The sequence below is a fragment of the Drosophila sulfurigaster genome, chromosome X (genome assembly GCF_023558435.1).
Source record: "Drosophila sulfurigaster albostrigata strain 15112-1811.04 chromosome X, ASM2355843v2, whole genome shotgun sequence".
NCBI classification, from domain to species: domain Eukaryota; kingdom Metazoa; phylum Arthropoda; class Insecta; order Diptera; family Drosophilidae; genus Drosophila; species Drosophila sulfurigaster.
Genome location: NC_084885.1, coordinates 20868940 through 21013118, shown reverse-complemented (window position 1 = coordinate 21013118; position 144179 = coordinate 20868940). Strand labels below are relative to the sequence as shown.

Here is a 144179-nt window from a genome sequence, read left to right as displayed (position 1 = left end):
CAAATATAGTATTAATAATTTGTGAAGTGAAACATTTCAGGCTTAAAAATCTCATAATAAAATGTTTTATTAATCAAAATACTTTCTAGCTTCACTTTTTCAATGAAAAAACAAATACTTATATTTGCCTAAGTGAACCAAATTTAAAGTATAGAAATCTCTTCATTAAATGCTTTATTATAAAATCGTGATTGAGATTGACTCTTGCAATTAGCTGCCAATTATATTATGAAGTTAAAACTTCGAATTTAAAAAGCTTTGTTAAAAATCTTGATTTCACAAGTTGTTCACAAAAAAGTAAAGTTTGCGCCATTAAAAAGAACAGTTGATTTAAAGCAAATGCATAAATCAATTTTGCAATTTATAAATTGATTTATTTTATAGTTATATTTGCAATTTAAAATGGTTTGCATGTGTTTGGCAATCCTAAAATCATAAATGCACATCTGATTCTCTAAGTTATTTATAGAATAACATTTTTATTATTTTGAAAATGTTGCCTGATCTTAAATTTTTTCAATACTTGAATTTGTGTTAGATTTTTATAATTTTATTATTTTAATTAATATTTATTTTATACATAATTCGTAATGATCGATTTCCTGCTAAAACCCAATCAAGAATTAGTTTATTATTAAGTTTTACTTTGGCACAAATATAAAGATCACTAACATGAAATTCACTTATGAAATTTCAATCTACTCATTAATACATTTAAATAACAAAAAGAAGCTGTTTCACAATCAATTCGTTACTTTAATGTTCTCATTAATACATTCTTAGTTTCATTATTTGAATAAGTTAGTTTTTTGTACTCGATTTTTGCGATATCGAAATCTGTTTGCATAATACCAAGAATGCTAACGAAATAAAAGTAAACAAGACAAACAAAACGATTTTGCGGAAAGAAAGTAGATTTTAAAGTAGATTTCCGACATCTGTGGCCTCTCTCTCTCTCTCTGTCTCTCTCTTTCTCTCCCTTTCGATTGAATCAGGGAAAGTAGGTTTTTGGCAACACATAGATTCGCTTATTTCGTTTTCTCTGTTTTTGGTTTTTAGCTGTTACGTAGTGTTATTGTTGACGGCGTTGATTTAATGCAAAAAGCGGTTCGGCGATAGCTTGACTTGGCGTGCTACTAAAACAGGCGAAACGAAAGAAGAAAATGCGGAGAACAGGAGAACAAAACGAGAGAAGAAAAAAACAGCAACAACAAGAGCAAAAAATCGGAATAAAAATGTTAAAAGGCGCTTCTAAGTAAATAACTAGGTTTATGGGTCGATTGGGTGCACCAAATCGTGAGCCGACGCCGCCGCCGCAGCACACAGAAAGTGCCAGAGTGAAGAAGAGAGGACGAGAGAGAGTGGAGAGTGTATGGATACAAGTAGAAGAAGACGAGGCAGAATCAGAAGCAGAAGCAGCAGCAGCAGAAGAAGAAGAAGTAGACTGGAGGAAGAACAATCGCAACGATTGATGATGGCGTGACAGCGACGCAAACTGCGGCTAAACTCAGTTGGAAAATGACGAAAAATTTAAATGAAATGCGCACAAACAAATAGCAAATCATTAAGAAAAAGTTAAAGGTAACCAAAACAAAGGAAGTTAAATAAATAAAAAATAAAATACATTTTTGAAAGCAGAAATTATGCCAGCTTAGTTGTTAAATAACTTATTTGGAAATAAAATACAAAAAAGTAGAAAAATAAGATAATAATAATATTAATAATAGTAAATATGATTTAAATTAATCACAAAATAACACAAATAAGAAAGCTACAGTCGAGTGTGCTCAACTGTGAGATACCCATTACATATTGTGAATAAAATCTAAACAGTTCTTAACATATACAAAATAATACTACAAAATAATATTAGTATACTTAAAACATACAAAAATATACCAAAGGTCGTATTTCGTTTATAGATGAATTACTACATTCGAAATATACCATAATGGTCAAAATATACCAGATAATCAGTCAAAGTAAGTAAGACCAGATTGCACTAGAATAACTTCTACGATTTTTATATGATTCCTTAGAATTTGATTGCGATCGTTATCCATTTGGAATAAAAGCAACACAGTGCATTAATATACTTAAAATATACCAAATATTATACCGCAAAACTACTAAAATATACCGAGAGCCTATTTTAACTGCAATCGAAGACGATGTCTGCTTAGTTACAAAGTAAATTCCATAAGTAAAAGCAATTAAGAAACATTTGTTACAAATCTGGTTCCACTGTGCAGCAAAGTGCGGCATTGCATTGATTGCTAGCAATGCCAATGCGGCCAAGAATTGCAGAGAAAGAGCCAAAATGAAACACGTTTAATCGTATACACACTTTTACTTCTACTAAATAGGTTTTGATTTGGTTTTGTGCTTGTGGTTGCATTGAAATTAGTAATGCAATTTACAGTTGCTTTCTAATTTTTATTTTTATTATATTTTTTACTGCACACCGATTTAAAAAAAGAAATGGAAGAGAACTGCGAATTGAATGGAAATTAAGTTTAATTAAGAGAGAGAGCGAGAGCATGTGGTGAATGAAATTAAAACGAAATTCCGATGACAGCACAATGCGATAACTGAAAGCTGAAGTCGTTTATTGATGTCGATTGCGATTGTGGTTTTAATTACCATACGTTTGTGTGTGTGTGTGTGCGTGAGTGTCTGTGTTTGGCATGCTAATTGCAAAATGTAAAATGTAAATGCAATCAAAGTGATTTTGGCCCACAAATAGTTCTTCATTTCTCTATCGAATTTCTGCTTGAATTCACATTTTAATAACTTACGCTTTTCGCATTTTATATTTCATTTTATGTCATCGTGTTTTCTTTTCTTTAATTCTTTTGCGATAAGCTGCAGCTTCACATTTCAATCGAGAACTAACAAAGTGAAAATTTATTGCAGAAGAAGAAATGACATTTTGATTGAAGTTTGCTGTTATTAAAAATAATTGGTAAAGTCAAAGTCAATACACAAATATTATTACAATCTGCATAGTTGTTAATCAATTATCCAGAGTGTGTAAATGCCAAGCTATTAGATTGCACAAAACTATTATTTAAAAGGCAATCGATAGCAAATATTTAGACACCTGACTGTCTGTTAATTATTTTTTGCAAAAGCGTAAAATAAATAAGAAATTCAAGAATATATATTTCAATATATTTATTCATTTGGTAGAGAGAAAGAGAAAGAGAGAGAGAGAGAGAAAGCTTTGACTTTGTGGCTTAGTCAAGTTCACAATCCGCTTGCTATGATAGACAGGAATGACCTGCTGCTCTAATGTCACACACGCATACATAAGCAGATACACACACACACACACGCACACATACAGTTGTAGAGAGTCTGTCAGACGACGATGTCGTGAAGCATTTCAACTCAAGCAGAACCAAATGCAGGCAAACAAACAAACAAAGTTAGCGCCTGCATGAGAGCACTGTCTGTCTGTGTGTGTGTGAGTGTGTGGGTGTGTGGTTGTGTGTGTGTGTGTGTGTGTGTGGGAGCGTAAAACAGAATATAGACAATTACACACATTTGCCACTGCAGCAGCTGCAGCAGTATTTAGATAAACGACAAAAGGTAAATGAACTTTATCACCCAGCAGCAGCAACAACAAGAAATGACATATTATGAGACACACTCACACACACACTAACACACACACTCACACACACATACATAAGTGCATTTGTTTGTATGCTAGCAGAAGTCAGCGACGCGACTTTGCCACCTTTTGGGGCATAGAGACAGACACTTGGACTTCTTCACAAGCCGCTGTCTGCTTCTTATAGCGAGAGCTCTTTGACAATCAATTTGCAGTCGACGCGGCGTATACGCTATTTTTCGAAGCTAAATGTCATAGATACAAAATAAATACATACATAAAATATATAAATATAAAAATTAACTAGTCAATTTAATTATTCATTTTATTTGCTGCATTTTCCCATCTAAGTTAACATTTTGTAAATAAATTAATTCAATGCTTTATTTCTTATTCCTTTAACTAATAAAGCTTCAACAAATATTTCCTATTTTAAGTTGACTTTATAAATCAGTTTTTTATTATTTATTTCAATCATAAAAATCATAAATAAAGAGTCTAAAAATTGTATTATTTATTTTTATTATTTCATATTTATTATTTGATTTTCATTTATAGAAGTAAAATGATCTAATACTGTATAAAGCACTGTTATAATAATTTTTCAACTAAATCATTCTTAAATAGCCTAAAATTATGTATTGTCAAATTTTATGAGCTCTCCTTTTTTGACTGTCCTTTATATAAGTAAATTTATTTAATACTTTGTTACGCACTTTATTTCTTAATCATTCTACTAAAAAATAAAAAATGTTGTATTTATTTTTATAGTTGTCATATTTGCTTCGATTAGTTGACTTTAAATTTTTCTATATTTTTTAACTTAAGCAGCATAAGCCAAATTATTTAACTATTAGTATATATATACATATGTATATGAAATTTACCTAATAAATTGCATTTTTTAATTTTTTATTTTATTTTTCTTAATATTGTTTTTGTTCCGCTTATTCGACTTTCCTTTAAATGAGTGCACAAATCTAATTTTTTGTTTGTCTAAATTTTATGACTTTTCGCTCAGCATAAACTAAATTATTTATTATTATGTATAATATAATCCCTTCCTAATTTTCATTATGTTGCTTGCTGTTCTTAGTTCGCATTCACAAATTTAAATAAAGTAATTTATTATTATTATTTATCGATAAACATAAACTATTTAAAGAGTAATAAAATGATAAAAAAATATATAAATTGCCCAATAAATGTTATTATTATTGCTAGCTTTTATTTATATAAGTAAATTAAGATACTTCTTTATTGAGCTGATTCTTATTTATTGATAATAAATGTCAATTTCATTGCCGTAATAATTTTATTTATTATTACTATACAAAAAAAATTAATAATAATAAAACAACAAGAGAGTGTATTCCTTGTAATAAAAGAAAAATAATAAATAATGTCTCTTCAGTATAAACTTTTCATTGTATTAAATTTTGAAGCTAATTTCAGAGTGTCACAAATTTATAACGAATTTATTTGAGTATTACAACTGTGAACATTCCAAATGACAAAGCTGTCATAGACTTGCACATCTTTTACTTTTCTTTAAAGAAGGTGGACGGACACATGTTTTTAATGCCCTAAGCCTGAGCATTCGATGGGCTTAGCTGCATTTCTAGGGTATCGGCATATTCGAGTTGCGTTCGCAAGAAATAGAAATTTGCCGAGTTCTTTCTTTCCTCCAACAACTACTGTCTGTCGTCGTCGTATTTTTTATTTCATTTGTAGCCTTTGCGCCTAGCAGCGAGGTGGCAAAAAGTGTCAGCGAAAAATGAATAATATACACAAACAAACAAACAAACGTAGAAACATACAAACGAACAAACACAGAGATGTATTTACTCATATCGTTGGCATCCATAATGAAATATGCAAAAATATAAAATAAATAGAAGATATGCAGCTGCAATGCACATGAGCAAACAGAGAAAAAATCAAGAAAAAAAAATACGTACATACGTATAGAAAATGGGGAGGCAAAAAGGATTTTATAACTGCAGTAATAAATGATAAACAAGTGCAAGCTTGGGGAGGAAGGACCAGGGAGGAGGGTCGACCATTCAGAGCCTCTTATTGAAAACTGCATGTGTGTGTGAGTTTGAATTTTCACACTCTATGTGTGTGTGTGTGTGTGCTTAGTACGTGCCTTGAAATGCAATAAACGAGCGTCAAAAGCAACCTCAGCTGCTTCCCGACCTGGTTGCCCGGGATCAGAGCTCATGATGCAGCTAGAATACTCCACATCGAGACGCACACACACAAAGTAGAGAATATATATACACACACACATATATATATATATATATATATATGTTATATGCAGTTATAAAATATTTTTGCATACTCTTGCGTTTGCTCGCTTTGTAAGTGGGTTTGTGAGCAGATTCAATTAATGTCGTAAGAAAAAGCAAGAGTGCTGCTTGCTGTTTGCTGCTGCATATGAAAAACGACAAGTGGCAAGTAGCAAGCACCAAGCACCAAGTTGCAAGTAGCAAGTGGCAAGTAGCATGTGGTGGCATGTGGCTTATCATGCACAACAAATTATGCCAACAAAAAAATAAGATCCTAATGCAATAACCCTAAAACGAAAGAGATGCTTTTACAAAATGCAGCACAACAACAACCGAACATAACATAACTTAGACGAAGCACTTAACGATGCCACTTTCGTGAATCAAAATTCGCATTGAAACCTAGCACAGAATGAGAATCTTACGTAACATAAACTTCATTTGATTAGAGAGGTGAAAATCGCCTACTTCTTTCAAATATACTGAAGAAATGAACCTTCGAGGTGCTACGGCACATTTAACAAATGTTTCATTGACTGTTTGCGTATATTGACATCATTACAACTAAAACTCGTTTAGCGGCATCAACTAGATTTAGAATTGGCTGTCAGGCGGAAATACTTTAGCTGCTTCATGTGTTCATATGATTATGAGCTTCATGTGGTTATATATTTCATTTTTAAATACCTTCAAGCAACATATTAACGTAATTGCAACTCTATCTCGCTTAGCGGCATCAACTGGAATTGGCTGTCAGGCGAAAATACTTTAGCTACATCATGTGCTCATATGATTATGAGCTTCATGCAGTTATATATTTCATTTTTAAATACCTTCAAGCAACATATTAACGTAATTGCAACTCTATCTCGCTTAGCGGCATCAACTGGAATTGGCTGTCAGGCGAAAATACTTTAGCTACTTCATGTGTTCATATGATTATGAGCTTCATGTGGTTATATATTTCATTTTTAAATACCTTCAAGCAACATATTAACGTAATTGAAACTCTATCTCGCTTAGCGGCATCAACTAGAATTCACTTGAGGCGAAAGCAATTTCATTGCAACATGTGTTAACGAGTTTCCTCTGTTTGTAATTCTCAGTTTTAATTTAGATTAAGCAATATGTTAACATAATTGCAACTCTATCTCGCTTAGCGGCACCAACCGAAATTGGCTGATATGCGAATGCATTTTAACTACAGCAAAATATATTTCACTTGGGTTGTTTAGATTTATATATTGTACTTAATTTGCTTTAAACCAGAAAAAATATGCCACTAAGTGAAAAATTGCAATTGTGGATGTGGCCCATAAGTGAGTAATTTCTGAAAACTAATTTTTTGTCATTTTTAATGACACTTTTGCCAGTTTCAGCAGTTGCACTTTGAGCGGTAAGTGATGCAACTTTTAAGAGAATATTTCAATAGATTATATATAAATCATGAATGAAAATATTAATTTAATATTCATCTAGCTAATTTATTAGTAAAGCTTGACTAAACAAAAACGAGTTAAAGTTAAATGAAATTATGATATAATATGAGAATAGCATGAAATGAATTGCAAATTGTGCAACAACTTTGGCCGTAACTAAAATGGAAAGCGAATGGAAAGATATTGAAGATAAAACAATAGAAAAGTCAAACCGCGAGCACACTTAATTTTAATGCAGCTGTTGCCAAAGCAATGAACGGAAGCAAGAAAATGTAACAACAACAAAAAAAAAAAGAAACGAGCAAAGAAAAAAGAAAAAAGACAGTAAAAATTAAAAGCACAAAAGAACAAAAATAGAGCAAAAATAAAATGATTGTTTTAGTTTTATTAAAATGAGTTTTTATTAAAAAGCCAGTGGCCAATCAGAAAAGTTTTGGGCGAGAAGTTGTCAAAGGCAGCAACGAGAGCAACAAGAGCCGTAAAAAGCGCTGCCAATTTGTGTGCAATTTACAGCAGAGCATGAGGGGTGAGAGGAGAGGAGTGGAGTGGAGAGGGGAGGGGAATAAATAACATAAAAAAGTTGCCAACTATTTAGCTGCACTGCATGGCATAAAAACTTGGCAGACACACGAGCAGACTAAAATGCTTCGACCGCGACGCCATAAAGCGTTCAACAGCAGCAACAGCAAGCCAAAACAACTAAGGATAGGCGACAGCTCACAACGAGACAACGAGGATATATACTCTCTTCATATATATAGACTATACTATATACTCTATGTGTGGTAACTCAACAACAACAACAACAACAACAAAGCGATGTCCCCCCGTCGAGTGGAGATGTTGCATTAACGCTGGCCAAAAATCTCTGCAGCTGCAGTTGAAGTTTTTCGCGCAAATGGCAAAGCGCAACACTCACCCAAAAAAAAAAAAAAAGAGAATAAAAGTTGTAGTGAAATACAGCAAATAAAAAATTAAATTAAATTATTTCGCGGACAAAGCAAAACTCTTTTTACACTATTGCCTCTCTCTCTCTTTCTCTCTCTTGCCACATTTGCAACAATAACGGTGCATTACAAGTGGCAAGCGTTGAGTTAGTTAGTTTGCTTCGCCATCTCTTCTGCCTTCACCTCGTCTCGACATCAACATCAACAGCAACCTCAACCTCAACCTCAGCATCTCGCAGCACATTCTCGTTACTCGTTACTCGGTCTCATCCTCATTTTCGCTCTCTCTCTCTCTCTCTGTAGCTCTGTCGCTGCGGTCTTGTTAGCCTGGCTGCCAAGTTGGTTAAAAAGTTGTTGATGCAGTTGCTGCCCGCGGGGCGCCTCCGAGGGCAAACGGGCAACAACATCGTGTGCCACGACAGTGAGAACATGTTCACGCGGATGGCCAACGACCTGCAAAGTCGCGACGACGACGGTGCTGTAGATGAAGAGAGATGGCGAGAGGGAGAGGGGAGTCTGCTCCAGGGTTGCCAACATATCCCACTCTTGTTTGCTGCATGGCAAACGTGTTGCTGCTGCTCTCAACTATGTTATATATTTTGCAATGCAAGCAGAATTATTTTCTATTTTTTTCCATTGTTTTTTTTGGTGCACGTGCTTTTACCACTTTAGCCCACTGTAACAATGTTTAATTAAAAAAAACGCAACAATAATGCAATTATTCTGCAAATATTCGCTGCCAAAAGCAAACTCAATGAACAATGCCGAGTTTTAGCGCTAGAGAAATCAACTTTCCTCCACGTATTTCGATCAAATGCAACTACAAAATCTCTCGTACTCAAGTGAAGAGAAATATTTTCGTATCAATTTGTTTGTAGCAAACGAGTTTTGCGGCACTTTCAAATTCAGATCAATGCACAAAATTGAATTTTGCAAACTTCAAGCAAATTTGTATTCAATTAAAAGCAATGGAATTTTGCAATATGAAAAAATCAAATTTTAGAAGTGCAATTTTTTTGATATATCATATTTTGACTTTAAAGCCAAATTATCATTGTCATTTTTGTATATTTTTGCTATTTTTTATATACTTTATTTTATTTTCTATATTATACTTATAATATTTTGAATAGATCACATTTGTGTGTTTATTCTTATGATATTTTTCTTGTAACTTATTTTATTTTAAAACCAACTTAAAGTTTGCTTAGGTTTATGAAACTTTTGATATATTATGCATTTCTTAAAATGTTACCTAAGTTTTCGTCAAATTTTAATCCTTAAAGTTTATAAAATTTATAGAAATGTATCATTTTATGCAGCTCTAACAAAATTCAGTTTTTAATTTGGTAAAACATTGAGAAATTTGTACCCGAAAAGCTTGCTCACTTTAGTTTGATCACAGACACAAGAACTCCACTGTTAAAGTTTAGTTTTTTAGCTTCTCTTGTCACAGCTTCATCACAATTAAAAGTAGCATAAAAAACCAATTGCACAAAATTAGCTTTGTATTAACATTATCACATTTTTGTTGTATAACGTTCTTCAAGCAGTTTTTCAGTTTTGCGTAGAATTTTGTGCTCATCGAGAAACATCGATAAAAAAAAAGTGAAATTGCTTTGAAACCATTTTATATTTAAACTCGCAAACTAACTTGACTTGCATTGCGACAACTTTTTAACTGTCCATCCAAATGTCAAGAAACTTTAGATTTAGTCAGCTGAAGAATAGTCCTATTAAAGTAACCCATTGATTTATCGAAAGCGTTAAAAGTTTTGGTTTACCCGCATGAATTAAAGCTGCTAATTTGTTCAGCAATAGTTACTTAAAGGATTTTTGTAACTTTCATTTTAATTTTGATGCTTTTAGTTTAAAAGGAAAGTTATTTCTTGAATTTATAAGGTGCTATGTTATTATACATAGTAAGCTTTAGCTTCCTATGTTACTTGAATTAAATTTAAGTGAAACGCTTAAAAATCTGCTTTTGTTTGAAATATTTCCCTTTTTGTATACGTAAATTTTAAATTTAAAGTTTCAGTAAAATTGATTATTTGAGTTCCATTTCGTTAATGGTCAAGGCAACGGAACAATGAGATTACTTTAAATCTGTTACTTTTTTAAATTTGTATTTTGAGTTTAAATTGTTTTATTTTTTCTTTTCAAATTTCCTAATTTGAGTTGAATTTTACTAATTTATTTTCATCTCTGCTTTTTCTCGATCCATTTTTCCAAATTTGTATACTTAAAGTTGAGAATAAAAGTCATTCTTTTATTTTAAGATGTTCTCTTATTTAAGTTTATTTACTAATTTGAATTGACTTTTGTTAGACACTTTTTTGATAATTTTGTACTTTAAGTTGAAAGTAAGAGAAAATTTGTATTTTAATATGTTTTCTTATTGAAGTACAATTGCTAATTTCTTGAATTTAATTAATGACTTTTGTAAGCCAGCTGAGCTATGCGAGTGCTTAAAAATCTGCTTTTGTTAGCGAAGTTTCTCGCAAGCGTTTTTTGCACAAAGTGCGCAGAGAATGTCTGAATTTCCATGGTTATGCTTAAGAGCAACTCTTGTTGTAGTTTGCAGTTGTGTATGTGTGTGTGTGTGTATGTGTGTGTGTGTGTGTGCGTGAGTGTGGCTAGCTGAAACAATGTGGCAACTCTCGCAGAACATCTTGTTGCATTTGCAATTTCCGGTTTTGCACACCAGCAGATCCGCATACACCGCATGAACACACACACACACACACGCACACTTACATGTGCATATATGACACACATCGTGGAATACACACACACACACTCACACACACACTTGCATGAGGCATGTTTTACTAAAAATGTGTCAACACACGAACGACAAAGCAAAAACAAACAACTCAAGTTCTTGTGTTGTGTTCTGCTCTACTCTGTGTGTGTGTGTTTCTGTATGTGTGTTGTATGTGTGTGTTTTGTGTGTGTGTGTGTGTTGTGTGTGGAACAAGAAACATTGCAAAGGCAGCGTGCTCGGTATTACAGTTTACTCCCGGATTCCCGTTCTCACTCACACTCACACATTCGCATTCGCATTTTCATTGCTATTCCTATTCCTATTCCGTATTTCGTATTTCGTATTCCGTATTCCTATATATTCCCAGGCACTATCTCAAAATCCGCTCGCAGTTCTTCCCCCTCTTTGTCATTCTCTCGTCTCTCGTGGTCATTACAATGCAAGTTGCAGAGCAAACAACAACGCACTGCAATGCTCCATCTCTCTCTCTCTCTCTCTCTCATCCTTTCTCTCTCACTCTGATTGCAGCATTTGTTTATGCCTTTCGCAAACTTGTGCTTTCAACTTCGTCTCCCTTCACGCTCAACAAGCGCTTCGTTTGGCGCTTGTCTTTTCTATTTCATAGTTGCCGCTGCTTCTTCATCTTGTACTTTTCGTCTTCGTCTCCTTTGTTTCTGCTGCTGCTGTTGCTGCATCTTCTTCTGCTTCATTTTTCCTCCTCTTTTTTTTTTTGCTTTTCGCGAAGTGCCTTAGAGCTTTCAATTGTCGCTAGACAAAGCAGCCACAACAACTGCAACAACTACAAAGTATGGATCAACAGCAGCAGCAACAACCGAGATAGAGAAAGATTCCTGCTATGCGTGGTGAGGGGGTGAAAATAGTAGTAAGGTGTAAGGTGGGTAAGCGGTTTGGCATAGGTAAAAATAAAGTCAAAAGCTGCTCCCAGGACGATTTTGCTGACAACTTTAAGTCGATGCTAAAGCACAGCAACTAAGCCAAGCGTAAAAGAGTGCAAATAAATAACAAAACAATTCGAGCCAAAGGAATTACGAAATCCTTCATCTTCAGAGTGTTGAGCTTTAAATGCTTTAAGTCCATTGTTATTATACTCAAGTGGAAATGTGAGTGGCAACTATTTGCTGATGTATTGATGTATTGTGTTTAATATTGTTCTTCTTCAATTGTTATTGTTTCATCTTACTGAAATGTTTGAACTTTTACTAATTATAGTCTTTGTGATTTCTGAAAATTTTGATTGCGAGCAGATAAAAATTGTAAAAGTGATTAAAAAATTACTTTTGAACGGGCTGAGAATCTGGTATATTTTGAACTCTTTGGGATATTTTGAATATGTGTTTAATGCAGTACTATACCTAAAATAGCCATTGGTATTTTTTTTGCTATATTTTATAATTAATACCGCACTGTTTTACACAGTATGGAATATTTTCAATGTTGCCCTATATCATTATACTAAAAATAGCCTTCAGTATTTTTTTCTTGAGTATTTTTGCGGTCTATGAATTCGCTATTCGGTTATTGTTTCTGCTTAAGTTAATATAATGTTTAGTTTATAATAATTTAATTGTGAGCATAACAAAGTAAAGAACTACACTGAAAAACAGGTAAAGCTTTAAAAAAAACTTGCAAGTTTTATCTACTTTTCTTGATTGTATAAAAAGTGATGTTCAAAACTCTAATCACTGCAATTACGCACTTCAAAAATAACTTGAAGTCGACTTGACAAATTTTGTGTTTACCTTAATGGCTTTCAAACATGTCAACGACAAAAGAAAAGAGTTAAAGACAAAGTCAAAGATGAAGATAAATAATTAAGTGGATGTGTGAATGTGAGAAATTTGGTGAAATTTGATATCCCCGGAAAAAGTTGACTACTCATAATCCGAAAGAGAATTTTGCTACGACCCTCGTCATAAGTGAAGTATGTTATTTATGTAAGCAGATAGAGAGGAGAAGGGGAAAGAAACATCATCAAAAGAGTTCACTCAGCAACGCTGTTGTTTATGATGCTGCTGTTAATTGAAACAATTTGAAGTCAACTTTAGCTGAAGTTTACTCATTTGCACTCGCGATGGCAAATACGCAGCAACAGCAACAGCAGCAGCAGCTCTCAGATGCAGGATAAAGCCATAAACTTGTTAAATGGCTGGCATAAAGGCAAACAATTTCCACTCGACAGAGAGTGTGTGGCATAAACACACACACACACACACACACACACGCAAATATAATAGCTGAGTTGAGGCTGAGGCTGAGGCTGATGCTGCATTGTCTTAACTGGCCGACGACAAGACGTGTAAAACAATCGCGAGTAGTTAATTTGTGTGCATACGCGTCGTATACGCATTCTGCCAAAGTTTATGCGAAATTAATCTTAATTGCTTGTTGTGTGTTGTATCTGGTGTTAAAGGCAGCTGCTGCCAAGACATAAGTCGCAATTAAAGTCAAAGATATTTAATAATATAGTTTGTGATGAAAGTAAAGTCTTAGACAAACTTCGCAATTGAAGTCAAAGATATTGAATAATATATAGTTTATGAAAGTTAAGTCTTATTTCACCATGAGGAACTTTGCAACTATAGTCAAAGATATTTAATAGTATATTTTTTATGAAAGTCTTATTTCACCAAGACAAATTTCGCTATTGAAGTCAACGATATTTAATAATATATTCTTGTGATGAAAGAGTAAAGCCTTATTCTACGAACAACATCGATCAACCTTATCGACTAATCAATTGAAATTTCTCGCCTTTCTTCGTTGCCTTCTGCTGCCGTCGGCAATCAAGCTGAGACGTAGGTGAATCCCACCTTAAGCTATCGGCGATTTCACAAAAGCACATTTACAATATCGAAACAACTTTTGCCAGCTGTCTGCATTGTGTCAGCAGCTTTAGACATTCCCAGAGTCTCGAAAGACTCTGAGACTCTGAGACTCTGTGAGACTCCCACGTACTCGTATGTGTTTGTGACGTTGTGACGTTGACGTTGCCCTTGTTGTCCACAAGCAAGAACACACAACACAAGAGAACACAACGCAACACAACAGAACACAACACAGCAAAACACACACAATTTTCTTCACACGCTGCTTTACGGGTCCTTGGCATTCTCTCCCCATGATGTGGCACAAATGGCAATGCGCTTAACGTGTTTCGTGTTCCGTGTTTTGTGTTTTGTGTTTTATATGTTCTCGCTGTTGTTGGCTTTCGTGATTGTTGTTGCCTATTTGGTCGTGTTGCTGCTGTTGCTGTTGCTGCTGTTGGTGTTGCTGTCGTGCATTGTGGGGCGCTGACACTGCAGCAATCGACGCGACGGCAGCAGCAAGAACAACAGCAACAACAACATCAACAACAACAACAACCACAATACGTGTCTGCTTGCCATGACGTTGTCTTTTGCCCAAACACAGAGAGAAAGAGTAAAAGAGAGCGAGATAGCTATACACCTTGGCCCACGCACAGACAATTTATAAAGGCCACAACAAATGTCTGGGGCTGTAAACTTTCCGTAAATCTTTGCAGCAATGTCTGTCAGACACAAGGACGATGTCGCGTCGCGACTCTGAAGGATTTTAAATGCCATTCGCATTGTTGTTGCTGCTGCTCTGATGTTGCTGCTGCTGTTGCACGTTCGCTGCATGTTTCCGTCAGCATGTCAGCATGCATGCACTCACAACACTTACACACACACACACACACACACACACTTACTCCCACACACACACACTCTCTCGCAATGAAATGACGTGCAAGATAATAGGAACTCCGACATCAATTCGAACTGCTGCTGCTGCTCTAAAGCAGAGGCAACAAAAAAATAATCAAAATTGACACTGTCTTAAAAAAATATTGGCAAACACGAAACTGCTTAAGAAACTATAAAATAAACGTGCTTAAGAAAATGAATAGTAAACGTTTCTGTAGCAAAACAAAACTTTAAACTAAAGTAAACTTATCTTTATATTTTGAAAATATTTCGAAAACAAAACAACAAATAAAAAACTATTGGACAAATTTATGAGCAATAAAAAAAGTAAACTAACATAAAATAATAAATAATATTATATTACTTTAAATCTTGAGACATAACACAGTAAACGTATCTCTATAATTATATTAAAAAGTAATATTAGGAAAAACAATATTTGCCCACTTTAATGAAGAATACATAAATAAATATTAAGAAATTGAACAGTAAACTTTTGAGAAGAAAATTAAATATCAAAAACAAAATAACCAATAAAGCAAATATTCAGGTATTTCTTAAATTTGAATCGAATTCTTATTTAAGTATATTTGCATTTTCTAATTTACACTTGAGACTTGTGGGATGGTTAATGAAATGAAATGAATTAATGAAAAGTTGACATAATTTTGCTCACTTAGAAAAGCTTACAAATATATCTAAATTTTAAAATTTTTATTGTTTTCTCAACACTTAACTCTTTCTTTGATCTGTCGAATAAGTAACATCAAATTTGATTGCATTATATCAAATAATACGTCGAAAGCGCAGAAATAAAATAATTTTTGCTTGACCCCAAAAAGTATGCTACATTAAATTGCAGCGCCGTTTAAAAGGATCGCAAACTGAAGAAAGCAGTGGAAAGTAGAACGGAGTCAAGGTATGTTTGGACTTTGGCAACGTTGTCAGCATTTTTGAGCCCCAGACAACATTATTTATCATTCGCCATCAGCTGTTTGGTTTCGCTGTTGTCGTTGTTGCTGCAGCTTTAGTTGTCATTGTAGTTGCGCTTGTAGCGTCTGCTGTCGCTGTCACGTTGCTGTTGTTGTTGTTGCATGCTGTGCTTTCATTAAGTTAATCCAGACATGATCATGCATACATTTCCCCAACACGCTTGAGACAGGAACAACAACAAAAACAACAACAACACCGACAAACATTTTTCGCCAACACTTTCATAAGACTTTCATGCCCATTGGCTGCTCTCCCTCTCCCACTCTCTCGCTCTCTCTTCTTGATGTAGTAGCAAAGTAAGTATATATAGCACACTTTATATACCTCTAAACATATACTTTTATATATATATATATATAGTATACTATATAATGCATGTAGCTTTCGCTTGGCACGTGCCACCTGCCGCGTCCCAAGTCTTGACAAATTTTTTTTCCCTTCGTTTTTTTTTGTGTGTCGTGTTGTTGTTGCTATGTAAATTTTGTGGAGCTGCTGCTTCTGTTTGAGTCGCCGCTTTTGTTGTTATACTTTTTGCTTGGCATTTGTGCACCTGTGAGCCAGTAAAGAAGTTTGCATTATTATTGCTGCTGCTGCTGCTGCTGTTCGTTCCTGCCATTGTTTTAAGGTTGTACAAACAGCAAAACATGTCTGACTGGGCATAATTTTGCCAACACAAAGCACAAGCCAGGGGGGTGGAGGGGGCGGGCGGAGAGAACGTAGCACAGATTTTATTTGACTTTTACTTTGCGGAGACTTTTTAAACCCATCCAAGAAATGAGCAAATACATGATCGTATCTTCTTTGTGCCTTCAAGTTACTCCACACAGACTCCACTTGATGGATATGCTCCTTTGATAGATGGCCTCTGTCTTTTGCTCTATTGTTGTTTTAGGCCATTTTTACTGGCGAGAAAAGTTCAAAAGCAATACACAACAATATCAAAATTTGACAACTTTTCTATAACCAAAAAGTTGCATATTTTGCTTTGCTTGCTTTCTTTTTTTTTGTGGTCTTTGCAGCCGTTCGCATAAGCTGCAAATTAATTGATATCCAACAGCCAGGTTGAGTGGCCATTAAATTGTGAATGAACAAAACTTTGCTAGCAAAATGATTGATTAAAGCACAAAGCGCAAAGTTTTGTCATCGATGAGACAACTGACCACTGTGAGTCATGCAATGGCATTAAAACAACTTTGCAGTGGACTTGAAAGTGCAGCAGCAAAAATGTTTATAAATTTAATAAACTCACAGTAAATTTACTTATTTCAGTTTCATACAATATATATATTCATGTATTTAGTACATAAATTGCAGTAGAAAGTAACACAACTTTTGACTTTAAATTTGACTTTGAACAAAGCTTCAGCAGATCCCTTTTTCTAAATAATTTCTCTGTTAGGTAAATCTTTAGATATATATAATAGTTATAAAACAACATTTGATTATAGGTAAAAGCTAAAGCAACATATTTTTAAACTGTTTTTGTAATATTAATATTAATATTAATATATTAATATTTTGTATTAAGCCCCTTCTTATAGGAAAAAAATGATATAAAAGCTTTAGAAACACTTTTTTAAGCTATTTTTTCTTCAGCTTAGTAAATTTTTATTTAAAGCCGATTTCTTAAGGTAACATATGACTTAAATTTGGCCTAAAAAACCAAAGCAAAACTTGTATGTAATCATTTTTTTTATTACTTAATTAAGTTTATACCATTGTATTAATGCGCTTATCTTGGAAAATTCAATAAAGTCCAGTCCAAAATGATGCAACATTTGATTATAAAAGAAAGCTACGTCAGCACTTTTTTTAAAGTATTTTTTTTGTGTTTTGTAAATCTTTGTATGAAGACATAAGTCGTCATAATAGTTTGATTTATAATTTTGATTTCAAATTTGTTTATAAAGCACTTAACTTTTTGGATTTAATAGAAAGTAAGCCAACATTTGACTTTACATTTAGCTACCACAGAAGGCAGCAGCACATTCTTTTATAATATATTCTGGGACTATATAGAATCTGCAGTCTAACTAAAGAGTTGCAACATTCGCTGTAAATTAGTTAATTATGAATATTGTTCAATCACAACATTCTATTATATATATAGTACAATAAATTAGACTTAAGTTAATGTCAATCTATGTTTTTTTTCGCTTTCTCTCTCTCTCTCCCCTTCTATCCCTCTGTCTCGGCTTTTTTTTGTGGGCTGTGACAAGGCTAGAGCGTCGCAGCAATCATAAATAATGATTGCAAATATTATGAGCTATCATAAAAGCGGAAAAAAGTCGCAAAAATTCAACTTTGTATCGCTCAGCAGCAAAGCACACACACACGTACACACACAGTCGTAGTAGTATCTCGTATTCAACCATAAATAAAGACAATAAATATGATGATAATTAAGTGCGCCGCACATTCTCTCAATTTAGCCTTATTAACCCAAAAGGGAGAAACACAGCACAACAACAAAAAGCGAACGGAGCGAACGAAGCGAAGCGAAGTGAAGGGAAACAAGCGAAAAGACAAAAAAATGAAATGAAATGACACAGATATTAATTTCCCCACATACACGACGGCGAAGAAGAAGAAGAAGAGAGTCCGCAGTCACGACACATACGACGCAGTCAGAAGAAGAAGAAGCACCAGAGGAGCACCGAAAAGGAAAGGAAGCCAAGAGGAGACAAACTCTCTGTGGGGTGGGAAGCTGAGGGGTGAAGGGGGGCATAAAGCCTTAACGTAAACGAGTAAATTGGCAGATTTAAGCAGTAAACACAAAAAGTGGGCAACAAAACAGGCCCATATGTCTGCTGGTGTGTGTGTGTGTGTGCGAGTGTGTGTGTGCGTATATGAGATATGAAAATATAAAGAAAAATGTCAACAATCTATTGACAGCTGAGACTGTAACTGATTGTGCGGCAGTTTTGGCATTAAAGCAAAGCAGGGCACGTCGCAAACAAAGCCATAAGCACACCAGACACACACACACACACACACACACACCGTACACACACACACACACACCGTATACACTCACTTTAGGAACACTCGCTGGTAAACACACCCAATGCGGAGGAGGCAAACACAATGCTTGTAATTTAGATGTCAATAATTTTGCAGTACATACTTTTTGGGGGCGACAAATATTATTGCCTGGCCTACATGGAGTGTTCCCCAGTGGCTGCAACAACAACAACAACAACAGCCACAAACAACAACAACAACACACATATGAGACGCCTACGGCAACAATAAAATAATGCGCAAATGCCTCGAAATTTATAACAAATAAATAACAATTATATGAAACCGAGCAAAATTCTTTATTCTTTATAACCCCCTCAGACCCAATAATAATTCATACCTTCGATAGCCGGCTTGCTTGTTATCACGGGTTTTTTCTCTTTTTTTTTTTGGGTGTGGTTTGATCCATAAATGATGTGATTAATGGGCAACATTAAATATAGAAAATAATGATACTTAAATATTTATATATGAACATTTGAAATTTAGAATTAGAAAATAATAAAACTTAAAATCTTCAATGGCAATAAGAGCGCATATAAGGCCAAATAAGTTGGTTAACAATTATGTTTGAATAGTAGGGTAAATACCATAATATCAACAGTATTTTTGATTCCCGATTATGATTGCGATCAGACAAAAATTGCCTATATAAATAAAAAAAATACTTTTGTATGGCAGGTCTTAGTTACTTTGGCTGACAATCTTATATATTTTGTACTCTATGGTATATTCTGAATGTATATTCATATACTGTATCATATACCAAATATATACTTTGGTATATTTTGCACATAGTACTATAGCTATATACCAAATAAACCATTTTTTAGAAATTAAATTCAAAAACATTCAAACAAAGAATTTATAAAATTGCTTAGAATCTTATTATTATAAAGTATTTAAGTATTTAAAATACACTAAACGATATTTATTATTTTTGCCAAAGAAAATTGATGCAAATGATGCTGCAGGCAACCTTTTGCCATAAATACTTTTGCTCAAAATATATGTTATATATATTTAAAATAGAAGCAGACATACGCACATTCGCATTCAAGTGCCACAAAGTCTTTTGAATTGCTTTGGGGGCTTTTATTTACAACTGTGGCTCACACCTTTTGGGCCATAATGCCAGAGTTGGTTGTTTGTTGTTTGTTGTCTGAGTTGGGCTCTGAGGTTGTAATAAACAATTAAAATAATGCTAAATGTTGTGGTAAAATGCGCAAAATACCAGACATAGTCATTGACAGAAACCGAGCAACAGAGAACGGAGAACAGAGAACCGAGAAACGAGAGACAAAAGGATGCCCAATGGCTAAGCGATGGCAGAGTAAACCACAATTAAGGGCAAACAGCTTCAGCAGGGTTAAATAAAACAAAAAAAAAAAAGGGAGAAAAAGAAAAAGGGATGCGACTCCAATGGGTTCCTCGTCTCTGTACAGTGAATGTGTGTGGTCCACAGACCTCAGTCCAGGCTCGAATAATGAGGCAAACCGCAAAAATTACACCAATGCGCAATGCAAAGAGAGGCAGAGAGAGAGAGAGAGAGAACCGATGAAACATTGTGTAAAATTGTTTCTCTCAATTCGAGCAAAGTGAAATGTGCCAAAGTGAATAATTTCTTTTTAATTTCCACTTAAGTGCTTTTTAAATGATTTGCAAAAAAAAAACCGAAGAGAAGAGTATATTTATATATACTGTCACTTTTAAAATGTCTGGTGTTAAACAAAAATAACAACAGCAGAAATAAAAAGTGCTGTCAGAATGACACGAGGATATATAGGCATAGAGAGAGATTGGCAGCGGAATAATATTGTAAGTCAGCAGCACCAGAATCTGAGCTCGCCTCCTCAAGATGTGCTTCATCTTCTTCGTGTTGTCGTTGTTGTTATTGGGCTGCCAGTTTGCTTTTGTAATCGACTTATTCATAGCCTACAAGATATTGTCGAGACAGCTGGGTGGAGGTCACAGCTTGGCTTGCCGCTGTCTGCGATTCCGCATTCGCATTCGCTTTGTTTTTATACCCGTCATCCATTGGGTATAAGGTATATGTTGACTATGATAGTATATTTGTATACCACATATAGCAACTCGGTATATTTTAGTATTTTTTAAAAGGGGGTTTTGTTTATTTGATTGCTTTGGTTGACAATCTAACATATTTATACTATCTGGTATATTTTGAATGGTATATAGATATACCAAATATATCAATCAGTATATTTAAGTATTTTTACAGACCGGTTCTGGTTGCTTTGATTGGAATTTTACATGTTGAAGGTAATAGTATATACGTACACTCAATGTGCCAATTTGGTATATTTTAGTATTTTCTTTCAAACAGGTTTCTGATTTTTTTTTATTGCTTTGGTTGACAATCTGGCATAGTTATCCTATCTGGTATATTTTGAATGATATATAGATATACTAAATATAGCAATCAGTATATTTTTAGTATTTTTACAGACCGGTTCTGGTTGCTTTGATTGAAATGCCAAATTCGTGTATTTTAGTATTTTTCAGTATATTAATTTGATATATTTAACAAGAAGGGTTTGATTGCTTTAACTGACAATCTGGCACAATTTTTATATGAAATATTTTGAATGTAAAAATATACTTATATACCAAATGTAGCCTTTGGTATATTTTAGTATTTGTGTAGTACAATTCCACACACTCATAATTTTATTGCAAATATCTTACGGGTATCACACAGTCGACCACACTCGAGTGTAGCTTTCACACTTCTCTCTCTCTCTCTCTCTCCCTCTCGGCTCACTTTATTTTTGTGTGTGTTTTTGTTTTTTTTTTTTTGGTGGGCGACGTGCCGGTTAAAAGGCCAACTGCGTTGCCAGCATCTGTCATTACCGTTATTTATGGGTCGCATTTTAAAACACATCAAATGGGGAGCAACCCAGAAATGTGTTCAACCTCATCAATGGTGGCTGCAAACCGACAAACAAAAAAAATACAACCGAACAGAAAAGAACAGAACAGAGGAAAACATCCGTATTGACAGCTGAGCCTGGCACACACCCACACGAACACACACACACACACACACACTCCCAGAGCAAGGACACCATTTGACAGTCACAATAGGCGCAAGGAGTGCGTGAGGAACAAGCTTCACTGCGAGCAACAATATCAAGATAAGTCACAAATTTATTTTATATTTTTCAATCATAATAAATTAACTCGAAATACGACTTAAGGCCATGTTCAATATTTTGACAAAGATTAAAAATAAATTTAAAATGCATACGAAAATATTGGAAAATAACAAACAATTGAAAAAAAAAACTACTGGAATGTTCAATTGGAAACTAATGGAAAAGATAACTTCATAAATTTTAAACAAAATTATTAAAAAGAATAGAAAATAAATTGTGAATTCATGAAGACGAATAGAAAAAATGCATTTGCAATGCAATTCAAACAAATTTCATAATAAATATGATCAAGAAAATATTATATAAGAGATTAATGCCAAATTAATATACCGATTATTTATAAAACAAATAAATTCCTTCGAACACTTTAAACTTTAATGAATTAAGATTACAGCGAAAAGAGATAAAATACAAATGAAATACAATTTTGAATATAAATGAAATATGAAATTAAAATGTTGAAATAAATAGAAGATTATTAATATTTTGTTAACATTTTGTGCTTTAATATAATTATTTATGACTTAAGTACATTTAATTTCAGGAGAGAAAAGGGGCAAAAATTGTTGCATTTTGTGCATATTTAAATGAGTTTTTGTTAAAAAAAAAAGATGAGTGAATAACGAATAACGAACAACAATATGTTTGCTGATACGGACTTTAATAGAACTGAGAAGCAAGTGCTTGGCAATTGCGGAATAAAATAAAACTATCAATTAAAACTAAAAAAAAAAAAAATAAAGATACCTATCAAACATTGTTGCCATTTTGAGAATTAAAATTATGATTAGGTATACTTAATTTAAAAAAACCAGCAACAATTTAATACCATTTTGGGCTTTAATAGAAACAAAAATACTTTTGCTCGATTGCATATTTAATTTTGGACAAAGAAGTGAGCCGAGAAATGCCAGCGATTCAATGTAAATGCCAAAAGTGCTTGATTTGATCAACATGACAGGAAAAGAGAGAGAGAGAGAGAGAGAGAGAGAGAGAGAGAGAGAGAGTGGGAACCTAAAGCAGCAAACAGCAAAATAGCAAACCAAAAGCGGCTCCCGAATTCCGAATTCCAACGAGTCGACCTATTGACCAAGTTACAAAATCTGCTTGGTTCCTTTTTTTTGCGCCCATTGCATTGGGGAGAAGAGTCAGCAGCAGCAACAGCAACAGCAGCAACTCATGTGCCTAGATCCGAATACGAATACGAATATACAAATATACGAGTATATAGCACAAGAGAGTACATACATATAGAGGGCGAGAGAGAGAGAGAGAGAGGGGATGTGTGTTGCTTTCATACACATATGAGTTATGCAAACTGTGGTAACTGTTTGCTGTGGCGTATTTCATTTCCAGCAGCCACTTCAAATGCGGTTGGCAGCATTTGGGCCGCGGAATCAAGCGCCAAGAGACCTCATAAAAACGACTAACGGCACAGTGCACAGCGCACCAACACATATTAAAATGTGGTTTAATGGCACACTCATACACACACACACACACACACACACACATACACTGTAGCATACATCCGCTCACACTTAGAGCACATTTGCCTAGCGCGACTGAGTCGCAAAGGGTTCAAAGTTTGGCAGCAAAAAGAAAACAAAAACAACAGCAAACACAACTAGGAAAAAAAAAGGAAATAGCAAGCTTGTTGCCAAGATATCCTTCGAAGCAAAAACTATTGAACGCCAGACGAAACGACGAAATTGCAATTTACAATTCACAACGTTAAAATGCAAATGCATTTACACATTTATATTTTCTTAATTATAATCGTTTAAACGATTTTTTGAAATTATTATTAATAATAATAATAAACAAATACATTAATGAAATTTATATGCTGCTCTTTTTCAGCAGTCAATAAGAATAGTAACAAAATTCTATTTTAAAATGTTCAGCTATAAATTGCAAATGCATCTGCTAAATTCCAAATATTTCCTTTATTGTTTTCTATGTAATATTTATTAATTCACTTTGAAGAGTTTATCATTTCAGAAGTAATAACTACATAACTACATAACTTCAAATATAAATTTAATCATAACTTTTTCCATTATTAGAAAATACAATTTAGCAGTACATTTTTTGCTACGTACTTCATAAAATGAAATTATATTTGTATCATTTTTTTCAATGTATTATTTATCAGTAAAATTTGAAAATTGTATTTAGAATGCATACGAAATTAAATTACAATTCGAATAAATTTTTAAAATTCAATGAGTTGAATTAATTTTCATAAATCAATATTTAACAGTCAAATTTTATTTGTATGCTCTGTCTTATTTTATTGCAAAAAGAAATTTATTTCGTTATTGAAATAAAATGTATAATAAACATAAGTTAATTTTAAGTAGTTTATATTCAATTTACTATGCAAAAGATGCAATATCTAAATAGCTTGTAGTGTTATAAGAAACTAGATTATAAGTTTCTAGAATGTATTTACTCAACCCAATTAATTTATTTCCACTTGGAATATTTTTAATTTTATTATATACTTTTATTTATTTATATTTACTATATATATTTTTATAAAAATTTATCATTTATTGAATAAGAGAACTTTTAAGCAGCTTGTAGTTTTATAAGTTTGAATAATTCTTATGAAATGAAATGTATGTTTTATGGAATTTTCTCTTGCCTTTTCTGTCTTTGGGTAAAGTACGCTTTAAAGATATTTCTTACATTAGGATGCAAAATTTTCAATTCCAATTTGCATAAATATTCATTTTTGTACTTCTTTTACTTGCTTCGAATGCTCGCTTGTGTCCTGCAGGAATACACGATTGCATAATTTGAATCAGCCTGCGCTGCACCTCATAGAGACATGGTCAAAGTATTGGCAATCCAGCACTCGGCAGTCGGCAATCGGGCAACTTGCAGCAGCTGCCACATGTCAAAGTTGCAACAACCCCGGGACAGCTCCGAAATTCCCAAGTCAGTTGAGGGCGGCATCAGGCTGCTTGGCCTGCCAACATCAACTGCAGCAGTAGCAGCAGCAGCAGCAGACAGCCGACAGCAGCAGGCATTCCACATGCCACATGCCACATGCCACACACACAAACACATACACACACACACACACAGCCGACAGCACAGATCGCAGCTGAGTGCATCAGCAACAGTTCATTAATCTATTTACAAGTTCGCGCAGACAGTTCCCATAATCAATCAATAGAGGGGCGCGTGGACAGTGGGCGTGGCATGGCGTTGACTAATGGCGGCCAAGTACCAGCTGTGGCTGTCTTTCCACAGCTGCCGCTGCCGCTGCTGCTGCCTTTTCTGTACTTTTGTCTCCATTCGGCCTACTTTTTTTATGGGACTAACATTGGCCTTGTCACACAATAGAAAAACGCTTTAAATGCGCCGAATGATCGGCAAAATAAAGTGGTATATTATACATTTATATATCACTTTTTTTTTTATATATATTGATATCTTTACTCGAAGAATACAAAGCAGCAAGTATTTGTGAAATCTTCACCATTTGTGAAACTGTATAGAAGAAAATAGTATACGAATGTTTAATTAAATGATAATGTTTCAATTGCATATTTTTTTAAACAGAGTTTACAAATTAAGAGTTACAATATATTTTAAATATATTTCCATCTTGAACTATTATAGTACTACTGCTGATTCAATCTCTTAATGAAACTAGATAACTTGGGTTAATATATTTTTATATATAGCTGTTAGCTTTGAAATTACAGTTTGACACAGACAATATGTTTTTCTTTATGTTATCCACATATTGAGTTACCCAACATGAAAAGTTGTTGTATTATTGTTAAAAAAAAATACATTAAACTGTTATAACTAAATGTTGTCTCGAAGTTGCGTTTATAATACATAGTATATTTAAATTTCGTTGGTACTGCTATTTCAATGTTCACAGTTCTACATATTTTTAAATATATTTTTCAATTTATTTGTTTTTAGCGTAGTCTGCTACCACATTCTAAAACTCACTCTAAATTGAAATAAAAAGCAATTCAATGCAATGAAAGCTGAATTTCAATTCAAGTCAAAAAAAACGTTGCATACTTTTAGGATCCATAAAGCAGACAAAAGTAAGTTACTTCTCAATGCTGATTCATTCATTCATTGTTTAAATAAAAGAGGCAAATCGAGTAACTTGAACTTGACAATTTAAACAGTTTTAATGAAATGCACAAATATAGCCGAAAAAAGAAAGACGAGATGGTAAAATGCAGTTATGAATGCTGCATGGCTTGTGAGGATGCCGAAAGCAGAGTGTTTGATTCGGTTTTGATCTTGACATTGCCCGAATCACCAGCAATCTCTGTGCTGGCATTCGTTTCATGCTGAACTGACTCCAGTGGCTGAGGATGATGATGATGATGATGGCTGCGATGCTGCTGACAACCGCATTGGCAATGTTGCTGCTGCTGTTGCAGCTGCTGCTGTTTCTTGAGGCGATTGCGAAGACGCACCTCGGGATGGCCACAGCAGTGCTCGCACTCATCATCGGAGGACGAAGAACTTTCGCCAAAGACATGCGGCTTGCGATAGACGCAACAGCATTTGGATTTGCGGCGATTCATGCCCTCGTTGTCCACAACACCCTCATGGAATGTCACATGACGATCCGTATTCAAGCACATCAACAGCAGATGGACCCCAGAGACACCGGGTCTATCATCGGCCGCATCTGGATTATTACCCGATGAGCTGGCGGCAATTTCTGGCTCATTAACAACGATGGTTGTTGCATTTTCAGCCTCTATGCCAATGGGTTGGGGTGTTTTCTCTTCCATTTGCGAATGAAAATTGATCTGCGCTCACTTTTGTGATCAAAATATGGAAATGAAGTTGAAGGTTTTTTTTAGTTTTTGTTTTTGTTTTTGTGATTCGCTTGAAATTTGGATGCTATTTGCTTATCTGCTGGATCTGGAGATACAATTGATGTGGCTGCCAAGCAAAAGCCAACTACGTTGAGAGCGAAAGAGTGAGCAGAGCTAGTAAAAGGGTGATAGATAGTTAGATAAAGGGAATAGCGAGGTTGTCTGTAGTTCACTTGGTTTGTTGACCTTTGCCAAGAAGCGCAGCTAAAGCCGCAGTCATTTGGCTGCCAAAAACGTTGCGCACGATTTACGTCAATTGGACGGCAGCCAGCGGTGGCTGGCTGGCTGGCTGGCTGGCTGGAGGCGGCGGTGTTTTGTCACGCCCACCTTTTGGCCGATGTTTACCTCTAAAATGCATTTGACTAGTCCGCCCACTTTTGCTCTGCAGTTTTGCTTTTATTATTTAGAGAGCCATTTTCCATTTGCCATTTTCCCATCTCTCTTTCTCTTTCTCTTTCCACTTCTCTTTCACCTCCTCCTCCTCGATTTGGGTTTCGTTTTTCGTTTTTTTATTTACGCGTCGCAAATAAATGTTGAAAATAATAAAAAGCTTGGTTTGGGGGGCGGCCACTTGGGGTTAAAGAACTTTCTGCAAGCACTTTTTAAATATTTTTTCTCCATTTTCCTTCCACACTTTTTTCATTTCTTTTCTTTTTTTTTTCGTTTGTAGTTTTAAATATATATACATTTTTTTTGGCTGCTGTCGCTTTGCTGCATGTATTTTACTTCTTGTCTGCATTTATCTGGTATTAGGAGCAAGAAAAATTATGTTTGCATTTGCTCCATTGGCGTCCAAAAAAATGGGAATGGGAAATATTCAGGGTTTTAAGGTGGTAATAAAAAGAAGCCACAGCTCCTCTTCTTCTTTCCCTCCCTTCCCCCTGTAACAACACTATTTTCCCCTTGTGTGCCAACGAAACTGAACCTGAATGAAAAATTATTCTCCACTGCAGCTAAGTTTTTGGGTTTTGGGTTTTTGGTTTTGCGTTTCTCAGTTCGCAGTTCGCAGTTCTTCGTTTTTTTTTTTTGTTTTGCTATTTGTGTTTTTGCATTTTGTCGCTTTTAATTGGGGTGAATTTTATGTCGTGCCAAGCTCCAGACACTGGCTTCATTTCAAGCGGATCAACTGCGGCATTTAGCTCTATTGCATAACAAATTGTCTGCAATTTGGCAAATTAAACTTTGTATGTGTGTGGCATTTAATCATATATTATACATATTTTTCGCGGTTATGTTTCATTTGCTCAATCGATAAATAAATAAATTTATTTCCCTAAAATATGTTAAACATTCTTAAAGAACGAATGTTAAACATTCTGCGCAATCAATTGAGATAATAAATGAATAACATTATATTATTTTTATATCAATATGTATTATTGTTGATATTTCGTTGTTATTTTATGCTGATCTTGTCATATAAAATGAATTTAATATAAGCAGCTCAAAAATTTGCTTTATTGAACGATTAAAACTTAAGCTTAAAACTTTAAATTTAAAAACAAGAACAGTCTGTGAATTTATCGTGGAGTTTTAATTCTATCTTAATCGTATCAATGTGCTTTTGATAAGGCTTTATAAATAAGTCTTTTTTTTTAAATACTGTATAAGGTATTAAACTTCAGTTCCTCATCGAATCTATCATAACCAAATATATGAACTTAAACATAAATGTGCTTTTTACGATCTTTAAACTCTTTCGCAGCTTTAATCAATACAATAAATGACGTAAAATTGTGCAGCACAACATTGGAACTGAGAGCTTAAAGTTTTCTATATACTTTTCCTAAGACAACGAATTTCGAATAGTTGTGAATTTGATCTTTGGTTAACTGATTATTTCCACAGCTATATTCATGTGCTTTTTGCAAGCTTAAAGCTTTAAAAGTTTTGAAAATAAATAAAACTTTGTTTGCTTCCAACCAAGCGAACAATTTCACTCCACATCTAAAAAAATGTGCTTTATGGCAAGCTGAGAGCTTTTAAGAAGCTTTCTTGAACACTTTGAAAGCAGTGTACGGAGTAATCAAGCCGAATTTAGCACTAGTTAATCCGTTGTCAGCACTGACAATGGGGGCAGCAAGCACGTGTCGCCATTAGATCGAGCTTTTATCGTGACTGAAACATTCACAACTATTTGCCGGCGTTGGAGGTAAACGTTTTGCTGCTCATAACGTGAACATAAACTTGTTAAAGGTCCGTGCAGAGAGCAGAGAGCAGAGAACAGAACTAAACTGAAAGAAAAAGGTGTCCATGTCTAGTATGAGCTATTGAGCTTGATGAGTCTTGTGGACCATAACTTCTTACTCAGCCATTGAAAGGAAATCTAAAATTCATTACGCATTTTATGCGAGGCGGCTGGTCAGAGAGGGGAGAAATGGAAAGATGGGGGGGAAGAGAAAAGAAACAACTCGAACTCGACACGTAACGACTCAACGTAATGAGGCGCGTGCCTCGTCTTCCTGCTCCTTTGCCCGAGAGCTGTGCCAAATGCCATTTATGTCCCATTGGAGACACGCTCAGCGCGACGACGACGACAGCAACGCCTTCGCCAGAGCGAGAGAGAGGGTGAGGCAGAGAGTGAGAGAGAGAGAGAGAGAGAGAGAGTGGGAAGCGATTCACAGCCACAAATTGTGTGTAGTTGGGAGAGTCGAGAGCTGCATCTCCTTCTTACTTTTGGCGTTGTCTTTGGGGAATAAGATGAATTACATGCTACTTCAGGCAGCTGCCAGCTTAGATGCCGACAACAACAACAGCAATGACGACGACGACGACGACGACGACTGCAGCGGGCACTTGAGGCCCGCAAAAACATGTAGATAAGATACGTTACGTTACGTATACGCATGGCAAAAAGGTATCAGAAACTAAATCCCCAAGCAAATAGTTTCGCTGCAAGCGCAAAACTGATGTACACACTGAGTGAGGAGAGGAGTGAAGTGTTTTGCGGGGGAGGGAGAAAGGAAGGCAGGCAAGCAGGCAGGCAGGCAGGCAGGAAATCAACCGCACGGAAATCATGTCTACGCATCATTCTTTGTGCGCTATTACTTCACGCTCTTCCTTCTCTTTTGCCTGCTACTTCTTTAATATTTCCCTCTCACTCGCTCTCTCTCGCTCTCTCTCGTTTTTTGCAATTTTTGTATTGTATTTCGTTTGTGTGAATTTGCGTGGCTGTGTGGAAATGTGTGATAAGCAGTTTCCGCCTGGGAATAGACCAGCAACAACGACAAAAAGAAAAAGAAAAAGAAAAAAAACACTACGAGTAGTAAAAGTACGAGTAATAGTTGCTTGCTTGGTCTAGGCTTTTCTCTATTTTTTCGCCGATGTTACATGGTAGTTGTTGTTGGCCACATTTTCCTTTTCATTTGGCGTCGAACTGGCGTGTAGGAGGATCCATTCTGATGCCTGATGCCGCCAGCGAAAAGCAACAAAACGAAAAAACACAAGAGAAAATACAGTTAACCAAAACGGGGCAAAACGGCAAAAGGAAAAGCTCCGGCCACTAATGCAAATATAATGGCAAATGTTTCGGAAATATTTCACAGATAAAATTGATAAAGGCAGCCGAGTTCTCTCTCTCTCTCTCTCTCTCTCTGTCTTTCACACAATCCTATCCTCTGACATTTCCTTTTCTTTATTTTTTTTCCATTCTCTATTATTTTCCACTACTATTTTCCATAGCCTTTCCCTTTTACGTTTTTCACAAATGTTCTTTGCTTTTCCGTTCACCAAATGCAAATCGGAACGGAAAACTATTTGCTGGCATTTGTAGCCCTTTTGCAGCATAGCGAAGGCCAATAAAAACTATATATATTTATTTTCGTGTGTTATATGGACATTCACATTCATTCATATGAAAAATGCATGAGTTTGTTAAATACTCGTTTCTCATTGCTCGATCATCGATAGCAAGTTATTCGCTGAATATTTAAAACACACGTTGTTATATCTAATTTTGCAAGAGTAAAATTATGTTCTTATATTTTTTAATAAAGTTGAAAAGTTCTTTAATATTCACTATGCAAAGTCAATTAGTCAAAAAACAAAACCAGCAAAAAAAAGAGCCAATAAATTTACAATATTCAATTTTGTTTATACACAAAAAACTGTTCTGCAATGTGCGAAATCAATTAGATTATAAAGCGAAAGAGCACATAATTGCTTTTTTGTTTAAGATTTAATTTAAGTTAAATGCGAACAAAAACATATTCTTTATAATATGGCAAGTCAATAAGATTTTCATTTAAACTCCCAAACAGATTTTAGTATTCAATTTGGTTTAAAAACAAACAAAAAATAAAATAATATATAATATGCCAAGTCAATCAGATTTTAATGTAAGCAAACCAATATTCATTTTTTAATAATTAATTTAATTTAAATGCGAAAAAAACTGTTTTATATAAATGAGGCAAGTCAATTAGATTTTATAGTGAAGAAGAAAACAATATTCAATATTCAATTTATTAAAAAAAGAAACACATAATCATATTTTAATTCTTAATTGAATTAATATGCGAAAAAATATATTCTTTGGCAAGCCATTTAGATTTTTTTTTAAATAAAAAATATGAAAAATTGTTTTCAATGCTTAATTTCTTTTCAATGAGAATATTTTTTTTATAATATGACAGATTTTGATTTTGATTTTGATTCCATCTCATGTCAATTCGGTTTTGTTGTGAAACAAATAAGAAAGCCACTGCCGAGTGTGCTCGACTGTGAGATACCTGTTTGCCATTTCAAATACTTCTACACCATCATTTGACAATTTGGAACTTAATTCTATTTTTATAATACTCCAAATCACATACATACTATGTAGATTTTGTTACAAGAAAACACATATTTCTTTTGTAGTATTTGTTTAACATTAAATGCATAAAAGTTGTGTTGGTAAATTTCGGGGTAAATAAAATTCATAATCATGTGGAAACATTTCATTTCATTTAATATGCCAAGTCGGTTAGATTTTGTTACAATACAAGAAAAGAAAGCACATAAATCATTTGTAGAATTCATATACTTTAATTGCTCATTTCGTTTGATTTCTATAAACTAAAGAAGAGAACTTCTACAATTGAAACTGAACCTTTAACTTTTGTATAAAAATGTTTGCAATATATTTCTTCACTTTAAAGATTCTATAAGATTGTAAACTGTTTGCGCTTTAGCGGCAACAAAAATGGGCAATTTTCTTGAATTTCTCTATTGTGAATTCTGCGTGCTTAAGAATTATGAATTTGTTTAGCAACTGACACAGCACACACACACACACAGAGACAGAGACATAGACATGGGCATTTATGAGCCGAAAGGCTTTCTTTGCTGTACACACATACTCACATAACTTAGCACACACTTCTCACTCAGACTACGAGAATTGTGCGATTGAATGTGTGTGTTTCGCATATCAAGTGAAGTGAAGTTTCAGTTTTGTATGTTGGATTTGTTTATGTTTGTGCTTAGCCGAGCTTTCAGCTACTTAGTTATTTTTATTATTTTTATTGCTTGGCTTAAGTAATCGAAATGAATAACGTTATGTGAAGAGATTTTTTTTTTGTGCCTTTGTTTTGTGTGTTGCTAAGAATAGAAGCGAGAGAGAAGCGAAGCGACTGAAAAATCTAATCCGGAAAAATTCCATTACAATTATCAACAAAATGGAAATATTTGGAAAGCATGGCCATAACACAAACGAGTTAAGAGACTTCGTTCTCCCAACTGAAGCAAAGTGGGCGGTGACGCGATAGGACGCGAAGCGGCAAATGTATCATAAATTTTCATGTTGCTTCGCGTTTGCTCTAAAAATACGAATTGCGATTTTCTATTGTGCAAAATGAAGTCTGAGTGGTGAGGGGAAGGGGAGAAGAGAATAGTGAATCCAGCGGCATGAAACTGGCATAAAAAGCAAAGCCCAAGACAGAACCCGTTTCGTTTCGTTTCGTTTCGAACTGGAGTAGCAGCAGTAACTGTAGTTGCTGCTGTTGCTGTTGCTGTTGCTGCTGTTGCTGTTGCTGCTGCTGAGGCAGCAATTTCTGTGTCCAGCCATAAAGCAGCGGCAACAGACGTTAAGCGAAAAAAAAAAGAAATGTGAGAGAGAGGCAAAACAAAAATGAATGCAATACAATTTCATTTTATGCAAGAAACAAGAACTGGACAGGAATTGGAGTGAAGCGAAGTAGTTGTAGCAAAGGGAAGGAGAATGGGAATGGGTAGGGCAAGGGGAAGGGGAAGGGGCGCAGTCAACATCTTTATGGTGAAAAATTTTAAATTCCCATTAGAATTGCGCTCGGCTTTTCTGGGTTGAAGCAGCAGCCAGGCAGCCAGGCAGCCTGATGCCCCTGTCTCCATCTCCGTCTCCATCTCCGTCTCCGTCTCCAGTGCACACTCTACACACTCCGAGGTAAGTTGGCGAGGAGGCATGAGATGAAATGAAACCAAACGAAAGCAAACCAAGGCGGAGAGAGAGAGAGAGAGAGAGAGAGAGATCCAAAGCAGAATGAGGTCGACCAAATGATGGAGGGAGCAGAAAGGAGGAAGCGTGTTGCTGTTGTTGTTGCTGTTGGTGCCTGGCTGTCAGTAAGTAGGTAAGTGTATGTTACATACAGACATAAATAAATAAATAACAAGACGAAACTCGCAAAGGATATGAAAGCAATAAAAACATGAAATGCGCTGCTGAAATTAGATATACAAAAAATGACAGCAGCATCAACAGCAACAGCAGCAGACACAAACCGTCAAATTAAAGACAAAGCCAACTGCAGCAACTGAGAAAGAAAGAGAGAACGAAGGAGCGAGCAAGAGAGAGAGAGCGCAGATCAAGTGAGCGAACGAAGCGACTGAAATGCTTTGAGAAAAACACGCATACGACGTGTGGCACACTGCGCTTTAGAATTGAGCAACAAACAGCAGACAGCACACGTTAATAGAGCGAAATTGTGCTCATTAAAACCTTAACCCCAAAAAATGTGGCTTAAAAAGAGCGCCAAACAACAAAGAAATGTTGTCATTAAGTTTCAGTTAAAAGTCAACTCGTGAAAGTTGCTCCGAATACAATTCGTGGTTTTGTTTGAGCTTGGAATTTCATCAAAAGCAATATGCTATGCTCAAGTGCTGCAAACTAATTGAGTATCATGTTTTCTTCAGCTCGGAACTGCACTTGGTCAAAGGGAAAGAAACGAAAAGAAAAGAAAAGAAATGAAATGACTTCTCGTTCCGGTGGCTTCATCTTTGGCTTCGTCTTTCCCATTAGACTTTTACCTCTCAGCTCTCAGCTGTTAGCTCTCAGCTCTCAGCTCTTACCTCTTCACTTTTCGTGCAGTTTTCTTCAACGAAGTTTACGCGTGCTGATGCGAATAATGGTAATGTCAGTCACTCAGTCACTCAGTCAGTCAGTCTGTTGTAGAGTCATGTGTGCAACAGGAAGTTTGATGCAGCTGCTGCTGCTGCGTAAGAAAGAATCAGGCAAAGGGATAACAACACACAGGAAGGTAGGTATCTAGCGTCCCTCATCGGGGACCAACGCAGCACTCACTTGGTACTCAGCTCACGGCTCAGCACTGAGAGCTCAGAGCTCAGAGCTCAGCACCGGGCTCCTCACAGCAATTACAGAAAAAGCTTTGCAAATACTCTCTCGCACTTCCAAGTAAGTATTTAAGATAGCACAGCAACAACAAGCGGGAACAATAAAAAACTAGAAAAAACAGCTCAAAATCAGGCTAAAGGAAGCCGCACAGCTATCAACGTCCAACGACCTGTTCGACCAAAATGCTGCTGCTTTACGTTTATCCGTTTCGTTTGGATTCGTTTCGCGTTGGCTCTTTCATTTCTGATGCCATAATTTATGGCAAGTTAATAAGTGCTCAGCCACAAGAAGCTGCCACACACACACACACACACAGAGAGAGATTCACACAATCCACAGAAATGCTCAACGATGGCCAAACTATTTGGGCTTTTAATTAGCGCATTGCCCAAAAGCCGCACACTCGACCAATTCTACACGACACTGATTTCCGATAAAAGCATTTCTCTACTTTCCTCTCGCCTCTCCCCTCTTTCCCTCCTCCCTCACACTTTCCTTCCAAATTCTTTTTTTTTTTGGTCAAATAAAATTCTCATAATGGACGGCGCTACACTTGAGTTGAGTTGAGTTGAGTTGAGTTGAGTTGAGTCGAGTCGAGTTTGCCGGCTAAAATCGTCGGAACTGCTAAAATTGCCAATCAATGCACTCGTCTGCGCGCCCAAAATAGAAAAAAAAACATTTGTGAAGAGAAAGAATATAAAAAAAAGGAGCACACGACGGGACACTAAGCTGGCAATCAATTAAAGTGGCGTCACAGTTCACAGTTCGTATACTTGATGTTTTTCCCGTTGTTGTCGTTGTTGTTGTTGTTGCCACACTGCGTCACTTCAACACTTCGCATTTTTAGTGGACACCGCTTTCAAATACAAGCATAATCCCTCAACCATGGCAATTAAATTATTCAAAGATTATAGAAATGTGAAGTAAATGAAATCAAATACATGTTAAATAATATAATAATGATAAACTAATAACATATAATTACATGTCAAATAAAATAGTAATGATAAACTAATATCATATAAAATACCAAATAAACTTGGCTAAAATAAAGTAATATAAATAAAAGTAAATAAATTGAACAAAAAATTGTACAAATACAAAAAGTGTTTATATGTATAATAAAACAAAACAAAAGAGAAAAAGTAAAATAAAATAAAACAATAAAAAATAAATTTTAAATATAATCAAATTCAATTAAGAAGAAAATTAATAAAATAAAAAATAATACATAAAAAAGTAAACTGGAATGAAATCAAATAAAACGAAATAGTATTAAATGAAATATAGTATAATAAACTCAAATAAAATAAAATTTAAATGAAATAAACTAAAAAAAACAGAAAAAAATACAATTAAATACAAAACAAATGTGATATAGTTAATGTTTAGTATAACTTTTGTTTAATTCAGATGGAGTTCGCATATAATAATGAATATTGTTCTTATTATAATAGTGTTTTTACTATACATTAATAAACACAAAAAAAGTAATTTGTATGCTTAATTTACTAATTGAATTATCAATCCAAGCAAGACTTTTTTTTTAGCAATTAGCTGTAAGAATAGTCACAATTGAATAATACAGAAATAAATAAAGAAAATAAAGTGTTATGGCTTTAATTATACAACATTATTATACTATATTATTATTATATATTATCAACATCTATCTATATATTCTAATTATGTTCAAAACTCGTTAAAATAAAATAATTGTCAAATTTTTACCGAGAGTAAAAAATGCAATTTCTTGACTTGAATTAGTCAATTGAATATAAAGAAGCTAAATATCAGCAACACCATTATTATATTTATGCCAACTTATCTATTTTTAGTTAAGTAAGTTAAGTAATAATATTATTATTACAACCAAGCATTGCAATTTGTAATAATATTCAAAACATATTTCAATTTCCTGTTGTATTTTTTGCTGTTATAGTTTTTTTGTGCACAGCTTTAAACTTGATGCAATAAATGCCGATGCGATGTAATTTTTAATTTTTTGTTGCCAAGTGGTTTTCATTAGAAATCTGCTGTGAAGTCGACGTTTCAATATCATCAAAAATATATTGAATTACTTAGAGAAGAAGTTTACATTTGGTTGCCCCTCGTGCTTAGCTTGTGAACCGTGTCGTAATGCAATTGGTTTCCATTTCTGCATAGCTGGCGTGCCTCCTTGCCACCGTGCCCCATGTTGCAGAGCTAGTACAACACCCGTTTTGCCAATTCAGATTCAGATAAATGATGTTGCCTCCTGCTGCTGTTCGTTGCTCGTTGGAATTCATGCAGCTGCTACTGCCATTTTTTTTTTCAGCCACTGCCCGTCACCTAGATTTCATTTTTTTTTTCATTTGCAGCGTGGAAAAAATGAGAAACGTGGTACCGTTTTTTTTTTTTTTTGCGAATCAAAAAAATTAAATAATTCGCACAATTCGCATTGGGCGGAAATCAATTTCAATTTCTTATTCAAGATTTTCTTTTTGATTAATGCAGCCGTAAATGTGAAATGCGAAATGTGAATTGCAGAATGCAGAATGCAGAAGCCCTTAGACAGCGTCACATTTGCTGTGTGCAACTTGACTTGGACATGGCAAATCCCAAGTGGCAAGTTGCAAGTGGCAAATGCATTGGAAATGGCAATGGCAAATGGAAAAAGTACAAGTGTCCACAGCAATGTTGCTTTTGCCAAAAAGTACTCAAATAATATTTAATGGCACTAACATTGTGGCAAAGTGTTAGTTTATGTTGTGACAGCTGTCGCATATTGAAAATGGTGTTAAGTAGCGCGTTCGAAACGACAAATACAAAAATTTAAAGCATACTTATTCGGGCTGGCAAATCAATTTACATTAATTTGTGTACTCAGTTTTCTCCTTCTCTCCTTCTTACAGCAATAAAATAAAACAAAAGTTACTCCAGCCTAAAGGCATCATAAAATCCACAAAATTATTGCGCATTAACATCACGAGTTGCATATTAAATAAAGCAAATGCAGCTGCTGCCGTTGCTAGGGAAAAGTGATAGCAATATTCAAGCTGAGTTGCCTCGACTTTAACACATTTGTTTGCAGTTGAGTGCACAGGAAATGTTTAGACTCTGCCTTCTTTTTTTTTGTTTTTGTTTTGCCATTTGCATCTCGAACGTGGCCAACGTCTGGCGTTAGTTTTCTTTTCTTTTCCTCTCCTCTTCTTTCTTTTCTTTTCTACTCGTTTTTTGACTGCTGTTGTTGCAGCTCATCGAGTGCCAACTTTCAAATTACACGCCTCGTCTATCATAGGCACTGCTCACCAAACTTTACAAACTAAATAAAAACAACCAAGAGAATATAAATACAACAACCAGAAAACAATAAAAATTAAAAAAAAACAAGCAAAACTATTCGTATGTCAAAAGAATTTGAGCAACACTCACTTGAAAATACTCAGTGCTTGAAATTTATAGTTCAACAAAATTGAAGTGAGTAGTCAACATCATCATTGTGATCAGCATTCATTTTAATATCAAGATGAGTTTTGAAATCTAAAATAAGTTATTTAAAAACGCTTTTTTGTGGCATCTACAAGTTTTTGAAATATCATTTTAAAAGTTTCAGCGAGAGATTTTAGTAAGAAATTAATTTTTTTAATTAAACATCTTGTTCCTAGCGATAGTCCAAAGTGCTCTAGATCATAAATTAATTGGTAATACTAATAATATTTTAATATCTAATTCGAACTAACATTAAAAGGTATTAAACGAATGATTTGCAGTTTTTTGGTTTTATTCCAAGTCAAAGTTACACACAAATATCAAATATCAACATTTTATTTTGTGGGATGAAATCCTAAGTAAATGCATTCAACTATTGACTTAAGGACCGCATAAGAAAGTGATATTTCCGATTATATGTATTGCAATTTGGACAGTTAAAGTGAGATTTTCATAACAAAATGCATCAATATAAAAGTAATTATGAAAATGTTATTAATATTCAAGTTTCAGTCATTTGTTTAAATTCAATAATTGCTAAATATGTTTCTACTCTATTAAGTTTCAGTTACTGAAATTCAGTGAAGTTCGATAAAAATATTTAATTTTATTTATTTACAATTAAATTTTTATTCATATTTGTTGAAAGTTTTGCAATTCAATTATGAAATTGAAGTTAATATTCAAGTTTCAATTAGTTCTACTATGAGTTATAAGATTGCGATTATAGAAGTTTCCAAAATTCAGTAAAGTTCTTAAATATTTCATTTCTTTGCATCAATTGTTGAAATTTTACATACATTAAATATCTTTATGTTATATTCAGCTTTTGCTTAATGTAAGTTTTGCATTTTGAAATGTCGTAGAAGTTCAGTGAAGTTCATCTTATTTGTTTCAATTCTATACATCATTTGTTTATAAGTTATTTATAATGAAATTCTAATTCAGATTGAAATTTCTAAACAAATTTCTGCATTTTTTTTAATAAAAGTTTTTCACTTTGATAAAACGCTGATATTTGCAATGAATGCAGTAAATTAAGGCCAAAAGAATTTGAATACCTTTTATGACACACTTGATTGATACAGGGTATGCGTAATATATACATTTTATTCGCCAGTCTGTGCTACACATATATGTGCTATATCTGTGTAAAGCACATTGAAGCGTAACACTTTCGTAACGGCAGGCGACTTTGATGACGACGACGACGACAACTACGAATAGAACAAGGAAGAGGACAAGGACTCGAAGGCGAAGAGGAGAAAAACGTCGGGGTTCAATCTGTCTTGTCACGGCGTCTGCTTATGCCAATTTGGAAGCATTTGCTTCTTTTGGGTTTTTGCTTCTCTCTCTCTCTCTCTCAGCTTTGGCTCTGCAATAATTTTCAAGCTGGCCATTTATGTCTTCATTTTGTTTGTTGCTCGAAGGCGAAACAAAACATACACATATTTAATATCGAGACACATACACACACACATAGATAAACAATGATATCTGGCTATTTACGGTCGTCAATAAGCCTCCCCCAGACACCCAACAACAACAGTACGAGTACGAAAAAAAGAAGAAAACCCTTAAAAGATACAATTCATAAAGCGAGCAGACAACGAGGCAAAAGTTGAGGCGAAGACAAAAGCGCAAAACAAAGTTGGACGAACAACGAACTTGACAGAAAAACGTTTTATAGATAGCAAAATCACGCAACACTCACAGATACTCAAATAACTACACACACACACATGTCGCACACACACACACTCATGGCCTGGGCAACTGTGAAAAGTTTTGTGCTGGTCTTTTGTTGTTGTTTGCATTTTGTTAGATGGCATAAATTAGATACGTGCCGCCGCCGTCCACAGGACACATTGCAAGACGAGGTTTTAAAAATAGCTCAGATTATGTTGCCCCTCCTCCCCCTCTTCTCGCCCCTTTCTCCACTGTATCAGCTCTTTTGGCAACAGTCGAGAGTCGAAGTTGTCGTGGCATAAATCATAATCAGCCTTTGACGCTCAGCAACAACTGCTAATGGCTGCCCGCATGGGGCAGCAACACATTCACATCCTCGCAAACTGTGGCACGTTGAAGGGTGCGTGGGCGGTAGAGGCGGGGGGGAGGAGGGGCGTGTTGTGTCAACATGCGCCGCCATATTTGCTTTCATCTTCTGTGGCCAGCAAAAACTGCAAATTGAAGTCGCAATCTCTCCCTTTCCCTTTCCCTTTCCAATTCCCTTTCCCTCTCTCACTCACGCTCTTGACTTTGCTGGCAAACATTTTTTGATTAAGTAATTTGAAGTTTTGTGCAAGCCGTTTCAAAATGTTCAAAATGTTTGTGGCCAGGCTTTTTCAGCACGCGGCAGAGAGCAAAACTACTGAGCAAGAAAATAAGAGAGAGCGAGAAACGAGTTTGAAAACTTTTCGCGCCAGCTGCGTGAATTGAAAAGCAAACTGCCAAAAGAACCAAAGCACAAAAACGTACAAAAAAAAAACTAAAAACGTAAAAAGGCCATTTAACAATCTTTGATGCAAACACAGAAGCCGAAAAAGCTTTTAAATAACTGGCCAAGTGCAAAAATTGCACTTAATGAGTCGCTGCACTTGATGGAAATTAACTTCCATCTCTCTGTGTGTGTGTGTGTGTGTGTGTGTGTGTGTGTGTGTGTGTGTGTGTGTGTGTGTGAGTTCTGTGTGTAACAAAATACTCGGACAAATGTGTTTGTCAAATAGTCAACTAACAATCTAAAATACTTGCCTCACTTGTACTTCATTTATTTGATTTGATGATGATGGAAATTCATTTACACAACTCTTCGGTATATATGTTTGCACAACTATTAAAAACTACTTCAACTTTTGACACAATTTAAGTGCTTGTTTCTTAATGTATCCACTTTAACAACTTGTTAAGTGCATCGAAGATTTTAGACAGCATTTGAAACTAAAATAATATTTGCAGAGATTCGTAGAAAAATCGAATTCAAATTTAGTTTGCTGATTGATATGAATTTAAGTCAATAATTTGATTTGCATTTTTGTTGTTACTTTGATGTAAATATATTTATCAATAATTTAACTTAATCATTAATTCACAAAACAGTGTGGTATTATATGTAAAATATACTAAAATCGATATACCGCAATAATACAAAAAGTGACTAAAAACTATATTTGGTATATTATTGTATTATTCTTAAAATATACCAAATGTGTGCCGCAAAGGTGAAATATACCAACAACTATATTTGGTATATCGACGTAGTAGAACATTTGTTTGGTATTATTCTTAAAATATACCAAAAACTGTATTTGGTATATCGATGGAGAATTTTTGTGCAGTATTATTTCGTAAAATATACAAAATTCATACAACAAAAATATACTATGTTTGGTATATTGCTATTTCAACGGTATTATTCTTGAAATATACTAAATGCATGTGGAACAAAAATACTTAAATAAATATACCGAAGGCTATTTTTGGTATATTGGCATATTGAAAATCTGCCATAAAATTCAAAATATACTAGATTTTCATTTAAAGCAGCTAAGACTCGACGACAGTAAGCCATATAAAAGTATTTATTTTATGACTTCTACTCTCATAAATACTGTCATCACTTTAATGTAATATAATCATTAATAATTGAACTCAATCATTAGTTTAACGTTTTGTTGTTACTTCAATGAAAATACGTAATTCAAATTCAAATGCAGCAAATCAAATATTTATCAACAATTTAGAATAACTATTCTACAATTTATTGAAATTCACGCAAACATTTCAAATGTGCTTCTCACACGCAATTTCGGTGGCTAACCAAAAAATAAATTAAAAATAAGAAATTCGAGTTTGACGGTTGCTGCTGTTGCTGCTGATGAAAATTTCAATTAGCACAAAGTGTAATATAGAGCAGCGTCATTTTCATCAAATTATCAGTGACACCGACAAGCCAACCACTCTGTTCCCCTCCGTTCCCCTCGCCACTTTCCCTTCTCTTCACTTCTCCGCCACTTTTGCCTGCCCTAAGCCAACAACAAGCCAGTAAACACCCCAAACGGTGTGTGTGTGTGTGTGTGTGTTCATCTTTTCCGTTGGCACAGTTTTAGCCATTTTCATTTCTGGTCGACAACGACGACAACGACACAAAATGTCGGTCACTTGCGGTTTATGAGCGGCGCAAAGCCCCTCCACAGTCCACCCCCGCCACCTTCCCCTTACTATCATGACATTCTACAGCGAGGCACAGAGAACAGCTCGAGTCTCAGTCTCAGTTTCAGCTAGAAGCTTGAAGCTTCAAGCTTCAAGCTTTGGAGCACCATCGTTGCGAACAAATTGCGAATAGTGCAAATAGCCAGGAAAATTACCTAATGCGCATTTTCTTATTACAGAAATGTGCATAAGAAAATGAACGTAATGAAAAAAACACTCAGCGAGTAAAGTCAGCAAAAGGAAGCGCACAGCGAGGGCAACAAGAACGAATTGCGAATGCTCTACAAAAAGTTGATAACTACATAAAGCTAAACGAGTCTGAACTCCTTAGAGAAATATTAATGCGAAATTCTTTTAACACAAATATATCTAAATATTAATATTTTTCTTACAGAAAAATACAAATATTAAGATAAAAATTAACGAGAAATGCGAAAAGAGAAGAAAATAATCATTTATATACGACTAAGTATTTTGTTAGGGGAAGATTATTAAATATTTTTAAGGTTTAATTTTATTTGTATATATTCTGATTTCTGATATTTCTTGTGAAATTATTAATTATATTTCAAATTTAATTATTTCCATATGGTTATTAATTTATATTATTTTGCGTCTATTTAAAGCATAATACACAAATGATATAAGTTTATTTGTTTTCTTTTATTTATTTACTATCTACACTATGTATGAATATTGTTATTCTTTCCATTATTTTATATATGGAATTTTATTTTATTATTTAAAATACTTTATTTAACTATATTCAATATTTTCTAAATTTTATTGCAATTATTTACTTTGTACCATTTATTTATTTTCTATTCTATGTTAGTTTTATTTAAATTATTGCTATTTTAATTCTATTTATTTTTTACAAAAGCATTATTTTCTCTGTTTGATTTACTTATTTAACCATTCTTTTTAATTATTAGTAATTTTTAAATTTTATTATATGCATTTTTTTTTATTTATTTTTCTTTATTATTAAATACATTTTTAATATTTTGTTGTATATATTAATTTCTTCTATTACGAACCTAGAGTATGTAGAAAACGTGTTGGAAAATTTGCAACTTGAGTGCACAAAGTGGACGACACAAGACGAAACGCAACGCGACACAGTGGCTGCAAATAGTAGGAGCCAAGCAGCCAAGTCAAGCTCTCCAGGCTCTCCATTTAGTACGAAGTACAACGCAGACAGAAAGGAATTCAAATGTGCCATGCAAATGATGCAAAATGAAATGTATGAAATTGAAAATAAAAATGAAACCTGAAGAGCAGCGAAAGAGATGCAAGTTAAATAGAGAGCGAGAGATAGAGAGAGAGAGAGAGAGAGTTGAGGTTGGAGGTTGTGCATTAAAAAGCGAAGCGCAGAAAATGAAAAATAATTAGCGCAATTAATGACCACGTAATTAGCGCTTGGAAATCTGCAAGCAGCCATTCCCGGTTTCCTCCTCTCTCTCTCTTCTCTCTTCGCTCTCCGTTCTCCACCACTTTTTCCAATCCCTTCCACATTGCCACAATGTGTGCAGTGGCACGTAAGCCTGCCCCCGTTCCCCCCTCTCTTAACAGTCTCCACTCTCTCTTCAACCATCTACTACTATATATACCTTATAGTCATTGCGGCCATGTTTGATAATTCTATCGCGCGCCCAGCTTCCTTTTGTGTCAGTGCGGGCGACACGCTAATGAACGCGGCCCATTTTCCCCATTTTCCCCATTTCGCGCAATTTTTCCTCACTTTTCCCATTTGGCCATTTAGTGCGCGGTGCGGCGCATTTGCAATGTGGCCAGCGAGCTTCCATTTCCCTCCCTTCTGCTCTACACCCACGAATGAAGCGTATTGTATAGATGGAAAACGGAAATTCAGCTGCTGTCATGACATTTCTTTATCAGCGCCATCAATCAGGCACCGACTAATTAAAAATTGCCTTTGATAACGGCCAAAATGGTAATGAACGAACCAAACGAAACGAAACGAACGAATGAACGAATGAGCGAAACGAATGAAACGAATGAAAAAGCGAATGAAAAGCGAATGCACTCGTTCCATTTGTGGCTTTTCTTCACCTCTCCTGCTCCCTTGCCCTTCCCCCTAGGTATGTGTGTGTGTGTGTGTTGGATTAAGTGTGTCAATGTGGCTGCTGCGACACAATTTGTCAAATTTCAAGTGGTTTGAAATTGATGCGCACTAAAATTAATGCAGGCGAAGCGAAGAGACTCCAACTAGGCATGGAATGAATGGAATTCCCAACTCACACAGAGAGAGAGAGAGAGACAGCGAGAGAGTAGGAGAGTGAGAGGGAGACAGAAAGCGAGAAGCGCAAAGAAGGCAGCTCAACTTATAAACAACTTAAAAATTCATTGTCTACACATGGTGCCCATGACTTGGGTGCCGTGTCCTGCCCTCTAGGCAAAAGTCCATGCTGGGGAATACACACACACACACACAGCTAGAAAGAGAGAGGGAGAGAGAGAGAGAGAGAGAGTGTGGTTCGCCTGCCTTGAACTGAATGAAAAACGAAAAACTGTCATCATGTGACGGGAATCAATCTAAAGACATTTTATAACCCAAAGAGTCATAAATCTAACTTTAATGTTTTAAACGTGACTGCGGCACCGAAGCCAAAAACTGCGCCAGCAGCAAAGCAGCAGCAAAACTTGCCAACACACACACACACACACACACACAGAGAGAGTAAGTCAGCCCTCGGCAGTTGGCAGAGGGAGATAGAGAGAAGATGGAAACCTCCGGCGTTGGAATTGGAAAAGTAAAACAAGCAAATGAATGTATTTCCGTTTGGGATTTTTCACTTTCCGGCTTTGACGCAGCGTGCTGAAAAGTGTTGCCGCAGCGTCACACAGCCAGAGAGACAGAAACAGACAGAGAGAAAGAGAGAAAGAGAGAGAGTCAAAAGTGCTTGGCTCGCTTCGTTGGTTCGTTGCTTCATTGGTTCGTTGGTTCGTTGGCTGGCAGGTGGGCATGGTCCGGGTGGGGCTAACAATATAAATGACAAAACGAGCACAAGGCAATAGGGAGGAGGCCCAAAAATGCTAAAGAAAAACGATGGAGAACGAAAACAAACTAAAAACATACATAGAAAGAATTTTTATTAAATGGGTATCAAAACTATTTTACGTGTTTGGGATCAGAGTTGAAAGCATTGCATCTGTTTCCTCCATCCATCCACACACACACACACACACACACACAGTATATGGATATTTATGTACGTATCTACGTATGTGTGTTGGTTCTTTTGTGTGCCTGTGTGCGTGACTGGCAGAAAAACAGAAACTATAGCATACTTACGTGCGCCACATTAAATGCATATGCGGTCGCCTCGAACACTACGAAGAAGACGCCTTCTTCTATCTGTCTCTCTCTGTGTGTGTGTGAGTGTGTGTGTGCATGTCTGTGCACAGCATGAGCGTAATTAAGTACGTTCTTGAAATGCTAAGGAACAATCGAGTGTGATGAACAGAGTTCAATTAATTGCACGCACACAATCCAACACACGATGCGATGTCCAAAACTGTTCTTAAAGTTTTTCCACTGCATTCGATTCTTCAATTTTCTATCAGCATTATTCACATTTATAGAATCTTCCCATTCTTTGGCACTTCACTCAAATCTTAATATATGAGCACACAAAAAAGACAAAGAACTTCAATAAATAAAGAAAAAATATTATGAAAATATTTTATGTACTTCATTTTGATGCAGTTCAAAAGATTGTAAAAAACTTAGGCCTAATATTAAACTGTTTCGAAAAAGTAAAAAATTGTTTTTTCTTCGACTTTGCAATTAACATTTATTGAAAGAATATTTATCTATATATTTTTTTAATAATTTGTAAAGTTTTTATAAAAACTCTTTCAATGCATTTGCTTTTTGCTTTGTTTTGTACTTGCTCATTTTTGACGATTGTATTAATATTTTCCCAAAATAATATTTATCTACATATTTGCCTAAAAAATACGTGTAACCTTTTCTATTTAAATAATTAATTTAGATAAATTTCGAAGCTACAAAAACACAGGTTCAATACAAAAGCTTTTCCCTAAAATTGTGTTTAAAAATTTGCTCAGTTTTACTGTTTGGTTTTAAACAAAATACTCATTCCAATAACGAATTTTGTATTCACATTTTCTTGAAATAGTGTTTACCTAAAAAATATTTTATTTCCTTTAGAAATGTACAAAGATTTTTGAGCTTTAATAGAATTAAATAAAAATTCTACGTTTTTGCAATTCATTAACTGTTCTCCCAATATTGTTTTCGCAAATTTGTGTATAGAAAATGTTGAATAAATGAAGCAAGCAATTATGTGATTGACACCGTACATCAGACTTTTTATCACTTCTTTCAAATAACAATAGATTAATATAGCAGAAAAGAAACTCAACAATATAAATTTGAATGCTCACGCTTTAGAGTTTATTTTTTTTTTTGAGTATACTAAGTGCTGCATTTAACTATCTTCACCAATTTGCTTATGTATATTTTCAAACATTCTTGCACTCAAAGAAAGAGTGAACATTTATTCACTCGCATTCGCATGTACACACGTGCGTATGCGTAATTTAATCAATATGAAAATCGTATCATTCACTTACTCGCATTTGTATGCCTCAAAATAAAACGAAATCTTTGCTCTTCGCTTACCTGCAAGAGAAAAGAAGAGAAAAATGTGTGAATTATATTGTATTATATTATTAAATTTCATTCTACGACGTTTGTTCTTTTATTTTAGAACTTATTCAAGGCAAACAATGCTTTGCCACGCCCCCCATTTTGTGTTGTTGAATGTGAATGGTTGGTGTGTTTTTTGTTGCTCATTTTAAATTCAATTTGCTGGCCAAGATTGAGAACATTTCTGTGGCACGCACAATTTGAGCGACAATTTCTGGATTTTAATCACATTGCGGTCATATTTAATTCATTTTATTATTATTGTTATTGTCCACAAACGTTGTGTGTGTTTTTGTTATTGTGTCGGTCCGAGAACGAAACCAAAAAACTGAGGCTGAGGTTGAGGTTGAGACCGAGAACGAGACCGAAGCCGAGACCGAGGCGAAAACCAACCGCAAAGGCAAAAGCAAAGCGATGAAAAGAGAAGAAGAGAACTAAGCTGAATCCATTTAATGGCTGGGCGCGTTTGAAAATGTTACAATTTAACAAACAATTCAATTAATGCAAATTACAATGGCCACGGCTAATGAATATTTAATGATTGAACTAATTTCATGTTCATAATAATAATAATAATATCCATGCATATGCAGGCGCAAAACAAACAAAACTCTCAAATTCCCAGTTCACCCAAAGTTCCCAACCCTTTCGCTACCTTCGAACCTTATCTACAACATCCCCAAACAAAAATAAACAGAAATGGAAAACAGGAGACCAGAGCAACAGCAACAGCAACAACAACAACAACAACAACAGCTGCGACGATTTGCATGTTTCGAATTGATTGTTAATTGGAAATTGTTTACTGGCCGCGGGGCCAGTTGCAAAAGCAGCGACCAGTTAACTGTCAGTTAACATCAACAACAACTTGGCACAGCACAGCTCCAATTACAGCCACAAAATTCAATTGGGGATTCGCGATATACATACATACATACATACCTACTATATATAAAGATAGTCAAAGTCAAACGACGAAACCTCCACGCAAATAGCGCGCTTCAATTTGATGTCTATTTATCCAGCAAATATCGCTGGAAATTTGAAGCCAGTTGCGATGTGATTTGCTTTGAGTAGAAAACTGATTGAAAACTGATTTGCTAAGCTTTCTAATTATGCTCGTGGGTGTGTCGCATAATTATTTTTAAAGCATTTCTATTAGCTGTAAATTTGACTATTAAATAAAGTCATCTTATTACAATATTTTCTTCATTTTATAAGCAAACTTTACTTTCAGTTATCACAAATGGAATTCATGATTTAATACAATTCTATCTCATGCACAAATAATTATCATGATCTTTTCATTTTCAGCATAATTTTATATTTCTTATTCAGTTATTAGACACGAACTTTTATTTATACATATATAATTTAGTTCACAGAGTACAAAATATACCATATATATATTGTCAGTCAATACAACTTAGACATATAGTAAGTAGGCGTTTTTAGCCAATACAAAGGTATTTCTTAATTAACTTACACAATTTTTAGCTAAACACAACCTTATATCTTTATCTCTTATAGTCACTGAGATCGAGGTGTTTATATAGACGGACAGACAGACGTACAAACGGACAGACAGACGGACGGACAGACAGACGGACAGACGGACAGACAGACGGATAGACAGACAGACGTACAAACGTATAGACAGACGGACAGACGGACAGACAGACGGACAGACAGACGGACAAACAGGCGGACAGACAGACGGACAGACAGACGGACATGGCTATATCGTCTCGGCTGATGGCACTGATCAAGAATATATATTGTTTATGGGGTCGAAAGTAGCTTGTTACATACGCTTTCTGGTTTTTATTTCCTGAACAATTTCATATTTGAAATTGATAAATCTGCCCTTTATTTGCATCTATATATGACCTGTTTAAATAATTTAATTTTATATTAAGTAAGTGAATAAGGCAAATTAACATTATGTGAATTTAATAATAGGTCTTTTATCCTTATTATTATTTATTAAATTTGAACTTTTTCAAGATAATTGCCTGTTCATAATATTTTCATATTTTCATATTCATTAAGAGTCTGTAGAGTTTCTGCAGTTATCAATTCTCTTGCAAATTGAATAGTGAATAGTTTCGATTCACAATTGGTCATCGATCGATGCAGCTGGCAACTTTTGTATACAATTTCAACGGCTTGTTGCCACTGTGCTTTGTGTTGTTGTTGTTTTTATATGGAATATTCGTTGTTCGTTGTTGTTAGTTGCTCTTATTATTGCCAGAGCTGTGATTGTTCTTGTTGTGGTTGTCATCGTTGTCGTTTCAGGTTTTATGGGAAAGAGTTCTGTAATTATGCCTCAACGACTTCGTTGTCCATTCGTTGCCTGATTCTGTTGTTGTTGTTGTTGTTCGAGTTGTTGTTCGAGTTGTTGTTGGAATTGTTGTTGCTGCTTTTTGTTCTAACTTTGCCAATTTGGACACTGTCGGCAAAAGTGACACAACTTTTAGCCAGCACAGACTTCATTTGGGTCTATTGTCGTCAATGTTGTTGTTGTTGTTGTTCAGTTGTAACTATTTCTGTTGTTGTTGTTACTGTTGTTGTTGTCGTCATAGCTATAACGTTTATTAATAAGTTTGGCTGCACAATTGTTGTTGCTACGCTGCTGTTGCTACACTCAGCTGGAGCTATTGTTTTTTCGTTTTTTTTTTGCTACCTGCTCAGGTCTGAGGCCATGGCATGACTTGTCATGAACGAATCCCCAAAGTCAGCCAAAAACAAAAAAAAAAACACAAAAAAAAACATGCATTTTGGCATGAGACGTTGTCAAAATGAGACTCCCCAAAAAAAGAAAAAAAGAAGAACAACAGCAACAAAAAAAAGAGCGGAGCGCTAAGGAATTAGAGCAAAGTGCACTTTTTGATGACTTTTGATTTGTTTTACGATTTCCCGCTATGAATATTTATTGTCATGCCGCCGGTTTCATTCGGTTTCCCAGTGTTTTGTCAGTGGCTCAGTCAACAGTCTTTAAAATGCACGAACATTGCTGCGCTGTCATGGCAACAATAACAACAACATCGAATTGACACGCAGCATTACTCATACGCCCCGCTGCTCGCTCTCTCACTCATTCACTCACTCAGGCAGTCAGTCAGTCAGTCAGTCAATCGGCAGGCAGTCGAGAAGGCAGGCAGACAGCAACTTTTTAATTGATGTTTACTTAACGTTCAACATAATTAACTCTGTGTGGAAATATTTAAAGCATCGTAAATGGGCATTATACGAGCCATTAAATGAATTTGTAAACGCTTCACTTGAACTAGAAGTGAAATGCGAGCGGTGAAATGGGGGAAATGCGAAATGGGAAATGGGAAATGCCATTGGCGGCTTTTCTCTCTCCGCCCCTGCCCTCACTTGATTTCATTTCCATTCGCATTCGCATTCGCATTTCCATTTCCATTCATTTATGTTATGAATGCCACCGCCATCGCCGCATTTCGTTATTTGCCTATCGATGTTCCTCTGTTCTTCACCCAACATCTTCTCCATTCAGTCTCAACCTGCTACGTGTATTTCATTTTATTCTAATGCTACGCGTATTTGCACTTTAAACAATGCCATAAACGCAGCAAGGCGCGCATTAACACCGTCAACAAACACACACAGACACGACTGCGGAAAATGTTTCCACATTTTCTGCTTGGTTTTTTTTTTGGGTGACCTTTACGACTTGTGCAGAGTCGTAAATAAAAGCACCAACTGTTACAGCAGTTCGGCATGGCAAAGGCCAAAACTGAAATATGACCTCACTTCACTTCAGCTGAACAACTTGAAGAAGAAAACCGCTAAACTTACAAACGGATATCGATCACATTAGATACTTTGCTTGCTCTAATCGCATTACGATTTTCACTTGACTATTTTTAGCTATTATTTGCGTATTCTTCTATTATTCAAAGACACATTTTGGATTCAAACATACTTAAAATTGATAAGTGCATTTAAATTTTGAAGTTAATCATTGAAATTATATATAGGAAACCTAATTTTAACAAAAAACAAAGCTACACTCCTGTTCGCTTCATAAAACTATATTCCTCAAATATTCCAAAAATATACCACAAAGATGGTTAAATATACCTGAGGCCATATCTGGTATATTGATAAAGTATCATATCCAAAATATACTATAGAGTACAAAATATACTAGATTGTCAGACAAAGCATTTAAGACCCTTAGCAGTAAGTATTACTTTTTGCGCTCTATAAATATTTGTTTATCATGACAGGTCACAAATATTATAAATATATACTTGTATGTGTTTTTAATATAAAACTTACCCTAAATTTTACATCACAAAGAATTTTATTTATATATTCATTGACATTGACATGTCGTTATAATGACATTTTTAATTTCAATAGCTTTGGCAAAAACATCAAAAATAATGATTCCGAAAAATATCTTAAATATCTCGAAATATGAACAATAATCTTAACTATGTTCCAAGAAGGTTAAATTTAAGGAATTTTAACTTAATTCCCAAAAACATTTACTATAATACTGCTTAAATTTTCTCCTACAAGTTGCCAATACAAATATTGTTTAACATAACAACGAAAGACTTCACTTTCTTCCTAAGAAGTTCCACAGTAATATTCCTCAAATAAAAATACGAAACCTAAGTTATATCATAATGTAATTTACAACAATAAAGCTGAAAATAACAAAAAACTAATCGCAACTTAGTCTTTTAAATATCAATGAAGAGTAGCTTTCAAAATAATAATAAGGCGTTGAACTAATAAATCGCAGCAACTGATTAAATCGTTGCACAACGACAAAGTCAGCCCAATCAAAAGTATGCAATGCATCTTGAATAGCACGTTTCAATCGCATAGATAGAAGCTTTGTGCCAACGTCTCAATAGCTGGCAGTTATTTGCATTGTTCGACAACACTTTACAGCAACAAAGGAGAGGAGTGGAGAGGAGAGGAGAGGAGAGGAGAGCATTAACTTTGTATCTTCATTATGAATATTACAAAAAGATGCACGAGTTACAGTTGTTGTTGTGTGTGTGTGTGTGTATGTCTTGAATGCATCCCCATGGAAACTCACGTAGTTATGTATCTTACAGATACATATACAGATACAGTTACAGATACAGTTGCGAGTTCGGCTTTACTTTTGCAATTCGCATTCAGATGCTTGTTTTTTTTGTATCTTTTCTGCTCACGTTCACATAACTTTTTCTGTGATTTGCCAAGCAACTACAACAGAATTTCTTGCAATAAGGCAATTTTCATGTGAATAGACTTAAAGTCACCTGCATGTTTAGTTTATCTCTCGACGTTGATGAAGAAGCTAGATAGATAGTTGCTGGCGATGGAGGGGATGGAGACAACGTGATGTGTTATTAATAAATGCACTTGAGAACGTTCACTTATTAATTCTTTAGAGCTTGAATCGACAAAACAACAACGACAACAGCAACAACAAAAAACCAGAAGCCAAAAGTGCAAGAAGGCAACTTGCGACTCGCTTGCGACTTTGGTACTTGCGTCTTTTCTCGTACGTGACCAATAACAAGCAAATTTCTGTTGTTCTTGTTGCTGTTGTTGCTGTTATTTACACACTGTCTTCCCTGGCATTCTATCGGTTTTATGCCGTTCTATATGTCTCTCTATATATATGTTGGGAGAGAGAGAGAGAGAGAGAGAGAGATGGAGAGGGAGAGCAAGAGCTATCCTGTGCTGTGCCGTCGAGGCGAGTCATTGTAAAGTCAGTGGCCTAAAAAACATTATGAAGTTGCTCACTTGATCGTGCAATGTACCTTTTGATTTTGTTGCCCAGCACTTGGCACGTTCCAACCAACCACCAGTGAGCAGTCAACATTCAGTCGACAGTCAACAGTCGACAGTCGGTGGCAGTTGCAAAGTCTCCACTCCAAACTACATTGTAACAAAATTAGCACAACTGTTTCGCCTAAAATCGACTGCGTCTGCGGCTGCAGCCACGTCTCTTACTACGTCTGTTTAGCAGCTGTCCATCTCGCTGTCTATCTCTCTTCTGCTGCTGCTGACGCTGCCGCTGCCGCTGCCGCTGCGTATGATGTGTGAAAAGTTTATTTGGGCAGTAAACATCATGAAATGCTAGACAAATATACAAAAGCACACATTTTTCGCTATTTTGACAAGCTCTTCCACTCCCCCCCCAAATTCAATTGAACACTTTTACGGTATCCAGACTCAAATGTAGCAACTGCATCAACATCAACATTAACATCAACCGCAGCAACAGCAGCAGAAGCAGCAGCAGCAGGCTTTTAAATGGCCTAATGCATTGCCAAACCAAATGCATTTAGCAAAAATGCAAATTAAGTCTATGTGCTCTCTGGAGGCCACAGAAATCAACCCAGTTTTTAGCATTGAGGTTTAACAAACTGCACCATAAATGACTTGGCACTTTTCAAGTGACTAACAAATCGAATTTGAATTGATTCTCAGAGCGACAGAGAGAGGGGAAAGTTTGTACAATTTGCATAGAATTTCTTGTGGCAAACATTTGCAACTACTCGTATTTATGTCACATTACAAATATTTCTTTTTGCAAATTCAAATTTATTCAAATATGTTTTGCACATATTGTGGTCAGTTTCTAGTACATTTAAATGCTCTTGATTGAATCTACTTACATCTATTAGTTATTTACCTAAAAATGATGTCAACATGTAAGAAAGTTGCTGTCAAAAGTGCTGAAGTGTGAGATACCCATTAAATATAATTAAGTGAATATACTAAAAAGATACTGTGTTATAGCATAGGCAATATTTGGCTATGTGCTTATTATTCGAAAAATATACCAATTTATTATACTGAAATGATAAATAAATATACCAAAGGTTATATTCGGTATACCATTATTTATTACAGTATTCTTAAGATACGTCAAAATAAAATATACTAAAAAAATACTGAAATATACCAAAGGCTGTATTTAGTAAATCGTTGCACTATTTTATTAATCTTAAAATCATACTGGATTAATATACTGAAAATATTTTATTCTTAAAATATACCGCAGTAATGTACTGATAAAAAACTAAAAATACTGAAAGCTTTATTTCGATATATAATATTAATATATTATTCCTGAAATATAGCTCATTAATGTACTCATAAAATACTAAAAATATAGTTAGTACATTGATATATAATACTATTACTTTCAAAATATACCGAAGGCTTTTGATGGCTGTAAATTTATTATTCTGAAAGTATCGCAACTTACTATACAGAAGAAATACTTCAATTTAATTATACTATATTATTTTATTATTAAATATACCAAACTATTTTACTAAAATCTACCAGAGGCTATATTTGGTATAACGATATACTATTACATTTAAAATATGCCAGATTGTTAACCAATCAACTAAATATAGCTGCTGCTGCAGTACTTGCATTTGCATTTATTTAGCGAGTCTAAAGTCGCATGTGAGTGATTTGATCAAATGAATATATATTGCTCTATATGCGTGTATTTTGTTGGCATTATTAAGCAGTGCATTTGCATAAATAAGCTCGCCATGAACATGGCAAATTAATTAATTTAAAGGCCTGACTTCAAGTCCGCCATTGACCGTCGTCTGCTTGCAACTTTTATGGCCAATAAATATGAGTGTGTGTATAGCAGAAGTGTGAGTGTGTGAGAGAGTGTTAGAGTGTATGTGTGTGTGTGTGTGTGTGTTTGGCGATATGGCAAATTACGTCCATATAAAGCGTTTATGTGAGTTGGCCCAGTGGCAAACATTGGACTCGCACTCAGACACGCATTAATGTCCACACATACACATAGATACACACATACACTCACACACACACTCACACACACACACATACTCACACTTACACGCACTCACACACACTCCAACTCTAACACACACTCACTTCTGGTACACGCAATAAATATAATAATTTATTTTTTTTATGCCCCGCATTCGCTTTGCTTTAGACGCGCCTCAAAAGCTGCCCCTTCGCTGTATGTGTGTGTGTAGGGCATGTGTGTATTTGTGTGGCATGTGCACATGTTTTGATTTTCAGCCTATTGACAGTGCCATCAATCTGTGTATTCGATCTGCTTTAAGGGCAATTTAGCATTTAAGACGCTGGCCAACGGCAAAGCACAAGCTTGCCGCACTCTCTTGCGGCACACGCTTGGGGCATGCAACATGGGAATTGTTGTATGAAGCGTTGCGCCCCATCAGGCTGTACACATTCCACGCTCAACCATTTTGTTCGTTGCCGTCAAGCGCTGTTTCCAAATTGTCGCATTTATATCATTCTAAAATTTGATTTAGTTACAATTTTTCTTCTTTCTTTTTTTTGGCAATTTTAATTAACTTTCAACAGCGAGCTGAGCGCATATTACAATTTTGCAGGCTTTTCTATTTATTTATTTATTAAATTTTGTACAATTTTATGGGGCGAGCGGAGAACATCGTGTCGTTGTTGTGTCGTGTCTCGTTTCAGCCATTTTTTCGCTTTGGCATTTTGTAAAGGCATTTTTAATTATTAATCTTGTGCAAATAAATCCAGCAACGAGTGTGTGTGGGTGTGTGTGTGTGTGTGGGAGGCTTTTTGGGGTTGTGCCTGTGTATGTGTGTATGTATTTGTGTTTGCACTCATAAACTTGGCGCACACACAACGCAAAGCTTAAACAAACAGATAAAGAGCGAGAGCGAGAGAGATAGAGAAAACACTCACAGGCTTATTAAATATAAATCACATTTTGCTGCCGCTCACACTTCGCGTTCGTTTCACATTCAGAGAACCCAGACTTAACAACAACAACAACAACATGAACAAACCGCGCACTTGATGTCCTCAGCAGCCAATCATCAGTCCACAAATTTGTCATTCGTTCGCTCATGCATGTGACACCATTTTTGCATTTCTACTGAGACCCTTTGGCAGCAGCACGAACAAATGTTCTGTGAGGTTTGTCAGCAAGTGAATATGAATGATATAGTATACATATATGATGATGTGCAGTATTATAAAATACTGAAATTATTTTGCAACTAATAAATAAACTATCTAGTATTAACTTATAACAGCTGGGTAAATTTTATTGTCTAATGAAAAACGTATTCAAAATACTGAATAGATTAATTAGTACAATTTTAGACTTTTGCTTTTATACTAATATATGATGTGCAGTATTATAAAATACTGAAATTATTTTGCAACTAATAAATAAACTATCTAGTATTAACTTATAATAGCTGGATAAATTTTATTGCCTAGTGAAAAATGTATTCAAAATACTGCATACATTAATAAGTATAATTTTAGACTTTTGCTTTTATACTAACATATAATGTGCAGTATTATAAAATACTGAACTCATTTTGCAACTAATAAATAAACTACAATATTTAGTAATAGCTTTTAACAGCTGTGTAAATTTTTTTGCCTAATGAAAAATGTATTCAAAATACTGAATACTTTAATTAGTACAATTTTAGACTTTTGCTTTTATACTAATATTATATATAACAAAGTATTTTTTTTTTACAAAATATGCACATATCAAATACAGGTAATTTAAAAAATTTTTGAACACGAACAAATGTTCTGTGAGGTTTGTCAGGAAGTGGATAAATGATAAATGTATGTGATGATGTGCAGTATTATAAAATACTGAAATTATTTTGCAACTAAAAAAGTAACTATCTCATATTAATGACAGCTGTATAAGATTTGTGGTCTAACTAATTTAAAACGCATTCTAAATTCTGAAAACCGTCTAAAATTAGTTTAATTTCAGTAATCTGCTTTCATATTTGTATATAAGATAACATTGTATGTCTTTTTTATATAAAATATGCAAAATGGTGTCTAACAGCGTATTTGAAATACTTAAACAAATCGTATTATTTTAGTCTTGTGTTTTCTTGTACTATAACATAATATATACTATAAATTGCAATTTTCCCATTATACATACTAAATATTTAAGACATATACTCAAAATATACCTAATTAACGGACTTTAACAAATAAATGTTATTGATTGCAAAATTTGTTATTTTAGTTGTATTTATTTTAGTTTTTTTTATGAACAACATCATATTTCTATATTTCATACACATTCTCAGATTGATTCATTTATTAGTTTTCAATGCTACTATATTTTGAATGGCATACTAGATCAATATACCAAATATAGTTTTAAGCATTTAGTATTTTTGTAGTATTTTAATATCTTTTACAATTAATATTACACAGTTTTGCTTTCAAATTGGGAAGCAAGTATCTCACAGTCAAACACACTCGACTGTAGCTTTCTTTGTTACTTTGAGAACTCAATTGATAAAATTGCTTTTTCTAGAATATTGTATTTGAAGTCGCATTTAAAAAGAAAGCAGTTCTCTTTACGGGAATTGTTTTGTGAACTGAACAAAATAAATCAGCTGCATATATAATTGACTTGATCAATCGACATTTGGTTACATTTTCAAGTTGAACTTTGAATCCCAAATATATATTTTGAACGTATCATATATAAGTATGTGAATGTATTCAAGACATGAGAAGAACGTGCACCACGAACGTTGTCCTTTTCACAGGACTTAGTGTGTCATTGCGACAAGGCAAAAAAAAAATGGAAAAAAAAGAAAAGAAGAAAAACGCCACCTCGGAAAAAATTGCTCACGTGAAAGGCGAAAAATTGTGCTAACAACATGCAAAGCAACAACAAAGCAGCAACAAAAGCAGGAGGAGCCTGAAAATATGCCGATGTGCCTGTGGTAAAGTTTTTAATTTGATTTTTTAGTGTCACAGGAACTTAACGCGACTCCTTGACACAACGAAGCTGCAAATACGCTTACACAGAATATTTAAATACACTTTCCCATCAACGAAAAAAAACTTTTCATGATTTGTAAAGTTTTGTGCAAAAAGTTTGCACCTTTTTTTTCCTATTTTTTTCCGCAATAATAAATAGTTGAAAGTATTTAAAATATTTTAAACTGCTTGCCCAACATTTGGTGAGTGTATTACAGGTTGTCATGAGTTTCAATTCAAGCTTTATACTATATATATACATATGTATATGTTTGGGTAGAGTCAGTAAAAAGACAGGTGGAAAAAGGTCGCGCGTACATGACACGGCAAAGTCGCCAAGCTGTTACATCGTGTCTGTCCAGCCTCCTCTTTTTTTTTCTTTTTTTTAAGGGGCGCATTTGTCCATGTTCATTACTGCGGTTAATTTGTTTGTTCTGCTCGGTTTTTGTCGGTTTTTTTTTTTTTTTTTTTGGTTTGGTTTGGGTTTCATAGAGAGAAGCTGCTGTAACATTTTTGCCGCTCACTTGAATTTTTGTGTGTTATGTTTTTTAATAAGCTTCACTGCGGACAGGTGCAAAAATAAAGTAAAGTAAAAAGCGAGAAAAAAAAAGAGTGTTTGGACATGGCTCGGGAGGTGGAGGCGGAGTAGGAGGTGGGGGAGGCAGAGGCAATCATCTGGCTGGCACGTTGTTGACATCAAAATAATGACTGTTGTTGGTCGGGGGATTTGGGATACGGATGTGGATGTGGATGTGGAAACGGAACTGGATGTGGCATGGGGCATGCGGCTGTGGATTGTGGCGGGCAGCAGAAGCAGAAGCAGCAGCGTGGCCCAAAAATGCCACGGCAACAACAATGGCAGTAACAAGAAGCAGCGCGATTGTGGTGGCGGCATAAACAAACATATGCACGAGATACGCAACAAACACAGCACACACACACACACACACAACACACACACACACACACACCACACACAACACACACGCACGCAAGTGGCACATAAAACAGTGTGGCAGCAGCCAAGCAGCTTGCCCCACTCATCAGTGTCTTGCTCAAGCTTACAACATGCGACTCTCTCTCTCTTTCTCTTGCTGTCTCACTCTCCACTTGGCTTCATCATCATCATGAACGTTTGCTCTCGTTACTCTCGTTGTTGTTGTTGTTAATTACAAAAAAAATGCAAAAGCACGAAAATGCTGCTGTTTACCAAATTAAATGCTACTAATTGGACGAGTTTAGCGGCGCTCAAGTGTATGCTCTGCGACTGTTGAGCTGCTTAGGCGCAGAGAGAAACCGAGGAAGCGAGAGGAAGAGGTAGAGGTAGAGGCAGAGGCAGAGAAAGAGACAGAGTGCGCAATGCGGTAAGTATCATGATGCCATGGAATTTTTAATGAAAGAAGTTATTAGTATGTATCTTCATCGTTAGCATAAAAAATGAAAGTCGCCTCCTGAAGAAGCATTTGAATATTTTCAGTCCCCTCCCCAACCAACAACAAAAACAAAACCAAGCACATTTTCCAAAAGTGAATTTTGCACAAAATATCAAAAAAAAAATAGCGAGCTTTGATCAAAACCGTCAAAAGCACTTTCATAAATGCAATTAATCAGCTACTAATTTGATAAATCTGCGAAGTAACCACAATTTTTATTAAATGAAGTACTAACATATGTCAATATACCAAGTATAGCATTTGGTATATTTTATGCTCTATGGCATATTTGAAATGTAGTACTCTATTAATATACCAAATATCATTTATAATATTTCATACTCCATGATCTAATTTAAATGTAGTAAATTTTAATATCCACATACCAAATACAACATTTGGTATATTTCAGTATTTTGATTTTGTAATAAATTTATTTTTTTTTTATTTTTTGGTAATTGAAATTAAAAGTACTTTACTTTTCAAGTTTTTGCATATTTGAAATGTAGTACTCTATTAATATACCAAGTATCATTTATAAAATTTCATACTCTATGGTATAATTTAAATGTAGTACTATATGAACATACCAAATACAACATTTGGTATATTTCAGTATTTTGATTTTGTAATAAATTTATTTTTTTTTTATTTTTTGGTAATTGTAATTTAAAGTACTTTACTTTTCAAGTCTTGGTTAATAACTAACATAATTTATACCACAAATAAAACAAAATTCATTTGTTAGACTTTGCAATTGATTGTCAATTATATTAAGATTTTCGAGACAACTTTGAACTGCACAGCGGATAACTTTAATTGCACAATTTATAATGCTATTTATGAGTTTGAGTGCGATTGAAGAAAGTCGTCGTCACATTACGAATTTCAATTTGGGAATGCAAAATCCATTGCATACTTTACGGTGCAAAGCTGAGGAAAATTACTCCAAGCCGAATTGATTGAAAATGTGAAAACAATTTGTGGGCAAGAGATAGAGAGAGAGAGAGAGAGAGAGAGAGAGGAGGAAGAAGCAAAGTCAATACGATATTAAATCGCCCACGAGAGACTTGAAGAAGCAGATGCGGCAAGCAGATGGACAGCGGAAGTTGAGCTGAGTCTGCGGATGAGGATGCGGATGCGGATGCGAAATGTAGATGTGAGTGTGAATGTGAGTGTAGAGCATGGTACATGGTACATGGAATATGGAATGCGAAAGGTGGAAGTGGAAGTGGCTTTTGTTGCTGGCAGCAAACAAAATGGCGTGCACATGTAAACATTAAATCTGTTTGCAAATTATGCATGGCAGCCACAAAAGCTGGCAGAAAAACGCAAAATGAAATGTGAATAGCGAAAAAAGAGCAGAACAGAGCAGAGCAGAGGAAGAGGCTTTGTGGGCAGAACAAACAACAGACTGTCCACACACACACACACACACACACATATTAAGCGAGAGACAACGCAAGAGACAGAGAGAGAGAGAGAGAGTGAGACAGAGAGGTGACTGATACTCTGCTATGGCATCCTGGGCACGTCACCAACGTCGGATGTGGACACAAGTCCAACAACGACGACGACGACGACGACGACGACACTGACTAATAAACTCGACTTGCCAGCACATAAAAATATCCATGCAAATTAATTAAATATTTACAGTTTACTAACATAAGCAGCCTCCATCCAGCACTCGAGTCGAGACGCGGCAAGCGAAACGTGCAACGTGCGAAAAAGAGGAAATGCCAACATGCCACACGCTTTCCCAGAGCCAGAGCCAAAGCCAAAGCCTCAGTCTGAGCCTCAGCAAAGTCAAGTAAGCTTTGCGCTGAATTGCAAAAATATGCAAAAGGTAAGAGCAGCAGCAGCAGAGAGAGAGAAGCAATGAATGCCTGACTACCTCTGGATGGGGTTTTGGTCTGGCTGCCTTAGATGCTTTGGGTGGCTACTCTGCATCCCTGGACTACTCACTCATATATAAAGGAGAGAGTGTGTGGCAGAGAAAGAGCAGGAGTCTCGGACTGATTGCCCAGGCAGGCAGGCAACAGCTTGTCTGATTGAAATGCCGAAGCGACAACGACTCTGCAGAAATTACATGCTATGTGGATAGAGAGACAGTCAGTCATTCAGTCAGTCAGTCAGTCAGTCTTCAGACCATAGTTGAGCAACTTTCTTCATGCCTTCAGTCGCCGCCATCCAAATGAAATTAGTGTTAAGCTGCCTGCCCGCTTTTTCTTTTTTTTTTGTGCGGCCAGGTGAGCAAATGAAACTGACAACAAAACAACAAACGGCAAACAATACACAAATAAACTTTTATGTTTCTAATCAAATTTTTTTCCTTCTTCTGTTTTGCAGTGAGTGCAAAAATGATGCCAAGAAATTCATTGCATAAAGCATTGCAAGCCCAGATTAAAAAAAAAAAGCTAAACAGAAATTATAGTCAACTAAAGTCAAGTAAAGTATTTATGAAAATAAGTAGTCAAGTTAAAAAATAAGTTTAATTTTGTCAGATACAAAACACAAATTAGTTATTAATTTTCATAAAAACAGTATTGGCGCTCTAAAAGACAGGTTTTGATTTTAATTCGACTGTGAATTATGAAAAATTTACTTAATTATTCGACTTTTAAGTTTCATTCATATTTGTTAATAAAATTTCACTCCAATGAAGCAATTTTTAAGTTTAAATATTTCTAAAATATTCATTTATATTTGCAACTATTTATCTCATTTGCAATTTATACATATTGGTATTTGCTTTTATTATAAACTTTACTTGTTTAATGAATTTAATGGTAGAATGATAATAAATTTGTTAGGCTTCAATCATATAAATTGTAAATGTTATATAAGAAATACTTTTATATAGGTAAAAATGTCTACTTAATGAAGAGTTTAGTTGCTGTATCAAACAATCTCTTTGGTATATTTAAATTTAGTATTTTATCAATATACCAAATATAGCCATTGGAATATTTTGTATTTCATGGTATATTTTAAGTAGTACTTTATTAATATACCAAATATAACCATTGGTATATTTTGCATCCTATAGTATATTTTGTATGTAGTCTTTTGTTTAATTTGTACTTTATGGTATATTATAAGTGTAGTACTATATATGTATGTATATGCTACGGTATAAATTAAATATAGTACTCTATCAATATACCAAATATACCCTTCAGAAGATTTTAGTATTTTTATAGTATATTATTTTAAGAAAAATATCGCACTGTTTTGTTTTTACTGAAAGTTGAGCGCACTAGACCACAGCTTTCTTACTTGTTAGACAAGTAAAACATATCTAAATTGATTTTCATACATACAGCGACAGATGCAGAAAATGAGACAGAGAGAGAGTGAGAGAGAGAGAGAGAGAGATGAACATTGAAGTACTGCGGCAGCGTTGAAGAAATGTCTGGTTAGTAGAATTGTAATTAAGTAAGCTTTCGTTAAACTTTACATTTATAGTAGACGAAAAGTTTATCTTTGGCAGAAAGTAAACTGAGAGAAATAGTTTTCGAGAATGGCATAAAAAACAAACGAAGGCAGCAACTTTTTGTGCAACGAAAGGCTACCACAATATTTTATCTATCTCAAGCCTTTTGGATATCAAGCAAACAATTGTGTGCAACTTCGTTTTTTGGGCTGGGTTTGGTTTTGGGTTGGATTTGATTCCCCCGCCAGTTGAAACTGCGTGGTTCATGGCAGTAATCGCCTATCGACTATTATCCACATTATTCACATCCCTTTGCGCCTCTCGCCTCCCGCCAGCAGCGGCAACAGCAGTTAAATTGTTGCACTTGTGAACGCCGAAAAATAAATAAAAAGCGTAACGAAATAAAACACAAAGAAATAAAAAAAAAAAAATCTTGAAATTCCAAAGTAAAATACGAACTGCAAAAGTACTGAAGAAGTACAGTACAATAAATGAGACTCTTATTCCCCCAAGAAACTGTGAGAGGGAGAGAGCGACAGAAGAGAGGGAGAGAGATAGAGAGAGAGATAGCAAGAGAGGTGAAGAATGTCGGCCCTGCAGGCCGAAGTTTTAATGGCAAGAGCAAAGAGACAATTGTGTGCATGGAACACATGTCCTGGGCTGCCAGGCGAACTCTTGGCGAGTGTGCGACAGGGGGCGGAAAGCGGTTAGCGGGGGGCGTGGCAGCATACTTAAGTGCATGTTACCCAACAATTTACTAGCGTAAGTTGGAAAATTTGAATTGGCCGCAAAAGCAGCCAGCCGACAGAGAGAGAGAGAGAAACCCAAAGATGAATGAACTGACAAAAAGAGAAAAAAACGTAAAAAAGAAAAACGCGAATGAAAATCCCAAAGAGTAGAGCAAAAAAAGGAAATGAAATGAACTGAAGTGAAATGAAATGAAAAGCGCGTAGAAAAGTTTGAAGAAAACTCCGCAAAGAAGTTGAAATGAAGATTTATTTGCCTATTTGCTTATTTATTATAAGCTCAGAGCTAGAGAAGACACAGCGTCATCTCATGAGCTCGGCGGCTCGAAAGTGCAGCTCGCAGGACAAAAAGGACATCCTTGCAGCAGCGGCAGGCAACAAAATGACGTTAAACACTCGCTCGCTCTTCCTTCAGTCTTTCCTGTTGTGGCTAACTTATTGTAAGTAGTTAGCACAAATTTTAAACATGACTCAAACACTCACACACACATATTATAGTTGCTGCTTGTCTAAGCAGGAAAAGTTTCGTTTTCTTTTTCACACAACTTGGTTTAAGCTCCTCTTGGCCTCCACACCGGATACATTCAACGAGGCAGACTCTCTGTGTGGAGTTACACCCAGTTAATGGGCAATTTAATTATACGGAAATCACACAAATTCATCTAATTAGTTTGGCCTTTTTTATTGCCCGGACACTTGAGCCGTCGTTGCACTTCAACCACGAGACTGCGAAAGGATACATGGCAGGATATGCCATGAACTAAAAACCAGAGAGAGCGAAGAGAAGTGGGGAAAATATCGCCATCAATGGAGCTCAGCTTATGCATATTTAAATCACTTTTGTCGCCGTCCTTTCTCTCCCTTCTGCATTAATAATAAAAAAAAAAATTTTAAAATTGTAAATTGCAAATTGAAAATATGTACAGCAAAAAAAATGGAAATTTCAATTGCCATGGCATTCTCAGCATTTGTCATCAGCAAAGGCGACACAAAAAAAATAATGTATCGAGTGCATCGAACGCAGTCTGCACACATTTTTGCTGACCTAATTCAATTACTCGGATCATTTTCATAGCAATTCAATATGAAGTGTGCTGCCAAATGAGTGCATTGAAAACAATTTATAATTCCATCTGCAGCAATCAAAAAGCATTTACAGTTTATATCATTTTATGAGATTCCCGCATTCATTTTGATTAACAAAACTTGTACAATCTGGTATATGGTATGGTTTATTTTGAATGTAGTAATATTTTAATATACCAACTATATATTCTGGTATATTTTGTACTTTGTGGTATATTTTGAATGTAATATTATAACAATTTACCAAATATTGCAGTTGGTATATTTTCAATATTTTTGTGATATTAGTACAGTATATTAATATACCAAATATACATTTTGGTATATTTTGTACTTTGTGGTATATTTTGAATGTAATATTATAACAATTTACAAAATACCAAATAGATCAATTGGTATATTTTCAGTATTTTTGTCATATATTATTTCGGTATATTTTAAAATGAATACTACACTTATTTACACTCTACGGTATATTTTAAACAAAAGAAGATATGGATATATCGAATAAAGCTTTTAGTATATTTTTAGTTTTTATGGTATATTAATTTGGTATATTTGTAAATGTTTTGCACTCTTACGGTATATTTTAAACGAATCAAGATACAAATATACCGAATATATATTTTAGTATTATTTTTAGTTGTCTGGGGTATATTAATTTAGTATATTTTAAAATTAATACCGCACTGTTTACTAAAGAATCGTGTTGTTTTTTATATTTCAGCATAAATTTATATTAAATTATAGTCTCAAAAATATGTTAAAAATAATCTGATCAAAATATTTCGTAAATATTAACAGATATGTATTTCTGAAAACATTAAACCATTTTCACAATTTCTTTATTCTCGCTTATGTTTTGCAATCTATAAATTAAAGTGTTTTATAGCAAATAAACAATATAAAAAGTATTTGAAATTGATAAAGTGGCTACCAGAAAAGATATTTGCAATAAAAGAGCTCATAAATAGTTGGGAATACGTTTGATATCGAGTACTTGCACATGATGACTTAGTTGAGACAGTGCGCGATACAATCTAAGCTCGTATAATACTAGCATCATATGTATGGTATGTGTGTACTTTATGGGAAACATATAAAATGCTCAGCTCAGTTCAGTTCAGTTTAGTTCAGCTCAGCGCGGAGTCATCAAATTGAAGACGCGATGCTCCGTGAATGGATAAAATGAAAACGCTCGGCACTCGGCATTAAAGCGACGAAAGAGGAGGCGGAAGACTTTTTCCATTTGATGCGCGTTAAGTAAAAGATGATTTTAATATTTTAGGCACACACAGAGTTGCAGGTAGCATGTGAGGAGTCTGGCTGCAAGCATGAAAGTGCTGATGCCCAAGCCAAGGTTAGTTAAAAGTTAGGTATTCGCCACTTAACTTGCTGAAAAATTTCGTGGCACTTGAAGCGCAAGAGAGAAAACTGCCACATGCTACCAGGTGGCAAGCAACAAGCGGCAAGCAGCAAGCGGCAGCTGGCACCTTATTCCCGACTAACTGACTGACTGACTGACTGACTCTGACTCTGACGGACGTTTTAATCCTTTTGCATTTCGCGTGCAGCGTAAAAAGCATCGTTAAATAAACATGAGAATATGAATGTATGATTGCGTTTCATTCCATGAGGCAGCCATGCAGCCAGTCTCATTCTCATTCTCATTCTCATGCTACAACATTCTCAGCATTAACGGTCATAAACTTTATGGCTGAAACTACCTACACAAAACGAAACGAAACACAAACTTCATCTGCCTCCGTCGTCGTCGTCGTCGTTGACTTTCTTTTTAATTTGCTTCAAGACTTTTATATATATATATACTACTTATAAGCGAGAGAAGAAGTCGAGAAGTTGAGGAGTCGAGGCAACATGGCAACGCAATTCATTTCGCAGCAAGTTGGCGAGAAAGAAAACTTTAACTTGCTAATCAATTAAAATCGCAAAATTCAACTTTCGATTTGCCTTCTGAAGTTACGATCATAGTTATTTTCATTTCCATTTATAATGCTTTTCGCTCTTTGCTGTTTTTATTGTAACTTTTCATAAGCAAATGCAAAAGTCGTAAATAAATCGCTAAATTGATTTATGCTCTCCCCCACTTCAATTTTCTCCCCTCCCTCTTTCTCCTTTCGAATCTGCATAGTTTTATTTATCATCGAGCGAAAGCATTGGTGGCATAAATTCTGGCATTTTTTTAGTTCAACGACCATACGACTTAATCTGACAATCTGAGTGGGACTCAAGCATCGCAACTATTGTGTAAGCTGTGGTCGTCTTTTCTATATTTACAATATTTTACCCAGATTAATGTTTGGCGGAAGCAAGGTTCAGGAAATACGCAAAAATATTTCATAAAACAAGATTATCATTTGACATTGTATAGTATTGTCTTCACATTGCGTATACGCAATTTAGTTGAGTCTTCACATTACGTATACGCAATTTAGTTGAATCTTCGCATTACATATACGCACGTTGTATCCAATACATTCAATGAGAGGAATTAATTAAAATTTGTATTTAATTTAAATCAAATTTTATTGAATTTGCAGTAGTTTTTTTCACATTACGTATACGCACGTTGGGCCCAATAAATATTCATAGCTGCAAATTATGAACAAAAAGTTAATTTTATTCGTTAGCAACAAATACAATTTAAATTCAATTCAATTTGCATCATATATGCAAGTTAATATTGTGTTTATATTACGTATACGCAACGTATAGTCAGCAAAAATGTACAAAATTGAGCTTCTTTGCTTCAAGAAAACTTTGAAATTAAATTTACAACGTATTTGCAAATGAGTTTGGTTTCTATATTGCGTATACTCATAAAAGTGCTGTCCTTACATTACGTATACGCACATTACATCCAATGAATATTTGAATTTTAATTCAGTATTATTGTATTTATTTCAATTGAAGTTCCCTCAAATTTGCAGCGTTAACATGAATTAATTCACACTTCGAAATGATTCATATTTTGTTTACAAAAGCAAACTCCTTCACTCTCTTTTCCATTTGTCGCACAAGAAGAAAAACAAGATTGTGCTTTAGATTGATTTGGTTGACTACATCGAATCGATGTTTTGGATTACTTGCAACATTATGCCTCGCATTTGTTAACTCTAAAAGCGTGAAGTCTGAGCTGCCTTTCTTTCACCCGAACTTCTTGCTGCTCTTGTCTTTCGCTGTCTATTTACAGTGTATAAAACAAATGTCAAAGCACCAAAAAAAAGAAGAAGGAAAATAATGATAGAGGGGCTGGCTGACCAGGAGCAACTCTCGCTGTGCAAGTTCGCCAAACCCTTCAGGGCATGAGCCCATCTTCCTCTCTCTCTCGCTCTCTGTCTCTCTCCATCTTTGTCGCCTAACTACTTTGTCTTTGCCTGTGTCTCTTCCTATTCCCATTCTCAGAGTCTCAGATAAATACTCGAATGTATGTGTGTCTGTGTGTGTGTCGGCTTATTTATGGTCTTGGACTTTCAAGCTGAAATTTCAGAGTACTCCAAGAGTAAAGTGTATGTGTGTGTGTGTGTGTGTGTGCTGCTATATTTAATCGCAGGCCATAGTTTTTAATAAAATGCCTGCGTTCCGGCGAAAACTCAGGAACGTTGCCTTTTTTTTGTTGCCTTTCTCTTGCCTATTTTTCTCATTTCATTTCTTGTCGGTTCTTTCCTTCTTTGGTTAGTCGAGTGTGTATGTGTGTGTGTGTCCTTAAATTTATGTACTTGGGGGTAAGTTCGTAATAGTTTTTAACTTAAATGGGTACGAACAGAGCAGAGCAGAGCAGCGCAGCGCAGAGAATTCGGCGCACAGCGAATACCTTCAAATTTTTGGGGACGAAGCAGAAGCAAAAGAAGCAGAAGAAGCAAAAGAAGAAGAAGAATGGGGCAGCCCAAGATGAAGGCGATGTCTGGCGTCTAGGCGGCGACGCTGACGCCTTGGGTCTGAGCTCTTTATGGTTGTTGTTGCTGTTGTTGTTGTTGTTGTTGTAGGCGCTACAATCTCTTCCTTTGCCGTAACTCGAGCTCATCGCAGACTGCGTGCTGTGTGATGTCTTATTTTATCTGTACTCGCTGCTTGTCACTGACTAGCTTCCTCGTTGTAGTCGTAGTCGCAGTCGAAGCGCCCGATATTTTATTTTTATTTGAAAAAATCAATTTATGGGTTCTTTGGCAATAAACGATTTCTCTTTTAGTTGCCTTCTTCTTTTCTTTATGGCCGCATATCTTTGTAATATTTTCTATCATTGTTATCGCTTGAGTTGTGCCCCAACAGCAGCAGCAACCAAAGCAGCAGCCAAAGCAGCCTTTGGACACACTCAACACACGCGCCACGCCACGACGTCATCGTATTTGTATTGTTAGTGGCGCCCCGCCCACTAGCTCCCCAATTTGGCCAAAAACCGCACGCCCATTATTCATTGTACTCTGTGGGCTTGGGCTTGGTCCATTTCATCGTTTTTTTCTTTTTCTCTTACCCTCTCTGCGTGTGTGTGTGTGTGTGTGTGTGTGAAATATGTCATGGCTCAATAATGCTGTGATAATAATGGCCGCAAAAGAATTTTTGCCTAACACACACACAGAGAGAGTTGCAAGCAAAGCCATAACCGAATTTTGAAAGGGTCAAAAGCTGCAAGTTTTCCGATATATATCAGCAAAAATGGTCGAGAGAAGGGGAGAGGGGGAGAGGGGAAGAGGGGGAGAGGGAATGGGAGAGGTCAGTGCAAATGTAAGCAAATAACCCTTGCATATGTGAGCACTTTGGGTTGCATTGATATTGCGCAACAGGGCGTATGATTGATGCGAAAGGCATCTTACCATTTACTTCACTCTGACTCTGCTCAATACTCAGATAACTGAGAGACTGAGAGAGACTGAGAGAGAGAGAAAGACTGAGAGAGACTGAGAGAGAGAGAGAGAGAGCATTGCATTTTGGTGCTCATTCAGTGCTTAAACAATGGCAACCACAATTAGCAAACTCTTGAGCTCGACTTTGTCAACTGTAACCACATCGAGACTAGAGCTTAATTTCTATCACAGTTCGACACTACAAATTGCTTTGCCATGTTCGCAAATGCTTCATTAGCCAAAGAACTGAATTCTCAATTCGAAATTGCATTGAGAATTTAATGGACTGACTTTTGTAATTCGAAATTTATCTAATGAACTTTAGTGAATAATAATTATTGAATAATTCGGCACTTAACAACTTTATTTAATTATTGCAAACTAATAAAATTGTAAAGCAATAAAACTATAATCAATTATTTACCAATTACAATGAACTAAATAAATTTATTGACTAAATGTATGGGAGCTAACTTGCAATTACTTTAATTGAATATAATTCCAAAACGAATTAACATAAATTAGTATTGCAAAAGAGAAGCTTAAAATCTAATTTCAAATTTAATTCAATAGTAACTTAATTAAATTAAATGCATTTTAATGTAATTAATTAACTCAGCAATTACAAATTATAAATTACAAATTTTGTGTTGTATTCAAATTAAAAAAAAAAAAAAAAAACAAAACTAATATAATAATAATCAATGTAAATTGATTTATAATTGAATTCAATTTTTCATTGTGAATAATAGCAAAACAGTGAGATTTTAGTGTTAAAATATACCAAATTAATATACCACAAAATACTAAAAATATACTAAGCGCTGTATTTGGTATATTGATAGAATACTGTATTTGAACTTTGAACAGCGAGTTTTTTAGTTTTAAAATATACCAAATTAATATACCAGAAAATACTGAAAAAGATACCGAACACTGTATTTGGTATATTGATATAATACTGCATTTGGCATAATATCATAGGACATAAAATACATCAAATGCTATATTTGGTATATTGAAAATATACCAAAGAGTGCAAAAAATACTGCTGTGAAAAGAACACAATTTTAATTGAATTCAAAGCAATCACATTTTTAATTAACTAAATTATTTCTTTGTATACTTATTTTAACTCATTCAAATTAGTCATTTTCAGCAATAAAAAAAAATGATGCATTTGTTATCATGACATCAAAGACTCAAAGGAATTATTTGCAGTCTGCAACTGCAAGTGAAATGTAATTAAGGAAATATCTACAACAAATCAACTAAGATTTCACAAATTGGCAGCGATGTCAGTGCAAAATGTCGCAATGTTCTTAAATGAAATAATAAAGCGAATACGAAAGAGAAGAGAAAAAGAGAAGGGCGAATGCGGATTGTTTTTGGGCTACGTAAAGCAACGTTTTTGCACTTTTTGCCACTCACAATAAATAAAACTGTTTTATTATTGTATTGCTGTGGAGAGATGCATGAATAAATTTCATCTGGCCAAACAAAAAGCCAACGAAACTCACACACACACACATAAACTCACGGGGAGCATCGCGTTTGACAAGTTCATAAATTATCGGCTATGGAGAAAGAAAAAGAAAAAAATATGCAACTGATTGTTAAATTTCATTGAGAGCACAACAAATAAGCAACAGAGAAAGAGAGAAACTTTAAATTTTATTAAACACTATATATATATATGTATAAAGTGACCACGCCCACTCTGACTCCCAACAAAAAATGCGAAGCTAAATAATTAAAAGTTGGTCGACTTTACAAATATATCGCACATAAAATCAACTATAAAAAATATCACAAAAAATAAAAATATATAAAATGCGGATATGCGATGCGCATCGGCAAAAGAAATTGCTGCAAAAAGTGCCGAAAAATGTTGAAAAGAATTCTCGCCGCTTTCACTGTCGGCTTTTTGCGTCCCACACAGACAACACACCATAAAATTCCCATACTCGTATAATAAAATCGAGCGAGTCTCATGCATTGAACCAAACAAAATAAACTCGCATCCACAATAAAAGCAACAACAAAAACTACTATAATGGCGCCCGTTTTAAAACTAGTTAAAATTCGCAACTGGGGACTTTCAATTCAACACACTTCCTCTGGCCAAATTGATCAATTTTGTGAATGGTTTAATGACAATCAGTTTGTGGAAATTTCATATTTTCAATATAACAAATTTCAAGCAATTTCAAGCAACATATTCCTTAAATATTTTCTATATTTTCTCTTTACAAAAATGTCGTTAAATTTGCTTTATATGGCAGATAAAAAATTCATTCTTGAAATATATATTTATTATGCTTCGAAATTCGTATAAAATACTAGTTCATTTTAATAGCATTTATTTTGTGAGTTTTGTTTTTTAAATAAATATATTAAGAATTACATATGTATATAGTTTTGTTGAAATTTCATATTGTTTAATGTAATAAATATTGAGCACTTAAATCGTTATTTTGCTTAAATATTTGCAATATTTTCTGCTTAGAACATTTTATTACATTTGATTTATATTAAATGAATATTTCTATTATAAATTTGTACGTTAAATATATATTTATTTTATTTCGGATCTCGCATTGAAATTTAGTAATGAATATTAACATTTTGTTGTGTATTTTATTTATATAAATATATTAAGACTTATTCAAATTTTGTTTCCTGTTTGTCCCAAAAATTCAATAAATTTCAGATATAACTTGACAGTCTACAGTCGAGTGTGCTCGACAGTGGAATACCCGCTTTATATTTGGAATAAAGGCTTAAAAGTAAGGTATTCATTATAAAATTTACCAAATTAAAATCGAAAGCAATATACTAGATTATCAGCCAAAACTAAGATCCTTCAGACGTATAGGTTTTTTATATATAAAAGTATTTCTAAGGTCGTTGATGCTCTCTTCAGCCTGTTTCATGAATTTATTGGCATTCACAAAGTTCTAATACCCTTCTACCCTATAATTAGCGGGTATGATTATTTTTTACTAAATATTAATCTATATAAAATAAGTAAGAATTTCATATCCTATTTATATATAAAAGTTATATTTATTTGTGTACTTTGAGAACCCAACAATTCATATCACTTTGTCTGCTTGCAAATCACATTAAATTCCATGTTTAACTACTAGAAATATTAAATTCATCTATTGTTTAGTTCTATTTAATGTAATTTCTAATTCTGACTGTAGACATATATAAATTAGTTTAGATATAACAGCAAAGTATTTTTAAATATATGAGATATGTATATTGTTTTTCTTTCTTTCTTAATTACTTTGTCTGACTTTTAAGCGAAGTTAAATAGAGTAACTAGAAATGTTGAAGTTATTAATTGTTTAGCTTTTTTTCTGACAATTTCTTGATTTAGTAGTAAAAATGTTGCATCTAACATATTTATTTATTTCATTCCTTTTTTATTTTTTTATTTATTGTTTGTCTTTTCTTATTAGGATTTCCAGTTTTGATTGTACTAAAAATAGTAATATTTTCAGAAATAAAAATACTTATTTGTTGCTTTCCATCAGTTGCTAATCTCACAACAATTAAATGCATTAATAGTTTACTTTATCATATTCGAATCTGTAGTTGTGGCACTTTAAAAATAGATCACAAACAAATATCAGAACAAATAACTTTGCTCGTCAAATATTTATTTATTTTATCGTGCCGTCAATTTCGAATCGCTTTGTGTGTTCTCATGTTCATCGCGTTTTGTGTAATCTACGATGCGAATGACTCACTGACAATCCTAATTTAATGAATTCCCATTTCGACACTCCAATCATTCAGAGCGGCAAATAGAAAAAAAAAACGAGAAACGAAAACCGAATAGAAAAACAAAACATGATGCCTAAATGAAAAGTAACAGTGCCTGCCGACAGTGATTTCCTACAACACTGATCTGATTTCGTAGTGTTTGTTGTTGATTCCCTTCCCCCTTTCTCCTTCCCCCTTTCCCATGAAATGGGCGCCGCAAATCGATCAAAAAGCAATTCACTCAACGCAAAACCATTGGGCATTCATTCGCATTCGCATTCGCAATCGTGCATTCATCAATCAACCAATCATAATGTCTGCACAAAATTAGCAAAACAGCACACAATTTGTGTGTGTGTGTGTGTGTGTGTGTTTTTTGTTCGATATATTTTTGGGTGGCCGCAATTGCAATTAAAATTAATTAGCAGTAAAATACACAGAGCGAGCATAGAATATATATATATTTGGAATATTGGGTGATTATAAATAACAAAGGGCAGTGACGGGTAATCGCATTAAATGCTCGAAGCATGCTCATATATATTAAATGTTGATGCATCCCACGGGGCGTATACGCAATGCTGCTAAAAACCAAACCGAATCGAATCGAACCTCCCAAAAGACGGCAACACACAGAACACCGAAGGCGTCAACCAACTATGCGTGAAAATTTATCCCCCACACACACACACACAAACGCACGTGCTTCATTTTATTACCTTTTCCACCCAGACTCCCGCTGTTGCCTCCGCCTCCTTCACTCTTTCGAATCAAAAAAGAAACACACAACAAGACACGACACACAACATGAATGTGAAAAATGCTTTTCATTTCTCACACACCGAACAGTGCATACTCTACTCTCTCTCTCTCTCTCTCTCTCTCTCTCTCTCTCTCTCTCTCTCTCTCTCTCTCTCTCTCGCTCGCTCTCTCTTTCAAAGTCATATTAAAACATAATTCTTTCCTTGGCTCTGTGACAAACACACACACACTCGCATTTCCTGATACCAGAAAAACCTAATTTTATTATGCTCGCTCAGATTGTGGCATTGTGTTGAGAGAGGGGGAAGGGGAATCCCCAACAAGCCGCTGAGTGATATGCAGCAACAATAACAATAATAGCAAACAGCAAGAGCAACAGCAACAGCAACAAAACATCTCTAGACATGTTTGCTTGTTTATAAACGAACTTTTTATTGCCACAAAGTGGCAGGCGACAAGCCAGAAACGTTCGACACTCGCTCTGTGGCAGGGGCACGGTGTGTGTGTGTGTGTGTGCGGGGGTGTGACTCTCTCTCTCTGTCTCTCTATCGTTGCTGTTGTTGTGCTTAGCAAACGGTAAAGTTTCAACCAAATAACCGAATGCATTTCATTTCTCTTTTTTTTTGCCAGCCAATTCAATTGACAAGCTGCAAAACTTCGACACGCGTCAAGTGCAAAGCAATACTCAATTCAACAACTTCGCACTGCTAACGAATTATATTTTCTGTTTATGACGAAACTGTTTTTTGTGTTTATTTTCCTTTTCGTTCTCTTGTTATCATTTCTGCGCCAACAAAATAGTTTCGAGCACACAAACAATATACAACATTTTAATTCGATGTGTCACTGCAACAAAGTTTCGCATCCATTCATAATTAAAAACAATTTTTTAGGAAACTATTCAAATGTTAATGTTTCAAAGATAAAGATAAAACATACAATTATTGCATTTAAATTACCTCAATCAAAAAAGCAAGTAAAATAAATTTAATTTCTTTTAATTTTATATATATTATATTTATTTATTTTATGTATAAAATGAATTCCACTAATTTTTGTGTATATTCAACTAATTTGAATTTTGAAGTGTTTCATTTTTAAAGGTTTAATTTTCTAGTTTAAACAATTCATGGTTTGTTGTCTTTAGTTTATCGCAACTAATAAAGTCAAATGTAAAATAAATTCAATTTCTGTTTCATTTTATTGATAAACAATTAAGAAAGCTGCAGCCGAGTGTGCTCGATTGTGAGATACCCGCTACCCATTTAGAATAAAAGTAAATAGTGTGGTAATATTTTGAAAATATACCGAATATAGAATAAAGAGCCAAAATACCGAAATATATATTTGGTATATTGATATGGTAATATAGAAAATATATCATTATCTCTTATAGTTTTTGAGATCTAGGTGTTTAATCAGACGGACAGACGGACAGACAGACAGACAGACAGACAGACGGACGGACGGACGGACAGACAGACAGACGAACAGACAGACGGACAGATAGACAGACAGACATAGATATGTATATCGTCTGTGCTGTTGACTCTGATCAAGAATATATATACTTTTTGTGCCTGTTACATACATTTCCCTCTACTCTAAGGCTATAAAAACTATTTAGAACTAACATAATTTGTTATTTTATGTGTCTAATTTTTATAAGTACTTGAAAACACTTTGAGAGCAATAAGATTTTTAAGTGTTTTTATACCAATAATCAATTTACATATAGATCATAAATAACTCTTCGATATAAATTTCTCTTATTTTACTCTTCATTTAAAAATAGAAGAATACACATGAAGGAAAGAGAATAAACCTACATTATTCAAAATCATTTTTTATTTGAAGATATGAAATATTTTTGTATATTAGTATCTCTTGTTTGCGAATTTATTGTCTGAGATCAATAAAGAAATTTACAATTTGTCTTTTTTAATTATTTATTCAATTTATATTATTTGTATTTTTTCTTTTTTTTTAATTTATTTTATTACATTTTATTATTATTAACTATTTATTTCTTGTATTATTTAATAATGTTATTTATGGAATGTTGAATATTAATTTCCAAATTAATTTTAGTCTTTATGCATTATTAAAGACTGCAACATCGAAATATATTTAAATTTGCTTTATAATAGTTTTGTTAACGAAATAAACATTATAAAGTTTCTTGACAATATAGAAATTAATCCTTTTCTGAACCCTTCTTAACTGTTTAAGGACACTCAAAGCCTTTGCAACAATCTTATTATAAAGTCATTCCTAGATTTGTTTATCACAAGTCATTTAACATTTTCGAGTTTAACGATATTGTTACAAATTCTTTATAGCCCTGACCCTGAAGCACTTTAAGGAATCTAACAATTTTCAAACTCATCTGCATAAGTATGTGTGTGTGTGTGTGTGTGTGTGTGTGTGTGCAGAAGTAATGCTTATAAATTGGCTGGATAATTTATTTAATTTCTACAACTGATTGGCAAAGGGTCGCCCCTAGGATTCAAGCATTCTACCCTCTAGAGTTGGCGAATTTCTCAACCCGCACTTTAACTTATTCTTCTCCTCCGCCACCCTCTTCTTCTCATCATCATCATCATCATCATCATCATCATCATCCCCTTCCCCATTCCCCATCTATTGCCAGCATTTCCTGTAGCCAGTTTTGTTCGTTTGGTTGCTTGTTTGTTTGTTTGTTTGTTTGCTTGCTTGCTCGCTTGTTTAAAGCAAAGTGCGGGAACGGAAGTGTTTGTGACTTTTATGATTTGGCAAGTCTTTGATTTGATTAGAACTCAACGTTTCGCATACTTATGTGTGTGTGTTTCTCTGTGTGTGTGGAGACTTTCTCTGGCGTATGTTTGATTGCCATTCTCTGTTCTCAATGAATGGCCAACGAATTTTCCCATGCATTGCGATTTTTTCCAGCACCCGATTTGACATTTTCTTCTTCAATTCAATTTTTTTTTTCGTTATTTTCTCTGCCTCAACTTAAGCTTTTCTTTTTATTTGTTTCTTTTAAGTTTTCAATGAAATTCACTTGAAATTAGTTCTTCAAGGGTTTCTATATTTTTCTATTAAATTGAGATTGGATTTGATTTAAGAAAGGTTGAGAAATATTAATATTGCATTTTTTATTTATGAGTATACTATCAAAAAACATTTTAAGATCAAAGTATTTGCTTATTATTTATTATAAAGAACATTTTAATTAAGATTTTCTTTTAAATTCGTCATATTTTTAATCAAAGCATGAAACTAAATTACAATTTTGAGTTTTAAGATTTAAAGGAGATTTAAACACATGAATATTAAAAACATGTTGTGATCAAAGAATAGAAAATTATTTTAATTTTAATTGAGGTTATTGATTTTTTGTAGTATTCATTTTTATAAAGATATTTTCTAATGTTAAAAATTCAATTAAAAGACATTTTTGACTTCTCTCTTTTATAAAGGAAGTTTAGAATATTAAATATTTCTTTAGTATTACATATTTTAATAAAATAATAGAAATTCTATCAAAACAAAATGAAATATATATAGTTTTGTTTATATCGAAAATATTTGCGGACAGTTTGCAAATGAGTGCAAAATGATTTGAATACCTTGCGCATCGATCAACAAATTGATTTCCGTATTTATTTTTGTTCTCAATGAAAGCAAATTAAATGTCTAAAAATAAATGCAACTAACTGCTGCACACACACACACACACACACACACACACACACAGACACTTGTTAGAAAATACATTAATATTAAATGAGTATTTTATGGGATTCAAATTGATGGAATGAATAGTTCAAATGCTTTTCAGCCACAACACGATTTCCTTTGGCCATACGTACGCACCCCACCCCACCCCTCCTCCACTCTACCCCACACACACACACACACAGACACACGCACACACTCTGAGGCAGCGACGGTTTCCTTTGCTGTCAATGAGCGTGAAAAAATCTTTGGAATCTCGAGCCGCAGAGCAAAGCAAACTGAAGGCAAATTATTTTAAATATTGTAGAATATCAATCAACAGCATTTGCATGCGCCCCTCCTCTCTACTCTTCACTCTCCATTCTCCACACTCTGCACTCTTCCCCCGCCACTGCTTACTCCCCCCTTTTATGGCATGACTAACTTACCTGACTGTTCTCTAGTTGTTGTTGTTCTTCGTTCTCTTCTCCTTCTTCTTTTGTCTTCTTGTTGTTGTTGTTGGTGTTGTTATTATATTTATTGTCGTTGTTGTTGTTCTTCTTGCTGCTCGCGCTCTCTTGCTGTTGTTGTTGCTGTTGTTGTTGTTGCAGTTGCTCCCTTGTTGCTTTAGGCGCGTAAAGTTTTTCGCATTTTCGTTTTCAAATTATATTTCATTTGCTTTGGCGCCGCGTCTCGTTTGTTCTTCTTGCTTTGAACATTGCTCTAGTTGTTGTTGTTGTTGTTCTTGCTTTTTGTTTTTGGTTTTCTGTTTTCTGTTTTTGTTCTTATTGTGTTTTGCTGGCCGCCCAGTCACACGACGCCCGCCGCGCGTCTCTCACACACTTCTCTCTCCTTCTCACTCACTCTCACACTCTCTCTATCTCGCTGTTTCTGTTTCGCACTTCTTCTAGCACAATAAACACTTTCTTTGTCACTTTTATTCACGCAATTCACGTTGTTGTTATTGTTGTTGTGATTAGTTTTCAATTGAATATTGCTTCATTTATTATTTGATTTGTTTTTCTTTGTTTGTTTTCTTGGTTGCAGTTGTTGTTGCTGTAGTTATTGTTATTGTTGTTGCTATTGTTCGAACTTGTATTTGTTTAAACTTAAATGCAATTGCTAATTATTTTTTATGATATGTATAATTAATTGCATTTACTTTCGTAATATATTTGGACTCTATTTCAGTCTATTTGAGCTTCGAGTATTATTATTAATATTTATTATTAATTGTATTATTATTATTATATTATTATTATTATTTGTAATTGTTTAAATAAGTGTAATTTATATGAATATTTAATGCATCTGTTGTCCGTTTTGTTTTTGCTTTCTATTTCATTTTGGTTTTTTCTTTTGTTTTTTATACTTTCAAGTCTTCATTTCATCTGTCCATTATTCAATTTCTCATATCCAAGACCTTGTGTGCTATAAAGAAACAAGAAGTTCAAAATCACAATAATTAGATCACAATTTTGACAATATCAATATGCAAAGACAAAAAAGCAACAACACTAAGGCGCGCATTTCTGCAAAGACAAGAATCCTCATTAATATTACTCAGAGAACAACAACGACACGCATACAAAAACAACAACAACAAGGTTTTTGCATTTGCAGAATGCAAAGTCAAGATCAAAGCGATATGCAGAGAACACAACACCACACATACATAACATATGTATGAATAGTGCAGCAACAGCGCATTTGAAAAAGCAAACACAAAAGCAATGACAATGCTGCGAGTCCAACAACAACACGCATGTTACAAAACGCAACAACAACAGCGCCATCAAAGAAGAAACAACAGATTAAGGGGTTGTTCCGATCAGCTGAAGTTGAACCCAAAACAACAACTGCGTAGCATTTACGAAAAAGAAGAGAGAAGAGAAGGCGCAAAGTTGCAGTACTTGGCAAGCTGCACACAGCAAGTGCAAATGAAAGGGATATACATATGCATGTACAATGTAGAATGTAGAATGTATGTAAACATGTGTTTATAAAATACAAATGAAAGAAAAGGATAGCATAATGATGCGAAGCTAAATCAATTGAGATTGCCAGTGTCGCTTTTAATACAAATTTTATTTCTTCCTGATGTAAATTATTGCTGATTTATTATAAAAATAGAGTTTAAGACCTCTTAGTTGCTCATACTCAATATAATTCCAATAGATTTACTAAATTAATGAAATAAAATATAAATGCCTTTATAATTGGCAAATCTTAATTTATAAGTCGAGATTTAACTTTCAATTACCAAAAAAAAATATAAATTTTGCATTCACTTAAATTCTTTATAAATAATTTATGTTCTTGTACATACATACTTTTACTCTCTTAAAATTTCGGTACTCCAAATAATTTTCTAATTAATCTGCTTAACGCAATTTTAAAAGTTTTGTCAAAAGTTTTCTGTAGCTTATAAAAATCGAATTGATATATGCTCTGTGCTTATTAAATTCCGCATATAAGAAAGATATTTTCGCAAAATTAATATTATTATTATTATTATTTTTTGGTTTGGCCAAAGTTGGCGTTTTAAAAGTTAATCAGCCCGTCATTCGACGCTTGCCACAATATGCGCTGAAAAGTTTCTCAGCCAACGCTTCCAATAGGTGGCATGTGGCAAGGAGGTGGCAAGGTGGCAAGGTGGCAAGGCGGAGAAGCGCATTGAGTTATGCTGCAATAAATTTCACCTCATAAGCCAATAATGGCGAAACTTTTGTGTTGCACATTTCGTGCCGTCGCGTCGCCTATGCACGCCACATTCTCTCTCTCTCTCTCTCTCTCTCTCTTTGCTACCTGCAGCTGAATGTCCTACTTTTGCAACAAATACAAGTGCAACAATAAGATTGCTATTTAACACACACACACACACACTAATAGACAATGAAATTTCGAAACGTTACGAAAAGAAGAACCCAAATTTATTGAGACAGCGCGAAAGAGAGCAAGCAGAGATATAGAAAGATATGTAGTATATATACTATACCATAGAGAGAGGCTTCATATACATATAGTGGTATATAGCTCAACCTTTAAAGGGAGCAACAAACTATAAACAAGAAAGAGCAGTAGACAAGAAAAGAGAAAGAGATAGTAGATATAGAGAGGCTCATACTCCTCAATTCATGTTTATGGGCAACCTTTTAAAGGGAGCAAACTATAAAGAAGAAGGCGAGGGAAAAGAATGAGGAAACTTATATGCATAATGAGGCACACCTCGCATATAAGGAACCGAACATTTCCGGGCCGAGACAAACACAAAGACAAAAGGTATGAAAATGACGATGACGATGACGATGACAGAACGATGACGATGACAGAACGATGACGATGACGAAGTTGTAGTTGAGGAATGTCGGTCACTATGTTTTTGGCCGCGTTGTATTAAAAGTCATGCCATAACATCAAATATATTGTGTAATGCCGAACACAAAAGAAATTCTCCAGAGAGAGAGAGAGAGAGAGAAAGAGAAGTTTGGCAAACTGCCTGAACTGTTTTATTCAGACTTAAGTGGTTATGATTTCTCTGTTTGAACCAAAGTAATTAAATTTCCTCAACTAACTTCGAACGATTTGCATATTCCAAAGACCTCGAATTATAATCGTCTCAGACTATTGCATATTTAATGTTCGTCTCCCATTCAAATCACATTAGTCGACAATTATCCGAATCTACTACTTCTATTTATAATCCATTAATTATTCAATTATTCCGACTTCATTTCATCGATTGGACCAACTTTGGTAGCTCAATCAATTAAAGTGAATTGCAAAAGATGAAAATATCAAATAAATAAATCGATAAATTCTCAATGTATCCGAATATGCGCCAACATTTGATTTGCAGCACATTTTATAAACTTATTACAAAAGATTGGATAAATTTATAGAACAAAATTGGCACATAAATTCATGAGAATGAGAATATATAACAACTAAAACTGCAAATAATCAAAATATAACTTGAACATAAACATAATAAAATTAGTCGAATAAAAATTACTTCTCAAAAATTGTATTCCCCAATAATTAGACTATAATTTTAATACAAATAAAAGATGTTTAATATTATGTTATTATTGAGAAAACTCACTTATGGGCATTTATATAGAAACATAATTGAAATATTCGTTAAATAGTATTTTATATTTGTCAAATTTTACATTTCATTGCAGAAAATTCTACTTATAAGCATTGTCTATAAGTATTTTCTAATATGATAATATTGTGTTAAATTTTTATGTTGTATTTATTTAAAAAAAAAAAGAATAAATGAACACTGAAACCATTATTTGGTATTTTAGTGATAAATGAACTAATAACTATATTTTGAATATAAATTGTAAATTTGGTTTAGAAGGCATATCAAGAACTGATCAACTGAATGAAAATATATACCGTAAAAAATACTTTAACATTAACATACACATAATTCATTAAATTTTAAATATAAAATTGATTAAATCCGAATGATAAAAAACAAAAACTCATTATTAAAAATTAGTGTATATAAATTTAATCAAGTAGCTTAAATTAAAAATAAACCACAATTCAAACTACATTTTAAAAGAAAAAATTCTGCATTTCTATTAAATATTTTAGAAGTATTTCAAAAGGACCAAATTCTGCATTTGAATTAAATTGAAATTTAATATATTTTCAGTATATTCGCTATAGGAATGCGGTGGCAAATGGTGATGATGATATAACAAACTATGTAGCGAGAAAATATTGCGAGTTGCAAACAATTTTTTGTGGCACGTTTCGAGCGCAGAGGAAAGTGTAAATTGGGTCTAACTTATTATGGGTATTATCAGCAACGCCCTCTTTCTCAGTTTCTCCGTTTTTTCTTTAGTTTTTCCTTTTCTTTTTTCTCTCCCTTTTTTTTTGGAGACATGACAAAGTAACAGGCAACAAAGACTCCGCCAGTTTTATGTTACTACAACATTTACGAACAACTTACAGCAACAACAAGAACAACAACAACAACAACAACGATGACGACAACAACAACAACAAGAACAACAACAACGATGACGACAACAACAACAAGAAGAAGAGCAACAACAACACTGACTAGACCACTTTTCAAAGCACCTATTGGCGACCTCTTCTTCAACATTGTCTTCTTCTTTGTTTTTCTTCGCGTCTCTCACTCTATCGCTGTCTTGCTCTTTCGTACGGTTGTTAGAATGCACTTTAAGCAAGTTAGCGCATCGTTTCGTTATGTGACGTTGTTGTTGTTGCTGTTGTTGTTGTTTCCTTCAATTCCTTCTTTTCTGCTTCTTCGTCAAAAGCTTTGCAGCAGTTGACGTTGATGTTGCGGTTACTTTTTTTTGCTTTTTGGTTTATTGAAGGTGTGAGAGCGAGATAGAGAGAGAGAGTGAGATGAAGAAGAAGTGAGAGAATGAAGAGAAGAGCGAGGTAAAGAGAGTGTGAGTGTGTGTAATTGCTATTTAGACGAGCTGTATGCAATTATGCTTTGCCTGATTTGCTGGCAATAGCTGCGGCCAAACACACACACACACACACGTACAGAGTAGAAAACAAATAAAGTCACACACACACACACACACACACACACACATAGACATGTGCATGCATGGACATGCATATGCATTTATATTGGAGAGAGTTTAATGCGCGCTCTCTTACCCCAGACGACCTAAAGACCATTTAAAGTAGGACAACGGGGCCAAAGCAACCAAACACAGCGACAGAGCGACAAAGCGACAAAGCGACAGAGCGACGAACAACGACAACACAACAAACAATGCGAGGATATGTCGGAGGCAATAAAGGAAGCGTCGTCACTTTTGTTTTTAGCCCGCATTACGAGTATTTGCCGTTATGCAGCGACTCTGCTTCTTGCTTTTGCTTTTGCTGCTTCTACATTAAATATCAAAATGTGAAACAACAACAAGAACAACAACAAAGCAGCAGCAGACAAATGTGTCAGGCACTTCTCTGTCTGTGTGTGTGTGTGTATGTGATATATATTTATTCTCTTCTTCTTCTTCTTTTTTTTTAATATATGTATATATACATAAATTGGGTCAGGCATAAAAAATGGCGTTTTGTGATTTTTGCAGCTGTTCGCCAATCGCTAAATTATTGCAATTTAATGCAAAAATGCATAATTTATTTGTTAGCTGACTTCTCTGTCTATCTCTCTCTCTCTCCCTCTCTCCATCTCCCTCTCTCTCTCTCTCTCTCTCTCTCTCTCTATTTGCTATTGTAATTATGTTCAGGCAATTTTCAGTTCATGTTTATGATTTCCTCTTTTTTTTCCCCCTCTTTGAAATTGAATTTAAATTTCATATGTCACCATCAAATTTGTTGAGGGAAGCTGGAAGCTGGAAGCTGGAAGAAGAAGAAGAGCTCTCGTAATTTGCCAACTTTTTATGCTTCCGTTGAGGGTGCTTCAAAGAGATTAAATACAGGCATAAAGCCAAAAACTGCAGCCACAAAAACCAAAAACACACACTTTTGCATATCAAAAGTCACTTTTAGCAAGTATTTCAATTATTAGTTTAATGATTTTAATTATGGCATAACCTTTAATTTCAAAATATATTTAAATAGCTTTAATTGCCGGCTATTAAATGAGCAATTTTTTAATCCCTAACGAAATATGTTTTATTTCAAAAAATGCAATAAACTTTGACAGCCGAACTAATCCAAATGATGCTTTCGAAAACATTTCAAAAATAAAGAAAAAAAATAGAAACCACAAAGAACAGTTTTTGATTTTAGTTTTTCTTCAATAAAATGATCTGTCACAGCAAAATTTGTCGAAAAGATGAAAGAGATTTCTAATTGACATAATTTTTTTTTTCCTTTTTGTTTCAATCTATATTTCATAAGGTCTTAAGCCCCATTGGAGAGGTGAAGCGTTTATACGAAAGAACAAAAACAACAACAACAATAAGAAGAAGAAGAAGAGGAAGAGTAAGAAGACTGACCGAAGATGACGATGAAGGCAATGCATCAAATTATATTAATAGATCTCTATGTGGAACCAGAAATGATTCGACTCGCAACATCGGAATGGTCGGAATTTTTGTTCACAAAGAAACCAAAACAAAAACAACAATAAAGAGATGGAAAGAGAGAGAGAGGGAGAGGAGAAATAATCATTTCAAACTCAAGATTTATTTTATTTGGACAAGTTGAGCGAAATGAGCGCCGCAAACACAAACAACAACAACAAAATGCGGCAAATAATAGTTTTTTTTATTTTCCTTTCTGCTCTTTTCTTTTCTTTTCTCGTCTTTTCATTCATTCTTTATCTGTAGTTTTTTTTTTTTTTTATGCGTTTGTTTTGTTTATGTTTTGCACAGCAGCTGACGCCATAATTTTTCTAAAACGTGTTTGAAATACATCACACAAAAAACAAACCACAAGAATAACGAAAATGAAAACAAAAAACATTTCAAATCATTTTCATAATTTTTCATGTATTAAGTGTAAATGTTTTAAAAGTGAAAAAATTCTCTATAAAGTAGAATCACTTAACAAAATACTTTTATGTTGAGGAACTTTCCGAATTGAAATATGTTTGCAAAATTATTATAAAATAAAAGTATTTATTTCTTAATTTAATAGAATTTGTAAAACAAGTTTTCTTAAATTAAAAAAACAAAACAAATTACTAACTAGCAATTAAACTAATTTCAAAACAAATAAAGTTTAGCGTCATTTAAATGATGCAAAAAATAAGTCAAATTAATTACATCAAATTTTGGCACACATAAAAGGTAACATAAATTAATAAATGACATTTTAATTTACTTTTATATCATACAATTCAATTCGCTATAGAAACTTTGAATGTTAATTCTGAAAAGTCACAGAAAATTGATAAAATTTTAGTGCCTATTGTCACAAATTTCTGTATATTTAAATTTGTTCCTTATGGCAACGAAACTCAAATTCAATTTGTATATTGTATAAAATCATTTTTCAATTAAATTTTTCTAATGTGTGTATTCATGATATCGCAGCTTTAAAATTAATCACAATTTATTCATTTTATTTTCATATCTTTGCTAATTTTGCAGCTAGTTTTCAGAAGTTTTGAATTTAATTTTTTTGAAAGCATTTATTTATTTTGTTAAAAAGTATTTATTTCTTTTGTAGAACAAATAAAATAAAATAATTCCTTCAGCATATATTGTTAAAAAAAAATAAATATAAAGAAACTAAAAACTGTCTAAACATATTTAAAAATAAAGCAAATTTGGTGTCATTTAAATGAAGCAAAGAAATTTGTGTGAAACGTTTTTTTTTATAAAAACTTTGATTTATATTTCAATAAAAAAAAATGTTATTTATATGAAAATGGGAAAAAATATATAAATTGTTATTTAGCTAAAAAAATGTTCGCTTTATTGAAAAGAAAATTTTAATTTTTTTTTAAACATCAACTACGAAAAATGTTCTCATTGAAACGAAAGTTTTTATTTAACAAAAAAACTAAACAAATGTGAAAAATTTGTTATTTTATAAAGAGAATATAATTTGTAATTTTCGTTAAACATGTGCTTTTATCAAAACTAAATTTTATTGTTTAGCATTTTGTATAAAAATTCTGCTTTTTATTGAAATAAAGGTTGTTATTTTATAACGAAAATTTAATTTATAATTTTCATTAAACTTGCGATTTTATTTTTATTGATATGAAGGTTGTTATTTTATAAAGAAAATATAACTTGTAATTTTCAATAAACATTTGTTCCTATCAAAATTAAATTTCATTGTATGGCATTTTATATTTTTTTTTATATTTTTATATTTTTTTTTATTGAAATAAAGGTTGTTATTTTATAAGAAAAATTAAATTTTGAAATTTTCATTAAACTTGCGATTTCATCAACATTTTAGTTCATACTTTAGCAAATTATGTTAAACAATCTTTTCTTTATCAAAAACAGTTTTATTTGAAAATAAAATATATTATTTGAGTCTTTTTATGTAAAGAATATATTTAGAAATTGTTGGAAATTGAATTGAATGTCAGCCACACTTGATCACAATAAAATTGCGCTTTTGTTTTTTTGTTTTTTTTGTTTTTTTTTTGGAATAGATTGCGTAATGTGAATTGTGAGAAACGTGCAAACACAAAATAGATCTCAGCGTACACATAAATAATTTGTTTAATCACAAAAGCGGCAATAAATTGTGCACAAAAACGCAAAGAAAAATATACAAAAAGGAAGAAGACGAGAGAGAAGAGAGAGAAATGTGAATAAATTGTGATCAACTTTGTAATACTTCAAAGCGTTGCAAAAGAATAAAACACTTGCTTCAAAGATTTGATCGCACACACACACACTCACAGAGACACACACACACACATACACACACACACACACACACACCTCAGTACTTAAAGGCAGCTGCGTCGGCGCTTTTCTGTGTGTGTGAGAGATTTTTCTTTTGCTTGTTTTTTTGTTTTGTTTTTTTGCTATTTGCAAAAATTTTACACTTTAGTTATTTGTTTTCCAAACTTGTGTTTGTTGTCGTAGTTGCTGCTGCTGTTGTTGTTGTTGTTGTTGCTGTTGTAGAAGTTGTTGCTGTTGCTGTTGCAGTGGTTGTTGTTGTTGTTGTAGTAATCGTTGTTGTTGCTTTGTAATTTGCACACACACTGCGTTCTTAATTTTTCATTCAACATTTCTTCTCCGCGCGTTCTTCTTTTTTTTATTTTTTGTTCTATTTCATTTCAGGTTTATTTTCTCTTTTTTGTTTTCGATTTGTTTTCGTTGCATCACATAAAAAAAATTTGTAAAAAAAAAAAATTAGTTATCAAGGAGAACAAAAATTGGCAATCAAGTTCATTTTATGTTTTTCATTTATTTTTTTTTTTTGGGTTTATTTCCGTTTCCGCTTTTTCAAATTTTTTTTTTTTTGGTTGCACTTCCGCGCGGCGAGCCGAAGTCGAAATTTGCAAAATGCAGAGAAAAAAATGAAGTTGAAATTAAGTTGGGAAAGAAAAAAGGAAAAAAAAGTGATGCCTGGCTTACTGGACGTATGAGTGTCGAGTGTGTTTGTTGATCAAATTAATTTTGGCAGTGTTGCAAGTGGCAAGTGGCAGGTTGCAGGTTGCAAGTGCAGCGAGTAACTGGAACAAGCTCGAGTGTTTTCTAGTTCTTCTTCGGCCATGCAACTCCGGTCACTACTCCACCAACATCGCAATCGACATCGCAATCGAGACACACATACTTAGAGAGACACTGAGACTGACGGACAGACAGACGAGACAGACTGACTGACACAAGGCAGGCAGGCAGGCTGGCTGGCAGGCTGGCTGGCTGGCTGGCAGACACACACTGAGCTGCCGAGTCAGAGCAGAGCAGCAGACACCGTGTCAGTCAACGTGTGTGCGAGCACGCGGAAAAACAAATGTAAACTGTTTTTGCTGCATGGCCAGCGAACGTTTGGAAGCAGCCGCCGTCGTCGCTGACGTCGCAGCAGCAAAAGCCGAAACGAAACCGAAGCGAAGCGAAGCCGAAGCGTTAGACGAAGCGACGAAGCGACGAAGCGACGAAGTCAAAGTGCCGACGAGCGAACGCAGCCGAAGAGAACGAAACACGAGAAACGAGAAACGAAGCACGAAGCAGGCAAGCAAACAGACTTACACACACATACTTACACACCAACACACACACACACACACCAACACACACACATACCGTGTACGTACGTAGGAAGCAGGCAGGCAGCAAATAGGCAGCGAAATATATTTTTTGAGACGTCGCTTAGCGGTGAAGCGCCGCACACGAATGAGAACCGAGATGCGACTGCGATGAGACCAAAGCGGCCAACAACAAATGTTGCTGCTGCTGCTGCCAGCGTCGGCGTCGACTGCGACTGCGACTGCGACTGCGACTGCGTTTGGTGTGCTTTTGTCTTTGGCCAGGCACACAAACAACATTTGCATTTGCTGCCCCGTTAACAGAGGCCGCGAATTCAACACAACAACAACTACAACAAAAAATATAGTGCCAAAAGCTTTTTTCTGTGCACTCTCTCTCTCTCGCTCTCTCTCTCTCTCAACTTCCGGCACAACTGACGGAAGCAAGTTGCAACTACAACGGACAACGACAACTCCTTTAACAAGAGCACACCATTTGAGAGCCGAAGGCGAAGGACAGAACAGAACAGAACAGAACAGAACAGAACAGAACGGAGCTGACAACAACAGCGCCGGAGACGAGAATGTTGCCACAGACGCAGCTGCTGCTGTTGCTGTTGCTTTTGCTGTTGCTTTTGCTGTTGCTGTTGCCGGTGTTGCCAGCTAATGAGAGTTGACAACATTTTTACACGGCAAGTTGTTGTTGTTGCATTTTTAATGCATTTCGTGTACAGAATTATGCACTATTATGAATTCAACTCGCTGCATTATTAAATGACACAGCGTGCACAACATGGCGTATGAGCAACATTACGTAGCCGACCCTTTATACTGAGTACTTTGTAATATTTCTCGATGAACCTAGTCAAATGCACGACAAACAACGAGTGATCGAAAAACAACTCGAGTTGAAACAGGCATCTGAAGAAAAATAAAGAAAAATATAAAAATCAAAGAACATCTAATCAAAGTCTTTAAAGAGTATTAGTTAATAATTCGATTTTTATGGTTTGTAAATCAATCTATGGGTTCAATATTTATCGTAATATAAGATGAATATTAAATTTATGTACATAAAGAATCTATCAAATCACAGCTAATCGAAAATGGCAAGGAAAATATCAAATTTTGTTATTTTCCATACAACTTTCATTAAGATGTTTTCTCTTTAAGACAACCTCTTCAAATCAATAATAAAAATATAATTAATTACGAATTATTCAAATTCAAATGATTTCAAATCTCGATACATACAAAAGATCTTTTTCACATATTTATTATCTCAAAAAAACTTGGATTCTTATTAAAATTGAATTGTTAAATTTTCATTTATATATATAACTTAACATAAATGAAGATGGCTTTATAAAAACAAATATCTATGTTTATAAAATGAAATATTTACATGAATAAAAACGATCATAAAAAATAAAAATAATAAAATAAAAATATTAAAACGCAACTTAACAATCCAATGCATAACGTGTCGTCTCAATTTATGACTAATACAGCCGAATAATATAATATAGTTAATGTAATAATATAATATAGTAAATAAACATATATAATAAATTCGTTTTTGAAGACTTTCTACAATAACTTTAACGAAAATCTTCTGATCTTAATTGAAAATATGAATTATGTTCAACTAAAATCGCAGTTGTAAAGATTCACTCAAAATTTTATATTTGAAACATTCGATTTACTTGGAATTTTAATTTGTGTAATTAACTATATTTAGAATAAATGTAATTAGATGTAAGTTTTTGAATATTTCCTGGTGTCTTTTTTTGAAATAATCTGGACTGTAAGAAAGTAAAGTTCAATGGAAGATCTCGTTGATAAGAATAATTTCAATTTGCGCCTCAACGTATGCAACAGAATATTTTGCAGTTGCTGCATCGTTAACAGCGCATAAAACTGTTAACTGTTAAGCGCTGTTAAACGCTGTTAAGCTGTTAAACAGGCTAATGCTAAGAAATTGCAACAATAATAAAAATGCAAAAACACGCACACAGAGAACAAACAGAAAACAGAACGCAGGCGACGCATTGCGTCGACGCTGACGCTGACGGCGACGGCGACGCTAGCAGAGCAAGCAAAAGCAGAACGCTGCAACGACGCAGCGACAGCCGAAAAACCACGTTTTTGTGCAGAAGGCATTCACACCGAAAAAGTTTCTGCATGCTGCTGTCCGCTGCTTTCGTTGTCTCTGCTGTCGCCGCTGCACGTGTGCACGTTTTTGCATGTTCGGCACAATTTACCGACGCGTCGGCATTCCGTTCGGCTCTCGGCTCTCGGCTGTTGGTTGTCGGCAATCGGCTTTTGACTGTCGGCTTTCGTCACTGCTGCCTCTGCTAGCGGCATCCGCAATCTCTCTGCTTTTACTCTCCCTCCCTTTTCGCTCGCTCGCTCTCTCTCTCTCTCTCTCACACACAGCGATGGATGCCGCGTTCTCGCTCTCACTTTTGGCATTTTTGTAACCGGTTTTATTCCTTCTTTTTTTTTGTGTTGGTTGCGTGTATATTTTGCGAAGATTTTGCCGCAACCCAAATGAGAAATGCGAATTGCAGCAGCCAAAAACTTCAATGGGCCATTCGACGTCATTCGTTTTTTGCTTTGCTCATTTAAAGGCTGCAGATGCAAAAGGCAACACACTCACACACATGTATAAACACTGTATTGGCTACGTCACAGAAAAGGTTAAATGCAGTGCAATGCAAAAGCGTTCCAAAATTGCAGCTGACATTTTTGTTGGTGGTGATGCAATCGACAAAACACAGCAAACAATACAAAATAACAGCAAAAAAAAATATAGGACACAAGAGATGCCTAATTAAATGCTGAGCACAGTAACTAACACTCACACACGCACACATACATGCACATATATAAACACACACACAAAAAAGATTGTCAAGGAAGAACCGAAGTAGCAAAAAGATTGAAAAGTTATTAACAAAACACTAACAAACGCACACATATAAACCCTTACACCTACACGCACACGCACACACACTCGCACACACATTCACACACACACACACACTTACACACTCACACACACTTACACAGCTTTAGCGAGCGCGCGTTGTTGACGTTTTTCTTTTTCACTTTTTTTTTGTTGTTTGTCAAAATGCAATTTGCTTTATTGCTCTTGTTGTTGTTGTTGTTATTGTCATTTGCTCTTCTTCTTCTTCTACTTATTACTGTTGTTGTTATTACCGTGTTGTTGTTGCCGTTTAGTTGCTATTTAATTTACGCGTTTTTCGGGCCCGGCCAGTTGAACTTATTGTGGACAACATCGTCGCCGTCGTCGCCGTCGTCGTCGTCGTCAGTTTTGCGGTGCGTGTTAATGCACCATTTCCTGTTACGCTACTGTACCGTTACCTTTACCGTTATTTGTGCAATGCCAGCCAAAAAGCGAAGCGACATTTCCCGCTCTCTCTCTCTATAACTCTCTCTCTCGCTCTCTTTTCGGAGAGCAACTCGCTCTCAGAGTCTCTGCTTCCTACTTCCTACATTCTATTTTGCTTTTTTGCATTTCACTTCAAAATGGTGTCGAAAAGGGTGAGTGAAGTGGGTAGTGCAGGGTGAGTGCAACATTCAGTGACGCGGGCAGGGTGAGGGGGAAGCAACTGCAACTTCGGGCATGCGATTTGAAAATTGTGTCGTCAGCTTGACACAATTTTCCAGAATGCGCCTGGAACGTGGGCCAAAAAGCGTTGCGTCTGGAACGGGAACAAACTGAGATTTTCGGGAACTGACAAATGGAGTTTCTCTCTCTCTCTCTCTTTCGCTCTCTCTCTTTCTCTCTCCGTCTGTTCGCTGGCTTTGCAGATGCGCAACGCTGACGTTGCGGCTGCAAGAGCATTTTCAGCATTTGTTGACGTAGGTCTGGATGACTTTTTGCAGCTCTGAACACGTGTCCCACTAACAAAAAAAAAAGAGTATTTCAATTGTCATTTCAACAAGCCGACAGCTTCTTCTTCTTCTTCTGCCTCTTCTTCTTCTTGCCACATGCCGCATGCCACTCGCTACAAACTAATCAAATTAGTCAGAGTCTTCAATGCCGGCAACAATTTATGCATTATGCATTTCGCATTTTGCAGCAACATCATCATCATCATCATCATCAGCAGCAGCAGCAGCAGCTGCCAAAATGCAAAGCTCTAATGTGCCTCTATGTGTGTGTGTGTGTTTTGTGTGTGTGTGTGAGTTCAATAGCATTCTGCCCGGCATTAAAAAATAAATAAAGCCGCCACTTGCAGCAGCACCAACAGCAACGCAGACTGCAGCAGCAACCGCAGCAGCAGCAGCTGCAAAGTTAACATCAACAGCAGCATTAACAGCATCATCACTACTTTAACAGTGTGTTAACATCGTGTTTACAGCTGACAAAGCTTTCACGCTGTTAAGTCGCTTTTGACATCAAAGTCACACTTGCAGAGACATTTCTAAACATGCAACAAGATCTGTGAATATCTCTAGAAATATTTTCACGAAAAAAATATTAACTATTATTAACTGTTAACTATTATTAACCATTAAAAACTATTAACTATTAAGAATCTAAATATTCGTTGCATACCTTTAAAAAACATACTAAGAATATAAATCAATTATTAAATCACAATAAAATTAAAGTGCAAAACTAAATTCATAGCAATTATTGTGTTTATGCCCACTGTCCATAGGGTTGATGCATTTTATATGGCTTAAATGTATATCGATATACCAAATATAGCATTCAGTATTTTTCAGACGGTTCGTAGTGGCTTTAGGTGACAATCCGGTATATTCTATAATCAAGATATTAAATGTTATCGTAGATCGATATACCAAATATAGCACTCGGTATATTTTAGTTGTTTTCAGTAGGTTCTTAGTGGCTTTAGTTGACAATCTAGTATATTCTATGGTATATTTTAAATGTAATAGTATATCGATATACCAAATATAGCATTCAGTATTCTTCAGACGGATCGTAGTGGCTTTAAGTGACAATCTAGAATATTTTATAATCTATATACTAAATATAGCACTCGGTATATTTTAGTTATTTTCAGTCGGTTCTTAGTGGCTTTTGTTGACAATCTAGTATATTCAATAATCTATGGTATATTTTAAATGTTGTAGTATATCGATATACCAAATATAGCTTTTGGTATATTTTAGGATTTTGCAGTATATTTATTTAGTACTTACCGTCACTTTTTTACTTTACTTTCTTTCGATGGCTCTCTATTAAAATGTAATATAATATACTAGTTATATAGTTATCGTTAAATATAAAATTCTGAAACAGAACAATCTTTGAAAATTAACATAAATCTAATGGACACAAGTCAAAGTACAAACACAACTTTTTACTTTATTGTTTCAATTTGTTTTCATTTATAAATGCAGTTCTTCAATTATAAAATAACTTTGTTATCAATGGTTGAATTGTTGCTGGGATTGTAAATATTTATTATAATTTTTGTCTCATTTTCTCATTAGAAATAAATATGAGGTTCTTATTGTTATAGTTTTGTTTTCATAATTATATTGTATTAAATGCACAATTCATTCTTTACACATATTTTAAAATGTTGATGTGTTTCACACCCGCTTAATATAGAAACCTGCTTGTTGGTTAAAAGAAACAGAAGAAATTTAAAAGGCTGTGCATAATTTTGAAACTCTCCAAAATGGCAAAAAATATGCTCCTAAAAGACAGACAATGACAGACAGCGACAGCGACATTGTGTTAAATACTGCGAAACTAAAAATTACGTATACGACCCGTTGTGAAAGAAAACGAGTTTTGTTACTCGTAATCAGTGAACTCGCGAAAATAAACTTCCATATAGATGCACTCTTTGTAGTTGTTGGTGAGCACGCGCAAATCCTGAGCGGTGAGACGCAAATAGTTTGTGCTCTGCGCCATAAACTCTTCGGGCTTGTGATTTGAGCTCAGTCCGCGCACTCGGACAATGCCACACCGACTGACATCGAGGCGGCGATTGAAGACGGTGAGATGAGCGTAAATACACTGAGCCAAATCGAGGCTAACAATCCACAGAGCCATGGCATTCTCGCCCTCCTCAACGGACTCAGTTGGCAGCCAAATGCGTCGCGCCATCACAAAGAATGGCAAAAAGCTGGCGTACTGGCGATAGGACAAGCTTAAAGCTTCGTTGTGAATGGTTGATGGAATTGCGGAGTGCCGAAAGCCATCGAGTAGCGCAATCGACATGCAAATGTTGCTGGTGCGTGAGAATGTCACAGGCTTGAACTTGATCAGCTGTTTGCTGTGATCAGAGATCTCATTAAGCCGCAGCCCTGGTGCCTGCAAATGTGAGACAATGAAATGCGTCAACAGCGTTTCATTCATCACCTTGGCACATTTCTCTGCCGCATGCATGGGGCAATCGTATAGAAGTTGTTGTTGTCGATCTTTTGTGCGACTTTCGACAATGTTCAAGTGTTTGTAGAACTTGTGCTTGGCTTTCTCCAGAAAGAAACGCAATTGCCGCAAACGTAGCGCCAACTCAATGGTGCGTTCCTCCGGCTGCAACAACTCGTATCGATTGGCCAAATACTTGACACGTTGCAGCGCCAACTCAGCTGTGCGAGCATCCACAACTTGGGCACCTTTGTGTCCCGTTTGCTGGGCATCTATCGATTTGAATTCGCCAAAGAGCGAACTACGATTCTCCACTGTCACCTGCTGATAGGCATACGGATTGTACCACACTTCGCTCAACTCATCGATCGATGATGACGCACTCATCTCACTTGTGATTGAGCAACAACTCGACTCGCTTTCCGTACTGAATTCAGCCAACGAATCGCTGCTCTCCACATTCGTTGGCTGCTGCTGCTCCTGCTGACCACGCATCGCAACAACCACATCGCGATCGTCTTGCATTCGCGTTGTCCACGGTGCCAGCAACATTTTCATCTCATTTCCGTAAGCTTGTTGCGATCGCATTTGCGCCACAACTTGCTCCGGCAAATTCATGTATTTCTGTGTGCGTCGCAGTTCATGGCACTTCACATGCTTCTCGTGTCGCTCTGCTTTTGAAGTGGACTCGCAGCGTTGACTATAAGCGAACTGATGATCTGCAGGAGGTGGAGATGGAGATGGCAACTCTGTTTCCTGTTGTCGTTGCACAGCCCTGCACCAAATACATTCGTTGTTGAAGTGCTCCAACTCCTTACTCTCTTTGGCCTCACTCATCTGCGACTTTGAAGCGTATTCTATTGGGGGAAAAGTATTACATTAGTTGAGCTCACATTTTGAGATCTTTTATTAAAAAAGTGTGGCAAGCATTATCAAAATTCAAATGTAGTTAATGCCTATATTGTATTAAACATATGAAACCTATAAGAAAGCTAAGAAATCTTAGATACCCACTATCAATAAAAACATATTCTGCAAATATACCAAAAATATACCGTAAGAAAGTTACAGTCGAGTGTGTTCGATACAGGCAATATAAATTTGAAAATATACCAAACTAATATACCATAAAATACTAAAAGATATATTGGTATATTGATATAGAACAACATTCAAAATATACTAAGTGAGCAAAATATACCGAATGTTATATTTGGTATATTGGAATAGTACTACATTCAAAATATACCATAGAGAACAAAATATACTAAAAGTTATATTTGGTATATTGCTATAGTACTACATTCAAAAAACACCAAAATGTAAAAAATATACCAGATTGTACTGGTTCAACTATTTAGTATGTTATAATGGTATATTCATATAGAACAACATTCAAAATATACTGAGAGAGCAAAATATACTAAAAGATATATTTGGTATATTGGAATAGTACTACATTCAAAATATACTGAGAGAGCAAAATATACTAAAAGATATATTTGGTATATTGGAATAGTACTACATTCAAAATATACCATAGAGAACAAAATACACTAAAAGTTATATTTGGTATATTGCTATAGCACTACAATACATTCAAAAAACACCAAAATGTAAAAAATATACCAGATTATACTGGTTCAACTATTTAGTATGTTATAATGGTATATTCATATAGAAAAACATTCAAAATATACTGAGAGAGCAAAATATACCGAATGTTATATTTGGTATATTGGAATAGTACTACATTCAAAATATACTGAGAGAGCAAAATATACCGAATGTTATATTTGGTATATTGGAATAGTACTACATTCAAAATATACTGAGAGAGCAAAATATACTAAAAGATATATTTGGTATATTGGAATAGTACTACATTCAAAATATACCATAGAGAACAAAATACACTAAAAGTTATATTTGGTATATTGCTATAGCACTACAATACATTCAAAAAACACCAAAATGTAAAAAATATACCAGATTATACTGGTTCAACTATTTAGTATGTTATAATGGTATATTCATATAGAAAAACATTCAAAATATACTGAGAGAGCAAAATATACCGAATGTTATATTTGGTATATTGGAATAGTACTACATTCAAAATATACCAAAAACTAAAAAAAAATATACCAGATTGTATTGCTTCAACTATTTAGTAAATCAGGAGTTCATTATTTCTTTCCATGTTTCCTACAATATATTAGACGCTTTCCAATAGCAGCTCTTTAAAGAATTCTATTTAAGCTTAACCGTGTTTAATTGTTGTTGAAATGAATTCTATTGTTAACTAATAGTATTATCACTTTAACCACACATCAATAAAGTGAAGCGACCCTAAAACTCTCGAACTTGAGTGCTTACCTTCTCCATCGCCATCGCCATCGCCACGATCGAGTTTCCGATACTGATGCTGCTGCTGCTGCTGTTGATCCTGATCCATCATTGATTTCTTGGCCTGTTCACGTCGCCGCCACTCACGATCACAGTCAGTCATGTAGATGAGCTCGAGTGGTGTCAATGGAATGCCCAATTCTTCGTAGTACATTCGCTGTCGAAAGAGCTGAACAAAACAAATCTCCACCTGGCTTGTGTCCTTCTCCTCCTCCTCCTTCTTTAACTCGTTCTCTTCTCCGCCCAGCTGTCTGTACGCCGATATTCTTTGGCTTGCTTCTGCTGCTAATCGCACTCCAGAGTTGGGTAAATGCGAATCGGGCAAATGATACTTGATGTCGCGCACCAACTTGTGATACTCTATCGCCAATCCTTGCAGAATGCGTTTCGGCTTCGGTTTCGGTTTCGGTTTCTGTTTGCCTTTTGCTAGAGCAGAGAAAAGTGGTGTTGAGTTGACTGTTGATTGTGAGAAAGTCGAACACTTTAATGTGATTAAATATTTGAAAGTGAAATAAGTAGATTGAGCAACTGAATCGAGGCCTCAGTTGATCTGGCTTTTTTGCAATTTCATTCGAAGCAAACAAACAATTATGAAATGGGTAAGAAAGATATTGTCGAATGTGTTCAGATTGTGAAATATGCATTGCATTTTTAAAAAAGCAATTTAAAGTACTGAAAAAATGCTAAATTATACCGAATGCTATATTTGGTATATTGATATAGAAATGCATTCAAAATATACCATGGTACATTTTGTACTCAATTTTCATTTTCATTTTAGTATAACATAGAAATACCAAATACAGTGTTTGGTATATTTTAACATTTTTGTGATGCTTTTATTTGGTTTGCTTTTTAGAATATGGTTTTATATAAAACAGCAGCGTTCTTGCTTTTTTTTTTTTAAATAATTGAATTTTTTTCAGTAAATAATTAGGCCAATAATCTTTTTCTTTTTTTTAAGCATATTCACTTTAAAGGTTATTTCTTATTATTCTATTATTTTGTTATTAATTGTGTACATTGGTTAAGAATGAAGAAATTTTGTATTTGTGTCTATTTTATACAAATAAAATAAGGTCACCATAATTAATTGGTATTTATACTGTTAAATCGACTAGAAATTCTTCCAAAAGTCGACAATTGATTGAGAATATATAAAAAATATACCGTTTACTTCTAGTTAAGAGTCTCAAGTGTGATTGCGTCTATGAAAACATTTTAAGCCATTGCAAATACTACTTACTTATATCCTTAGTCACTTGATGTTTGGATGGAACGACAGCCAAGTCAGCAGTTACTTTTTTCTGCTCCGATTGCTGCTCGTTGTTGTGTTGCTCCTCTAGAGAGTTGCAATAGTCGTTGCTTTGTGTGGTGGCTTTCTGTATGGAATTCTTGAGTCTTGTGTAGTGAAATTTCTTTTCCATATCTTATGTAACTAATGAAATTTGATTTGAACTTCCGAAAATAGCTTAAAACTTTCTGACTGACAATTAACTGAATACTTGATCCACGAAGAATATCATATTCGAAAATCTAAAATAAAAAATTTGTTTTAAATATAAGCCGAAATATTGAACTAAAACACAAAATATTTCCTCGTTAAAATAAAGTGATAGAAAATTTAATTTATAATTGTTAGATAGCACTTTAAATTTATTTTTAAATATTTTAGGATGTGGTAAACAAAGTAAGTAGATTACTTAATAAGAAATGGTTACGAATTATCTATAATTTTTATATATTTGGCATTTAACAATTGCACAGTACATATTTATTCATTTTAACTTTATAATAATACATATGTCAAAAATGTATAATAAAAATAAGATATTTATAAGTAAAAGTATTTATTAATTTACATATATTTTGTATTTAAAACAATTAAAAAAATAATAATGCAGAAGTTTATAAGAATATAATATAATTCGACATACTTATTGAATTTGTTTTTCTTTCGAAAATTAATAATAATTCTACATAAATTATAATGAAATTACTCATATTTTTTTTTTATCAATCAAATGTCTTGGATTTAGATTCTAGTTAAAATTCGTGCTAAGGTCGGAAACATTTAAGATTTATTATTGAATATAAATTTAAATTTGTATAAACCAATTTAGTCTTTAAATCTATTTGTTACTGAATAAAAAGTTAATAATAAAATTTAATTTTTAAATTGGGCTTTTATTAAATTAGTATTTTGGTAGACACGAAAAGCAAAAACTTCCACAAAAATTTCAACAGAATTACTCACTTTGTTACTCATAGATTCTAGTTAAAATTAGTGTTAAATACAATAATATTTATTATTTTTAATACATTTTCAACACTACATGAGAAGTGAGTAATCAAAAAAACAGAATGAGCTGCTTAAATATGAAATTTAATTAAATTTTTCACGTTCTAATTGTATTTGTAAACAAGTAAATAATTCTACAGAAATTTAAAAGGAATTACTCATTTTCTTCATATCTAACAAATGATTGTATTTCGATTGTATTCCTGTAAAAATTCAAGTTATTCGGATAATTAAAAAAATGATTTATTATTCATGTTTAGTTTAAAATATGTGTATATACTTATTATTTAGTATTTACTACCATTTTACACAATATAAAAAGAAGAAAAATAAAAGTGAAATGAGCTGTTTAAACATGAAATTGATTAGAAATATTTGCAGCCATCTGCAAAGACAAAGTCGAGACATTCACATAGTAAAAGGTGGATTATAGGTCTTGGGATATTAGTCGCTTATCGAAGACCGGACACACCTGCGATTGTTGTGCCTTTTTGGAGGTGAGTGAGTGAGGCATTCGATGGGCGACCAGCTGCTTCGGAGGCTGATAAGTGTGAATAGTATACGTACTATACTCGTATCGCTATAAAATAATTCGGTGTTTGACTGCTACACACAGTCTTTAGTTGTCGATTGCCTCTGAAGTGGACACCTGTTTTCCTAGGCCAAGATAAGCGCGCTTTAAACAACAGTAACAGCAACAACAATGTGAAATGTCTCAACAATGTTTAAACACTTGCATATCATAAAAATTATACAGCGCGACAATAGGACAAGAATTGATAAAATAAAATTAACCCATATGATTCACGATTTCGATTTTTTGCAAATTAATTTGACATCAATAATTACTGGCAAATAAATTAAAACATTTAATTCACAAAAATTGCTTTGTAATCTGGCATCAGCATTAACAAGATTTTAACATTTCTCGTTGATTATTAATTGTTCATGTTTAGTTAGCATTACTATTTCGGCCTCTCAGCGTTATCAGTCTCAACGACGCCTTTATTTAAACTGAAAAAAACCCATTAGTAAGATTTTTATTTATGACTGCGGCTACTGGAAAAGTAGTTGAAAAATGTGAGCTAAAACTCAGCTAAGAAATGTTCAATTGATAATTCGCAGAAGACAATCGTTATTAATTACTTGTGTTTAACAATTAAAACTAACGAAGAGGCTCTTGAACAGACAACAGCACCAACGACCTTGCTCATTATCAACAACTTTTTTGTGTCTTATATTAAAAAACATATTTTATTTTTGGTATTTATGTAGTCAACGCTAGTCTACCCTAAAGTTAAGTAAGTAAGTAATTTTGTATTATTATTTAACCATATACAAAACAAAAATAAATGCATTTTTTTTATTGATGCAAATTAAATTTTTTGGTTGTTTTGTTCTGACTGAATTTGCGAATTTAAAATAGTTTTTATTTATATTAAAATTTTTGGAAATTATTTGATTAGTTTTATTGGTAAGAAAAATAAATGTATTATATGTATAAATGTATTGTATTATATATGTACTCTAATTTCTCATTTACATTTTTAATATTATTTGTGAATACTTTTCTATTTTCCCTATATTTTTAAATCCGAAATTTAAATATTATGATTATATATCTTATATCTTTTGCCTAATAATAAAAGTAGAGAATGTCGTGCATCGATTTACTATTTCGATATAACAAAAAAAATCAATAAATAATAAAAATGTTGAAATAATATATAATAATATATATATTTATATTGATGATGAATAAAATAAAAATATAATTTTTAAACACTAAAGAAACAAAAAATAATAAATTTTTAGTTGGTATATTTTGTACTCTATAGAATGTTTCGTATGTAGTACATACTAAATGAATATACCAACTAAAAGTATCGGTATATTTTAGTATTTTTATACCCGCTACCCATAGGGTAGAAGGGTATTATAACTTTGTGCCGGCAGGAAATGTATGTAACAGGTAGAAGGAGGCATCTCCGACCCTATAAAGTATATATATTCTTGATCAGCGTCAACAGCCGAGACGATCTGGCCATGTCCGTCTGTCTGTCTGTCCGTCCGTCCGTATGAACACCTAGATCTCAGAGACTATAAGAGATAGAGCTATAATTTTTTTTTTCGACAGCATTTGTTATGTTTGCACGCAGATCAAGTTTGTTTCAAATTTTTGCCACGCCCACTTCCGCCCCCGTAAATCAAAAAAATCGAATAACAAGCGTAATTATAAAACTAGAATTGCGAATTTTGGTATATACAATAATAAGTATAGTATTTATGATTCCTGAAAATTTGGTTGCGATCAGATAAAAATTGTCGAAGTTATTAAAGAAATACTTTTGTATGGGCAAACACGCCTACTTACTAGGGGTCTAATATACCATTTGTTATTTTTAGTGTTGTTAGTATATTTGGTATATTTTAATAATAATACCCCAAAATATATTTTTAGTATTTTTGTAGTATAATTGGTATGTTTTGAGAATAATACCGCAAAATATATTGCTTTTATTCAAAATGGGTAGCGGGTATCTCACAGTCGAGCATACTCGACTGTAGCTTTCTTACTTGTTTATTTATGACGTTGGTTTATTTTTAGAACATGGCTTAATTCAAAATTGTAGATATACCAATTATCATCTATGGTATTTTTTTAGTATATTAAGTTGTTATATTTTGTCTAAAAAGGCAATGAAATAATCTAATTAAATAGCGAATCAATTTATAATTTACTTATCAGTTAAGCTAGTTTATAAATTTGCTTAATTATTATTAGATAAATGCAAAATAAAAAGACTAATTAACGTTCATTAAATAAACAATGAAATGAGTTAGTAAAATGTGTTTTGCCAATTGTAAATCAATTGATAATTTACAACTTCGATAGACTGTTCGTAATGAGCATTAAACAAATACAACAAAAGCAAATGAAAGAAACACTAATAATTGGTTGCTACGTATACGTGATAAGAGCTGAGAGCCATGACGCTAATATTTTTACCCAGATCAATAAGCTGGCATTTATCCATCATTATCGCCAGGTGAGAGATCAATTAAGGTTTTGTTGCTACCAATCAATTAAGTACAGCGTGAAAAAACAACTGAAACGATTTCCAAAAGCAACTAGCAACTGGGAATTTGTTGGCTTATCGCTATCGATAAGCTTCATAGCGGGATTTTAATGGCTGAGCCGAGCGCTTTAATCGCCGCGAAATCAACAGCATTGATATCTTATCGTTGCTGCGGCCGAGAGCGAACCGTGTGTGATAATAGTTTTCGTTACTTTTGTTACTGCTTCAGTGCCACTCGATTAGTCAGTTGCTACTGAAGCGGCAGCCTGACCTGAGGTGTACAAGAATAATTTCATAGTCTCGTTTTTGTCTTTTTTTGTTGGTGAAATGTTAGTGAAGAGTGAAAGACTCCGGTTGCTGTTTGGCCTTTGGCTGTTGTTGCTGTTGTCGATGACAACATTGCAACCGGTTGCCAGCAGCTGCATTTGGTATGGCGAATCGCACAAGATCGGAGAACACGCTCAAAATTTGGCATACACCGGCGAAGCGCTGCCGCTGAACGATGAAGCCGCCGAGGCGGTGTTCGCTCGACGTTGTCCCACCTTTTACAAGGAGTACAAAGGCGAGAATGGTGACGAGGAGTTGAAACTGTGTTGCGATGCCCAACAAGTGCATACGATGGACTCGGGCTTAACGCAAGCCGATGGCGTCTATTCGCGTTGTCCCACGTGCACAATGAACATGGCTCAAACGGTTTGTGCCATGACCTGTGCCCAGAATCATTCGCTCTTCTTGACCGCCTACCTCGACCTCAATCCCGATGGCATTGACTTTGTCGAGCACATCGACTATCGGCTCGAGGACGCCACCGTCCAGGGTATCTACAACAGTTGCTCGGGCATTCAGCATCCGCAGACGGGACGTCCAGCAATGGATTTGGGCTGCGGGGCGTTCAATGCCAAGACGTGCACCTATCGGCGATGGTATCACTTTATGGGCGATGCCGAGAACAGCGACTATGTGCCCTTTGTGATCAACTACATGTGGTCCGAGGATGCTGAGGAGGGCAGCGATGCGATCTATCTCCAGCTCAATACCCTCGACTGTGGCCAGAGCTATGAGGGCAACTATGCCTGTGCCTGCATCGATTGTGCGGACTCGTGTCCACTCACGGATGCTCCGACCGGTTATCAACCGCCTTGGCAAATCGCTGGACTCTATGGCATCACATTCATCGTTGCGTTGGTCATTGCGGTCGCCATTATGGTCTTTATCGCTTGGGGTGCAACGGGACATCGCAAGGCTTCGAATGTCTGCATGCCAACGCTTTATGGCGAATTCTTGTATCTCGGGTGTCGCGCTTGGGGCACTTTTTGTGCCAAACATCCGGTGCTGGTGTTGGCCCTCTGTTCCTGGGTAATTGGTGGATTGGCTTACGGTGTCGTCTACATGAAGGTGACCACCGATCCGGTCGAGCTCTGGGCCAGCGAGCAGAGTCAGACGCGCATCGAGAAGGATTATTTCGATCAGCGTTTCGGTCCCTTCTATCGCACCAATCAGCTGTTCGTGAAGCCCATCAAAACAGATACAGTGAGTAAACACTCAGAACTAGCTACGTATACAAAAGTAGTTTTTTATTAATTTTTTGTTTTATTTCAAACAAGTTCAACACTTTTTGTTGAACAAATTAAATAAATATTTAAATTTTCTCATTTCTTTTACTCAACTAAATTAGTTTACTCGACTTAAAAACTTTATATTTAAAACATATTTAATATTTTTAAAAACATCATTGATGTAAAAAATTTGAATAAGGAATCAATCTAATTCTTTTCTGCAGTTAGCTGCAGCCATAATTAAACTGCTTCCGTTAACTTAACGAGTTGTTATCAGTGCTCTAGAAAAAAATCAAACATTTAATCAACCAAAGTGTTTAAAAAAAGAGATTTATTATTAAAATTTTGTAGCAGTTCTATTTTGTTATTCATTCTTTATTTTTGTAGCCGTTTTAGTTTCTTATCTTAATCTCTCTCTTCATTTCTCGCTCTCTCTGTTTGATTAGTTCACACATGAGACCTCCGATGGAGTGCTCACCTTTGGTCCGGCCTATGAGCAAAGTTTCCTCCAAGAAGTATTCGAGTTGCAAGAACAAATCATGCAACTGGGCATGGATGAAGATGCCGGACTGGATAAGATTTGCTATGCACCTGTTCTGTATCCGGGCGTGACGCCCACAGTCGATGATTGTTTGATACAATCGATCTACGGTTACTTCCAGAATGATATGTCCAAATTCCAGAATTACTATGTCGACAACGACAACTACACCATTAACTACCTTAATCAAATCGAGGATTGCTTGCGGTAAGTCCATAAAAGAAATTTCAAGTGAAGTGGTGTGAGATAAATTATTGTGATTAAAGCAAATTCAATTAGAGTGAAATCTGAATTTGTAAACTGAGATTTTGGTAACGGGAACTACGATTAGAGAGCAGTATAAGCGTAATAAATATTTATGTTATAAACAAAATTAAATACTTTAAAATCAGCATCAGTATAAGATCAAAATTTAGTGCTAAGAAATTAATATAACAAAGCGATGTTAAGGCAACAGTTGTAATTTTTAAACTCTTTTGTTGGTACATTTATTACGTATACGTAATATACGTTATATCAGTCCCTTAATAGCACAATTATAAACTGTTAGAATTTTTTACGTTAAAAATTAATATAATAGAGCAACGTTAACATAACAGCTGCTAGCTTTAATGCTGTGAGTGCCAATCCGATTTATTACGTATACGTAATATATCATTCATATCATTTTAATATTATTATTAATTCAGTAATATTTTTTTAGTTTCAATACTTCAATAATTAACTTAAGAACACACCGTTAACGCAACATCTGTTAGTTTGAACGCTGTACGTATACGTAATAAATGTAGAAGTATCGACATTTTGGAAACCCAATTCTGGACTGCTACAAATTATTATTATTTGAAAAATTAACATAATGGGGAGCTGTTAAGATAACAGCTGTCACTTCAAACACTGTGTGTGGCATACTTGTTTATTACGTATACGTTATATGCATAGTATCAACATTTATGGACTCTTAAAATGTATTATTTTCAAAATTATCATAATAACGGAACTATTACTATTCCGGTTTTTTACGTATACGTAATCCAAGACTGTTAAATTTTATTAAAGTAAAAATAATATAATATAATATAATAATAATAGTTAAAGTAAAAAATAAATAAAATACAAATAAAAAATTACAAAAATCAATATTACAGCTGTTATTTTAACATTGAGCTGTTATGTTTGTATAGTTTAACATAAAAAAATTTAACAGTCTTGGATTATATATATATAAAATGATAATTCATATTACGCAGTTTTTTTTTAAGAAATGTGTTTTACAAATTTAAAATTAATTCACAAAACCTAAGCTAACCTACAAATAAAAACACAGTCCGAAATTGACTTTGGCATATTATAGGATTTCATTTATATTGATTAATTATTAGCGTTCTTATTTATTATAATTATTATATAACATTCACACGAATATTAATTAACTGATAATTAAGAATATTAATTGAATATAAGTAAGAACTTTATTAATAAGCGAAACCCCTTTAAACCTCTCAATCTGTCCCTTTCGTAGTGTTCCCATGATGGAGGATTGCTTCAGCACCTACGGCGGCCCCATTGAGCCGGGCATCGCTGTCGGCGGCATGCCCGAGGTGCCAGTTGGCGAGGATCCCGACTACATGCTTGCCACCGGACTCGTGCTGACATTCCTGGGCAAAAATCAGGTCGATGAGACGCTGCTCGAACCGAACTTTGTGTGGGAGAAACGTTTCATTGACTTCATGAAGAACTACACTAGCGAACGACTCGACATCGCTTATTCGGCCGAGCGATCCATACAGGATGCCATCGTCGAACTGTCGGAGGGTGAAGTCAGCACCGTTGTCATCAGCTATGTGGTGATGTTCGTCTACGTGGCCATCGCCCTGGGACGCATTCGCAGCTGTTTGGGCTTTCTTCGCGACTCGCGCATCATGTTGGCCGTGAGTGGCATCGTGATTGTGCTCGCCTCGGTGCTGTGCAGTTTGGGTTTCTGGGGTTACATCGGGATCACCACCACGATGCTGGCCATCGAGGTGATTCCGTTCCTCGTGCTCGCCGTCGGCGTGGACAACATCTTCATCATGGTGCACACGTATCAGCGTTTGGATCACAATCGCTATGCGACGATACACGAGGCAATTGGCGAGGCCATTGGCCAAGTGGGGCCATCGATATTGCAGACGGCGAGCAGCGAATTCGCCTGCTTTGCCATTGGCGCCATCTCCGAGATGCCGGCGGTGAAAACCTTTGCTATGTATGCAGCTGCTGCCATTTTCTTTGACTTCCTGCTGCAGATCACCGCGTTTGTCGCTCTCATGGCCATCGATGAGCAGCGCTATCGCAATGGCCGTCTCGATATGTTGTGCTGTGTGCGCTCCAAGAAGTCCAACATTGATTCGTCGCATGAGGTTGGCGTACTCGAGAAGCTCTTCAAGAACTTCTATGCTCCATTCCTGCTCAAGAAGTGAGTAATAACTGATTCTACTTGTTGGTATATTATATATCTTAATTATATTATATCTTTTTGCCGTCTATATCAGGCATCTTTGACATTATAAACTTTTTATATTCTTGACCTGCAAATCGAAAAGTATATCGAATAGCAAGCGTAACTATCAAAATTTTAAAAATTAATTATGAAATAATCTTATGTGTCAGAAATCGGCAGAAACAGCAGCAGACAGATCTTAGTTGCTTTGGCTGATAATCTGGCATATTTTGACATCTAATGTAGTTCAATATTGAGATACCAATGACAACTATTGGTATTTTTTCAGTATATTCATTTGGCATATCCATCACACTATATTGTTGCCTTCTTACTTGTTTTAATGTAGTTCTATTTCAATATACCAATTATAGCATTCGGTATTTTTTTTAGTATTTTTGCGGTATATTAATTGGTATATTGGAGTATTTTTTAGTATTTTAATTTGGCATATATATTACACTATATTGTTGCTTTCTTATTTGTTTTAATGTAGTACTATTTCAATATACCAATTATTGTATTCGGTATTTGTTTAGTATTTTTGCGGTATATTAATTGGTATATTAAAGTATTTTTTAGTATATTGGTTTGACATATCCATCACACTATATTGTTGCCTTCTTACTTGTTTTAATGTAGTTCTATTTCGGTATACCAATTATAGCATTCGGTAGTTTTTAGTATTTTTGTGGTATATTAAATTTTGGAATTTTGCTTTTATAAAAAAGGGGAACAATCTGTTTGATCTCTATGTTTTTTTAAATGTTTTAATATTTCGATATACCAATTATAGACTTTGGTATTATTTTAGTATATGTGCAGTATATTTTGCTTTTACTGATAAAGAAAAGTTTTTATCCAATGTTTATTTTTAATTAAGTACTTTATCGATATAACAATTTTAAACTTTGGCATCTTTGTACTATTTTTTTAGTGCAATAATTTGGTATATTTGGCTTTCATAAAAAGTTGGCATATTCGACATACTTCTTTGTTAATACGTGTGCCCGATCTCTCTCTTTTATTTTTGTTGCAGACCCGTCAAGATCATTGTGCTGGTGATCTTCACTGTCGTTACTTGTCTATCGCTCATGGTTTTCCCCTCCGTTGAGCCGGGTCTGGATCAGGAGATGTCCATGCCACAGAATTCGCATGTGGTCAAGTATTTCCGCTACATGGACGAACTGCTGGCCATGGGTGCCCCAGTTTATTGGGTGCTGAAGCCGGGTCTCAACTACAGTCAGCCGGAGCATCAGAATTACATTTGCGGCGGCGTCGAGTGCAACAATGATTCACTCTCCGTGCAGCTGTACACACAGTCCCGCTATCCACAAATCACGTCGCTGGCCAGACCGGCGTCCTCATGGATTGACGACTACATCGATTGGATCAGCATCTCCGACTGTTGCAAGTACAACATAACAACCGGCCTCTTCTGTCCCAGTAGTAAGTAAATTCGCTTTAAAGATTTATTTGCTTCCATGTAAAAGAAATATTTTTTTTCGATTTTTGGAATTGCTAAATATTTTATTTTTTAACGTTTAAGATTTATTCACTTCCCTACAAAGGGAATATTTCACGAGATACCTTCAATTAGTAATTTTTTTTTGTTTTAGTAGTTATTCAATTTTATATATACAACTATTTATTTCAATAATTGGAATCGATGAATATTATTTATATTTATTTTCTTTATTTTCATCTGCCTAATATATTTAGTTATTTCCTTTTGAGTTTATTTGTAAGTGGAATAACTTGTGAACGTGTTGCTGTATCCAATTTAAAATTTAATACACAAAATCAATTATAAATTAATAATAGTAGAACTTTCACATATTCTACCACTTAAAATAAAATCTTGAAACAAAAACAACTAAATATAACTTTTAGAATAACGTAATTATCAGCTTATAATTTTACTTTTCTTAAAGTGGAATATTCTATTGCGATTTACTACGAAATTCATAACAATTTTTGAATATAAAATATTTAAACCTTCCAAGCCAACCCAATTTTAAATATAACTTCTCTTTTTTTTATTGTATGTTAATCACCTATGTTTTGCTTACTTCCTTATAGATTCAAAGAGCAGCGATTGCTCACCGTGCGAACGAGAATTCACTGAAGATGGTCTGAGACCGAGCTCCGATACATTCGACAAATACGTTCCCTTCTTCCTCTCCGATCTGCCCGATGCGGAATGCGCCAAGGCGGGACGACCTTCTTATGCTGACGTAAGTAAAAGAAAGTTTAACATCATAAAATAAGATTACAAATTATTTTCTCCTTTTTCCCATAAAAAGGCTTTAAGTTTAATTCATTAATTCATTCCCAATATCACATAAAGATTGGTAGAAAAATATTTCTCTTACTTTCTACATATACCAACATTTCTATGTCTTCACAAAATTTACTTAATATCACAAGATAGATTTTAAATAAATACATAAATAAGAAAATAATCACAAATGCAATGTAGAGTCTGATGCTTTATTTTTTATCTCGAAACATATTTTTATTTGTGCCAAACCAAAAAGCAAATTTTATTTGTTGATTCAATCGTCAAATATTCATATATTAAACAATTGCGGCTGAATATGCTCGCTGACATATCTCCACTGGTGTATCTTCATTGATATACATATCTCTCAGACACACTTGACAAGTGTTAAAAAAAATACAGTATTGAGTTCAATAATTTTAAAATTCTATTTCTAATAATATCCATTAAAATCCATCCAAATATAACACCACAATTGAACTTTTATTATATTTAGGGATTAAGATTTTCTTAAGCAGGCGTAAATTAGATCAGAAGATACAGACATTTGAAGAGCATTTAACTCGTGTTTTAGTTTTCCTCGTTTACACTAAACTTAAGTGTAATACAAAAAGCGCTGGCTTCTTAGGATTTCGATACACAAAATATATTGTTCTTACCAACAGATAATAATCTGTTTGATTGACATTGATTGATTGATATTTGATTTAAAACAAATGATTAACAGTGAATTCATTTCATTATTAATAACATGTTATATTATGTTATTAATAATAAAAATAAATAACTGTGAATCATTTGTTTTAAATCAAAAATGTAATAATCTATTTTAGTATATATAATATTAAGTTTATTTATAACAGCCGCACTTGCTTTGGCTACATATTGTACTCTATAATTCATTCTAAGCTACAATCAATAATTAATAATGAAATAGTTTATTTTTGAGCCTTTGCGACCAGTGCTTTATAAATACTTTAGTCTTCATTTTAATTAGATAAACCCTTTATGAATAATAATAATAGTTTATTTAGAATTTAAAATGTATTTTAATATAATTAAAGAGACATATCTATAAATTGCTGAATTAATCATTGATTGGCCTTGTATGTTACAGGCCGTCATCTACAAATAGTTTATTTAGAATTTAAAATGTAATTTAATATAATTTAAGAAACATTTGTGTAAATTTCTGAACTAATCATTGATTCACCTCATGTGTTACAGGCCGTCATCTACACGTTGGACGACGATGGACTGGCGACCATTCTGGACACGCACTTTATGCAATACTCGACGACATCGACGACTTCGGACAAGTTCGTCTCGGCGCTGCGAGAGGCGCGACGCGTGCAAGCGGAAGTGAATGCGATGTTCGCAGAGAATGGCGTCGAGACCGAACTGTTTCCCTATTGCGTGTTCTTCATCTTTTACGAGCAGTATTTAACGATCTGGGACGATGCACTTGTCTCGCTCGGCCTCTCGCTGGCCGCCATCTTTGCTGTGACGCTGCTGCTAACGGGATTCGATATTACATCCGCGTTGATTGTGCTCTTCATGGTCATTTGCATACTGATCAATATGGGCGGCATGATGTGGGCATGGAGCATCACCCTCAACGCCATTTCGCTGGTCAATCTTGTCGTCTGCGTGGGCATCGGAGTTGAGTTTGTGGCGCACATTGTGCGCTCCTTTAAACAGGCTCAAGGACGTGCTCAACAACGGGCGCTTCACTCATTAACGGTGACCGGGAGCAGCGTCTTGTCGGGCATTACGTTGACCAAATTTGCGGGCATTGTGGTGTTGGCCTTCTCCAAGTCGCAAGTCTTTCAAGTCTTCTATTTCCGCATGTATCTGGGCATCGTGCTGATTGGTGCAGCGCATGGATTGATACTGTTGCCGGTGCTGCTCAGTTTGTTGGGACCATTTGATAATCTGACAAAGCAGCAGCGACGACACAGCAACGAATCCCAGTAGCTTAAGCAATGAGTGTGAGTTTGAATTTGAGTTTGAGTTTCGAGTGTGCCTTTTGAATGAATGCGTGTGAAATTTGTGATTCTAAATATATATTTTATTAAGGTTATGCTGAATTTGTTACATTTACCATATTTCTGTACATTTATTTTTTTTATTTTTATTTTTTGTTGGCTATTTAAAATTAATAATAAACAAAAAACAGAAGAAAAAAAAGAAAACAAGAATTGTTTTTTAAGTCATAAATTTGCATAAAACGTTTGCCGCCGTCGCCCACCCGCAAAATTCGACGCCTTCTTTATTGTTTATCGCCGTGGCACCTTTGTTTTTTATGGCATTAAGCGGCTAACTGCCGCGCACCGCCAAAACAATAAATAAGCAACTCGCAACAGCGTCGACGACCCCAAAACGAAGACGGCGAAAGCAAAGGAGATGGAGACGCGAGATGGAGGGCGAAGCCCTCAGCGAACCCTCAACTACTGACCCTTAAAACCAACTCATGCCCTTCTCCTTCCCCACCCCTATTCCCATTCCACCTCCCGCACTTCGCATCCGTTTCGCTTTTGGCCTAAACGTCTTACGCCTTTTGGGCAAAACTTTGCCCAGATTTTTCAGTTGCAGCTTCTTCATTATGAGCATACACTTCATACCAAATGAAAGCATAGCGAATTTTCTAAAAAGGTCACATTTACTTTTACTGAATAAAATTGTGCTAAAATCAAGAAGAAAATCTTGAAACCATATTATAAGATGTCAAAATTGAAAGAAGAAGGTTTATTCTTAAATCAAAGTTAAAATTGAATGAATAGAATGGAAAAATTCTAGAAACTAGATTCAAATGAATTTGAATTGAATTTTAGGATAAAGCAATCTAAAGTTTTTGTTGAATTTTAATTTTGACTTAAGAATAAACCTTGAAATTTAACGACAGTCAGAATCTTATATCAAGATCAAACGTTCTATAATTTAGAACTTTTTGTTTACATATTTTTACATATTTATGAATGTTGTTTGTTATTTCATTTATACATTAGAACTAAACTAACAAAACATCATAATAAATTTAATAAATATGTACTTTTTGCTTTGTTAATAAGTTAATCAACTTAATTTACAATTAACGGCATTTTGATGACATTTTGTTTTATTTTTGATATTGTGCCTTTGACCCTCGGCCGTAATTATTTATTAATTATTTGTGTACACGCAGAAAAAATGTTATTTTAATAATTCTTTTAATTGCATTACATGCCATTAAGAATTGCAATTCAATCACAAAACAATTTGCATTATTTACACAATTAATGAGTTAAGTATATTTCTACTTTTTTTGTTCTCACAATTTAGATGATGGTAAGGAGCAAATGCATTTGAATAATATAATATAAAATAATTTTCTTTAAAAATTAGCTACATTTTGAAATATGCAGAGTAATTCCAATTTTATTTCTTTGGGCAATTGCTAAATTTATGCTTTCAAAGTTGAACGAACTAAATGAATATAAAATAAAAATAAAATTCTTAATAATTCCAATTAAATTTCTTGGGCTATTCAAAATGTATATTTCAAGGAATTTGTGAAAGCGACAAAATATAATCAAAATTATATAAATTACATCTGACTTTCCGTTCCTATTATAGAATTTATACTTTCGTAGCATACAAATTTATATAAACCAGAAATTACTCAAAATTGACATACTATTAACTCAATAAATCTAATTGTTATGTTATTTTTTAGGTAATATAAATATAATTACATTCGTTATTAATCAACAACAAAAAGAATTTGAAGTTTGTAAATTATATTACTACTCCTACACTTTATTTCTACTTACAATTTAGATGTAAGTAAAAATAAACGAATTTTTTTTTCTAATTAAGCTTTTTAACACCAAAATTTACTTTTTTATTGATGAGCCAAAAGAAAATGTATAGAAATGTCATTTAAATTGCTTTGGTCAATTCCAAAATTTCTTCTTTAATTATAAAAAATTTACAAAATAGAAAAAATATTAACAAAATTCGAATTCCAATATTTCTACTTTAATTATACAAAATTTATATAAAACAAAATATTACATAAAATTGGAAATGACATTCTAAAATCCCGAAAATTCAAATTATTCTCTTTTTAAGTTATATAAACAAAATTAGATTTAATTTTCGTTATTAATCACATTTGCTTGCTTTATGAGGGTTAAAAGTAAAGAATTTTCTTTTTCTAAGAATTAAGTTTATATAATTGAATTAATGAGGTGAGTGTATTTTGTGTTTCGGTGCTTCCCGCTTTAATTTCTTGATGGCTTTCCTGTTTTTAACTGCTCACCGCCTGCTGTTGGCCAGGACGCGTTCTGCGGCTTACAACACACACAGCAAGGAGCCGCTGGGCTAACAAAAACATTGCCCAATGGTCACGCACACACAGCAGAGAGAAAGAGCGAAAGAGTGAGAGAGGGAGAGAAGGAGAGTGAAGAGAGAGTGCGAAGAGATGTGCACGGGAATTTAACTCCAAGTATGAGTGTAGTGTTTTTAATTAAAATTAATAAAGTTTATAGTGGTTTTTATGTGCCTCGTCTTGGTGCGAGCTGAAGCTCTGCCTCTGCCTCTGCCTCTGCCACTTCACTTCCCCTTCTCCATCAGCACCACCTCCGCTCTTATTTTTGGTGGAATATATTTTTGTTGCTCAGCGTCGCTCGACGCTGCTGTTTTGTCTCAAGTGTCTTGCCCCATCCGGGTGGCAAAGCAAACCACGAAACGAAACGAAATGAGATGAGAGAAAAAAAAAACGGAAAATCACTTAATGCCATTGAACCCCTTCCACACACACACACTCACAGCCGTGTGGCATGCCACGCAATGCGGCATTGCTCATCAGCAGTGATGCCACTGAAGGCACTTGAAACGCGTAATTTGAAATGTATCAACTAATGCATATGGCTAAATCAATTTGCAATTAACAGTGTTCCAAGTGCGTGTGCGTGTGTGTGTGTGTGTGTGTTTGTGTGTGTGTGAGCTGAACAACAGATGAAGTGCAAATTGAAGTGCCCCTTTATCGACCACCTCTTTCTCCCCTCTTTGGTGCTGTCTCTCCTCTTCATCTTTGCCTCAGCAGAGTATGTGGCCTAAATGTTTTTCTTTTTCCCACATAATTGCCATTACAAAGTACTTAACTCTGACAATGCCAAGTGTTAATGCTCAATAAAAATAATAAATAACAACCAACAAAAAAATATATCTAGACTGATGAATTTTTCGAGTGCACAACGGACAAATACCACGCATTTTATGGCTGAATATGTTTGTGAAATATCGAAGAAACTCATTTTAAATAAATTGAATTTGAACACTAACAAATTATAGATGGAATTTTAATTCATAAAATATAATATTTGTGATGTAAAAATAAATAAAAATCTTTGAAATTTTAATTTAACTTACTGTATTTGGTTTTTAAATTTTTATATTTTTATTATATTTAAAATAAAAGCTGTTTAAATTCACACCCATTTCATAGCTAAATATATTTTAGGTATATTCAAGAAACTCTTTTGAAGAAAGATTGATATTAAAGCTAACAATATGATAGGAAAATGTCAAAATGGAACTTCAATTTATTAAAATAAATTTATCTTTGAAATTTCGAATTTAACTTTCTTTCCTTTTTCTGATTTTCAATTATGCTTACAATTTAAATATTGTTAACTGTTAATTGCAATCCTTCATATAACGCTCATTTTATTGCAAAAAACATTTAAAGCAATTTTAAGAAACTCTTTTGAAATAAGTTCAATAATAGCGCTCACAATATGAAATGAAAAATTCAAAGATGAAAATTTAAATCATAAAATAAAATCTTGAATCTTTAAAATCTTGCAATTGACTTTGAAAGCAATATTTTTAAAAATTCTATATTTAAAAAATGAATAAAATTTAGTAAAAGTCCAATATCTACAGAAATTCTCCAAATATCACGCATTTTATACAGAAAAAAACATTTTAGAAATAAAAATTCAAAGACGTAAATTTAATTCATAAATATGTAAAGTAAAAAAAAATATTTTAATATTTATATTTTTCTTAAATTTAAAATTAACATAGAATATAATATCTATCAATTATGTATCTTTTTGTTTTTATAACAATTTATACAAACGATAAGAAATGTTAAAAATTAAATTTGTTAAATATTTCTTTTTTCTTTTTATAAGCATAAACTAAAATTCACTAAAATTCCAAGTGACTTTTCTTAAGCTATTTCAACTTAATTTCTACTTTATTTCTGCTTACCATTAAGGTGAAGGCAAAGTCGCTGTCAACTGCAATTGTCAAGCACTAAGAGGTATTATATGTACTCTAAATGCTTGCATACCAAAAAGTTATCTAGGGCAGAATGTATATATAAATTCTATACATGCATGGAAGTCAAGGCATCTTAATGTTCTTTAAGCATTTTCTGTGTTAGCTCACCTGCCAATTCTTAAACTAATTAAGGCTTACAACTTTGTGGCAACTCTTGGAAAGTGTAGCTACCGGCTTGCAACTGACGTTTTTATTAGCACGAATAAACTCACAAAAATCAATCGATGTGCTGGTAAAATGCATTTTAAATAAACTTGAGACACATTTTCGGCCTTAAACTGAAAACACACTTTCAGCTTTAAACATTTCATCCTTTTCCTTAAATAAAATTAACTGAAAATATTGTGGAATAGTCTTTTAACATTTGTGAAATGTGAATTATGATTGTATTCCAAAATAAGAGCAATAAAAGGGCAAATAAATTTAATAAAACTTCAGACATATTTTCGGCTTTAAACTTGAATTTGAAAAATGTTACTTGGTAATTTCTAAATAGAAAATTAGCTAAAAAATAAAGAGACTAAAAAAGTCTTTAAGTCATTTGTAAACATTTGTGAAATATGAATTATGATTGTACCCCAAAATGTGAGCAATAAAAGCGCAAATTAGTTGATTTAAATAAATAAAATTTTAAATAAACTTGAGACACATTTTCAACATAATCTTTCAACTACAAAAAAACTGAAACATAAACATTTCATCGTTTTCTCTTTCTTTTGAACATTTTAAAAATGTTACTAGCAATAAAATTAGCTAAAAAGATTTTGGAAAAGTCTTTAAGGCTTCTGTAAACATTTGTGAAATATGAATTATGATTGTACCCCAAAATGTGAGCAATAAAAGTGCAAATTAATTGACATTTTGTGCATAGAAATGTGCCAGAAACTCGATGCGAATGTTTTCGCTGGCAATTTTGTGGCTAATTTTCCACACTTTCCAAACGAGGCTCATAAAACTGTGTGTGTGTGAGTGAGTGTGTGCGAAGAGATTCTGGATGAAATTACCCGGTAATACTCGATGCTTAAATGGGCATAGGAAGCATTTAAATTAAATTTTATGCATACATACATATTTATTAATCGGTCATTCGGTTCAGCCATATGCCCCGCTTACACACACAGCTCGCCCTTTCCCACTGTTTGCTGTAATTGTATCTCTGCATTCGCGTTTGTATCGCTGTGCATCTGTGTCTGTGTCTGTATCTGTATCTGAGTGCAAACCCGAAAACAAAATAGAACAAAATTTCAAACGGAAATTCAGTCCGATTGGCGCCTGATATAATTTGTTGTTTATGTCATTGCAGCTGCGATTTAATTTAATTTCCATTTTATGCCAGTTGCATTTAATATTCTTTCATAATTTCTCGTTTAAATGTGTGGGCATTAAAATGCTTTTTTCAAATGCATCATGTCCATGCCATATATGTGCTGTAAAAGTCGGAATAATAATAATGATAATAATACAAAATATATATTTTAATATAGACCATACTATATATTCCAAATATTTGCTACTAAGTTATGATTCTCTGGAACACAGATGTTATGCAAGCAACAATTTTAAATCCAAAGGTAGATTTTCTGCTTTACGTGTGTGTGCGTGTTCTTTAATGTGTTTATTTATTTGTGCATACAAATGCGTATAGAAATGTGCAACTACAGGTTAAGCTGCTCATCTATCTCTCTCGCTCTCACGCTCTCTCTATCTCTCTCTATCTCTCTCTCTCTCTGTTGATAATTATACAAATGTGTGAAGCGTGGATATGAAAATGCATTTGCTATTTTCATTTCAAATCTTTACTGCGCATTAGAGCCATTAATTCATACAACAGCTTGCCATTTTATTAAACTAAAATTGCAATTGCATACAGCACATTGCGTATACGAAGAGTAAACAATAATCTCCTGCTTTCAGTAATATATTAACTATCGCTAGGTATAAAACACAATTAACTAAGAAGTATTTTTTTATCTTAGATAGATTTTATGTTATTTTTACTCTTTTTCCGATATTTTATATATTCGTATATTTGTTATTTTAAACAAAATTTTATTTTTCGTACATCAGATTGCGTATACGAAGGGTGAACTGCTTTAACTAAGGCTAGAAATAAAATCAAAATAATTATATGCATATTTTAGAAAGTCAACTATGTAGTTGTTTTATTTTTACTCAATTTCCATTATTTTTTATTTTCTGTAATTTGTTATTCGGCAGCAGATCACGTATACGTTGGGTTAACAACCAACCATTTTAGACTTTTCTTTTCCAGCTTTATAAATATAAAAGAAATACATACATTTTATAAGAAATTTAACTTGTTTTTTATAGGTTTGCAATGTTTAATAAATTCGTTATCGTTATTAAATTTAAATCGTATACGTAATATTTGTAGAAATACAAAATTACGTATACGAAGAGTTTTTAAATTGCTTTTAATATAGCATAATTTTCATCAAGTCTCTCTTAAAGAAAAAATAGGCATTGTCATACTTTAGAATGTCGTTTAAAAGTTTAATGTCACAATCAACGAACAATTATTTTATGTTAGAATTGGAAAAATTATTAAAACTTTCTTGGTAGAACGCAATTCATTTACGGATATTTTATATATTATATGTAATTCAAATCAATGAATATTTAGCTAAAACAACAATGTTTTTGTCGTATACGTAATACATGGAATATAAAATAATGTATACGATTGGCATTTGCAGCAAATTACGTTTACGAGAAGTTAACTTCTACTTTTTTCAGAGCAATTACTGTCTAATTCGAGCTTTATTAAAACAAGTCTGTAAGCGTAAACGTAATATGTGCAACGTCAGATTACGTATACGAACGGTTTACAACAAAATTGATAACTCTTTTAAAGCTGCTGCAATTGATGTTAAGTCCATAGTTCCATCTGAAATCTTTATTTTAATAAACAAAATTAAACTTTAGGGAAAAATTAAGTGGAAAAGGCCAAATAATTGATATATATTTTTATATTACTGAAAGCCGAGTAATATTAGTATAATGAATATATTATTGTGAAAATAGAGAAACATTTTTAAAGACACTTAGGAAAAACAATTGTTGGAGTCATTTTCATTAGATTCATTAATTTCATTTTTGGTATTGACGCACGCGATAGTTTTGTTTTTAATTGTTAATAAATTTAAAACATATTTAGAAGTAATAATAATAAAAGTTATTTGCCTTAATTGGAAAATATAAAATCAATTTATTTCTAGCCGCGCTGTTTACATTGCTCTGCAGTAATGTGTTGCAATAAATGATTTTGCATTTCGACGAGATTTATTGGCATACTTAATTCAACCAAAATTGACTGGACTAATTTCCAAAAAGGTCAAACAGCTGTATTTTGGTCAATAACAAGCACTAAGCCGACGTAATCTCTCTTTCGAGTCATTTAAATTGTTTCATTCCGAAAGGGAGGCAGAACAGCCGAAAACCAAAAAAACAGTCTTTGGTTTAATCATTTGACCGAAATGGTTTTTGCTGACTGTTGGTCGAATGCTTTTTAATACAAATTAATGCCAAATTAGGGAAGCTGAATTCAATTGTGAAAGTTAACCATCTACAAAATGCTATCTAAAACTTAATTAAAGCAACAGCCAAACGCAATTTTAATGTTTTGGAATATTTAATTTATTCATTTGTCGAGCTAAAAACTGGTCTGCAAAATGCTCTTTCTCTTCCTCCTTCTCCACCTCCACCTCCACCTCCGCATAGTCACCCACTGATGCAGTTTATAGTCACGCGTTGAGTCCATAGACCATAGACGAATCAGTAATTTATAAACGTGCTTATAAGCCGCAAATCCAATTCGCGTTTTCCTAAAATTACGGTTGGCAGTGCATTTGCAGTCCCAATTTTCACAGCCAAACAACTGCAAAACGTTGCGACATTTTCTATACGACTATTTTCCTGTAGCACTTGCTTTGGTCCCCAAAATTATTATTACTCCCCGGAGGCTAACACCACCGAGAGGGAACTGCTTTTGTGTGTGCGTTTGTGTGGAACCTGGACAGAGAGCTTAAATTTGGCTATCGCATTAGATACTCGTACTTCTCTCTCTCTCTCTCTCTCTCCGTCTCCCTCTCTCACCATCTCCCTCTCCCTGTCTCTGGCAACGCTAAGCGGCTAAATAAATGGGGAAGCTTGTGGAAATTTAATTGAAAATGTAAATAGTATATATACACATATGAATTAACCCATCATACTTAACATCGTTGGTCGAGGCTTTGTCGAAGCTGCATAGCTCAAGAAAATAAGTTAGGGGAAATGCCAGAGAAATTACAATAAATGAAAATATATCAAAGAAATATGATAATGCTAAAAAAAGCATAAATTAAAAGCACATTTGTATTTTGAAATATGATTAAGCACACATTTTAGGGCTTTGAATAGAAAATTATATTAAAATTTATTCGCAAAGCTTCACAAAAATAAGTTAGGGAAAATTACACGGAACTTACAATAAATGAAACTACATTTTAGTATAAAAATAATGCTAGAAGAATGCATATTAAAATCTTATTAGACATTTTGCTAATTCAACAATACATTTTTAAATTAAGTTATTAAAGTACAGCTTACAATTAAAGCAACATTCATCTTCTAATTTATCCTTTTGATAATACAAATTAGCCTATCATTTCTAATAGGATAATAACCAACATAAAACAGTATAGTTAAAAGAATTTATGTTGGATATGTGTTATACAGTAAAACAATATCAAAATATGAGAATTCGAAAATGTGTTTTAAATACACGATAAACAAATAATGGTAAATAAATGCAATTCAAATCCAGTTTTAAATCCGATAATGCACATTTATTCAAATATACCACTGAAAATACAAATTAACTCATAAAACATAATATCATTCATACAAGTTATAGATAAACTTAAAAAAAACAAGTTGGGAAAAATGAAAATTTGCAATAAAACAAAACGATGTCAAAGTAAACAAACAATTTTAGACAAGTGCAAATTATAGTAAATGTAAGCTGACATTTCCTTAATATTAATCGCATAATTTCTGATATTTCGAATACAAATTAAACTTATTAAGCTTTATGTAGTTGAAACAGTTTTGGAATAAGCCAAGTAACAATAACAAAACTGCATAATTGAAGAATTTACAACAAATAAAACTGTATCAAAATAAGCGAATTTTGTTAGAAAAGTAGAAATTAAACGAATATTTGCATTTTGAAATCCGATAATGCACATTTGTTTGAAAAATAAATGATAGAAATATGAAAAGCATAAATTAGAATGCCATTGAAAATACAAACAACTTGAGCTCAGTTGCGTTGGCAACTCAATGAGCTTAACTTGCAAACAAATAAGAACTGAAAATGTCGAATAAATTTGTATAAATTATGCAAGTTCGTGTCATTCTGGCAATTGACGACAATCTTGAAGAGGTAAAATAATATATTTGCTTACAAAAGAGAACAAAAAAACATATATGGGAGATTAATAAATTGAAGATGAAAGACTAGACAAATAACATTAATGGGTTAATGTGCCACAGTATTCAACTGTGTGTGTGTGTGTGTGTGTGTGTGTGTGTGTGTGTGTGTATGCATATGCACACAAATACAAAGAAGGAAGCTGCAGTCGAGTGTGCTCGACTATGAGATATCTGTTAACCATTTTTAATTACATGAAAACAGAGAAGTATTTATTTTAAAATATAGCGAATTAATATACCACAAAAATACTAGACTACGCTGAAGGCTATATTTGGTATTTTTATATAGTACTACATTTAAAATATAACATAGAGTGCAAAACAGTGTGGTATTAATTTTGAAATATACCGAATTAATAAACCGAAAAATACCAAAGGCGTAATTTGGTCTATTGATAAAGCACTATATATTTAAAAATACTATAGAGTGCAAAACAGTGCTGTAATTTTTTTTAAATATACCAAATTAATATACCACAAAAACACTAAAAATATACTAAATGTCACATTTGGTATATTGGTGGAGTACATTCAAAATATACTATAGAGTGAAAAACAGTACATTATTATTTTTCAAATATACCGAATTAATATACCACTAAACACCAAAAATATACTATATGTCACATTTGGTATATTGGTGGAGTACTACATTCAAAATATACCATAGAGTGAAAAACAGTACAGTATTATTTTCAAATATACCAAAATAATGTACCACTAAATACCAAAAATATACTATATGTCACATTTGGTACATTGGTGGAGTACTACATTCAAAATATACCATAGAGTGAAAAACAGTACAGTATTATTTTCAAATATACCGAAATAATGTACCACTAAATACTAAAAATATACTAAATGTCACATTTGGTTTATTGCTGGAGTACTACATTCAAAATATACCATAGAGTGAAAGAGTACAGTATTATTTTTCAAATATACCAAAATAATGTATCACTAACACCAAAAATATACTAAATGTCATATTTGGTATATTGGTTGAGTACCAGATTCAAAATCTACCACAGAGTATAAACCAGTGCTGTATTATTTACAATAATAATATACCATATTAATATACCACAAAAACACTCCAGCTACATAGTATAACCTTTTACCCTTTGGGTAGCGGGGTATAGAAATGTTGAACTAAATTATAACAACAACCTCAACAAATGTGCACACACAATTTTGAGAAATTTCATGCAAAATACAAAAGTAAAAGCAGTTTATAGTGCCAGCGCACACCGCAGACACCGAAACCGGTGGCATCAGCATCAGCAGCAGCAGCAACAACTAAAACAACAACGGCAGTTGGATCAACAACAGCATTAAAAGCTGCAGCATTAAATGGTGCACGTTTCCTAGCCAGAAACATAACGAAAATGTCAAACACACATTTGACCAACACATTGCCCGAGCCCAGCATGAAATGAACAGTGTCCGAAAACAGTCTGTGTACCGATGTCCTCCCCTCTCTCTCTCTCTCTCTCTCTAGCTGTCTCTCTCCTTCTCTCTATGCTTCTCCTTCTCTTTTTGCTGGCTCGCAACATCGCTTCAGCTGTCTGTCCAACTGTCTGGCAAATGCATTTTAAGTGTTTTGCTACGAGTGCATGATATGGCTGATTGGTCGCTGGCCTAGAGACAGCGGGGTATATTATGATAACGATGATGATGATGATAATAATGATGATGATGGTCTATTCCCAAGGGGGGGGGGAAGAAGCAAGGAACAGGAGATTGGCATCGGAGACAGCAAGCATAAATGCAAAATGTCGCTGACAATCGCAGCAGAATGCTTAAAAATCCTGCCCAAGATGATGGAAATCGATTGACTGACTGACTGACTGACTGCCTGCTTGCCCGATTGATTGATTGATTGATTGCACTTGCTCGCTTGGCACACAATTTTTAATTAATTGTGCTGCAATATTCAGAGTATTGTTAATGCATTGTTGTTGTTGTTGTTGTTGTTGGCAACAGCGAAAATGAAGTGCATACAGCAATCATTATAACACATTTTCCCTCCGCTTCTTTCGCTCTTATTATAATTATAATTATAATTATTTTCATTGTGCTCGCTGCTAGATGATCCAATTAATGGCGACACATATACACACACACACACGCAGACACACATATATCACAATATCCATATGAATAAGGATATAAATATTCATTTTTAATATACAACAACTAGTCGAAGAGGCCCAAAGGCGAGTGTTCTCGACTGCGTAATTTCCTTACTACAAGTTCATTGGTAAAAAATAGTAATTGCTTATTTTTAAAAATAAATAATTACAAAAAAAAAACAAAAAACTTTCCTTTTTAAGCGAACTATTAAGTAAACAAATTGTGCAACTACTAAAATTTAAATATGAGAATTCCAAACAATCACAAGTAAACAGTGCCAAGCAAATACAAATGAAGTAAAACAACAGCTATTTATACTTCAACATATTGTACGATTAAATGCTTATTAAAAATAAAATAACCAATTTTAAAACAACCAACAATAAATAACATTTATTTGTGACTTTAATAAGGACATAAATTTGAAAATTATGAACGTGAATATAAACTTTTAAAAATAAACGATTGAATGTTTTACAAAACAAAAAAATATAAATTAAAATTTACCAAAATTTAGTAGTACAAATCTTAGGAAAAGAACATATTGAAAAAAAATTAATTAACGCTATACTAAAATTAATGTTTATAAGCTTAAATATTCTAAAAGAATTGAAAGCTTATAAAATGTAATATACCAAAATATAGAGCAACCGCAAGTGAGCTGAATTTTGTTTATTTGTTATTATAAATCAAACACATATCTGTAATTCAATAACCTAAACTACAAAGCTTTTTAAAATAAACGAATAAATGCTTATAAAAACTTAAATATACAAATTTAAAATTCGAAACCTTGAAACACAACACATTAATTCATTATTCTTGCTATTTTTTTGCGGTAAAAATTTTATATTTATTTGTAGAATAGGGTTTTTATTGAAAATAGTTAGCGCGTTTCTCACAGTCGAGCACACTTGACTGTAGGTTTCTTATTTGTTATTATAAAAAGATAATTTTAATAAATACGAAATTAAAATACGTATTTAAATTTGAAATAAAAGCAGCTTTTGCTGTTGACATCATAAAATATAGCAAGTCTGCTCCCGATTGTATTTTAAGTTTCCAAATAGGAACAACAAAGAAATTGCCGAATTTGCAGCGATTTCATTTTGCGAAACAACATCGATAATTTCGTTGGTTTATTCGCAGCCACTGTTCAATTAAAGCCGTGCCCAAACAATATCAATTAAAAGCACCGCGTCCTGATTGATGCAGCCCACTGGTTGACTGCCTCCAGCATACTTTGTGATTTATCACATTTGTTTGTTTGAAGCTGCCAGCGAACGGCAAAGGGAAAGGCTAAGAGAAAGGCAAAGGCAGAAAAGAGGCAGCAGCGATGATGGCTACACAAAAATAATATCTTCGTTGCAAAACTAGAGGCAGGAATTTGCTTATCGCTGGCGCCATTGTCATTTTAGTTTTTCTTTTTTTTTTTTCGTTTCTTCTGTGTGTGTGTTGTCAGCCTTGTTTATCGCAATTATGAATCTTTCTTATGCCAGGATACAGTTTATTAGAGACCGTGTTTGTGTCTCTTTTTGTGTCTCTTTTCACACCACACACTCAATAAGTTGAAATGTAACACGCACATTATTGTGCGTTGGCTGTCGCTTTGCATAAACTATGCACAGAACATATAAAAAATTCAACATCTCTATAAATCACTTAAAAACGCTTCATCAAGCAACACAATTCATTATTGAAATCAATAATTACACACACATGCCACTGCTGTTGGGGAAAAAAAAAACTCAATTTGTTTTCTATTCTGAAACTGAAGTGTGTATAAATAATATGTAAAAATGTCGTTTTGAAATTCAATATGCGTTGCTTTTGTTTACACTCATTGCCTCAGGTAAATTTGCGTTTTCTAGTTTTGAAAATTAATGCTGGATAAATAAACAATTTAATTGACAACAGCTGCAATTGTCGTGCGTATAAATTTACCCTAAGCCATTGGAAATAATTTACGCAAAAGTCATTCAAAGATTTTACAGCGCTCAACTCCAGCAGTTGCCATCCTCTGGCTAAATTATACACACAAATATAAAAGTTATTTGCTTATATTAAATCTTTTCAATTGGTTAATTTACTAGAAAAATATTATATATTTTATATTTTGTTCATCTCTTATATCGATTTGCAATTGGAACGTTAAAGTTGATGAATTTAATCCGTTTTTGTTGCTCACACAAGTTACTTGTATTTATTTATAGTTTGTCATTACTTAAATATAAAAACAATGGAGCAGCAATAATAGCTTTACACGTCCTGAAAGCCAATGAATATGTTTATTAATTATGCACATGCACTTTTCACATGCTTTCACATTTCCATTGGCATTGCCATTGAATAATTGATATTCTAAACGAAACCTAATTAGTGCATTTGCTTTTTTCGTCGCATTCTGTAAGGTTTATTTGAATGCGAAATTATTAAATGTATTTTCACGTAATTTTTGCTAGGTAAATAAATCAAATGGTAAAGTGCAATATGATTTAGATTAAAATTTAGAATTGCAAGCATCATTTTAATAAATCAAGAGAAACATTAAGTTTGCAAATATACTACAACTTACTATATCGATATAGCAAATAATACCAAATCAATATACTAAGAAATACTGAAATTACCATTTGGAATATATATTCCATTACCATTCGTTTTATTTATGAATACCTTTACCATTTAGTGTATTTTAGTATCAAATTTTGTTGGGTATATCGATATAGAGCTACCAAACCATATCAATATATCAAAAAATACTTAAAATATACCGAATTATTATGTTGAGTCTTTTTCCGGTATATTATTATTATAATTATATTATTGCAAACGAGTAGCGGGTCGAGCACACTTGACTACAGCCTTCATACTTATTTTTTAATAGAGTGAAATAAATAAAATTCGAAAATAATGCTTAATAAATTTCAATAAAATTGTTAAATATTACTTGCAATCAAATGCATAACAAAATCATAAATTGAAAGTATATTATTTAACTACTTTATAAAGGTTATTAAGAATCCGTTTACAGCCGCCTCGCAGTTATTTTGTAATACATTTCAGTCTTACCTTGACTCCTTGAATTTTATTGGCTTAATAAAGTTTCTTGCTATTTACGCGAATAGCAACGCAAACGGCGAAGCCAGCGTCATCGTTGCCGTTGATCGTCAGTGCTAAAAGAATTTTGTGCAAACTTTTTCGTCAATTCCATGACGTTGCGTTACAGTCAACGCGAATGAAGCACACACCCACGCATCTCCCCCTCTTACCTCTCTCTCTCTCTCTCTCTCTTGACCGTTTGTCGTCGTCGGAAATGGGGGGAGGGGAAGGAAAGTTGGGGGGTCCATTGATGCACGTCTTTCCAGTCTATTACTATCAGCATTTTTTTTTCTCACTTTTCACTTTGGCGCATTTTGTTTTTTCAGTTAACAGTTTATTGACTCCGCTCAACTTGTCGCCGTTATAATGTCAGCAAATTGTTAAAATGCTTTGTTAGGAATTTCAAACAATTTTTTGGCGGCTGCTGCTGCTGCTGCGTTGCACATAGCGGATATTGTAGAGGCAACAGCTAGCTTCACCTATAGCTATAGCTATAGCTATAGCTATAGCTATAGCTATAGCTATAGCTATAGCTTCAGCCGATGCCGAGCTGTTGTTAGCTATGAGCTGTGTGTATCATGTGTTTCTTGTTTGTTGCTCTCTCTCTAACAAAAAAAAAAACAAAAAATAGTTGGCTGCTGTTGTTTGGGCTTTGTGGGTAATTTGCCAACAACAACAAGAACCACTACAGCAACAACAACAACAACAACAAATAATAATAATAATAATAGTAATAAGAAAAAGAACAACAACAGCAGCAACAACAAAGGTTCACTTTTAAGCGTTTGAACTTTGCAGTCATAAAATATTTGTTAAGCATTTTGCGCTCAATTTTCTTTTTAACCATTTTGGCTACAGGTCGACACAGCCAGCCAAAAATAAAAGCACAAGCTAGAGCGAGAGCGAGGCAAACAAACGAAGCTCAGCCTTTGTGCCTCTGCCTTTCTGCTGTCTGTCTGTCTGTCTGTCTGTCCGTCTGTCGACCAAAATAATAACCAATTCGTAAGCACTATTACTATGCCCTACAGCTAAAAGCCACACCGAACTGAAGACCGCTCCGCTTCGTGTGTCTCATGTCCCATGCCACCAGGCACCATTCTGCCTGCCCCTTGGGCCAAAATGTTTGTTTTTCTCTGCCCCCTTTTTCTCCCCCTAACAACAACAACAACAACAAAAAAACGAATAAAAATTGACCAACAGCATAACTGAGAGGCGCGCATTCAGAGAGCATTTGACCAGTTTTGTGTCGTGTTGTTGTGTAGTCGCAGTGCTTGAATAAAATTTAGGCACATTAGCCAAAGAGCGAGTGCTTCTATTTTTTCTCTTTTTTTTTTTGCTGTGTTTTTTCTGGTTAGTGCTGTGCTGTTTGTAACATCCGTTCCCAAAATCCTGATGCGATCCAGCCGCATTTGTACTTGACTATGTATCAGATATATTGTAATGCTTAAGCTTAGCTTGCGACTAGAGATGACAACGTGACGAACACAAAAGCAATATCAAATGTTTAGGCGTAAACAAGAAATATCTAAATTAAAATATTTTTTTATATGTTTAATAAAAATAATTAAAAATAAAAATAAAAACGGTATTATAATGTAAATAAATACCAATATAATGCTGAAATATACTTTAGGTATATCTGGTATTTTCGTATATAAAATGATGACACTTCTTAAATACACCAAATTAATATACCGACAAATTACTGAAATATATTGAAAAGTATATTTGGTATATTCTATATACCAAATTATGCCGCTTCTTAAATATACCAAATCAATGCACTAAAAATCTACTGAAATATACTGAAAAGTATATATGATATATCGATCACATCTTAAATATACAAATTTAATATACTGATAAATACACATACATATGTATAAGAAATTATAACACAAAATAAATATACCAAATTATTGTAATATACGAAGAATACTGAAATACACTAAAAACTATATCTGTGGCCATCGTATAAGAAAAATACTGAAATAATCCGAGGTGTATATCTGGTATATTGCTAGAAGACATGCCGTCAAAAAAAAATTAGTGGTCTATCTCTAAAAGTTAATCGTGGTTTGTGCCTAAACAAAATAATTTACATTCAATTTTCTTCTTTCAACCTGTAAGCTTAAAGTCTTTTTTAAATAATAGTAAAATATACAATGGAAATATTTACAAAAATTCAAGTTAGTCACGAATTTCACGCACATCTCTAGGTGAGTAAGTATTACAGCTTGATTTTTATATTCGCTGTTCTGCACCTTTCTTTCCACTTTTTGGTTTCTGTTTTTTTTTTTTTGTTGTGTTGTTCTCATCGTTGTCGTTGTTGCTGTTGTTATTGCTTGGCTGCTGGTAAGTATTGTCAGCTTATTATGCCGAAATGACAAGCAAACCAATTATGTTTTTGTTTGTTTAGCGTGGCCACATTCACAGCAACAGCAACAGCAACAGCAGCCAACAACACCCACAGCCAAACACCGCCAAACACAGCAACAGCAACAACCACATGCAAGGCAAATGTTTGCTGTAAAACACCTAGCAAGGTGTTCAGGTGTGCAGGTCTCTGGCAAAGGCAAAGGCAAAGCCAACGCCAACGACAATGGCATCAGACAAGTCAACACATCTCGTTATAATAAACACGCAGCATCCAACATTTCTATTCGATGCGATCTACTTAAACGTAGCTAATAGATGTCGAAGAAAGTAACGAGATGCGAATGCTTCAAATGATTGGAATGTTCTTCTTATGTACCCAAACAGAAGCATCGTGAAAATTTGTATGAAAAAAAATATGAAAAATATAGAATCAACGCTTTTAATATAATATTTTAAATATGTCTTTTATGCGAAATTCACAAATTCTAAAACTGCAAATTAGTTTTGCTTGCGGAGATATTTTAACCGATAAATATCGGAAAATCATATATCGAAAATTGGTAGGTAAAAATATGGATACGTTTTTGGTATATTTTGTACCCTGTGGTATATTTTGAATGTAGTAGAATCTCGATATAACTAGTTTAGGACCAATATATTAGTATTTCTGTAGTATTTTCATAGTATTTTTTTTTTAGCATTTGGTTTAATCGTAAATGGGTAGCGGGTAGCTCACAATCAAACATCTTCGACTGTAGCTTTCTCTTTTTTAGGCCGAAAATATACTGAATGTTATACCAACTATATAGTATATAATAGGTATTTTTGTTATTAAAATAAAATAGATTGTACACAACTACAACTAACTCAATAAATGCTGTCTTTTTTAAATGACATTTATATTTGGGTATATAATATTTGCAATTTTCGTGACTAGAAGAAAACACAATCAAAATTTAAAACAAGCACCAACAAAAAAAGATCAGCTTTATCTTTTGAAGTCTATGCCATGTCCGTCTGCACAGAATTTATGATTTCTAAAAATTTGGTTGTGATCGGATATTTCGAAATAGTTTTATATGACAATTTGGTAAGTTTTGTAATCTGTGGTTTATTTTGAAGGTAGAACTATATCGATATATAAAATATAAGCTTCGTTATATTCTAGTATTTCGTATATATGTTATAGATTTATTCAGAATGATATTTCACACCCGATTGAAGCATTCTTATTTGTTTTTAATTGTTTTTTTTTTTTTATACTCCTCCAATAATACCCTTCTATCCTTTGATTAGCGGGTATTCAAATTACAACTTTAGTATCAAACTCATTCTGAGTATTTCTTTCCGTGCTTCTATCGCTTGATGAGGAAAGTGAACACCTACTCCTTGGTGTTTATCCAGCTCCATCTGAATTCGCATATCAAGCTTGATCTCCATCAGCAGCAGCAGCAAGTTCCCAGTATACAAACACACTCTATATATATATATATATTTGTATATATCTTTATGTGTATGTGTGTGTGTGTGTGGGAGTGTAGATGGTTTGTTTGTATGTATTGGTATTGCTTATCTGACCGCAACAAGCTTCGCTGTTGCGTTGGCTGTTAAGTTGTTTGGTTTTTGCTTTAGTTTACTTTCGAGCCTGCCAAAATGGAAGCGGCAAAAACTGACAGAGTGGCAAAAAAGACAGCAGCAGCAGCAACCGAAGCAACAGCAACAACAAAGTTTTAGCTGAAAACCAAACAAAAAGTAAACAATGCAAAGTTGTTTCTCTTTGTTGCTGTTGCTGTTGTTTTTTTGCTCTACACACAAATAGCAATGGCAGCAGCTTCCCACCCAGTGCAACAGCAACAGCAACAGCAACGGCGACGACACCGCAATGCAAATATGCCAACAACAACAACAACAGCAACAATAATGTAAAGAAAGACCAAGAGATGGAGGAGAAGGAGGTGGAGCTAGGAGGAAGAACGCTGAAACAAAACGTGGATAACGCAAAGTGACAAGCCGCATACAGCGCCAACGCTTGGGGCTCTGCTTCCTGCTGGAAAGAGGCTGGGAGAGATGACTATGCGAACGGCAGCTGGACGTTCATCCAGGACGACAACACAAAACAACAGAGATGCTGCTGCTGCTGTTGCTGCTCCGTGGCAAGACACTGGTACAACAGCAACAACAACGTTTGGGGGCATGCTCCGGACAGTGGCAGGCCACTGAGCTGCACCCATTTACGTGTGCCCCCAAAAAATGGCGGCCATAACAAATTAAGAAGGTTACCTTTATAGACATGCCAACAGCACTTCGTTGCCAGCATCCAGCATTGTCCTCGCTGGCAAAACACTAGTTCTTCTTGCCTCCAAAACCAACAACAACGACAACAACAACTCCAGCAGCAACAACAACTCCAACTCCAACAACAAATGCAAATGCATTCTAGCGCAAGTATTTTAATGAAGCATTTTGTGCTGCACAACTTTTGGGTGCCGTAGTTAATTTACTTAACATAAAAAGTGCATTTAGCCAAAACAATATTGCTTGTGCTTAGATTTAGCCTATCTTTATATGCATTCTTTAATCTAGCAATTTGATATTAGTAGCGAAATATCTCAGCATTTAATAAATGATGCTTTTATGTGCACAACTAAACTAACTGAAGCTCAAGCTCATCCAAAAGTTTGAGCAATTTCAAACTTATAATATATCAACATTAAACTTATGTTTTTCTAAAAGTGAGCAAAGCAACAAACATTTCTGTATCATTAAAAATAAAATAAATTCCGTTTCAATAGCTAAACTAAATATTGCAAGCAATTCTATGCAACTAATTTCGATTGTAGTACAATTATTAGCATTTAACTAATTCAATAATTTATCATTTTATCATTTATTGTATTACTTTAAAACTACAAGAAAATCTTTAATTTTAAATTCCTTAAAACACTCGAAAACGTTCTACTAGATATAAAATATCTTAAACGTTAGTATAATCCATTTTCACATACAAAACAGTCTTCAGTATTTGTGGTATGCAAATAATTACGGAAAATATATATATTTTTTTTGTTAGAAATTGTCTTCAACCTTAACATATTCAATTCCACTCATAAATTAATAAAATTATGTTACAGTAACTATTTAAATTCGTTGCTTTACAACATCTTACTTTTCTTACACTTAAGATTTCAAATTATTGATTAACTTACATTATTTATTAAAAATCGAAAAATACATATTTTTTGTTGTCAAAAATTTTGTTTGGAAATTGGAATGTACTTATGACATTATGCTTTTTTTGAATTGAACTAGTTTTGCAGTAGTTATATAAATATTGCTATGAATGAAAAAAGTATGAAGCGCTTACTTAAGCTATAGATAAAGCATTTGTCATACTTGAAGAATCTATACGAACAATAACGACACAGGGAAGTAATTTGATGGAAGCAAAACTGTATTTAGCCATATGAGGAGTAGTTGGTGAAGTGATTGGTCTTACTTTCGTTCCAAAGTCTTGTCAAATCCTTGCCGTTTAAGCTGTGTTAAAGATCGGGTCCAAGTCTAAAGTAAATTGTTCTTCCAAATTGTGTTGCATACTTTCGGGCGCAGCTTTGAAGTTAAATTTCTGTTTGCCTTGGCTTCAAATTGAAGGCGAGAAATGCTGCAAACTCCAACCGCCCAAACTTTATTGAACTGCATACGAATGTCGATATCGATATCAGCATCGCCACCTGGACTCCGATGCCTTGTCGCCTACCTGCCTGGCTGTCTGTCTGTCTGTCTGTCTGACTGCCGTTTGCCACCTTGCTGTTGCCTCGTGTTTTGGGGGGCACGCTTCAAGCGCTTCGATTGTTGTTGTTGTTGTTGTTGTTGTTATTGTCTGCTGGCCGGCTACAAGCTCGCATTTATTTGTCATGCATTTATGCAATTTACCGTGGTGCGGCAATGGGAATGCCAACTACCAACTGCAACAGACAATAGGCAACGACTACATCGTCGTCTGGCCACGCCCACAGCATGCCAGACATTTATTGAATTTTTGACTTGAAGCATTTAACATTTAAACGTAAAAGTGTCGCACGCACCCGTAATAATTCCCCGTAGCGTTGTCTCCTGGCCGGCTCCTGCTAGCCAAGCGCTCTCTCTCTCTCTCTCCTTCTCTCTCCTTCTCTCTCGTTGCTCCTCGCTCCTCGTTGGAACCATTTGCCATTTTCGGCACATAAATTGCCAGGCTCCTCTGGGCTGTCCACTGTTTTGTTGCTGTAGTTGTGGTTGTTATTATTATTGTTGTTGTTGTTGTTGTTCCTGCTGCTGCTGCTGCTGATGTTGTCTTCCATTTAGGCGCATTTTGTGTTTTTTTGCTGTTGTTGTTGTTGTTGTTGTCTGGTTCGTAGGTATGTAAATACATCTGCAAATATAATACGATATGCGTGTGCGTGCAATGTGTTGTGTTGTGTGGGTGTATGTGTGTGTGTGTGTTGGGCGTATGCACAACGGAAATGAATTGAAATTTTAAAACCCACAGCTGCGACCGCTTCCTGCGGCAAAAGTAGCAACCCACGCTTCAGTGCGAATGCGAGTACACACTCATGCGTATGGCTGCGTATAAGAGTGTGAGTGCACACACACACACACACACGCACGCACACACGTGCATTCGGTGGCTGCATGTTCCCCAAATAAAATGCTTCAGCGAAATAATGAATATGACTGATGAAAAGGTAACTACTACGCTGCTGGAATTGAAATCGGATCATCGTTGCGTTAAAACTCTGTGTGCGAAAATCAACTGCAAGATGCTTCAACTCCAACCAGAGAGAGCTACACACTCACACCCACACACACACACACACATTGTAGTTGAGGTCTAAGGTCAAGTGAGATGCTCATTTGAGTTCAGTTAATGTGCAATTTGAGTTGCCTTTTAATAATGAGATTCGGCATTAATTATCCAAATATTACGTATACGTATTGTAGATTCTGTAGTTACAATTGCACCGTCAATTGATCAATAAATTCATTCTTATGTTGTTAAACTCTTTAACAATTATTAATCTATTTATATCTAGTTAAATATATTTGTATATTGTATTGCATATACATATATAAAGTTGTAACTATTATTACATTTTTAAAATGTTTGTGTAAGTTGTGAAAATTTCAACGAAAAAATGTCATGCAGAAATAATGACTTCGACATCAATTACCCAAATAATAAGTATGGAAAAGGAATAATTTTATAGGAAAAAACAAAATATTTATTTATAAATATTCAAAGAACTGGCTATAGTTCGATATTCAGAATTTCAACAAAAAATTTACCAAGCAAATTGGTTTTGTTTTGTTGCTCTTAAATATTCAATTATTTCGACACACATTTCTAATATAATTTTTAAATTTTGAAAACCTTTTAAACATGATACAATAAAATATAATCATACCAGAAGAATATATATGTATATTTATGCCACTTTTTGTAATTATAATTAAACAAACAAACAAATTTACAATACAAAGTGCATGAGCAACATGTCGATTTTTGAATGAAAACATTTTGAGGAATGCCCAACTAAATCTGTCTACAGTATTACTCCTCAATGCAACTGAGAATTGTGTGTGTGTGTGTGTATGTGTGTGTGTGTATGCGGATGTTTTTATATATATTTGCATACGCATACCGAAAGAGAGTTAATATCATTGATACACTTGGAAACATTCTTATGCCACACACACACAAACACAAACACTCAGACACACATTCACATGCACATGTGACCATTTCATTTTATTTAACAAGAGCTTAAGCAAATGCATACACACACACACACACACACACACACACACACACAAGCACACACATATACATACACATATATGCATGTATATAACTTAAATATCGACATTGAACAAACTTATACTCATTGGTATTCAACATTCAACTGCAGTCGGAAGCTGCTCAAATTTATTTGCAGCTAACCAACAATTTTAAATAGTTTCACATTTTAATTTGCGGTTGGAAAATTATGACGAATAAAAACAGCGGATAATATTCAAAGTTATTTATGTTTTTAGATATTCGAAAAATATATTTTCCATATTTTTTGGCAATTAAATTATGTCGCGATGGATTTGAAAAATCCACAACTATTTTCGATGGCTAGCGAATTTCATTTTAGACCGATTAAGCATATTATGGTGCACTTTATTTGCTTTTCATTTATGTTTATACATAGAAAAAAACATGCTAAAATCAAAATTAAATTCATAAGATAATTTAAAAATAAACCAGAAATTTTAAGTAATTAATGTTGTTGTTTTAAAATCGAAAAGTTATAAAATTAAGATTTGCAATTTTCTTTTCTTTTTTTCTTCTCATTCGTGAAGCAAGATTAAAATATTAAATAAGATGCATTTAAGCTTAACATGAAAATTTTGCAGAGAAATCTTCATTAAAAAGTTTTTCAACCAATCAATGCAAGATCAAAATCGAGAAAATCTTAAATCTAAATTTGCAATCTACTTTTCACTTGATTTAAAGAAGTGGGATTTAAATTGATTAAAAGAATTTAATAGCGTTAAGTTTGAATTAAAACCTCAATATTTAAAGTACTTTCAAGTTTATTGGAAACTCATTTACAACATTTAAATTTACAAAAACTTTACAAAAATATATTTTAATAAAACTATTCATAGGGTAGAGGAGTATTATGACTTTATAGCTGCAAGAAATGTACATATATAACAGGAAGAAGGAGGCATCTCTGATCCTATAAAGTATATAGATTCTTGATCTGCATCTACAGCCGAGACGATCTAGCCTTGTCTGTCTATCCATCTGTGCGAACAACTTGATCTCGGAGACTATAAAAGATAGAGCTATAATTTCGAAAGCACTTGTTATATTCGCTATGCACGCATATGAAGATTGTTTCAAATTTTTTGCCACGCCCACATTCGCCCCCTCAAATTTGAATATCGAATGACAAGCGAAATGTTGAATGTATAGTCACGAGTTTTGGTAAAATCTATAATAACATTAGTATATTTTATTGCTGAAAATCAAATATACCAAATGTAGATTGTGGTATATTTTTGTATTGTTGAGTTATATCAATTTAGTATATTTTAAGAATAATATCTATAATATATTGTATTTTATTCGTAAGAATAAAATTTATCAACTATAGAAAGTATTATATTTATACCCGCTACCCATAGGGTAGAAGGGTATTATAACTTTGTGCCGGCAGGAAATGTATGTAACAGGTAGAAGGAGGCATCTCCGACCCTATAAAGTATATATATTCTTGATCAGCGTCAACAGCCGAGACGATCTGGCCATGTCCGTCTGTGTGTCTGTGTGTCTGTGTGTCTGTGTGTCTGTGTGTCTGTCCGTCTGTCCGTCCGTCCGTATGAACACCTAGATCTCAGAGACTATAAGAGATAGAGCTATAATTTTTTTTCGACAGCATTTGTTATGTTTGCACGCAGATCAAGTTTGTTTCAAATTTTTGCCACGCCCACTTCCGCCCCCGTAAATCAAAAAAATCGAATAACAAGCGTAATTATAAAACTAGAATTGCGAATTTTGGTATATACAATAATAAGTATAGTATTTATGATTCCTGAAAATTTGGTTGCGATCAGATAAAAATTGTCGAAGTTATTAAAGAAATACTTTTGTATGGGCAAACACGACTACTTACTAGGGGTCTAATATACCATTTGGTATTTTTAGTGTTTTTAGTATATTTGGTATATTTTAATAATAATACCCCAAAATATATTTTTAGTATTTTTGTAGTATAATAATTTTGAGAATAATACCGCAAAATATATTGCTTTTATTCAAAATGGGTAGCGGGTATCTCACAGTCGAGCATACTCGACTGTAGCTTTCTTACTTGTTTTGTATTGATGTGGTATGTTAATTTGGTATATTTTAAAAATAATACCACACATATTTTGCTTTTATCCACTCGACTGTAGTTCTCTTATTTGTTTTATATTGACATTTAGTATTTAAAACGTGCACAGAAAAGATTTATCATCATCTAGCTCAGAATTCATTCGTTTAAAGAATTTAAAAGAATTTTAATTAAATGCATATACATATGTATAGCGCAATTAAATATGGTAAACTTTTCATCAATATTTATGAAACTGCATTGATAACGTTTTCTGTTTCTCTTTTTTGTGTCACTTTATATTTTGTTTAAAATTTGAAAATTTCACGAAACGCATATTGACATTTTGAATGCTTATGATGATGCGACAATTCGCGATAGATATTAAAGGGTTTGTTTTCCCTTTTTTTGTTGTTTTGTTGTTGTTTTGTTTTGTTGCATCATTTTTTGTAGAATTCTCGTGTTGGTGTTGATGGAACGATAGCGTATCGAGCGAGCTCGACTGCTGCTGCTGCTGTTGCTGCTGTTGCTGCTGCTGATGTTCGATGCTGTTGGATGCTGTTGATGCTGGCTGGTGTTAGGCCTCGATGGTTGCCTCGTATTTTGCATATTTATCAGGCAATTTCACTCTAAATTTGCCAATTATGCGCATTTTTTTCCAGCCTGACCCGAATTGACACCAATACACACACACACACACACACGCACACATGCATAGACGTATGCACAGAATTGCTTTTTATTGGTTCGACACATTGTCTCATCGCCATTATTGTTATAACTGTCTGTGTACGTGTGTGTGTGTGTGTGAGTGTAAAAGATTCCGGAGCTGATCAATAAAATAATCTAAAAATATTTATAATAAATATATAAATGGTAAACATATACAAATTTATATAAACTTGATTGAATCATTTTATTTATTTAAGAATATAAGAAATTGTTTTTTTTTAAGATAAGACAGCCTATAGAAATAAGAAATTTGTACATTTAATGATTATGTTAAAATTTCGTATTTCAAAAGAATAAAATAAAGAGCATAAAAGGTATTTGGAAGAAATATATTGATTAATATTAAAAGCTGATGTAAAAAACATAAGAATATATAATACATTTTTAGCTAAAAAAAGAAAGTATTTACACATAAAAGCTATAAAAATCATGAATGTGTTAAATACAAAATTTATGATTAAGATAAGAAATGTTTTCATTTTATGTATAAGGATTTGACAACATTAAAAACAAACAAAAAAAATTCTCTCAAATATTAGAGCACTAAAAACAACAAAAATTGGTTTATTTATATATTTTTATATTGTTAAAGAATTGTGATATTTCAGTGATTTATTGCTTATTTTATTTATATCTACTATTTTATAAAAGTCAATATAATATCCAATCAATGTGAATACCAAAATAGATATTGCTCAACTATGTTAATAATTATATAATATTGTATGAAAGCAATTTATATAAAAATAGCAAATAAAATTGTGATTTTCAATAACTTTAAATACTTGCTAATAATATTTTATTTTATTGAAATTAATATAATGCTTAACAAAATATAAAATTCAAATTTTCAATCTTTTTAAATACTTAAATTCGCTTTTATTCGACACGGTGTTTGGCAATCAAGTTTATGTGCAACCCTCGAGGCGCGTAATTTTTTTTTTGGTTTTGTGTGTGTGTGTGTGTGTGTTTTTTTTTTTGGTGTCGTTTGGACTTTTCATTTTGGCATAATTTATACTTTAGCAGCATTTTTATCGCTGCGCTCGGCACGAAATACAAAATACAATAAACAATGAGAGCTGAACAACAGTCGAACGAAACGGAACGCAACGAAACGAACGCGCAGCATAGCACACACACAGTTGAGTTCAATGTTAGTCAATGCCACGCCCACCGATACGACATGCTGCCTCCCATATCCCGTATTCTATACCATCTTCTCAGTCAAAAAAATTCAGCCGCACTCTCGCAGTGCAGTTCCCTTTGCCGTATATGGGGGTTGAGGGGATTTTTGCGTGCATGTCGCAGTTTTTAACTTTTGTGTTTGTGTGTTGGTTTTTTGTTTTATTTGATTTTTGCATCTTTTTTATATAATATTTATATGTATAATGGCAACAAGAAGTGGCAGCACAGTGGCAAACGAGGCGTATACATAATGCCAATTGCATGAGTAGAGCACTGCGCTTGATCTTCGCACATAGAGAATTGAAAATGGCAGCCAGACGACAATACGACGAGAGTTGAAGTTCGCATTGGCCTGCCAATGTCATCACTCATATTCAACAGCACTTTCATTGCACCATCGGACACACATATACATACATACGTATATAAAGTATACGTCAGAGTGGCAGCCACAATCGGAGTAATTAAAATGCAAAATAATCATAAAAAATGTGAGCAACAAAACTTTTGTCGCAGTCCTTTAGATGCAATTCCTGTCGCTTCCTAATGCCAAATTGCTGCAGCAACAAAAACTTTTGCATTATGTATGAACATTTATCGCTCTTTATTTGACAGCTAGCTGAGTTTCATTCGCATATAATATCTATGCGTGCATATAATACATATGCATATTCAGCTCTGTCTTCAATAATAAATAGTATAATAATACTAAAAAATAAAATAATTATAATTCAAATTAACCTGAATTGGATGAAAACTCAATTGATAAAGTCCGAATGGTATATTTGGTATATTGATATACCCGGAAGAAAAGCAAAATAATGCCGTGTTACTCTAAGAATATACCAACGTTATATACCACAAAAATACCGAAATATACCGAATAGTATATTTAATATATTGATATACCCGCTACCCATTTTGAAGAAAAGCAAAATAATACCGTGTTACTCTATGAATATACCACAAAAATACTGAAATATGCCGAAGTGTGTTTTTGGTATATTGATATACCCGCTACCCATTTGGAAGAAAAGCAAAATAATGCCGTGTTACTCTAAGAATATACCAACGTTATATACCACAAAAATACTGAAATATACCGAATGCTATATTTGGTATATTGATATAGTCGCTACGCATTTTGAGGAAAATCAACGCAGTGTGGAATATTTCCTAAAATATACTAAATTTATACCATAATCAGACGTGGTATATACTTAAATATACTGAATGGTACTCAATGATTCAGCCAAAGCAGCTAAGACCTGATAACTTCTGAAACTTGTATCTCATCGATTAACGTTAAAAAAAATATACAAACAACATTAACCATTACTACAAATTAAAATAACAATTAAAGTAATAAATTAATTACATACAAAGTACTTAAAGTTAACCTTTATTTAATACAACTCAGCGGCAGATAAAATAAAAAGCAACATTTTAAATTGATTTATCCCTAAAAGCTAAATGACAAAAGGTTTTCGATGGCTTGTCAAAAACAGAAACGCAGTTCGTAACATTTTTGCAAACTAAAAATATTGATTGAAATGATCAATATTGCGTAAGTTAATTTGCAGTTAAAGCACAAACATTAAAGCTGCAAAGTTTTGCTGCAAAATTATTCGTTTTTGGTTATTGACAACCAAAAGACAGATGCGCAAAATGTTCATCTCTCTGTCTCTCAATCTCTCTCTGTTGGCTTGACTCAATCGGTGTCTTGAGAAATGGTGAATGACAGGTAAAAGGGCAAAAATGTTTGCGGAACTTCAATTACACCTTGGTCAGCATCAACGCTTCAGGTTAAGCGATTTAAAGTTCTGTAAATTGAAAGACTTTTACGTATGTAAAACTCTAAGTGCATGTGCATCTATGTGTGTGTGTGTGTGTTAGTATATGTAGACATATATGTATGCAAAAATTGTGCCTGACATGGACGTCTCCGCAGCAGCAGCAGCAGCAGCAACCATTGCCGTTGCCTTTGCGTCCGTGTGGTTTATCTTTCATCTTTGGCAAAGTGTTTCACAACTATTTCACTGCACTTATGTAAGTACGGGAAGAGAAAGAGAGCGAGAGAGACAGAGAGTGGAGTTTGGAGTTTGGCAGTGAAGTGTTGCGGGACGCGGCAAAAATCTACGGTAGCTACAGCGAGCCAGCCAGCCAGCCAGCCAGCATATCGAATTAAATACAAATAGCAAGTAATGTAGGAAGCGTATAGCGTATACCGATGCAATACTCAATGGCGATGGCGATGTCGATGGCGATGGCGATGGCAATGTCGATGCCATGATGCGGCGATGTTGTGGGGCATTGGCCATTTACAGACCAGCCAAGCTACTGCTCTGACTCTCTTTCCTCCTCCTCGCCCCGTCTCCAACTCACGACACCACAAAAGGGCGACTCAATGTGCAAATTTATGAAGCGGACGACGACCGAGCCGACCGACTGGAGGCTGCCAACAATTTTAGCAGCCAAGCACGTGAATTGAGTCCAAAATTTTGCGCACTTGTGCAATGTGCAATGATAGCGTCCCCAGCGAGAGAGTGTGCGAGAGAACGAGAGAGGGGTAGAGAGGGAGAGGGAGAGGGTTGCAAAACTCCCAGCAAGGTTGCCCAGCAAAACCCATCCAGGTATCCATGTATTCACACAGTTGCACATATGCGCATATCGTGCTATATGGCGTATGGATTGCCAGCGAATGTATGTGTAAGAGGATGTGTGTGTGTGTGTGTGTGGACATAAAATGACTGGAGCACAGAGGCTAGGCCAAACTGCATGCAAGCAGCATGCAGTCGAAGGGAGCGTTGGCCATTTTTGGCACCGCTGATAGCCAAAAATATTAGTCATTGCCTTTAAATTTGGCTTTTGATGCATGTGCTAAGGATTTGCTTTCTAGTTCCGCTAGCACTCGATAGTATTGCGATATCATTGTGCATAAAACGGAAGAGAGAGAATGCGCGACAAGCGAATTAAAAAAAAATGAATGAATGAATGCATTGTGGGTTCAAAACATGTAAGAAAGCCACAGTCGAGAAAGACAAATAGACATGTCGCTGATAATGAATACTACACAAAGTTAAAGATGCTTCCATCTGTCTTATGTATGTATATATTATATAATATAATAACTATCTGCTGTTGCCACAAACTTCTAATACCTTGTTACCTTACTTGAAGGTAACGACTATCAAATTTATTTCAAGGGACTTACTTTTCTGTCATTTGCTTTTCAATTTGAAATTTCAAATTGTCGCTCACCTTAAAATTTTCAATTTTTTTTTAAGTATATTCGAGCTTCAATTTTGAATTTTTTCTTCAAATCAAAAATTTGAAATTGCCGCGGAAAGTCACTGCAATAATTTTAAATTTTGTTGCATATTTTTAGGCTGACATATTTTAAATCGATGTTTCATTTTTCGCGGCATACTTTTAGGCTGAACTAATTTAAATCAACAGAAGTCAAGTGACTTGCTGCATTTCTGCTTGCTGCTGATTTATGTTCGCCTGGTATTCCTCCAGCTGACTTGACTCTTTTTCGTCGTTCATGACAACTTTAAGTGGCCAACAACAAAAATAACAATAAGTACTTCAATACGGATTCACTAAATGCCAGTTTAATCTACTTGCTGTTCATTTATGTTCGCTTGGTATATTATCTTGAGATGTGGCACTTTTAAGACTTAAGTGTCATGTCAAATAATTCACGACTGTTGAGAAAGCTGGGAACGGCATAAAATTGGCAAATCATCATTTAAAATACCAGGCGAACATATGTACATGAGCAGCAAGCAGAAATTCAGCAAATCACTTCCCAATTGATTAACGCCAAAGTTCGTTATTTGAACATCATTTGTTATATTCAAATTTGAATATCGATAATTTTTGTCATATTCAAATACAGCTTTTTCTTTCTAAACTTAAATATAATTCATTACTTTCACACTTAAATATAGTTCGTTATTTAAAAATATTTCTATTACAGAATTGTCCTTCTATGCTGCTTGCTTTTAAATTTGCTTAACTGTTTAATAACCGCTATTAATTTAAATTTTAGTAGTACTTGAACTGAAGCTACGCTTGCTATGATAACTTGAATATAATTATTAGATAATCATTACTAAAAATGTTGATGGATATTTTTTTGAATAGCATCGAAGTATTTTATTTAAGAGCAAATAAACTTTGGGGATTCAATAATACAATTGTTATTTGTTGTACAATACACTTTATTGGATAAACATCAGCATTTCAATAAAGTTAATCAACAAATCAATTACTTGATTACCTCAAAGAAAATCGAAAAATAGCATAAAGTGAAGCAGCAGGAGAATAGTTTTGTGGCATAAAGATTGCAATGCGATTGACGAGCATAACGAATAGTTGGCAAGTGGAAATAATTAATTTTTTTGTGTGTGTGTGTGTGTGTTTTTTGTGGATCCTAAGTGAGATAAGACGACTTCTTGGCTCAAAGGCGATGCCAAAAAGTTATTGAACTGTTGCCCATTACGCTTCAATTCGTCGAAGTTGGTTGACTTGACTTGGCCAGGCCAATTACCAGAGGTGGAGAAGCATCTCCTTCACTCCTCTTATCAGGCACTCTTTACCTCTCTTTCGCTTATCGGCCATTGCACATTGCTCATGTCTATGTCATACCCAAAAGTGCGATAGCGAGAGCCAGACTGCCCCGAGACTGAGCGCATCTGCCACGTGCAGCTCTTGATTTAGTTGCGGCCTGGAGTCAACGACCAACCAGACCAGACCAGACCAAACCAGACCGGAGCAACCAACAGTTTTCGCTGGCCATGGGAATTGAAATTAACGTCGTTGTCGTCGTTGTCGTTGTCGTTGTGGGTGGCAGCCTCAGCACAGGGGACGCCAAATAACTGAAGGAGTGTCAGGGGACAAAGGGGTGAGAGAGAGAGAGCAGAGGGAGACCCCAGTTGACCAGGCAGGCCACTGACACAGATGTGAGTCTTCAGTCGTTGACAAACAGCTCATTTCACTTTCTCAAACTGCTCAAAATCTCAGACTCACAGCGTTGCACTCTGTCAGGGTGACAAAAAGTGCGAGAGAGATGGAGAGAGAACGTAAGAATGGGAGAGGAGGCTGGTTTTCATGCAGTAATGAAAGCACACGAAAAATTCTGTATGTGTGCCCAAAATTAATTTCCATTTCGTACTTTTAATGGATTTAACTTGTAGCATGTCAACAAGAAACGTTTTCCAGCCACCACCACCGGATGGTCCGATGCAACCAAACGCTGGCCAAACAACTGAGTGAGTCAGCATTTTTTTCGTGCACTTCTTGTTAATCTGTCGAGGGATCCTCTGAACACTCGAACGCAATTTCTATTATCATCTCAACATGCTACGCTACACTTCACTAGCTAGGAGCAATATTTAAGAAGTGCAGTAGAACGTCGCTAGTATAAAATGCAATAATTATGAACATATTTTTGGAGTTAGCTTATTTTTTTTTTTTTGACATTTGAAACTATTATTTTGCTAACTAATAAATGCTGCTGCTAATTTATGATAAGTTGCAACACTTCATAGTAATTGAAATCGATTGTTAAACATTTTTAAACAAATATTCAGTGTATTAAATATACACATGTAATATAATATTTTGAAACTAGAAAGTATACGCAATATAATTATTATATAAAGTATACGTAGTACTTTTAGAATTTGAAGTATACGCAATATATTTGCAGTATGTAGTAATCGCAGAATTTAACTT

At 34.2% G+C, this 144179-nt stretch overlaps 4 protein-coding genes across 7 annotated transcripts; 1 reads left to right on the top strand and 3 right to left on the bottom strand.

The window, feature by feature from the left end:
- Nucleotides 1-26179: 26179 nt before the first annotated feature.
- LOC133849008 (E3 ubiquitin-protein ligase PPP1R11) lies at nucleotides 26180-26926 on the bottom strand. The gene has a single exon (XM_062284811.1). It carries the CDS (start codon nucleotides 26784-26786, stop codon nucleotides 26223-26225), a length of 564 nt encoding a protein of 187 aa, XP_062140795.1. The 5' UTR covers nucleotides 26787-26926; the 3' UTR covers nucleotides 26180-26222.
- Nucleotides 26927-46726: 19800 nt separating this feature from the next.
- LOC133849105 (putative uncharacterized protein DDB_G0283779) lies at nucleotides 46727-91483 on the bottom strand. Of its 4 annotated transcripts, none has more exons than XR_009895328.1 (3): nucleotides 91345-91483; nucleotides 77921-78902; nucleotides 46727-46813 (listed from the first exon to the last, which is right to left on the bottom strand). XR_009895328.1 is itself a non-coding variant. In XM_062284980.1 (2 exons), exons 1-2 carry the CDS (start codon nucleotides 87157-87159, stop codon nucleotides 78854-78856), a joined length of 237 nt encoding a protein of 78 aa, XP_062140964.1. In that variant the 5' UTR covers nucleotides 87160-87254; the 3' UTR covers nucleotides 78490-78853. The 4 variants fall into 4 exon arrangements, 1 of the variants encoding a protein (XP_062140964.1); XR_009895327.1 differs by lacking the exon at nucleotides 91345-91483 and adding an exon at nucleotides 88178-88273; XR_009895326.1 differs by lacking the exon at nucleotides 91345-91483 and adding an exon at nucleotides 86867-87178.
- A 2434-nt stretch (nucleotides 91484-93917) lies between these two features.
- LOC133847863 (uncharacterized) lies at nucleotides 93918-98417 on the bottom strand. The gene is made up of 3 exons (XM_062283129.1): nucleotides 98166-98417; nucleotides 96890-97345; nucleotides 93918-95367 (listed from the first exon to the last, which is right to left on the bottom strand). Exons 1-3 carry the CDS (start codon nucleotides 98344-98346, stop codon nucleotides 93932-93934), a joined length of 2073 nt encoding a protein of 690 aa, XP_062139113.1. The 5' UTR covers nucleotides 98347-98417; the 3' UTR covers nucleotides 93918-93931.
- Nucleotides 98418-102557: 4140 nt separating this feature from the next.
- Nucleotides 102558-111315, top strand: LOC133848247 (NPC intracellular cholesterol transporter 1 homolog 1b). Its single transcript, XM_062283739.1, has 6 exons — nucleotides 102558-103831; nucleotides 104304-104605; nucleotides 105921-106853; nucleotides 107917-108326; nucleotides 108960-109114; nucleotides 110389-111315. Exons 1-6 carry the CDS (start codon nucleotides 102629-102631, stop codon nucleotides 111136-111138), a joined length of 3753 nt encoding a protein of 1250 aa, XP_062139723.1. The 5' UTR covers nucleotides 102558-102628; the 3' UTR covers nucleotides 111139-111315.
- The last annotated feature ends 32864 nt before the right edge of the window (nucleotides 111316-144179 follow it).

Excerpts from the sequence above, each read along its gene's own strand:
- LOC133849008 (XM_062284811.1), bottom strand. The coding sequence starts at position 26,786 with ATGGAAGAGAAAACACCCCAACCCATTGGCATAGAGGCTGAAAATGCA.
- LOC133847863 (XM_062283129.1), bottom strand. The coding sequence starts at position 98,346 with ATGGAAAAGAAATTTCACTACACAAGACTCAAGAATTCCATACAGAAA. Across the intron at positions 97,346-98,165 it reads TCAAGTGACTAAGGATATAA|CAAAAGGCAAACAGAAACCG; the intron begins GTAAGTAGTATT and ends TCTCTGCTCTAG. Across the intron at positions 95,368-96,889 it reads TGGCGATGGCGATGGAGAAG|AATACGCTTCAAAGTCGCAG; the intron begins GTAAGCACTCAA and ends TTCCCCCAATAG.
- LOC133849105 (XM_062284980.1), bottom strand. The coding sequence starts at position 87,159 with ATGTTGAATGAAAAATTAAGAACGCAGTGTGTGTGCAAATTACAAAGC. Across the intron at positions 78,903-86,971 it reads GGAAAACAAATAACTAAAGT|CACACAAGGTCTTGGATATG; the intron begins GTAAAATTTTTG and ends GTTTCTTTATAG.
- LOC133848247 (XM_062283739.1), top strand. The coding sequence starts at position 102,629 with ATGTTAGTGAAGAGTGAAAGACTCCGGTTGCTGTTTGGCCTTTGGCTG. Across the intron at positions 103,832-104,303 it reads AGCCCATCAAAACAGATACA|TTCACACATGAGACCTCCGA; the intron begins GTGAGTAAACAC and ends CTGTTTGATTAG. Across the intron at positions 108,327-108,959 it reads CGGCCTCTTCTGTCCCAGTA|ATTCAAAGAGCAGCGATTGC; the intron begins GTAAGTAAATTC and ends ACTTCCTTATAG.